Source organism: Prorops nasuta, unplaced genomic scaffold (genome assembly GCF_024137725.1).
Source record: "Prorops nasuta isolate Cenicafe-Biocafe unplaced genomic scaffold, Cenicafe_Pnas_1.2 PNAS00024, whole genome shotgun sequence".
NCBI lineage: Eukaryota > Metazoa > Arthropoda > Insecta > Hymenoptera > Bethylidae > Prorops > Prorops nasuta.
Window position 1 is genome coordinate 2,242,021 of NW_027116821.1, and position 135,849 is coordinate 2,377,869.

Consider the following 135,849-nt stretch of genomic DNA (forward strand, 5'->3'; position numbering starts at 1 on the left):
AATGCATGTACTAATCGAATGAAAAAAAAATATCCTTACCTTTTTTATGTAACAAACAAGTTTTTTTTTAATGTGTTTAATCACACACTTATTTTTTCTTAATAGTTCAAGCACGCGTGGTACGACTATGCAGCTCTCGTTTAACAGACTGACTTTTTATATGAACGATATTATCGTATATTAAGCGTATTTAATTGCAATATTTGGAAGGGGTAATTTTTTTTTTTTTTTTCTTACTTGCGATGAATTTCCATTGTGATTGACCTATAGGTTTATCACAATATAACACAATAGGAAAAAAATATCACAATACGGTGATTATTCAGAGGGTATAGTGTATCCCTTCTCGATGAAGAAAGAATGGACTCCTAAGTGTTATCAAATGTAACTTTATATTTATAAATTGAACGATAAAGAGTTTCTCTTGACGAAATTTCTTCAGAGGCTTCATTCAGTCTTCGAACCACCATCAGTACAGATTGTACAATAGAAAATTAAAAAAAAAAAAAAAAAAAAAAAAAAATGGAAAGTGAACGGGGTTTTGTGAAAAAAATCTAGTAGAGGAGGATGAAAATCCTGCAGAATCGATGCAGGAATACATCAAAAGAATTAACGATTCTCATAATCGTTATTTTGAAGAATATGAAGAGATGCTTCATCATAATATGCAATTGAACCGTAAGTAATTATTTTTATTTCTTTTAAAGAAAAAAAACCCAGAGATAATGTCAATAAATAGAATCATAAAAGAATTTTACGACACATATTTTTGAAAACTTCTAACTATCTCACTATTTGACCAATTGTTTTTTATTCAAAACGAAGAATAACGAAAAAAAAATTTATTTTTTTATTTTATTTTATACCAGCCATTGATTTAGAGGAGAGGGAGGAAGAGGAGGAGAGAGAGAAAGAAGAGGAGAGGGAGGAGGAAGAAGAAGAAGAAGAAGAGGAGATGGAGGAGGAGGAAGAAGAAGAGGAGGTGATTTTTGTAAGTATACTTGCTTTGCAAAATAGTTATTACAATATAGAAAAATAACAAAATGTTTTCAAATATGTCCCAGGTGAAAAATAGTGGTACACAAACGGAACCTATTTCCGTAATAACAGAGGCTACGCAAATGGAACCTGCGATAGATCTAACGCCACATTATTGGTGTACAAATTGCAAAAATTATGGTCACTTACACATTAATTGTCCACTTCCAGAGTGGTGTTCAATCTGCAAAACATACATTCATCATGCTATAGAATGTATGAAAAACTTTTAAAAAAAGCAAAAAATATATATTATTATATTCAATTATAATTTTTATGTGTATATTATTAAAAATATATTTATAAATTTTTATTAAAAATTCCAAATATCGTTCATTTCATAACCTCAAAATTCTATTTCTCCTTCTCTTTCTCTTTCTCTTTCTCTCCTTCTCTGCGTTCACTGCTTACCGTAAGAGGGGGGAGGCCACTTGTGTACCCTACGAGTTTAACGTCGGGGGAACGCGATAATGCGCACAACCGCATGCGCACAACCACACGAGGAGAGGGGGCAATTCCCCTACTTCCCCTACCCCCGCGGGACCCCGACCCCCTCGCCACCCGGTCCCAGAATCCTTACAGCTACTCTACTTTTCCATTATGCAGTTAAAGTCGTTCGAAAAGGACTGAAAAAGGGTGATTTTTAAATAGAAATAACTTTTAAACCTCTTGAACGATTCGAACGAAATTTTACACGTGCACTCAGTTTGTCACCCCGAACCTCCAGTTACGAGAAAAGGCGGTCGTTTCGTTACACCCTGTATATATATATTGTAACGTGGTGAAATCACGTTACAGAAATGTACACATTTTTTAGTTCTTCTCAGGTCTCCCCCTTAGTGCCTCTCGTCCCCTTGAGTATGCTTGTGAGTGAGTGAGTGAGTATAGATGAACCTTCCGTGTGATGGTAATGTAGTTACCCGCCTAAGGGATATTGTAATTGCCATCCACGGAAGGAGAGTAAATGTTTTTAGGAAATGGTATGATTGAGCGAATGTTTCTAGGTTGTAGTTTATTTAGAATTACATATTATATTCCCAATGGTAAATTTTATTAGTAGCTTATAAGACCGATTTCCCTGCTCCAACAAGAGCTTGAAAACTGTTGTCCCTCTATCCTTTTCTAGCCCATACCCGATCCACATAAGTCTATCTCCCTCGCACCCATTGTCCCGTCCGCGTATGTTTACGCGTCGCTCTATCCTTCCCCTTACCGCGCTTCGCGCCGCGAGCGCCTAGCAGCGAGTCCCGTCCCCTCTCCTTACCGCGCTGACGCCTCGCGCGCCTAGCTGCGTTCTCCCCTGCCCGCGCCACGACCGACCCATCGTCGCCGACCCCGTTATGCATCGCCCCGCTGCCTAACCACGAAGCCATGGTGTCGTCTGCTGCTAAGGACGATCACGCAGGATTCTCGCGCAGGAGCTAGCCAGCCGGCTATCATGCCAAGTATATGGGTGATTAGCCGGAACGGCGAGAAATATGGATCGCGGATCCATACCTAATTAATGATTGGTCCCTGGATCCCGATCATAACCATGACACCCCGGAATGAGGGGAATAATTGGGAGAACGGAGGAATATCCGTCAATTTGGACTACACCTTGTTCTACTCTTGGAGCATCAGTACGTGGATTTAATAGAGAGCTGGGTCGTCGCTGTGAATATTGAAATACGCCGGATTTCAATATCGCAGGCCCCAGCCACCATTATTACGAAGTTTTTGTGGAGTTTTCCGTGGCGGAAGTCGTGGGATCGCCGGATGTCATCGTCGAGGCCACCGGAGAATTTTCCTCGCCCCATTCCCTTCCCCCTTTTGCTTTTCCCGTGCCGTCTTCTCGCCCGTCGCTTTCCCTGAGGTTTTCCCTAGTTTTCCCTTTAGTAGTGTTAATGAAATCATTGTGCGCGTATAATAAGTGTGACAGGACATCGCGGGAGGCCTCTCCCCCCGAGATTTGTTTGTGATAAATAAAGATTGTGTCCTTGGATTTTGGCCGTGTAGTTATTAATTATTTTTACCCGGAATTCCTTTCCGCGCGTTACAAATTGGCGCCCAACGTGGGGCCCCGCCGCGTAGAGTGTCCGAAGTGCCCGCGGGTGCAGCGATTTCATTAAAAAAGTGTAGGTTTCTGAATTTTCTCCTGATCTTCACCTACCTCCCCCCTCCCCCCTTCCCTACAGTGTTCGACCGTTGGCTCTGGCGGTGATCTCCCGCGTTTCCGCGCGTCGCGTGTGCGGATCGAGTGTTCGTGACCTCTAGTGTTTGTTTTTATTTTCAAACCTAGAAAGTTTTCGCGAGTGATTCAAACTATTTCAATTTGAAAATTTGCCGCTGCCTGCTGCCTTGTCGACCGCCGCCGCCACCGCCATCTGCCGCCACCGCTGCTGCACCGCCCCCCGCCTGCCATACCGACGCTCTTCTCCCCACCGCTGTACGAGTGCTGGGACCGCTGCTTCCCTGGTCGGCGAAAAAGGTAGGTGATGAGCATTTCTCCACCCTCCCCTCCCGGTTTTTCCCTCGAAACATATCGCGACGTAGTTCGTACCCTCCCCCTACAGGTCGTGTTACTAATTTTGCGTTCCTACGGGCTACAAGTTTCCGGGTCTCCCTCAATTCTTCGCGATCGACTTTTTAGGTTTCGTAGCCGTTTTTCGTTTGGAGATATGTCCATTCCGTGGGAAATGGACCTCGACGTTCGGGCCGCCGGGAACAGAACCGAATCTTTTAAGAGTGACAATAGTGGGAATTCCTACTATTGGGACTCCATGCTCTTGCCGGACGTAATGCCTCCCCCACAACCGCCTTTGACCTTCCCCCCGGAGTGCGAACTACCCCCCCCCCCCCTGGTGAAATAATTGGCACCCTTGCACCCAGACCACCCTTAGCCCCCCCGTGGAACCCCGTAACCCCCTTGGATCTCGGGATATCCACTTAATAGATTTATCGTGCGACGAAATTCCTCCCACCCCGCATCGGGAGAGGACTCAACCCCGTCGCAACGTAGTTAGTTTTTCCTCCCCTGTCGCGACCACTATTGCCGAAACATCGAATTCGCGTTTACAGGAATCCACCAGGACGGAATAAGCTGACCGTACCAACCCCTTTCACCCTTGTTTATTTTCAGGAAGAACCGAACCTCGCTACGAGAATTTACCCTTAGCCCCCTCCGCCGACCAACCCCCACCCCTGCCGCGTAAAAGTTCTTCGTTTCAGGTCTCTAATGCCCCGGATCGTGTGCAGCCCCCCCAAACGCCCCCCGCTACCCCTCTGACGCATCCACCCCCTACCTCGTACCAACCTGCCTTCCCCCCTACGTCCCGAGCCACCCCTCTTTTCCGCAACCCTTCCCCCATGTGGAATCCTGCCTCGATCCTCCATAGTACCTACACTATGGCCCCGTCCCGTCCCGATCCCCCTCCTCCCCTGACAACCCCTAGATGGCACGGACCGAACCAGTATGAAGCGACGCAGCCTATGGCACGTCAGGCTTCATACCCAGTACGTTCTAACGCCGAGTCTAGCGCCCCTTACCCCCCTACCCAGACTCCCATCCCTACGCTCACCCCTACCCCAATCCCGGAAAATTCCCAACCACCCCCCCAGCCTAGCACCCTTCGAGAGTTTGATCCATATTACCAGAACGCCTCCCATTTGTCCGAGACCCTTACCCCGGAAATGCGCGCGTGGGATAGCCTTACGAAATATATCCCCATTTTTACCGGGCAATTCGACGAGGACCCACGAGAGTTCCTGACCTCACTGCATGAGCTCATCAAGGGTAGAAATTTAAAGGCCTCCGCCGTCTTGCGTGCTCTTCCCTCAGCCCTCGCAGGAACCGCGTTAACCTGGTTCCGACTGGAAAGTCCCGCGTGGACCGAATATTATGATTTTGTCAAGGCTTTCTGCAAAACCTTCGCCATCAAATACCCCGCCCACGTAATCCGACAAGAAGCCACCGCCCGGACCCAAGGACCACAGGAACGACCGCTGGATTTCATTATGAAAATTAGAAGAATTTTTGAACGAATGGACCCTCCTATGGAACTGGGGCAGCAACTGGACCTGGCCTACCATAATCTGCTTCCCCTGTATCGTCAGAAAATAGCTAGAGAAGAGCTGTCCAGTTTCCAGGACCTAATCAACGAGTGCCATCGAGTGGACACCAGAAGGTTGGCTGATCGTTCCAAGCATCCTCCCCCACCCCTGCCCTCTGCGTCCCTATTCCCTACCGAAGCCTATAACCCCCTTACCAGTCCTCGTAACCCTGCCGCCCCCATCGAAGCCGAATTAACCTTAGTCCAAGGAAAAGAACCCACCCTCGCCTTCACCCCTAGTTCCCCGACCCCCGACAAACCCTCTTCCTCGCCACCCACCCAGTTTAAACCTCCCAAAGGCCCCCGCAACAAACCCACAAAAACCCCTAGCACCGGTACTCCTTCTTCCCTGCCGAAAACCCCTCCCGACGACAATCAACCCCTCCCTGGAAGCCCAGCCACAGGAGATCTGGATACCCAGAAGATGAGGCCACCCCCGAACACCTGCTGGAATTGCCATCGCCCAGGACATCACTTCACCCTGTGCTCCCACCCCCGAGGGAAATTTTGCTACCGCTGTGGATGAATGGGCATTATCACCAAGACCTGCCCCAACTGTAAGGAAACGCAGAGCTCGGGAAACGAATAATCGGGACATCGTTTGGACTCGACGATTCGACTCCCGTTCCCAAGAGTCCCAATACCGCCCTGGATTCCTTCCCCGAACTCTCCCCCACCTCCCCTATTGAACACGACCCCAGATATTTCCTGAATTTAAGAATTGGCCAGCACACCTTTCCCGCGCTGCTGGATAGTGGGGCGTCCAGCTCATATTTCGGGAAGAGGATAGGAGACCTCCTGAAGAACCACCTACGACACATTGTAGCGTACATACAGGTTGCCAATGGAGCCGTAGAACCAGCCCAAGAAGAGGCCCGAGTCCGATTCCACTTGGACGGGCAGAACGAAGTCCTGGCGATTCGGGTGTGTAAAGCCCTAGGATACGACTGCATCCTAGGAGTGGATTTTTTGGAGGCCCTGCAGATCACCCTGGACTTCGCAAATCTGACGTGGCGCACTCCTAACTCCCCCTCTCGACCCTTACGCCCCCCTTCTCCTACCGAACCCCCCGTTGAACTTACTCTTGATGGCCTAGCCCTAGTTGCTCCCTCTCCCAGCGAAAAGGAGACCCTCCAAACCCTCTGCCGAACCCTGATGCCCATCTCCGACCAATACCTCCCCCCTACTCCCCTGACCTCCCATTATATCGATATCCAAGGTCACCCTCCCACTAAACAACGTCCCCGTCGTCTATCCCCTGCAATGTTGAAGGTTGCGCACGCTGAAGTACGGGACATGCTGGCCGCTGGAATAATTGAACCATCCAGTAGTGCATGGAGCAGCTGTCCCGTAATTATCAAGAAAAGCACAGGCAAATTTCGTTTTTTTATCGACTACCGTGATGTCAACCAAGTAACTAAGAAGGACGCCTACCTGCTGCCAAATATCGACGCCATCCTCGACGGATTACGAACAGCCCGTTACATCACTAAATTCGACCTGAGCCAAGCCTACTTCCAAGTCCCCGTCGACCCCGAATCCCGAGAAATAACCGCCTTTACTGTCCCCGGAGCCGGCCTTTTCCAGTTTACCCGAATGCCCTTTGGCCTTACCAACGCCCCCGCTACCTTCCAGCGACTGATGGATCCACTTATTAAACCCGAATGGTCCACCCACGTCTTCGCATACCTGGACGACATCATTATCGTCAACGAAACCTTTGAAGAACATGCGGAGTACGTAGAGAAAGTCCTAAAAGCCCTAAAAGCCGCTAACTTGACCGTCAACCCAGAAAAGAGCGAGCTATGCTGTCAGCAAGTCAGTTACTTGGGCTACATCATCGACAAGGAAGGATTAAAGGCCGACCCCGAGAAGATCGCCCCCGTCGTACAATACCCCGCCCCACGAAACATCAAGGAGCTACAACGTTTTCTAGGAATGGTGGGCTGGTACGCCCGTTTTATAGACAAATTCTCCGAGCACAAGGTCCCACTAACGCAGCTCCTGAAGAAAGACGCACCCTGGAAGTGGGAAGAAGCACAACAGACAGCCTTTGAAGCCTTAAAGTCCGCCCTGTCCTCCACCCCTGTCCTCCTCCGCCCCGACTTCTCCCAACCCTTTATAGTCCAAACCGATGCCAGCAACTCCGCGATAGGAGCGGTCCTGACCCAAATGAGCAACGGAGCCGAGCTTCCGGTGGTGTTCGCGAGCCGAGTGCTGAGCCCCGCAGAACGAAACTACTCCACGACGGAGAAAGAGTGTTTGGCGGTATTGTGGGCCGTGAAGAAGTTCCGTCCCTATATAGAGGGTACGGCATTCCGAGTAATTACCGACCACAGTAGTTTGCGGTGGTTGCAGCGGCTCCGCGATCCCACTGGAAGACTCGCCCGTTGGGCGCTGGCCTTACAGTCGTTCGATATGACGATCGAACATAGAAAAGGTTCTGCTAACGTTGTCCCCGATGCCCTTTCCCGCATGTAACCTTCCCTTGTCACTGCCCTTGCCACCCTAGGTTCCTCCCAAGATCAGTGGTATCTTCATCGCTTGAAGAATGTACAAGAAGCTCCCTGGAAATACCCGGATTGGAAAGTTCACGAAGATAAACTGTACTACCATCGCCCAAATCCCACGATAGAACCCGCTATGGAAGATATGAATGCCTGGAAATTAGTATTACCCCCCGAAAGCCGCCCCCGAGCCCTTAGCGACGCACACGATCCTCCCCAGTCCGGCCATTTAGGAATAGAAAAAACGTATGCCCGCCTCGCACAAGATTTCTATTGGCCAGGAATCTATCACTCCGTAGTTAAGTATATCCGAACTTGCCGTGCCTGTCAGACCCACAAACAGTCCACCCAAGGCCCCCCAGGACTGATGCGTGAACGAGTCGTCGAGGAACCATGGACCTTAGTGGCTGCAGACATAATGGGACCGCTTCCGCAAAGCAAAAACCAGAATAAATATCTGTTAGTCTTCCAGGACACATTTACCAAATACGTAGAGTTGAAAGCTTTGCGGAAGGCGGATGGCAGATCAATCGCGGCAGCCCTTTCTTCCCTAATAGTCCATAGATGGGGATGTCCGACGTTCTTTTTGACCAACAACGGCACGGAGTTCGTCAACAAGGATATTAAAGCCCTAACCGAAGCGTACGGAATTACCCAAATCACCACCCCCCCCCCCCTTACCACGCCCAGGCCAACTCCGTTGAACGCGTTAATCGAACCCTGAAGACAATGCTCGCGATGTACGTGGAGGGAGACCACCGCGAATGGGATAGGAAACTCGAGTCACTACAATTCGCGTTAAATACGTCCACCCAGAGTTCGACCCAATTTTCCCCAGCGTTTCTCAATTTCGGCCGCCACCCCTTACCGATCCGAACCCTCATAAAAGAACCCTCCCCTACCGAATACGAACCCCGCGATACCGTAACCTAGGCCGACAGAGTTATCAATTTAGGACATTTGCGAGACTTGGTCCGGAAGAATTTAGATGAAGCCACTCTCCGCCAAGCAGCCCGGTATGACCAAGGACGAAGGAAGGTTGAGTTCAAGGTGGGCGACCAAGTCTTGCGCAAGTATTATGTACTCTCGTCCGGCACCCAGGAATTTGCATCTAAATTGGCCCCCAAATTCATAGGCCCCTATACTATTGATACTGTCCTATCCCCAGCAGTATACCGTCTTAAGGCCGAAGACGGCACTCTCGTGAAACGAGTGCACGTAAAAGACCTGAAACCCTATTTTGCCACCCCTACCGATAACCCTCCCCCCATCGTATCCCCACGCGACCACCCCAACCCCAGAGTCCAGAAAAAGACCGTTTTGCAGGATCGGAGTTCGAGCGACGCCAGTCCGGGAGGATCACACTCCAGTAGGGAGTCCACACCGGTACTTCAGCGATCCCGGACCACGGTTCCCGTCCCCAAATCCCCGAGTAACGGACGCCCACCCCTGCGCTCCCCCGTAAGACTTCGGCCCCGAACCCAACGTCCACCCCCCCGTTAATCTGTTTATGTTACGGCCCGAAATAATCCCACTAATCGCTTTTTACCCACTTACAGGATGCTGCCACATCACCGGGCCGGACCAAGGCGAATGTTGGGCCGGGAGGGTCGGACTCCGCCGGGGAGCCCACCCCGGTCCCCGACCGAACCCGGGCCCTCCTTCGGCGTCCGCGACTCCTTCCCCCCGGCCCCGAATATGTATTATCCGCTTATTGTCTCCGGCGGCGAGGCCGGCGGGATCCAGCCCCTCCCGCCAATGACAGAGGAGCTTCGTAGGAAGCTCCACTTGTCCTGGCGGGAGGCGGCTAAGCCGCGGCCGCTGCAGCTCCCTACCAAGGAGGAGGCTGCTGCGGTGCGGACCGCGGCCCGGGAGGTACGGGAGGCGCTGGAGAAGCTAGAACCTCCGCGCCGATCCCGCCCCCCGGAAATGGATCTCGCCGACCTCGACGCCTACTACTCCCCGATCGCGTCCCTCGAGCCCTACCCCCTACCTGCTCCCCAATCCTCCCCCCCTTCCCAGTCCTCCCGTCGTCCCACCACCCCTGAACCTCCCCGCCCCCCCCCCCCCGCCACGTCCATTTCTCCCTCCCCCCAGTCCCTGGCCCACCGGTCTCCCGCCCGCCTGTTCCCCCTTTCCGCCCCACCTGCTCCTCTCCAGTCCCGAGCCCTTCGGGCTCCCTCCTCCGGCCCCCCTCCGCCATCATGTCCCCCGCCCCCCCTTCCAGCCCCTTGCTGCCCCGATCCGCCCCCTCATGCCCACCCGAACCTCCCCTCGCTCCTTCGCCCCTGCCCCATCCACCATCCCTCCCCTAATGTCCCTTAACATATCCCCCCCTCCCCAATTATCCCGTCCCAGTCCTCCCCGCGGTCCCATGACGCCTCTGCTGTCCCTGCAAACCTCCCCTCCCCCCCTTCCTCCCTCACCTTCCACTCTCCCCCTTCCTCCCCTATTTCCTCTTTCCCTCCCGCTCCCCGACGTCAGCCGTCCCCGGGTCCCGCTCCCGCAAGGGCGAGGGTCACCCCCACCCACCGGCCTAACCCCAAGGGGTGCTGGGCCTGCGGCGGGAGTGGGCATTCCTTCCGGGAGTGCCCACAACCCAACCGCCTATTATTTTGTTTAGGCTGTGGGTGGGAGGGGGTGTCCAACGCCACCTGCCCTCATTGTCGCCGTCCGTAGGGAGCCCGGCCGACTGACGTCGATCCCTTGTCCGTCCTAACCCCCCCCCCCCTATATGTCAGTGTGTCTAGCCCCCCTATATGTGTTGCCCCCTACCCTGCCGCCCCAGCCCCGCCAGAAAAGATAGCCGCCACATATCCCGATGCCCCCGCCGCCCCATGAAGCCGCCCTTAGACCCGTTGCGCCTAAATAGTTAAGAATTGCAGTATTATGTTGCTTTACTTAGGCTTGCAGTGGATGAGAGCGGTCAGTCGCTATTTTAAATACCGCCGCTGTCTCGATCGCACGAATTAGTAGTTTCATATTAGGGTCGCGTGTCGAGTTCCCCGCGTAGCGCTCGCCTCATCCATATAGAGTCTCGGTTCGCGATTGCCCCGTGCCCCCTCGAGTTGTTGCGGCTGTGGGCAAGCCAATTAGTTTCGGGAAAGTAACCCCGGACGGGGAAAAACCCCCCCGGTTCCAACACGCCTCCTCTCCCTCATCCAGGAGCTCATCGCCGACCACGCTGTCCAGGTAAGCTTTTATTTTAATTTTAGTGGCATGGTGGTGGCGCGTGTGGTGTGTGTGGTGTGTGGATCTGCGCACTGGTTGCAGCGGTCATTCCGCGCGTAATTAGCACTCGACTCGCGTCCGCGTCACGCCGGAACCCCCCCCCCCGTCCTCGGTCACGACTCCCCCCCCCCCCCCCGCTACCTAAGAAGGAGCGGGATTAAAATTTGAAGATAAATTGGGCCATAGAAGCCGTACGGGCTCGACGACTCAATTTTCTCCACGGTCTTCCCCGGAAGGGAATTCTTAATCCTTTTTGCTAATAGGCAAGAGCCTTAGAAGTTGGTGTTGCGGCACATAAATTAAGAGATCCGGTAGTTTTGGCGGCATGACAGTGCCAGATTTTAGTTTTCTAGTTAAGAAGGCGCACCGCGCCACCCCTTTGAGTTGTATCGAGTCATGAGCACGCTGATGCGCTAAATATTTTGAATTATTTACAGTTAGTAGTAAGTTGCGTTGTCCTTCCTCATAAGGACCCCGTAGCCGATTAAGTAATCCCCCTTTTTATAGAAAATTTGAAAATTTCCGAGGCACAATCTCCCGCGGTGGTCCCGAGCGTAAATCTTTGTAAATAGTAGGTTAAGTTAGTATCGCACCCCCTACCCCCCGAGGTCCGAGCTAACTGGGGAGGAGTTCTAACGTGGTGAAATCACGTTACAGAAATGTACACATTTTTTAGTTCTTCTCAGGTCTCCCCCTTAGTGCCTCCCGTCCCTTTGAGTATGCTTGTGAGTGAGTGAGTGAGTATAGATGAACCTTCCGTGTGATGGTAATGTAGTTACCCGCCTAAGGGATATTGTAATTGCCATCCACGGAAGGAGAGTAAATGTTTTTAGGAAATGGTATGATTGAGGATTGAGCGAATGTTTCTAGGTTGTAGTTTATTTAGAATTACATATTATATTCCCAATGGTAAATTTTATTAGTAGCTTATAAGACCGATTTCCCTGCTCCAACAAGAGCTTGAAAACTGTTGTCCCTCTATCCTTTTCTAGCCCATACCCGATCCACATAAGTCTATCTCCCTCGCACCCATTGTCCCGTCCGCGTATGTTTACGCGTCGCTCTATCCTTCCCCTTACCGCGCTTCGCGCCGCGAGCGCCTAGCAGCGTTCTCCCCTGCCCGCGCCACGACCGACCCATCGTCGCCGACCCCGCACCGCATCGCCCCGCTGCCTAACCACGAAGCCATGGTGTCGTCTGCTGCTAAGGACGATCACGCAGGATTCTCGCGCAGGAGCTAGCCAGCCGGCTATCATGCCAAGTATATGGGTGATTAACCGGAACGGCGAGAAATATGGATCGCGGATCCATACCTAATTAATGATTGGTCCCTGGATCCTGATCATAACCATGACACCCCGGAATGAGGGGAATAATTGGGAGAACGGAGGAATATCCGTCAATTTGGACTACACCTTGTTCTACTCTTGGAGCATCAGTACGTGGATTTAATAGAGAGCTGGGTCGTCGCTGTGAATATTGAAATACGCCGAATTTCAATATCGCAGGCCCCAGCCATCATTATTACGAAGTTTTTGTGGAGTTTTCCGTGGCGGACGTCGTGGGATCGCCAGATGTCATCGTCGAGGCCGCCGGAGAATTTTCCTCGCCCCATTCCCTTCCCCCTTTTGCTTTTCCCGTGCCGTCTTCTCGCCCGTCGCTTTCCCTGATCTTTTCCCTAGTTTTCCCTTTAGTAGTGTTAATGAAATCATTGTGCGCGTATAATAAGTGTGCCAGGACATCGCGGGAGGCCTCTCCCCCCGAGATTTTTTGTGATAAATAAAGATTGTGTCCTTGGATTTTGGCCGTGTAGTTATTAATTATTTTAACCCGGAATTCCTTTCCGCGCGTTACAATATATATATATATATTGCCGAATGGTATTGATTTAATTTTTTTCAACAGGATGACACTGTATCTGAACCTTGTAATGCCCTTGTTCAACAGCAATAATTATCGATATTTGTTACGTGAAACAAAATAAGATTCTAATTAATATTTATTAATGTTAATTATATATATAATATATTTAAAGAAGCGTATAAGTTTAATATAAATATATTTCTATATAGCTACAAATTGGTACGAAAACTTGTTCGAAAATTTCCATTATCCCATTTCATGTTTATATACAATTAGCTAGTCACTCGGTATACACATATATTTTTCTGCATGATATATATTTTCACAAATGTATCCACTAAGTCTAACATTCTTCTTGCAGTTTAAACAAATTGTGGAGAGTATATTTCCATAAAATCAATTAAAATATAATCATTCCCTAATAGATTTATTGCACGATAATAGTAGAATTAATTATTATTTCGATGGAAATATAAATTCATAGAATTTAATACCAACTATTGGAAAGTACCTCCTCATACATAATTTTAATTGAATTTTCATTTTAAAGATGACCTGTAAAAAGATATAAAATTTGAGTGGAAATTATTAGTAAAATTGTTTTGTGCATAGCATTGATAAATTACTTACAGATCTTTAAACCATATAGAAAGAATGTGTAATGAAATTGTATTGTCTTTCCCCGCAATTGACAAGCCTGGTTTTCTTATAAATGTTTCCTGCTTCAAATTTAATGAAATGCATTAAGCTATTCTTTAAAATGAAAATTGCCTGCTTAAAATGAATACTATGCTGTATGTACTGAAAATATCAAAGGTCCACCTTGATATTTTTATGGGTTCCCTCAATTTTGTTATTGAAATATAATTTCCATAATTCTTTATTATATCTCCCCAACTGTGTTATACTTATCGTAACTGAAATGCAATATTTGGCAATTTAGAGAAGTCCTGTATAACAATAATATATTTACATAAACAACTTACTGTGATAAACAGCAGTCTTTGACCTAAAATTTAAAACTGCTTGTAAGAATGTTCTCTTTTCAGCATTTGGAAAGCTTATCAACCACACATAATCTATTAAAGAAAGATCTGATATTATTCTGCGAACTCAAGCCTTATCATCCCAATATCCAATTTCTTTGCAGTCTGCCAAACGTTCTTTCGCTATCAATAGCTTAATACTATTTCTATTTAAAACACCTGTACTACAAACAATTTTCATAATAATTAAATTGTTGAAAATCATGAAGATAATGAATAATATGCAAGATCTTTTACCTTCGAGCATACTAGATCAGTTTATAATGCCCGATATATCCACTTTATAATTTTAAGGAGAAAGTTTTTATGGAGGACTCATGTGATGCAAAATAATCCATTTTTTTATGGCCATAGTGATACAAATTGCGTTTTTCAAATTTTGGCATTTTGCTGTATAAAAAGAAACATCAGTTTAATAGTTAACATGTAAATTAAATGTCAATACCTCACCATAATATTATATTACTCTTGTGTCTTTCTTCTTGTTTTTTATTCATGCAGAAAAGAATGAGTTTGCGAGCAACCTAAAACAAATATTTTACACAAAAGCATCGTTTCCTTTTACATTAATAAATTTAGAGTTTAACAAATAATTATTACTGACCTGACATTTATCAACAACACTAAAATAAACTGAAATTTGACAGTTCAGGTGAGGCGTTGCCAGATTGTGAATAATATCTACAATATCCTCCGCTAGAGGAGCGGGAGAGCTGCGCGAATATAATCATAATTCATGTCTTTATGTAGAGAGTATACTCTACATCCAAAAATTTTTAGGCCAATTGTCTGCCTACCGATTGTTCTAATAGCTGACTAAGACTTTTGGCCACGCGCGCTCTGAGGCCCTGTCAACAGAAGTTGAGTTCGGAATTAAACTCTTTTCGCTCCGATGAAGCTTTCCCCAGAATTCCCTATTAGCTCGGTATAGTGTTTCTATGTCCAGACCTAACGAATAGAACTTCTAGGGAGATTGTCTTTTCAATTCTTCATAGCATAAAATTATTCAAATAATCTGGTCAGGCCAGGTTAAATTTGCTCTATTAAAGATTCTAATTAATGATTTGATAAATTTTAATAATTTCTAAAAATGGAGAACTTGCCAATTTTATTTCCTGTTGTAATGTCACAAAATTTTAACGATTCATCATCATCAGATGACGAACAACGCATACCAAAAGTTAAAAAGTACGCAGAGGAAACAATACCAAAAATGTATGATAATCAGTTCAAAGCACATTTCAGAATGTCACAGACAGTATTTGAAATTTTGATAAACATGGCAGAAGAAATTATTCGAAGAAATCCAGTCTTAGTTAGTGGTTTTCCTGAAATTAATTTGAAGAAGGAATTCTTAATAACTATTTGGTACTTAGCAAATTTAGAATCATTACGTTAAAATATTTATTATTATTTTATTTGTGTGCTTTCTTATTTATAAGAAAGTTAAGTATGGACTTCTTGTTTAACATTTATGAATATTAGGTCTGTATCAGAAAGATTTGGTGTTGCTAAATCTACGTGTTGGAGTATATTATATAGGACTTGCAACATTCTTGCTAAAGTCAACCAGAGTTTTGGAATTATTAAGTGGCCTGATGAGGAACGTCAATTACAGATCAAGCAAGGCTTCTCAAGAAGAAATTTTGATGGTAAATAATATCTTTTTAAAATACATTTTTAAAAAGATATTATTTACATAAGAGTAACTGTTAATTACAAATAGCATACATATATAAATAGAACCATAGTATATACATATTTTGATTTATGAACGTTTTTTTGCAGAAAGTAATTTCATTTCTGTTTTAATTTTAGGTGTAATAGGCTGTATAGATGGGAGTCACATAAGAATTGGACGACCTAAATACAATGGTAATTCTTTTGTGAACAGGAAAGGATACCATTCAATACTACTGCAAGGGATTTGTGACCATAAAATGCTTTTTATAGATATCTATGTGGGAGAAGCAGGATCTTTACACGATAACACTTTATATAAGAAATCTAACATCTATAAATAAATTACAAATGGAAAAGCTAAATTTTGTAATGATAGCTATTTATTAGGAGATTTAGCTTATAAATTGTCATCAAATCTTCTCGTGGGATTTAAAGATAACGGTCACTTATCAAATAGGCAAAAGCAATTTAAAAAAGCATTAAGTAAAATAAGAGTAAAAATTGAAAATACTTTTGGTCTTTTGAAATGCAGATTTCGAAGACTTATATATGTTGAAACTAGACGTCTTGAACTATCTGTTCTTCTAATTGCATTTGCCTGTATATTACACAACATTTGCATTTTAAACAGTAAAGATCTTGAAGAATTAGAATTTTATCAACAAAATGAAGTGTTAAATTTAAATGATGAAGCGGATAGTGACGAGGATGAAGATGATATTGAAACTAATAATGTAAATATGGCTATCAGAAAGAGAAACCAAATAATGGAAAGTTTATGAACTGCAAATAAGGTAGACAAAATGTGTCTTTTAGAAACGAATACATTTATAAACTTACTATTCGTAATTAATCTGTGGCCTTTCTTCAATGTTCTAAATAAGTGAAATTAAATAACAGATTTATCAATTTTTCCTTAAAATGATGAACCACACTGAAAAAATGTTAAAAATTATTACCAATATAAGTTAAGTACTAATACATTTTTTTATTTATTAAAATAAAGTACGTTTATACATTCCTTGTGAAATAAACTAAATATATATTAAATGTATACTGCGTTACTTCAATAATAATACATATCATTCACATTTTAATGATTCATTTTTCTATTACAAGAACAATTCTTAAAAAATTGCATTTTCGATATAATATAATATTGTTATTAAACTGAAAAATACACTTAATGATATTAATAAGTATTAAAAATATATTATAAACTCTCAATATTAAAGCAATTAACTTTTTAATTATTTTAGTATCACCCAATGACATTAATCACAATTTTTTAAGGTTACATTTATTTTCTGTCACTTATTGGTGAGAAAGGAACACATTCATTATGAAAATCTACATTTTCTCAATCATTTTTTCAAATAGATTGTTAAATCTATCTAGCTTGTCCATCCTTTCCTGGGGCCTTCTTTCTTTGTCGTTTAACAGCTTTGCTTTTTTTTTAATTGGTTCGCCAGTTTGTAAACTATCTGAAATAAGATAAATTGCAAAAATTTCCAAGTTTTTTTCAGTATTCTTTCTTTAAGTACAAATAAATATTATATGTTAATACCTCTATTTATTTCTAATCCAGAACTGCTATTATACGTTGCAACAGGAACTATTTCTGGTTTATTTTGCATGAAATCGTTCATCAAACTAAAAAATTCCCAGGACCTCCTTCTTGATCCGCTTGTTTCATTGTTATGTTTTATTGCTTTATAGGTTTTTAACAGACTTCTCCACTTTATTTCAATGGATTTGGCACTTATAATTTCACCAATATCACTGAATTGTTTTTCAACTTTTTTCCATACTGTCATTTTTATACCATTACTGTATTCGTCATCCAATTCTTGAATTGCATGAATTAAAAATAAAATATTGTCTTTGATCCATATTTTTGTACAGCTTTTTCCAGGATGAATATTCTCCTTTTCATGACTGAAAGGGTCATTTTCCATATCACTCTCCATTTATTTCAGGTAAACAGAATTCATCTAATATTATTAAAAAAATAAGCAATTATTTCAATTTTAATATTAGTATCATATATTTGTTAATAGCAGTTAGCACATACCTTATTTATATCAGATCTTCATAAAAGCTCTATTCTTTCGGTCCGGACATAAAAACACTAGACCGAGCTAATAGGGAATTCTAGGGAAAGCTCCATCAGAACGAAAAGAGTTTAATTCCGAACTCAACTAGAGAAGTACTGTTGCCTAAGAAGGAGGTTCAGGTTGCATACGAATGACGCCACACGGCGCTTGGTTAGAATGCAACCGGAGCCTTTTTGAATTTAACTAACTTTTATTAATTAAATGTTTTAATTCTAGTTATTGGCTAGTTGATAGAGAAAAGTAGTATAAGTAGTTATATGTATATAACACTATATATGTCAATAAGCATTTAAACCATAAGCATATAAATTTTGTAAAATGTAATTTCGCTGATACAACAATTTTACAGATTATTATAAAATAATGGATAACAAGGATATACTCAAAATCTTATTGAAGCCTACGCTTGATACATCAGAAAGTTCAGATACCAGTAGCAATAATACGTCTCTGAGTATATCAAGTAATACTATATACCTACATAATTAAGTTGTGAAGATGAAAATGAAGAGGAAATGAAAATTTTATTTCCTTTGTATCGAATTTTAATAGAGGGTGAGAGACGAAATCACATTGAATGTTACCTTCATATAATAGAGAATTATACTGAAAATGAGTTCAAAGAACACTTTAGATTATCTCGCACTATAGTACAGCAAATAATAGGTAAGAAAAATCATGAATTGGTTATTACTAATGTAAATAATACATATAAAACCAAACAAAATATATATTTACAATGTTATAAGGTTAATATTATCTTTATTACAGGTGATTTGGAATCTTCTAATATAATTCCATCGTACTCATTTGGACTGTAACGTCCAGAGTTGTATGATTGCTAAATTTAATACTAAGCTCAACTACAATTTATATTGTCGCTAAGCCCTTAGGTAGCGTTATTAATGTCTTTTAAATAAGGCGTCGTAGGTAAGGAAAAGAAACTCTGGCGTACAAAATGAGAAGAAAAGATGAAATTCAGGATTAGAAATAAATATAATTCAAATATTACCTGGTGATGAGACAACAATAAAAATAATGAAAGAAGAAGGTAGAAGGGAAACTCTCCTGTTAACTGCTGCTTGGACTACGGTCGTCGTCGCCGCGCGCGTAGGGAACCAGGGATGAATGTGAGTGTTCGGTGAAAAGAAAATATGTGCACTGAATTGATTATAGAGTGAAACGATTTTTAATAAATTTGCTCGTTTATAAAAAAAACAACTAATGTTCTTGTATTTTGACAATATTATAAACGCGAACTTTGTCTCACTTTCTAGGTTCAAACTTTATGCAAATTCTAAAATTTAATGAATTGACTTAAGTAAGACGTGCGAGATGAGTGAAAGTAATTTAGGAAAAAAACGAATGAGTCTAACTTGAACGAAAGAAATGAACGAACGAAACTAAACTTGAAAAAAAAGAACGAAAGAATGAGATGCGGCGTCCATCCGCTCCGCTCTTAACGGTATCCCTCAAGCCCTCTGTAGCCAATATTACGGAACGAAAAACGAGGGAGAATTGTCCAGCGCTAATTTTCAACCGATTTCAATGTTTTTGGGCTTGTTGGAATCGTTAGGACTCGCACTTTGTCATAAATAAAGCCGTATTTTCCAAAAAACGTAAAAAAAATAGAATTGTTTAAAAATTCGCATTAATATTATTTAAACGCAAAACAAATCGAAAAATCGGGCTTCTTTATGACGAGGTGCCAGACCTAACGATTCTAACAAGCCCAAAAACATTGAAATCGGTTGAGAAATAGAACCGTACCATTGTCCCGCGTTTTTGAGGTGGACGAAAAACAAAAATTTTTAGGAAGAAAGCTAGGCTTCCACCCCTCTCGCGGCTCACGCTAACGTGTTCCCCCACTCCAGCATCGAAACTTACTGCGAAGCTTTCCTCATATTTACGCTATTCCCCTATCTGTAGCTATACACATATAAATACCGCTAAAATAATGTTGAGAACATTTCATTTTGCCGATATAATGAAATTGCTAAAAATGCAATTATCATTTTGAAATAAAATTGTAGAAAAGGAGATTTCGTATTGCTTGAAATATAGAGCATACGGCGAAGCGCGGGACAATGGTACAGTCGTATTTTTCAACAGAATTTGATGAGACTAGTAATAATTAAAGCCATTCTTCATGTAGATTGTCCTAAAGAGCTCGCATTTTCGATAAAACTTATAGTTTTTCAGCTATGAACGTTTGAAGTTGCACGGCGCACAAATACATATTTCTTCTCTCGCGTAGATCAGCTGTTGCGCACGTCTATCTTCAATCGTTCATAACTGGAAAACTATAGGCTTTATCGAAAATGCGAGATCTTTAGGACAATCTACATGAAGAACGGCTTTAGCTATGACTAGTCTCATCAAATTCTATTGAGAAATACGCCTGTACCATTGTCCCGCGTTTTGCCGGAATTTCAAGTCTTCAAGCGTCACTGACTCGTTCATTCTGCTATTTATTCTGAGCAAAGTAAAAATGCACCAACAACTTGGGTAGCATCATTGAAAAGAGCGTAAAAAGGGGAGACGCTTTTATGATATTTTCATAATTTTGCAACGCTTCTTTTGGTCATTATAATGCAAACTGTAACAAGATGCGTACTCGGAGTAAATAAAGTTGGCTTCCCCTTTCCCCTCTACAGCTTGTTGCCTTGTCCAGCGTATGTAAACCAGCATAGTAGGCCTACATACATACGGGTGCGACTGTGTTAGTGACTCGTGGAGTGTGTACTGTAAACAAAAACACATAGCGTTTACCATGTATGTACGTGGGTCTTATTTTCAATCGCGAAATTGTCCTTCTAAATTAATTGCATTGCACCTTCTACGACAAGCTTCATAAGATTAAGAAATACTCATAGCAGCATGTACATTATCGAGAGCTTCTAATGTAATTTCTCAATGTGCAATCGTGCTTTTATTTGTTCCGAAATAAATAGCAGAATGAACGAGTCAGTGACGCTTGAAGACCTGAAATTACGGTAAAACGCGGGACAATGGTACGGCTCTATTTCTCAACCGATTTCAATGTTTTTGGGCTTGTTAGAATTGTTAGGTCTGGCACCTCGTCATAAAGAAGCCCGATTTTTCTATTTGTTTTGCGTTTAAATAATATTAATGCGAATTTTTAAACAATTCTATTTTTTTTACGTTTTTTGGAAAATACGGCTTTATTTATGACAAAGTGCGAGTCCTAACGATTCCAACAAGCCCAAAAACATTTAAATCGGTTGAAAAATAGCGCTGGACAATTCTCCCTCGTTTTTCGTTCCGTAATATTGGCTACAGAGGGCTTGAGGGATCCCGTTAAATAATTAGCTGGGGGGGGGGGGGGGACGTCGCATCGCCTTCAGCCAATCAGAAGGCGCTACTGCCTAAGCTTGGGTACGCTAGAGAACGAGATAAAGGGTGCTGAGCTTGCACCTTTTCGCATACAATCGTTTACTTATGGCTAAAACGCAATTATAAAAGAATATTAACAAAATTTAATGATTAATACGGCATTAGCCGTCGCATGAGCAAAAGGTGTCCTAATCTAGGCACGAGAGAAAAAGTAATAATAATTAAAAAAAAATGAAAAACTGCGAGAGGAAAACGATCACCGTTTTAGGGTTAAAGAACCCACAACAATTATTGTTAAACGGTTGACCGCTTCCAAGGGCAAGTTATAAAAAAGGTATGCACGTGGCTGCTGGCGATTCGATATCCTGTTACTCATGGGACCGGATATCTAATGACCTAATGTTTCTTATTCCTATAGTTGGAATTATATAGACGGTGGCCCGAATGGTTACGGAGAAGAGGAGAAAAAAAAACGGTTAAAATAGTTAAGCGTGAAGAAAAAATGCCCGAATGGTTATGGAGGAAAAACGCTTAATATTTTATCGCAATTATGTTCCCCATGGTTTATTGGGGTTAGGAAAATCGAAATTCCAATATCTATCTTCGTAGATAATGGAATTTACAAAGGTTTGATTATTTTCCTTTCGCTGAAGGGTTTCACTATGCAAATAAAAAGCATGTTTGCAGCAAAAGCACGTGTTAAGTAGGGCGATAAAAAACAGTGATCTATGACAGATGTTACAAAAGATGTGGTTAATGTCCTTTGCAGCTCTAAGGCGGTGTTGACGTATTGTCGCTAAGATATTTCGTTTGTTGTCCGGAAGGGCGGACTCGCAATAGGCACAGATCCTTTGGGCTGGATTGGTCCTAACATATTTGTATAATAACCGCTCGCAAACGAAAAGTTCCTTTGGGGCCATGCTGGTGGCAGAATGGATTTGATGGTTAAAATTTGGACACAGGATGTATTAAAGATGGAATAGAATGGTATAGGGCAGTAAGCGTGAGATCCGCTGACTAGCGTCTGAGAGAAACGTTATCGCGAGTAACGTGACTAACGGTGGTTTTCTGAGGAAGCAAACAAAGAGGGAGAGAAAGAGAAAATAAGGAAGAGAACAAAATTAGTATTTGTTAAATAAATTAGGGGAAAAAATATGGAGAATTGTAAGATGAGGAGGATTTTCGGCATTGAAGAAAGTTTGGATTTAATGTGCTGCCTGCAATCTTTTATTCCCGACTAAGGGAAAGTGCTAGCATTTTAAATGACCAAAAAGGCAAAATAGATTACCCAACAGGAAAGAATGATTAATAAAAGAAAGATTATTTAACAATCGAGTTAATTAATTCCTTTCTAAGAAAGGGGGGAGAAACAGAAGCTGGGTCCGCGCGGCGCGGAGTTAAGGCCAGTCGCTGGCGCGTGTATTGGAAATATGAGAACATTTTTAAATATAAATAAGACATTTACTCTTAAACGCAATAATGAATGAGAGCATTTTTGAATATAAATAGGACATTTACTCTTAAATGCAAAAGAAAATAATGAATGAGAGCGTTTTTAAATATAAATAAGACATTTACTCTTAAATGCAAATCTATTTAAAAGAAATAATAAAAGAAAACTAAAGTTATTAGAACGCCTAATAATTAAGAGTAAACGGCTTGGACGTTACAGGACCAAAAAACATTTCTGCAAAACTGAGTTTCCTACTATTTTTATGGTTTATATCTAACACAGAACCCCTGAGAACACTTGCAGATAGATTCAATATATCCACTTCATCTGTATTCCGGGTTGTTCGTCGCGTTGCAAAGTTTTTAGTAGAAAAATCTAATGAGATAATTTCATGGCCTAAGACAAATGAACTAATAGCACATATTTCTGTCAATTTTCAACAAAAAAGAGGCATACCGAAGGTCATAGGAGCTATAAACTCAACACACATAGCCATAAAAAGACAACAAGAAAGGTGTAATGAATATTGTAATAGAAAAATTTTTTTTTCTATAAATTTAATGGCTGTGGTTGACGCAGATATGAAGTTTATATACGTTTACTGTGGAGAGGCAGGATCTTTGCATGACGCCCGGGTCTTAAGAAGATCTAATTTATACAATGTAGCAGAAGAAAGTACATCTTTATTGTTTCCAAATGAAACATTTATTATTGGAGATGCAGCATACCCTTCTTTATCCTGGTTAGTTCCCCCATTCAAAGACAATGGTCACTTGTCCCAGCATCAACAAGAATTTAACTATATGTTATCTTCGACGCGTATGGTAGTGGAGCGAGTATTCGGATATTTAAAAGGACGCTTTAGACGATTAAAATTCTTTAGTGAATACAGTAACATTGATTTTGTTACAGATATACACTGCCGGTCAAAAGTTTAAGACCACTTGAGAAATTTGTCTCAAAAACAGTTACCGATTTAAATGCTCATAACTTTGCAATAAGAAAAGATAGAAGAAAATACAGAACACTGTCAGAAAGGCGATGAAATTCCCCATACGGTAGAATTAGTTTCATTCACTAGAACCTTATAATTGCCGAATTACCATTAAATGAAATAGGTGCAAAATTTTTAATTTTCAGTTTTTTGTTCCGCAAACTTAACTGCTCGCACCACTTACAAGAATTGTGGTAGGTATCTGAAACTTTGGTGACATAAAGTTTAATGTTTTAGCTTTAATTTAAGCCATCAAACATAATGAAATTCGCATTATTTCCTATTTTTTATTACTATTTTGTGAGCAATGTCGAGAAAAATTTTTGACCGAAAAACAACTGCCCAAGCATTTGAAACAATTTCAGATCGAAGAAACTGCCGGTATTAAACGACTTATTCTACTTGTTTCATAATGTACTTTTATTGAATTAACTCAAAGCGCTATTAATTTCTAAGTTAAATGAATAAATTTAGGGTAAGGAATAAACAATTATAACATTTATTTTCATATGTACAATTAATTTAGTGTTTTTTCATCGAAAAAGCCGCCTCTCTTTTTTATAACTGCTTTTACAATTCGTGGCATTCTTGCTACAAGTTTTTCTGTCGTTTCTGCAGAAATTTGTTGCCAGTTTGCTTGTAATAGTTCCCACAGATGCTTTGTCGATGTTGGACATTCTTTTCGAATAGCTCTGTCAATTTCATCCCAAAGGAGTTCTATGGGGTTTAAATCAGGACTTTGTGGTGGCCACTTCATAATACTCAATTTTCTTTTTGCTTCTTCCTTTTCCAAATAATTCATGCATAGTTTTGACGTATGCTTGGGATCATTATCTTGTTGATAAATAAATCCTCGACCAATTAATTTTAACCCGCATGGAATTGCATGATTTACTAAAATTTGGTGAAAGCTTTCTTTGTTCAAAATTCCCGATATTGAAATTAAACTTCCAACGCCTTTTGCTGAAAATCCACCCCACACCGTAAGCGAACCACCACCATGCTTTACAGTTGGTACTAGGCACTGCGGAGCCATTTTTTCATTTGGTGCACGTCTCACATAAACTCGACGTTTAACTCCAAAAACTTCGAATTTGGATTCATCCGTCCACAATACTCTTCGCCAATTCTGAAGAGACCAATCTTTATGTGCGATGGCCCATGCTAGGCGTTTCTTTTTATTAATAGGACGTAGCAAGGGTTTTTTTACGGCAATCCTTCCATGGAGATTAGCTTCTCTTAACCGTCTGCTTACGGTAGACAATGAGACTGTATTAAGCGCCTGCTCATTAATACTTGCTCTTATTTGAGGAGCAGTTAATCTTCTATTTCTTTTACTTAATATTGTAATAAATTTATCTTCTGAATCAATGGTTACACGTGGTCTACTGGTGCGATTTCTATTTTTATTTGAGCCGCTTTCATTATAACGGTTAATTGCATTAAACACCGCCGTTTTAGATACTTCTAACTGGGCTGCAATAACCCTTTGTGATTTACCTCCTTTGTGAAGTGTGAGAATTGCTGATCGTGTCTCAACTGATAAGTCTTTTGATTTTCCCATATTTTTGGTTACAACTGACTTGGTTATATGAAAATTGAGAGCTTAATCATCAACAAATTAACAACACGAAGATATCTAATTATTTTCCTTTGTTTTTACTATATTACTATATATTTCCTAAAAAGGGCAAATCACAAGGAGTTATTACATCCCAGTTAAATGTTTCCAAATCGTCAGTACATGATGTAATTAAACATTACAATGAAAGTGACAAAAATATGAATAGAAAACATAGCAGTAGACCTCGTCTAACATCAGTTGCAGAAGATAAATACATTTCTGTATTAAATAAAAGAAGCAGAAGGTTAACAGCTCCTGAAACAATAGCTACTCTTAATGAGCAAAATTAGAAACTATTTCATTATCAACAGTCAACAGGCGGCTACGAAATGCCAATTTATATGGAAGGATCGCCGTAAGAAAACTATTACTGCGTCCAATAAATAAAAAGAAGCGCCTAGAATGGGCTAAATTGTATAAGGATTGGTCGCTTCAGGATTGGAGGAAAGTATTGTGAACAGATGAGTCTAAATTTGAAGTGTTTGGGAATAAACGTCGAATTTTTGTATGACGTGCAAGTAATGAAAAGATGGTCTCGTAATGCATAGTTCCTACGGTCAGGCATGGTGGCGGTTCAGTCAAGGATGGGGTGGATTCTCAGCTGAAGGAGTTGATGATTTGATTAGAATGTCTGGCATTTAGAACGAAAAGAAATTTTATGAAATTTTAATAAATCATGCAATCCCATCTGAGCTGCTAATAATAGGTCCAGAATTCATTTTTCAATAAGATAATGACCCAAAATATACCGCAAAACTATGCATGAATTATCTTCAAAAATAAGAGGAAAAAAGAACTTCACAAATTATGACACAGCTGTCGCAAGGTTCTGACCTTAACCCCATAGAGCTTCTTTGGGATTAATTTGATAAGGCGCTCAGAAATAAATGCCCAACTTTAGCTAAATATCCATAAAAATTACTGCAAGAAAACTGGACAAAAATATCTGCAGAAACCATTGGAAAACTGATAGCAAAAATGCTGCGAATTGCACAAGTGGTAATAAAAAATAGAGATGTCTTTTCCGATGAAAAAACATTAAATTAATTGCATACATGAAAATAAATGTTATAATCGTTTATTCCTTACCCTAAATTTATTCATTTAACTTAGAAATTAATAGCGCTTTGAGTTAATTCAATAAAAGTACATTATGAAACAAGTAGAATAAGTCGTTTAATACCGACAGTTTCTTCGATCTGAAATTGTTTCAAATGCTTGGGCAGTTGTTTTTCGGTCAAAAATTTTTCTCGACATTGCTCACAAAATAGTAATAAAAAATAGGAAATAATGCGAATTTCATTATGTTTGATGGCTTAAATTAAAGCTAAAACATTGAACTTTATGTCACCAAAGTTTCAGATACCTATCACAATTCTTGTAAGTGGTGCGAGCAGTTAAGTTTGCGGAACAAAAAACTGAAAATTAAAAATTTAGCATCTATTTCATTTAATGGTAATTCGGCAATTATAAGGTTCTAGTGAATGAAACTAATTCTACCGTATGGGGAATTTCATCGCCTTTCTGACAGTGTTCTGTATTTTCTTCTATCTTTTCTTATTGCAAAGTTATGAGCATTTAAATCGGTAACTGTTTTTGAGACAAATTTCTCAAGTGGTCTTAAACTTTTGACCGGCAGTGTAACTATAGCTGCCTGTGTATTACATAATATTTGCATTTCAAGCAATGAAGACTTAAACAATATTGAAATAGATTATAATGAGGACAATGCTTCAGCCGAAGCCGGTGCAACAAATGAAAACAATCGATGCGGTCGTCAAGAGAACTTATTTCGAGAATTGTTTATGCAATAAAATGTAATTTTATACTTTAAATGTTTTTGTGAAAGTTTATTTTCATCTGAACAAAAGAGTAAATAAAAATGTTTATATATAATATGTTAGTATTTACTTTCCTTTATTTTTAATAAACTTTCTTTATCATATACTTAATTCATCCAACTTTAACATTCAGCATCCGTAGTAAAACAAACAAGTAAATTTTATAAGCGAACAGCAACAGACATAACCTATATAACTACTTATCACTTAACAAAATATATTTTTAAATCTATATATAAAATATTTTAACATATCTCATCGATATAAAATATAAAGCATTAAAGGTGTATACATACATACATTTATGAAAATATTACACAGTTTATGTTAATGTTAATGCTTAAACTTAATCAGTCTGAATTTAAACCAAATAGTAATCACTTTTAAATATCTAGGATTTACTTTTAGTGAGCCTTATTTAAGTAAGTAAAGTTTTTAGGAAAAGTTACTCCATTTCAATCGGTTTCTCCATCCTCTAGCACTTATTTTAAATCCTTGTTCATTTCATCTTGCGATAAAAGGAAACTTGACAACAATCTGCACTTTTTAGTTTCAAGTTCTACCAAATCTTTATGTCTTTCATTTTTTTCTCGAAGCTTTCTTTTTTCATGTTTTTCTTTAAATTCAATTGCTCTTTTTTTCAATTCAATGTACTGTTTTTTTATTTGCATTCCTTCATCCTTCCTGCTTAAAAGTTCTTCATGCTGTTTTTTATTCTCAGTCATTCTTTCTTCTGCCCGTTTTAAGTAATTTAACCACTCATTTTGTAGGTGTATTATTTTCTTTGCGTTATTTGATCCAGTTCCTTTAGGTATATTATGTGCACGAGGCAAACTTTTTGAAATAGATTCTTCTTTTTCAGTAGCGGATGAAGTACTATATATTTCATTAATAGTAGTAATGTTACACATTCTTGATTTCTCTAATAATGTATTACTTATTGACAAACTTGTATTCGAACAACCAGAATTAATTTCATCAGGTTCATCTACTAAAAAAAATATAAATTTCATATGTCGTATTTGTATCTTAACAATATTATTAAACATATATTTATATATAATTTTAAAATCAATACTAACAGCAATATGAGCATATACCATACAAGGTTGCCAAGTCCGCCATCTTGAATAGTACTACGCTCTATAGTAAGTGAATTTTGATATAAGGAATGCAGACTGCACAAAGTATACTGCCAGCCAAGGTTGCCAAGTCCGCCATCTTGAATAGTACTACGCTCTATAGTAAGTGAATTTTGATATAAGGAATGCAGACTGCACAAAGTATACTGCCAGCGGAAATACGTCAGTAGCCATCTTAAATGCAGAACGTAATATATCAAAAATTATATATATTATATTCACAGCCTGTCACCGTGAACGGCGTGAACGAAGACAAATGTTAGTATACGGAAAAATAAAGTGTAATAAAGAAATAAGGAGTAGTGACAGCTTTGATCTACCTGACAGCTGATGTACTTATGGTATAAGTGAATAAATAAAATAAAAATGCTTTTCCTAAATTGATTTTTAATTTTGATAAAATGGTCAAATGTAGCCATTAATTAATTAGATTTGGTAATAAATACAACAAATGCGTTTTATTATAACAATTGAGTTGAGGTAAAATAAACTCAATGTTTTTATATTAATCTGTTAACAAATGCACTTTTTTTATTTATTATTGAGTCCAATAAGTTAATGGTTATTAAAAAAAAAGTTCCTTGTAATGAAAAAAAAAATGAAAAAATTGTAAACTTCACCAAGACGCGAACACGAGCCCACCGCATGACAAACGGCAACCTTACCGCCTGCGCTACAGCGCTCACTTGATGTACCAAGAGCAAAACAGCCTTTTAAAGACTGACTACAATTCTTTCACTAACTCGTCATAAACGATCAAGAATTAGCTGTAATAATAAATACATTTATCTACATAGCATTATTGTACTAAATTTATTGTTTTTAATTTGAAGCATACATTTTGCATGAAGATATGATAATTTAAGGGTAACCATTCAGTACTCTATATACAAAACTATTCATATGCTCAACTATCATAAATTAATTAAGTAATATTATAATATTTGTTATATGTAGTCGAATAACTATGATAAACCAGCATATGAATAGTTTTGTATTTAAAGTATTGCATGAACATCCTTAAAGTATCGTATCTTCATGTAAAATGTATGCTTCAAATTAAAAACATAATAAATTTAGTGCAATAATGCTGTGGAGATAAATGTATTTATTATTGCAGCTAATTCTTGATCGTTTATGACGAGTTAGTGAAAGAATTGTAGTCAGTCTTTAAAAGGCTGTTTTGCTCTTGGTAAATCAAGTGAGCGCTGTAGCGCAGGCGGTAAGGTTGTCCTTTGTCATGCGGTGGGCTCGTGTTCGAGTCTTGGTGAAGTTTAAAATTTTTTCATTTTTTTTTTCATTACAAGGAATTTTTTTTTTAATAACCATTAATTTATTGGACTCAATAATAAATAAAAAAATGCATTTGTTAACAGATTAATATAAAAACATTGAGTTTATTTTACCTCAACTCATTTGTTATAATAAAACGCATTTTCTGTATTTATTACCTAATCTAATTAGTTAATGGCTACATTTGACCATTTTATCAATATTACAAATCAATTTAGGAAAAGCATTTTTATTTGCTTTGAGTTTTTAGGTAAACGCAGCACCACTTCACACGGATAACACGTAAAAATATCACGGTTAGCGGTAGTCGCTCTTCTTCTAAAGCCAATGTTGCCTGAAGGCCAAATCACACCTATGCTCTCCAGGCATAGTTGTGATTGTACCGCTTCCCTTTAAATTTTCTATACTCCTGCTGGCTAGCGTTTATCTTCATTTTTGTTGCTAAAAGCTTGATTCTGGCATCACTGCCGTGTGGAACTATTAGTTTGCTAATAAAAGCAGAGGCTTAATTTTAAGAAATTGCAACATATAGTAATTAATATAGATACAATTGTAAAAAGAAAACAAAAATTTTATTTTACATATATTAACTTTAAATAAAATCCCACAAAGTACTGTAAAATATCTAACATGTTATATTATATATCTAATCTGTCAGCTTCTTTATTTTAATATTCATCTCAATTATCACAGTTTGATCCTCAGCGATGACACAGTAACCACATTATGGTGAATCTATTCTTTTTTTTTAATGTTCGATCCACATAGCTTCATCCTCAGCAGTGATACAGTAAACACACGTACATTACTATAATTTAATCTGAAACAAAATCCCACAAAGTACTATAAAACATCTTACATTTTATATTATATATCTATTCTGTCATTTTCTTTATTTATTATTGTATTTACCCAAATTGCTGACTCATTTATTTTAATGTCTGTCTCAATTAACACAGTTTGATCCTCATCAGCGATGACACAGAAACAACATTATGGTGAATCTATTCCTTTTGTTTTAATGTTCAATCCACATAGCTCCATTCTCAGCATTGACATAGTAAACACTTTACAATAATTTAATCTGAAACAAAATCCCAAAAAGTACTATAAAATATCTTACATTTTATATTATATATCTAATTTGTCAGCTTCTTTATTTATTATTGTATTTACCCAGTTTTTTCACTCGTTTATTTTATTATCCGTCTCAATCAACATAGTTTGAATTTCAATGATGACATAATAACCACATTATGTTTAGTCTATTCCTTTATTTTAATTTTGAAAATCCGCATAGCTCCATCCTCAGCACAGTGACATAGTAAACACATTACTATAATTTAATCTGAAATAAAATCCCACAAAGTACCACAAAATATTTATATCTTACATTTTATATTATAAAATTTATTGTTATACTTATCTAAAATGTTCAGTCCTTTATATACTTTTAAAAATTATTTTTATGTACATTTTACAAATTTCGTAACTTTATTTATTCACTTATACCATCAGTATATCAGCTGTCAGTAAGATTAATACTGTCACTTTATTACTTTATATTACTTTATAAATTGTTGTATGTATGTACGATACAATAAATACTAACATTTGTCTTGGCTCACGGACCATGCATTATGTATTTTGAAATTAGTAATTAGAAATATCTATATTGCGGTCCCTCTACAGTCTCTACCCTCTGACGTATTTCCGCCGACCAGTAGTATCAGCAGCAACTATAGCGTAGTACCCAAAATAGTACTACGCTATAGGATATGTCGCTTTTGGGTACTACGGTAGTACCGAAAGTACTACACTTGGCAACCTTGCCGCGAAGCGACACTACTTGCGCGCTTGGCCACTAGGTGGCCAGCGCCCGCAGCAGCTCTCTCGCTGGCAAGATTAGTGTCGCGGAATTATATAGATGGGTTCTTGATAAGGACCCATCGCACCTCAGCCTTGCTCGACCGCTGCTTGACCGCAGCAACAGCAGCATCCTTTGACGCCTCCACGGCTTCTTCTTTTGACGCCTCAACGGCAGCGCCTCCACTGGCCAGCAAACGAGCGCCTCCACTGGCGAACTCGACGGGTAGATCTTTAGCAAGTATCACCCAACCACCCACCGCCTACCAAGAGGGGACTACCCCTCTGCGGCAATATCCTCCCTCCTAAGGGAAATTTCTCCGGGGACTGCCCGGGAGAAGTTAACCCTCTCCTTCCCCTCCACACTCCTTCCGAGGACTACCTCGGACTCAGTGTTCCGACCCTCAAGTCCAGTGCTCTCGAAAGAGTCGGGTAGCGGGAGGGGTAGCATTCACCCAAGGGGTTGGGGTGGCTCGGAGCCACTATAGCTCTAGGAGAAGTAGGCCGAGGGGTAAGGGGACTTCCCCTTCCCTAAAACCACTTCTCTTATTTCGCTTCCTCCCGTGGCTGGGGATTTTACTGGGGAATACTCCAGGGAAAATTGCCCAGTCCGGGAGTTTCTAAGTCCGCGTTCCTTTCTGGTGAATTCTGTTTTCTGGGGTTCTAGGGAATCTTCGTAGACCGAAATTCCCTAGAAGTTGACGAGAGCAAATTCCCTAGAAAGTCGATCATTAGTCTAGCGGTTCTTTTGTAAATATATTGTAAAATTTTTGTACATTTTATTTATTTAAATAAAAACTACTTTTACCTCTTATCTTTGGCTTTGAATATTTTATTCTAGAATAAGACCTTCCCTTCTGACCACAGGTTCGGAGCCAACTTGGGACATTGTTTCGCACAAATTTTTGGTCCTTCGAGCCGGATTTCCGGCAAAAAACGTTCGAAGTGGATCAGTGTTCCTGAGTGGGCATTCCGGACTGTGTTTTGGATTGTGGTTTGTTCTGGAATAGAGTTTCAAAATGGCTAGCTCAGGGGAATTATTAGAAGCAATCAATTACGTGCCCATGATTCAGGATGAATTCGTTCGTTTGGTCGTTAACATCAAGAAGCGTGGAGTGCACAATTTCACCCTTCCCTTCTTGGAGGATAGGCTAGCAGCCTTAGAGAAGTGGCTTAACGTGTTGCATAAAACTCACGTTAAGATCACTACTCACACTAAATCGGCCGAATTAGCTAAAATGGAGTACGTAACCGATAGTTGGTATCAAGCGGCCCTTGATGCCCATAGTGACGCGGAAGTATTCATCCTAGGACATCTAGATGAACTTCGTTCCAATCAGGTAATGTCGTCATCAGATCACACTGCACCTTCAGGCGAAATAAACCAGATTAGGCTTCCAGTTATTGATTTACCGAAGTTTTCCGGGGATTATTTAGAATGGAACAACTTTTATGAGACGTTCCGTTCCATTGTTCACGACAAAGTGTATGTCTCGGGTCGGGACAAGTTCCATTATCTAAAATCCTGTTTGCAAGGAGAAGCAGCTACGGTCATTAAATCTTTAGCGATCACTTCCGAGAACTATGAGATAGCATGGGACACTCTGGTAGCTCGGTACACTGACAAACGGATGATCACGGATACGTTCTTAGATCAAATCTCGCAAGTACCCACGCTTCGGGGTGACAATTTTAAGGTTCTGAAAGAAGTTAGGGACTCAGTTACGGTTGCTCTCAACGCCCTTAAAACTATGGGATACGGCGTCGATCAATGGGATCCCATAATTGTTCATTCGCTGAAGAACAAACTGGATGACACCCTTCGTTTAGCCTGGGAAATGTATCTGGGAAGCAGCAAGGATTATCCCTCGTTCATTCAATTCTCTGAGTTTCTAACGCGTCATATTAACTCCTTGCAATCATTAGGTAACAAACCTAAGACTTCCAAAAAGGAATCGGGGAGATCCTTGAAGTCACATGCTACTAGCGTGAATAGTACCGGTTGCGCTCACTGTGGTAGTAACCATCTCTTGTATCAGTGCAAGGACTACCTTGCATTGACCCCTCAGGCCCGTTCAAAGTTCGCATTTTCACAGAATCTTTGCATCAACTGTCTGAGGCCCGGGCATAGTTGCTCCAATTGCTCTTCTTCGTCACGATGCAGGAAATGTAGTAAAATGCATCATACTTTATTGCATTTTGACAAATCTGGCACCGGGGGGAGCAAGTCACGGGGGTCTACCCCCGCGGTCAACTCCTCTTCCGAGCCAGAACCCTCTAGCTCGAATACTACAACACATCTCAGTGTTTCCGACACCCGATCAGTGCTATTGGCCACCTTTTATGCCAGAATCGACGCTCATGACGGTTCTCGTATTATAGTCCGCGGTTTAGTTGACACGGGCTCCGAAACTTCCTTTATTTCGGAAAATCTAGCTCAGCAACTACGGGTATAACGAAAACGTGTCAACGCGACCATTCATGGCGTCTCTCTGAATTCGGCTCAAAACGTTCGAGCAGAGGTACAGATTACGCTTCATTCTCTATCACGACACGGTGTCTCGTTGGACGTAACTGCATTGATCTTACCCAGGATTACTCAGTATATGCCTCCGACTTATTCTCCGTCGTCCTTTCCAGCACTAAGCGAAATTGATCTGGCTGATAACTTCGCTTCAACCAGGGCTCCAATTGATGTGCTCATTGGTGCAGACTATCTTGCAGCATTGATGGAAGGCCCGTACATGCATTCTCCTGATCATACGTTGCTTGCTCAGCGGACTATTTTCGGGTGGATCGTTTCGGGGGTCGTACCCAAGATTGGTCGCTCTCATAGTGTCACGGTGCATCATTGCTTTGAGGTAGAAAAAACTCTTCGCGACTTCTGGGAACTGGAAGAAGTTCCGGAAGTCAAACCCATGTCCACAGAGGACTCCCTCTGTGAACAACATTTTGTGAATACGGTATCACGCACCTCTTCAGGTCGTTTTGTCGTTGCTTTACCTTTTCGATCCAACATCGAGAAGCACAGCTTAGGTTCTTCCTCTCGGGTAGCAGAGAAAACCTTAACACGAATACTTCGGCGATTGGAAACCTCTCCAGAACTAGCTGAAAGTTATTCTCAATTCTTACAGGAGTATCAATTGTTAGGACATATATCTCCTGTTCCTTTGAACTCTGATTTTCGCGTCTTTCTGCCTCATCATGCAGTTGTTAAGACCGAGAACCAGAAAACAAAGATTCGCGTTGTATTCAACGCATCTTCTAAAACCTCTACTGGCGTATCGCTTAACGACACGTTATTCATTGGACCCAAGCTCTAGCAGGACATCACGTGGATCCTAATGAATTGGCGTGCCTTTCGATATGTTGGCGCGACGGACATTGTTAAAATGTTCCGACAGATTCTTGTGCGTTTTGAGGACCGCAAGTATCAGAACATTTTATGGAAGACTGATTCCGGTGAGCTTCAGGCTTTCGAACTCAACACGGTGACCTACGGTACGGGACCGGCACCTTTCTTATCCTCGCGAGTTTTGCGCGAATTAGCTTCCACGGACGGGGCTGACTTCCCTCTCGCGCAGGATGTTTTGTTAAATTCTACATACGTAGATGATTTACTTTTCGGGGCTCATGACTTAAAACAACTCAGTTCGGTCAGGGAACAACTCATCGCTCTACTAGCGAAAGGGGGCTTCTCCTTGAGCAAATGGGCATTCAATCAGCCGGGGACTTCCCCGCTTGAACCTACCGAGCCGCACTCTTTCTTTGAGGATCCTGCTGGGTCAAGTAAAGTCTTGGGTATATATTGGGATCACGGGGATGATAGCTTTCGCTTCCGTGTTTCTCCTTCATCTATTGGTGTACTAACCAAACGCATCCTCTTATCAGAGAATGCTAAGATCTTTGATCCATTGGGATGGATCTCTCCCATAGTCATCACTTTAAAGCAGTTAATGCAATCCACCTGGTTACTCAAACTCTCTTGGGATGAAGAGATTCCTGAGCCTATTCAGTCCAAGTGGCTCAAGTGCTATGAGCAGCTCTGCGACTTACAGGCTTTGAGTATTCCACGGTGGACTGGACAATCCCTTACTACTAGAAAACGCGAATTAATCGGATTCTGCGACGCCTCAGAGCTGGCCTACGGTGCAGTCGCTTACGAGCGTCTCACGGATGAGAACGGTCATTTTTCGGTGCATTTAGTAATGTCCAAAACAAAGGTCGCGCCGATTAAGATCACTTCAATACCTCGGTTGGAGTTGGTTGCAGCCGCACTTCTAGTCAAGTTGTTGGTTCACGTCAAGACGAGCTTGGTCGGGAGTTGTGATGCAATTCGGTGTTACTCGGATTCACAGGTCGCGTTAGCTTGGATAGCAAAGCAACCCGTTCATTGGAAGACGTTTGTGGCCAATCGCGTTTCGTACGTTCAAACGCATTTACCGGAAGCTAGCTGGCATTATGTACCCACTAAGTTGAATCCTGCAGACTTGTGCTCTAGAGGAACCAGTGTTCAACAGTTATCAGAGGACTCACTTTGGTGGCATGGGCCTGCTTTTCTCCGTGAGCACACCGCAAAACCTGTTCAGGTCTTTGAAACCGAGGAAGAAAGTCGGAAGGTAGCGTTAACCGCTCATCTAGACACAACTGAGTGTTGGTTTTTTGATAAGTTTTCGTCTTGGTCTAAACTGGTCCGAGTTATGGCCTATGTTCTTCGATTTGTCCAGCGGACCAGGAAAACCGGCCAATGGGAGGACTCCCTCCTGTCTGCATCGGAAATTCGCAGTTCGATTGAAGCCTTGGTAAAGGTTGTTCAACGAACACACTTCGCGAGCGAAATCTCAGCCTTGAATCATGGGTTACGTATACCGTCGCGGTCAAAGCTTCTTTCCTTACATCCGGTCATTGATTCACAAGGAATCTTAAGAATAGGGGGGCGGCTTCGGAACGCCGAAATTTCTGAACAAATGAAACACCCCATTATTTTACCGGATTGTCACTTAACTGCCATACTCATTAGGCAAACCCACCTAGAGACACTTCACGGGGGACTCCAATTAACCTTGTCCACGTTGCGACAAAGGTTTTGGGTCGTGAATGCGCGAAATCTAGTAAAATCATGTGTTCATAAATGCATCACGTGTGTTCGCAAACGCGCTAAACTCGGTAACCAACTCATGGGTTCACTTCCTGCCGCTCGGGTTTCTCGCAGTTTCACTTTTGAACACACCGGAGTAGACTATGCCGGGCCCTTTTCGGCGAAATTACATCACGGTCGTAATGCAAAAGCCATAAAATGCTACGTGGCCGTGTTCGTATGTCTATCTACCCGTGCCGTTCACTTGGAACTCGTCTCTCGACTGGATACTGAGGCCTTCCTCGCCGCGCTGTCTCGTTTTATCTCTCGTCGTGGAAAACCCGCCGTCATGTACTCAGACAACGGCCTCAACTTTCAAGGAGCGGACGCAGAACTCAAATGCGCCTACCAATGCGCTGTAGAAGCCGCCCGCGCTCGGAAAACCGATTCTTTCGGCGAAATCGAGTGGAAATTCATTCCGGTCGCCACTCCGCACTGGGGCGGTCTTTGGGAGAGTGCGGTAAAAAGTATGAAGCACCACCTAAAGCGCTCCCTCGGAGTCTTCGTGCCAAATTTCGAAGAAATGACCACACTGCTGACCAAAATTGAGGCCTGCCTCAACTCACGGCCCATTTCGCGGTTACATGATGATCCTGAGTCGTTGGACGTACTCACTCCGGGGCATTTCTTGTCAGGTCGGGCGTTAAATTCTCCACCGGAATTTTCCACATTGGATTTACGCGAATCGTCATTAAACCGTTGGCAAACCGTGACTAGAATCACCGAGACATTCTGGAAGAAGTGGTCTTCCGAATACCTACACACGTTGCAGAATAGGCCAAAATGGCAGAACACTAACTCGGAATTTGGTGAAGGAGATCTGGTTCTGATCAAAGTACCCAACAACCCCCCGCGCATGTGGACCTTGGGGCGGATTCTCAAACTAGTCCCTGGTGTAGATGGGGTAGCTCGCGTAGCTATACTTAAAACCGCGAAAAAAGAGATTCAACGGAGTCTCTCGCAACTGTGTAAACTCCCTTCTTAGCCCTTGCTTTCGGGTCGCATCAAGGTCTATCTTTACCCTGCCTTACGGCATCCTGGGACTCTTCAGGTTGTCATCTCTCTTTCTCAAGCTTCCTGGGACTCGTCAGGTCGCTTAACTTTCTCCTTCTTGGCTTCCTGGGACTCTTCAGGTTGTCTATTCTCTTTCCTGGTTTCCTGGGACTCTTCAGGTTACCACCTCCTCTCTCGGGCGTCCTGGGACTCTTCAGGTCGTCCTGTTCTGTTTTATATCTTTTATTTTTATTTTTGTAAATAAACTTGTTTTAAACTGAGTTAACTTTCTTCTTCCTTATCTTGACGCCATCGCGTCAACGGGGGGAGTTTGTTCGAGATTGGGAGGAGCAGAAAATGTTGCGAAGTAGATTCCGCATTTCTCTGTTATATCTCCCATCTCTATTGCGCTCACAATAGACGGCTAGACCGACAGCGTCTAGCCGCTTTATCTGTCCCTCTCTCCGCGGCGCGCTTGCGCGTCTTCTGGCCCTGGCGCGTCGCGGCCGCGAAGCGACACTACTTGCGCGCTTGGCCACTAGGTGGCCAGCGCCCGCAGCAGCTCTCTCGCTGGCAAGATTAGTGTCGCGGAATTATATAGATGGGTCCTTGATAAGGACCCATCGCACCTCAGCCTTGCTCGACCGCTGCTTGACCGCAGCAACAGCAGCATCCTTTGACGCCTCCACGGCTTCTTCTTTTGACGCCTCAACGGCAGCGCCTCCACTGGCCAGCAAACGAGCGCCTCCACTGGCGAACTCGACGGGTAGATCTTTAGTAAGTATCACCCAACCACCCACCGCCTACCAAGAGGGGACTACCCCTCTGCGGCAATATCCTCCCTCCTAAGGGAAATTTCTCCGGGGACTGCCCGGGAGAAGTTAACCCTCTCCTTCCCCTCCACACTCCTTCCGAGGACTACCTCGGACTCAGTGTTCCGACCCTCAAGTCCAGTGCTCTCGAAAGAGTCGGGTAGCGGGAGGGGTAGCATTCACCCAAGGGGTTGGGGTGGCTCGGAGCCACTATAGCTCTAGGAGAAGTAGGCCGAGGGGTAAGGGGACTTCCCCTTCCCTAAAACCACTTCTCTTATTTCGCTTCCTCCCGTGGCTGGGGATTTTACTGGGGAATACTCCAGGGAAAATTGCCCAGTCCGGGAGCTTCTAAGTCCGCGTTCCTTTCTGGGGAATTCTGTTTTCTGGGGTTCTAGGGAATCTTCGTAGACCGAAATTCCCTAGAAGTTGACGAGAGCAAATTCCCTAGAAAGTCGATCATTAGTCTAGCGGTTCTTTTGTAAATATAGAGTGTATTCCGAACCAAGCTGCTCGGCTAATATTTTTTTTTCGACAGTTGGTAACGACTAGCTAAGCCAATCTAAATTGAAAAGTGTTCCGAGTTCCGAAGTTTCGAACCTAAACCAGAATTGCATTTACGATAATTCCTTAATTAATTGAGTGTTATTAAGTTTGTATATGTTAAATATTAAATGTACAATACTTTTTCTTTATATTTGTCCTGATAAATTATATTTATTATATGAATTATGTAAAAATCATTTGTTAAGGTGAAGGCAGAATTTGATGACAGCTATTTAACCCCAGTTAATGGAATAGCTAATAAATAATATGGAACAAGCGCTTGATTTATTATTTAATGGTTCCTCTAGTAGCGACAATAGTACCGATGAAGATATTGAAATGATTCTTACGGATAGTAATCCTATTGTTATGAGAAAGCCGAGAGTAATTAATTTTATAGAAAATGTGGTTTATGCCTATGATAATGATGAATTTAAAAAACATTTTCGGTAAGTAAGCATGTGATAATTTATTTTCAGTTAAGAATTATATATTTATATTTCAGAATGGGCCGTGCTACTTTTTATTTCTTGTTGAATATGATAGAACCATATGTAAAAGATATGGTAAGTAAAGGGCCTCTTATATCAACAGAAAAGCAATTATACATAACTTTATATGTATTAGGAACCCCTGATTCATATAGATAAGTGTTATATTTATTTACTGCCATATGTATTTATTTTAAACAATGTAGTGATAAGAATACTAAATTAAAATTTATTTTACGTCCATAGTAACTAAATTTAATGTGGGCAATGCAACAGCCTGGCGGGCAGTAAAAAGAGTTGTTAGAGCCTTATGTATTTTACGAAATACCTTTATCAGGTGGCCTACTGAAGAAGAAGCAGAAGCTACTGCCAATACAATAGTAGGTAAATATAAATTTCCAGATGTACTAGGCATTGTAGATGGGACGCACATAAGAATTAGTGCTCCGAAAGAAAATTCAACAGCCTACATTAATAGAAAAGGATATCATTCTATACAGCTGCAGGTATAAGCTATAATTAAAAGCATAACATTTTCATTTTTCTGATTTACTTTGAAATTGTATAGGTAATTTGTAATGAAAAGCGTGAATTTATCCATTGCTATGCTGGTATGCCAGGCTGTGTTCATGACATGAGAGTTTTCAAATACTCTGGTGTCCAGCAAAAATGTAGTGAAGATTATTTTGGAAATAAACATTTGCTGGGAGATTCAGCCTACGTACTTCAGAAACAAGTTATGATACCCTATAAAGATAATGGACACTTGTCACTCGAAGAAAGAAACTACAATTACATTTTGTCTCGTAGCAGGATTATAATAGAAAGAGCCATTGGACTTTTAAAAGGAAGATGGAGATTTATTTTGGACAAGTTACCTATGAGAAAGACAAACTTAATACCTTACTATATTATCGCATGCACTGTGCTTCATAATATATGTTTGATAAGGGGAGATGAAGACATTGAGTACCCAATTACGATTTTAAATGAAGTTGATAATGAAGGACCTTTAGAAATCACACCCGAACAATTACATGATGGAAATATTAAAAGAGAGGAAATTAAAAACAACCTAATGATTATAAGACGTCATTAAAGTTTATTTATATTTTCTAAAATATAAGTATATATGTGTAAACTATAACATTAATATATTTTTTAAATAAAATATTATATATTGAATTTAAAACATTAATTAGAACTCTTTAAATCTTAATAAATACCGTATTTATGTCACAAATTGATTATCACAGAGTATTTAAATAATTAAATCACAGTTTGACTTTCCACCCGTTTAAATCAGTAAGATTCTACAGCTTATTTTTAATGTCTCTTAATATTTCAAGTTTTTCTTTTTTGTAATTTTCATCAATTTCAAGTTTTCTTTTTTTAAGTTCTATTAAATTCTTTAAAAAATCAGCTTTGTTGTATTTACAGTAACGTTTTGAACCTGAAAAATAGTCTAACCTTAATATGTGTCACAACTGCGAAATGTAAACATCTATATGTTAGTATAAGATTATGTAATAAAATTTACCTAAATTTGGCAAATGATTTTCATTTATATCCTGCCCAAGAGGTACACTTGACCCAGCAGTAGAGAGTGGCTGTACCCATGGCATCCTACCAAATATTTCATTCAAAATCTATAAATAAATCAATTTAAGTATACAATGATTAAAACTAATTATATCATTTTGTAAAATTCTTACTTCAAAATGTTCCATTGATTTAGGTTCATTTCCAGCTTGACGGTTGTGGTCAACACATTTTTTATACAACTTTTTTAAGTTTTCAATTTTGGCATTACATTGAGATAATGAAAACTGATATCCTTTTTCCCTCATTTTCCTTGACAGCTTCTTATACGCTTGATTATTTGTTATCTTTCCATCTTTTAATTGCTCATGCAGTTCAGCATAAATAGATAACAACAATTTTGTTTCATTACATGTCCATTTATGTCTAACGTTACCTAAACAGAAATACAAATTAATTAATCGCATTATTCAATATAACTATAGACTTTTACAATTAAAATTAATTTATTACTAGACAGTGGCTGTACATCATCTACATCTTCTTCGATGTCTTCTAACTCTTCATTTTCTAAATAGTTTCTTCTTGTAGCAATAGCAATATCAGTTGAAACACAATTAACTTTTTGTCTTTTTATTTCTTTCTCAGCTGTATCTGATGCGTTTAAAATATTTACTGAACCTGCAAATATATTGTTCAGTTGCAACATAAGTTCATAACATTTATATTATAAAACAATTTAATTAAAATACTATAAACTCATATTTAAATATAACATATTAACAAAATGCCAAATATTAAATTATATACATACTTGTTTCAAGTAATTGGTCATTTTTGCTAAATAATTGTGGATGTTTGTGTATCTGTGTTTGCAAAAAATGCTTAGCATATAAATAATCTGAAATGTTTAAATCTATATAATTCATTTATTATAATAGAATTTTATAATTTGTGGTTTTCTGTACATACCTTTATGTGCTAATTCATATATATCTGTACTTACTAAAAATTTATAAGTCACATTAGTCTCATCTTCTCTAATTTGTAAAAGTTTCATTTCCTTCGACATTTTAACAATATTGTTATATCAACTTGGATCACAATCGTAAGTTTAACCTGATTAAAATTTATGTAAGTTTCAATTTAATTTTTCTTCTTTTGTTAGATTCGAAACTTCGGAATTCGGAACACTTTTCAGTTTAGCTTGGCTTAGCTAGTCGTTACCAACTGTCGAAAAAAAAATATTAGCCGAGCAGCTTGGTTCGGAATACACTCATATTGTAAAATTTTTGTACATTTTATTTATTTAAATAAAAACTACTTTTACCTCTTATCTTTGGCTTTGAATATTTTATTCTAGAATAAGACCTTCCCTTCTGACCACAGGTTCGGAGCCAACTTGGGACATTGTTTCGCACAGTAAGGTTACTAAAGTAAAAATTGAAAATAATGAATGAAAAGTACGAATATTTTTCATTTTCATTCAAAGTATTCAATTTTTACTTTAGTAACGACAACATTTGACATTTTTCCATTTTACACCTCATTCTGCTACGATCAGCATGTAAACATTTCTCCACACCAAAATGGCGGATGAATCTCATTTTTTGTATCCAACTATTGGTAACTGCCTATTATATGTTGGTACTACGCAATATTGACCAATCAGCGCTCTCAGATTCCATCATTCCGAGTGCTATAGTCAACTAACACGAATCTCCTATGCTCCGCTGTTAGGAAAAGACCCTGTACTATTCAAGATGGCGGACTTGGCAACGCTGCCTCAAGCCCTCTGTAGCCAACATTACGGAACGAAAAACGAGAGAGAATTGTCCAGCGCTATTTTTCGACCGATTTCAATGTTTTTTAGCTTGTTGGAATCGTTAGGACTGGCACCGTGTCATAAAAATAAAGCCGTATTTTCCAAAAAAACGTAAAAAAAATAAAATTGTTTAAAAATTTGCATTAATAATATTTAAACGCAAAACAAATTGAAAAATCGGGCTTCTTTATGACGAGGTGTCAGACCTAACGATTCCAACAAGCCCAAAAACATTGAAATCGGTTGAGAAATAGAGCCATGTCATTGTCCACCTCAGAAACGCGGGACAATGACATGGCTCTATTTCTCAACCGATTTCAATGTTTTTGGGCTTGTTGGAATCGTTAGGTCTGGCACCTCGTCATAAAGAAGCCCGATTTTTCAATTTGTTTTGCGTTTAAATATTATTAATGCAAATTTTTAAACAATTTTATTTTTTTTACGTTTTTCTGGAAAATACGGCTTTATTTTTATGACACGGTGCCACTGGTGTCAGTCCTAACGATTCCAACAAGCCAAAAGACATTGAAATCAGTCGAAAAATAGCGCTGGACAATTCTCTCTCGTTTTTCGTTCCGTAATGTTGGCTACAGAGGGCTTGAGAGATCCCGTTAACCATTGTTAATTATACCAGAGATGAAACGGGAGATTGCTCATGCGAGGTCCCGAGGCAATCCCTACCGGTAGGCGGCGCTGGTATTGGCAAACGCGTGTCTCAGGTCCATCTAACCCCTAACGCCATCTATCGGAAGAGACCACGAAACAAGAGCGTTAAGCTTAGAATAGGGTAAAACATATATGCATTGTTGCCAGAAAGCGGAATAAAGAGAGAGCGGAGATATTTTCTCGGACCTCTCTGTCTTTCTCGCTGTTAGCTTCTAGCAGAAGAGTCGAGGCAAAATCTTTCCGTTTCGCTTTGCCGAAAATCTACCAATATTCGATGTCATTTATATTTGCAGGCCAATGCCTTTATACATGATTTTTTCAGCATATTTATTTATCAGCATTGACTTATTTAAATCAATAATAAATTAAGGAAATGCGTATTTGATATATAATAATTATTTTCACTATAATTTCATCGTTATATTTCACTTATTTCCGTAAAATCTGAATTTCTTTAGTTTATTATTGATTATTGTAAGTCAATGGCCATTAAAAAAAATTTAATCTTAAAAAAAAAAAGAAAAGTACCGTTCAGGAATCGAACCCGGACCCACAAATCGCCACGCGATTACCTTACCGCCTAGACCACGAGGCTTCTTCAGTGCACCATAAACAGATAGTCTTTTTAAGGGCTTGAAATCTTCTTTTAAACCATATAAATAAACGAGCAACCGACAGCTTTATTCATTATTATTCTATCATAATGGTACACAAATTAAAGAATAATTATATAATGTAGATTTTCAAAAGCTTTTCCAATAACCAAGAACGGAAACTGCGAGCGTTGATTATTTATCTTCGTTCTTGGCTATTGGAAAAGCTTTTGAAAACTATTCAAAATATAATTATTCCTTAATTTGTGTACCATTATGATAGAATAATAATGAATAAAGCTGTCGGTTGCTCGTTTATTTATATGGTTTAAAAGAAGATTTCAAGCCCTTAAAAAGACTATCTGTTTATGGTGCACTGAAGAAGCCTCGTGGTCTAGGCGGTAAGGTAATCGCGTGGCGATTTCTGGGTCCGGGTTCGATTCCTGAACGGTACTTTTCTTTTTTTTTTTAAGATTAAATTTTTTTTAATGGCCATTGACTTACAATAATCAATAATAAACTAAAGAAATGCAGATTTTACGGAAATAAGCGAAATATAACGATGAAATTATAGTTAAAATAATTATTATATATCAAATACGCATTTCCTTAATTTGTTATTGATTTAAATAAGTCAATGCTGATAAATAAATATGCTGAAAAAATCATGTATAAAGGCATTGGCCTGCAAATATAAATGACATCGAATATTGGTAGATTTTCGGCAAAGCGAAACGGAAAGATTTTGCCTCGACTCTTCTGCTAGAAGCTAACAGCGAGAAAGACAGAGAGGTCCGAGAAAATATCTCCGCTCTCTCTTTATTCCGCTTTCTGGCAACAATGCATATGTTTTACCCTATTCGAAGCTTAACGCTCGTGCTTCGTGGTCTCTTCCGATAGATGGCGTTAGGGGTTAGATGGACGGGACCTGAGCCTCGCATGAGCAATCTCCCGTTTCATCTCTGATTATACATATGTATATATACTATAGGCGAGTTCGGAAATTGGCTCTACTCACTTAGTCGAAGCTTTCCCTAGAATTCCCTATTAGCTCGGTCTAGTAATTCTGTGTTCGGACCAACTAGGACCAAGCGAATAGAGGTGAGTGAGCACTGAGCTTACTAGTGTTGTTGATACAATATTGATATCTAGGGATATCAATATTTTACTGTCGATATATCGATATTTTGTATCGATACTTTGCTTACTGATACATCAGAATATCGATATGAATCGATTCAATATATCAAATTTTTCAATTTCTTAGCGAATTAAAACTCAAATAACGTACACAATCCTACATTCTGCCTTATAGAAGCACAATATTTTAGTAAGCTATACATATAAAAAAAAAATCCATTCATGTACAATTGTACAAATTATTAAATCAACTGAACTATTTTTATTTTTTAGGAATTTTTCATATCAAATGATTGTTTAGTTACATAAAAAATAATAAGGTAGAGTAATTAAAAAATACATCTTTACTTTTATAAGTTTAACGGAGTTATTTAATTTATCATGAGGTTATTTTTATAATTTTCAGGAAAATATAGTAAAAGTTCTCCTCGCTTATTTTATAATTAGTGTCGCAGTTTCCCTCATTAGTACGCATTTTTCCTTTTCATACAAACCTTCCTTTCTTTTTATATTGTTTATATTTTTAAAACTAAATTATAATTAAAAAATTATTTTATTAAATAAGTTTGATTTTATTTTATAGTGCCTCCGAAAAGTGTAGTTTGGAAGTTTTTTATTAAAACAAATATTGGTGGAAAATGCAAAATTTGCCAGCAGGATGTAAAGGGTAGTAATACCACAAATTTAAAACTACATCTAGAAAGATCACATCCGAAACTGGATATGAGTGAAAGTTCTGGTCAGAAACGAAATATAACAATGGTAAATGTATATATTTTATTTTTTATAATGTCACTCATCATTTATACTTTTACTGTTTATTTACTAATTTAAAAATTATTAGGTTGAAACTGGCAATTAATCAGATAACCCTGATGATCCAAATACATTAAATAATTTATCTCCACCTTGTTCATCTTGCTCCGAATTGGATTCTACACCAATTAGCCCAGTGGTAAAGCAGCCAAGACTTGACATGATGCTACTTCGGCAGAACTCGTTTCAAGGTAAGATAAAAGCTATAAAACATATTTCATAAATTTAAGATGTGTTTCTGTATGTCTTTATATTTTTTATATTAGAGGGAGGTAAAAAAGCAGTGGACATTACAAATAATTTGGTTTTTATGCTGGCCAAGGATAATATGCCCTTTCTAACTGTGGAAAAAGAAGGCTTTAGAAGATTTATGAAAATAGTATCACCTTTATATAAAATTCCATCTAGAAATTCGATTACATCTCTTATGGAAGAAAAATATAATGTCTTATCCAGTGCTATGAAACTGAAACTTTCTGGTGTAGAACATATTTCTTTAACCACCGACATATGGACTGATCCCTTAAACACAAAGGCTTACCTTGGTCTGACAGCCCACTTTATTAACAATAACAAGCACAAGTCCGTAATGATAGGTGTAACCGAATTGAGTGAAAGGCATAGCTCAGAATACATTGAAATGTGGTTAAGAAATATGGTAGATGACTGGAAAATTAATCCTGAAAGCATAGTGGTTGTTGTTTGTGATAACGGTGCTAATATCAAAAAGGCTGTAAAAGATGCCTTCGGTGCAGACAAACAACTATCATGCTTTGCACATACATTGAATCTGATACCAGCAAAAGTTGTAGAGAATAATGATATAAATTCTGTATGTAAAAAGATAAAAACAATTGTGACATTTTTCAAAAAGTCAGTGAGTGCCATGGATGATCTTCGAGCAGTTTCAGATTTAAAATTAATACAATCTGTCGATACTCGATGGAACTCAATGCACGATATGTTGATTAGGTTTATTGAGTTATCGGAAAAAATTGGTTCCATACTTTTAAACATTCCTACAGCTCCAATGATGATAACAGCAACCGAGTTACAAATAATAAAAGAGTTAGTTGATCTCTTAAAACCTTTTAAGGAAGCCACAAAAATAATAAGTGGAGAATATTACCTAACTGCGAGTAAAGTAATACCCGTAATAAATACTTTACAAAAAACACTAATGTTATCACAACCTATAACAAAAACTGCAAATCATATGAAAGAATTACTATTGGAACAATTTCAAATGAGATTTGAAAATATAGAAAAGGACACAATTTTGGCGAAAGCAACCATTTTGGATCCTAGATTCAAATCCATTCACTTCAATGATAAAGATGCTTGCTCTGAAATAATAATGGATATAGCAACCATGATTAACAGTACAATTCTAAACGAAGAAGATGAGAATAATCTTGTGGATATTAATTATAATAATAGTTTCTGGTTATATCATCAAACATTAGTAAACCAATCCAAAGAAAGACATAGTTTTAATCCAAGAGAATATCCTGACGACTTAAAATTTTATTTGAGTCAGTTGCCTATTAATATTGATGCATGTCCGATACAATTTTGGAAAATGAATAATACTGCATTAAGCAAATTAGGTCAAAAATATTTGGCAGCTGTTGCATCTTCAGTGCCATGTGAAAGACTTTTTTCAAAAGCAGGTAGAATAGTAACAGAAAGTAGAAATCGTTTGAGTGGAGAACACTTACATCAGTTACTATTCTTAAGCTCGCTGCCCCTTGAAGACTGGATGTAATGTAAAAGGTTAATTATTTTATAGGTTTAGTAATTTTATAATTATTTTGATCTAAATAAAGTTTAAAGTAAAATAGAAACGATGTGTTTTAAACAGTCCAATTTATTTTTCCTTCTTAATAATTACATACCAACTCCTACATGTAACAGTTAAGTTCATTTCTTACATGAGTAAATTTTTAATTTCACTAAAATCAAAATAGATAATAGATATTTTCTTTAGATTTTTGTATTCTTATTAAAAAACATGTAGGTTATTGTTATTACTGTAGTCTGTAAGTTGTGTGTATAGATATATATCGATATATTAATACAGTAATTGATATATCGAACGTATCAATATTTTGTGTACGATACGTATCGATACAAAATATCGATACAATTGGACCATTTGGGCATCACTAGAGTTTACTCTTTTTTATCATACCCCTTCCAAAAGCCTGTCCCCTTTACTGAATTTTGACAAAGTGGGATTTTGAAATACAAGAACAGGGACCATTTAAAATTTTGAATATTAATAACGTTTCTAATTTATTTATAAGTTAATCATCCTATTACGATTCTCTAAAGATTGGTAAAATATCAGTGGTATCAGTCAAGGAAATGGATTATAGCCTGCACATTTGCCCTGTTAGGCAATTTCCATTAGGATTCTTAGCTCACTCACCTCTATTCGCTTGGTCCTAGCAGAGATGAAACGGGAGATTGCTCATGGATGGGTCCTAAAATAATCCTTGCCGGTAGGCGGCGCTGATGCTTGTTAGAACTGTTAGAAGTCGAAAATTCCATAAAACCACTAACGTCATCTGTCGGACGCGAATGGAAAGCACTTTGTTAGGCACACACACCATTACTGTGGTGCGAATGCGTGTGCAACCTCCTTCGGTTACCATCGCTCAGCTTCGGACATCTTCGCTATACATCGAGTTCGAGAGAGAACGGCATAGTTTTATCGGATCTCTCTCTCCCTCTCGATCTAACTTTCGTTTAGCCGAAGAGCCGAGTAAAATTCCTTTTCGTCCTGCTTCAATCCTCCTCCATCTTTCAAACCTCAGATTCGAGTTCGATTCCATCCAATAAATTTTTTTTTTTTTATTGTAGAATGTTTTTTTATTGCCATGAACATATTAGATTAAAAAATATGTAAAAATGGGGTTTTAATATTCCATAGTTACGCTCAAAATATTCTTATAAAAATTTAATTTTTATTTCGTTATCCATTCAAATAAGTTATTAATGATTACTATAAATATTCTAAAATTATAAAAAATGGAAAAAAAAGAGTCGAAGAGGTCTCGAACCTGGGCTCACCGGTTCCAAAAGCCGAGACCTTACCACATGAGCTATAGGAGACTTAAGGATATATATGATAAACTTGCATAAACTTTATAGCTACAAATACGCGTACTCGGCTTTTGGAACCGGTGAGCCCAGGTTCGAGACCTCTTCGACTCTTTTTTTTTTCCATTTTTTATAATTTTAGAATATTCATAGTAGTCATTAATAACTTATTTGAATTACTAATAAAATAAAAATATTTGGAGAATCTAAGATGGGTGGACCTTTAATACATTTATCATATGATTTAGCCCTGTATGAAATAAACTATGTTTAATAAAAATAAAAGAAATGTGTCGATAGGAATTAGTTACAGAAAAACTCTTCCAAACTGAGTAAAAAAATTCTAGGGGAGACCGGGGGGGCTAAACGGGAATTCTTGTTTCTAACAATTGAAGTTTATAACTTGCAAACGGTTTAAATAAAAAGATAAATTAAATAATTTTATTCTTATTTGAAACAAACTTTAATTTATCTTTAACATTCACGTGGAGCTCAAAGCAGATATTATTTAATATGACTGGAAAAAGTTATTTTTTAGGATTAGAGATGTATTATCTTTCCTATCATCTATGATTAAAAAAATTCAGCCCTTATTTGAACTATGTGCACGTTGTTAATATATTCAAGTAGTATAGTCGATTCAATATATGAATTTTAATAAATATTCAAGGTGTCAAAATATTGGCGTATTTTTTTAAGACAACAGGTAGATAATGAAAAATGGAATAAAAAACTATTAAGGCAAAAAAAGTATTCGAAAAATAATATGCGAGAAATGGAACACTGAAAATGTAAAGATTTCGACTAATAATTAAAGTTGTGGTGACAGCTTTAACTTTTAAAATAAATTTTAGTGGAATGAAATTCAGCTATGTGGAGCATTTCTATCCCTAGTCTACATTCTGCGAGCCTAATAATCAACAATATGAGCTTAAGAAATAGCAAAAATTTATTAGGTTTGTTCTTTTTAGCTGTACTTTTTACATTTTATTCATTTTTTGTATTTCGGTCTTTGTCCATTGTATAAATTAACACTGTAAAAATTGCACAATGTGTAAAAAGTGTAGCGAATTTCTGCTAAAAGGAAAATATCTAATGTAGACGAGTACGGATGAAGTTTACTAATCACGTAGTTATTTTTTGCTAGTGTCAAGGAAGGAATGAATAAAAAAATACAAATACCTTCACCTAAAATAATTATCCAATATTTTAAGTGTTATAAGCATGCCAAAGTATTTAATAAGTATTACTTAATCCACTAAAATTTTCTGTCATAATTGTAAGAATCTCAATATTTCATTATCATCGAATCTTATCAATTTACATGAATTAATAAAAGTCATTAGAGAATTATATGTAAAGTTTTAGCTCATTTTAATCGTAATAGTCTTATTTATTAAAAATGACGACTCTTTCGTTTAAATTTGATTATAATGACGGATACTCATGACCGCATTTAATATCTTGTTTATTTTTTCTTTCTACTTATCACTCGAGAGCTAGCCAAGTTGAGGAATCTGGTGCTTTTTAGCAAGAGCTAGTTTGTGCATTTATATATTGTGCATACCAGAGATGAAACGGGAGATTGCTCATTAATTATTTTTTAATTGTGGAATATTTATATAATGTCATTAACATGTTAGATAAAAAAATATGAAAAAATGGAGTTTTAATATATGATAGTCATACGCGTTCAAAACATATTTATCGAGTCTCAAACTGGAAATGTTCTTATAAAGATTTAATTTTTATTTTATTAGTAATTCAAATAAGCTATTAATGACTACTATGAATATTCTAAAATTATAAAAAATGGAAAAAAAAAAGAGTCGAAGAGGTCTCGAACCTGGGCTCACCGGTTCCAAAAGCCGAGACCTTACAACATGAGCTATAGGAGACTTAAGGATATATATGATAAACTTGCATAAACTTTATAGCTACAAATACGCGTACTCGGCTTTTGGAACCGGTCAGCCCAGGTTCGAGACCTCTTCGACTCTTTTTTTTCCATTTTTTATAATTTTAGAATATTTATAGTAATCATTAATAACTTATTTGAATGGATAACGAAATAAAAATTAAATTTTTATAAGAATATTTTGAGCGTAACTATGGAATATTAAAACCCCATTTTTACATATTTTTTAATCTAATATGTTCATGGCAATAAAAAAACATTCTACAATAAAAAAAAAATTTATTGGATGGAATCGAACTCGAATCTGAGGTTTGAAAGATGGAGGAGGATTGAAGCAGGACGAAAAGGAATTTTACTCGGCTCTTCGGCTAAACGAAAGTTAGATCGAGAGGGAGAGAGAGATCCGATAAAACTATGCCGTTCTCTCTCGAACTCGATGTATAGCGAAGATGTCCGAAGCTGAGCGATGGTAACCGAAGGAGGTTGCACACGCATTCGCACCACAGTAATGGTGTGTGTGCCTAACAAAGTGCTTTCCATTCGCGTCCGACAGATGACGTTAGTGGTTTTATGGAATTTTCGACTTCTAAGGGTGATGGCACATGCATTGACGGAATCGACGTATTGGACTTAAACGTAAACGTAAGTGAAGGCACATGAAAACGGAAACGTAAGTGGACTGAAATGATTGGAAAGGTTTTGTCCAAGAGTCCACGCTATATGCACAGTCCACACGTCGCCAATAAAATTATATTTTATAATAAAATAGATAAAAGAGAAATATATCGAAGGTATTAAAATAATATTAATAATATACTACTTCTTACAATTTCTTAGTAATATACAATTTATGAAAAAAATGTAATTTTTATAGTAATTTATCAAATAAAATGATCTTTATGTTTAGGTTAAAATTTATGAAACTGCATATGCTGACTTTTTGCAATTGGGTAGAAAGTAGATAAACTATAAGGATTTAGACTTATTGGCAGAAATTGTGGTAAGTGCGATGTTTTAATGAACCTAATTTTTGGCATGGTCACATAATAGTTTAAACAGTATGTAAACTTATATATATACAATAATTTATATGTTTGCTTCTTATATATGTAATTTTAATGCAATTTTTAGGAAATATGGATCATCAGGATTATTGTAACGTATATTGTCCAAATGATTTTGATGACGAAGATGATTCAGCATGTAATTTTTTGGAAAATAATAACTTAAAACGTGGGGATGAGCTCTTGATAGAACTATATAAGGAAAGGCCTTTTCTCTATGACAAAAAGGAAAAAAATTTTAAGGACACCATAATGAAATCTAACGCGTGGATGGAAATATCAAAATTAATGATTGAAATAAATGAAGGTTTTTAGTGTTATATTTATTTGCAATTTATTCTATCTTGTGACAAATAATATTGATGTTTTCTAACATCATTCATTTGTTACATTAGATAATTTATATACTCCCACTTATTGCCAGAAAAGATGTAATTCTTTAAGGGATCAGTACAACAAAGAAAAGCGAAGAATTAATGATTTATGTAAAAGTGGAAGTGGAGCTCCAAAATCTTCACAGTTTCCTTATTCAATGCAGCTTTCGTTTTTAGATAAGATCATAAAGAGACGAAGGTAAGATATTTATATTTTTATGTTTAATTTCTTATTACATTAAATAAATTTGTTTACAGAAGTTATACTAACAGTCAAATTAATTCCAACCAACAATCTGTTTCCATCAATGAAGACACTACATTTAATTCTGCTGAAACTAATGCGGATAAAGAAAATGGAGGTTCTGGTGAACAACAAAGAGATAACTCCAGATCCTCCAGTGTATTAGGCGAAGAATGTCTCTCAAAAATTAAAAAAAGATGCAAAATAGATGAAACAAAATCATTGGAATCAACATTAGTAAATATTGGTAATTCAATATCCAATTATATTAAAAAGAAGGAAGAGAACACGTATAAAGCAGATGATGCGTTTATTAATTATCTAAAGGCGCAATTTGATACCTTCGATGAGAAAGAAAAGCTTAAACGAAAAAAAATGATAATGGACGTACTTATAGCTCCAATAGAGTAACATTGATATATCTTTTCTTTCACATTTTATATTACTATATATAAATTAGCAAGTTATATTATTTTTAATATTATAAATTCAGTTAAATTCTTTATATAATATACTAGTCACCATACAAATAAATGTGATATAGTTTGTAAGATTGTTTTCAAAAGTTCGTTATAATTAGATACTTTAACGACAATTTGTGTTCTTATTGTTTATGTTATCTTACCGAAAAAGAAAAAGGCTATAATTTCTTTCCAAACAGAAATATTGAAGACTATGTTATTATATAATTTTTAGGCGTTAGTATTAAAATGTTTTTAAATGCATTTGTGTATTAATAAAGAATAGTTTCTTTAATTTCTTATTACTTTATTTGCGAGAAAATAACATGGTGAGTAATGATTTATGTTACATATAATTCATACTAAAAGTAATTAGCATTGAAATATCTTTATGTAATACTTTTATATATTAAGCTCCATTCTGTTTAATAAAATAAGGATTATATAAAATATAACCTTTAGATCATTTTGATGCTATTTTCATCTGTTTCCAGTAGATGCACTGATGCATTATTAGTTGTTCCTTTAATACTGAACCCTGTAAAAAAACATATTTTAGTAAATTAAAGTTTTTGTATTTACATTATAAGAAAAAATGTTCAGGCATAGTTCCACACAATCTGTCAAAACGCTAATACGCATTACAATTTGTTTGTAATTTTACCATTTAACTATCTGCATAAATTCCTCTTTGTACAAACTCGTGCTGCCACTCAACTTGACCTTCCGGCGATTTGAAAAAATTTAATAAAACTGCTCTTTGCTGTTCACCTGCCATTACGTTGCTTTGTACCGATGTGCTCAAATTTTCATCAGGAATTGACATCCAAGGTGCGTTCTAAAACAAGTACAGAGTATTGATATTTAGAAAGTGCCTAAAATTGATTTTCATGCTTGTATATACCTCATTAGGAAAATAATTTAGTTCACTATTGTAATACGATTTTGATCCAATTTTTTGCTCTTCCTTTAAAATATAGTTATGCAAACAAACAGATGCACTAACTATTAAATCTGCTGTGTCTGGCAGTATAGTTATAGCTGTATGAAAAATTCTCCATTTGTTGGAAAAAATGCCGAAAGCACTTTCCACAGTTCGGCGCGCTCTCGAAATTCTATAATTAAAGATTTTTTCATCATAGGACAAATTTCGCTTTGAATAAGGTTTTACAATTCTTTGTGACAATTTAAAAGCATCATCCGCCACAAAATAATGAGAAGTCTTTAAATTACTATTAGGAAGATGTACTTGGCCTTTCGGCAAATGCAAATCTTCATTATTTAAGTTGATTCCTATATTGGAATCATGGAATATTCCAGCATCATTCATACCTGTAAATTAAGAACATTCAAATACACATATATTTTTTTCAACATTTTAAATGCATAATGTAAAATTGTCCAATTCAGCTAACATCACTTAACACTTTCTGTTAATTCTTATACCACACTATAGCTGAAAAGGCCTGTTGAATCAAATAGCATATCACACTTTCAATTAGAATTACTGCTTACCACCAAATGCACCAATATCAACTAAAGAAAACCTATATAAGTGATCAGCAATAGCCATTAACACAATACTGAAATATTTTTTATAATTATAATATAAACTTCCAGAATTTGGAGGAGCACGTAGGCGAATGTGCTTCCCATCAATTGCCCCAACACAATTTGGTAGGTTCCATTTGTTCCAGAATCCAATGCCACATGATTTCCAGTGTTCTTTATTCGGTTCAGGGAGATACTTATTTTGTAAGGCACTTATTATTGCTGCACAAACTTCTTTAATAATCTTCCTTACTGTAGACTCCCCAATCCTAAAAGCTAAAGCTATACTGTTTGGTAAGTCTCCAGTAGCAAGATATCTAGTGAAATTTATATTATTTAATTAGTAAAAAATGTTATAACATTCATTGAATAAAATATTAAAATAAATACACACCGTATAGCAATGAGTAGTTTTAATTCTGCATTTAGAGCTCGCCAATGACTTTTTTCCAAATATGGTTTAGTTAGTTCCAACAAATTATGGAAATGATTTAAACTCATTCTTGTGTACCGATAAAATTGAGCTGGATCTTTTTTTAGTTCCATAAATAAATTATGGTAATCACCTTGCTTTTGACGATTACGATTGATAGGACTAACCAACCATCTTCTATTCAACCAGCGTTTTTGCCTCCTTTTCCTTAAATAAAGAGCACCTAACGATAGCCAATAATTAATTAAAATTAAAATATCATCGTTATTATCATCACAAAAATCCATATTTCTGTTTTATTATAAAATATAATTTTATTGGCGACGTGTGGACTGTGCATATAGCGTGGATTCTTGGACAAAACCTTTCCAATCATTTCAGTCCACTTACGTTTCCGTTTTCATGTGCCTTCACTTACGTTTACGTTTAAGTCCAATACGTCGATTCCGTCGATGCATGTGCCATCACCCTAACCAAGGTTGACAAGTCCGCCATCTTGAATAGTACTACGCTCTATAGTAAGTGAATTTTGATATAAGGAATGCAGACTGCACAAAGTATACTGCCAGCGGAAATACATCAGTAGCCATCTTAAATGCAGAACGTAATATATCAAAAATTATATATAGTATATTCACAGCCTGTCACCGTGAACGGCGTGAACGAAGACAAATGTTAGTATACGGAAAAATAAAGTGTAATAAAGAAATAAGGAGTAGTGACAGCTTTGATCTATCTGACAGCTGATGTACTTATGGTATAAGTGAATAAATAAAATAAAAATGCTTTTCCTAAATTGATTTTTAATTTTGATAAAATGGTCAAATGTAGCCATTAATTAATTAGATTTGGTAATAAATACAAAAAATGCGTTTTATTATAACAAATGAGTTGAGGTAAAATAAACTCAATGTTTTTATATTAATCTGTTAACAAATGCATTTTTTATTTATTATTGAGTCCAATAAATTAATGGTTATTAAAAAAAAAATTCCTTGTAATGAAAAAAAAAATGAAAAAATTTTAAACTTCACCAAGACTCGAACACGAGCCCACCGCATGACAAACGGCAACCTTACCGCCTGCGCTACAGCGCTCACCTGATGTACCAAGAGCAAAACAGCCTTTTAAAGACTGACTACAATTCTTTCACTAACTCGTCATAAACGATCAAGAATTAGCTGTAATAATAAATACATTTATCTACATAGCATTATTGTACTAAATTTATTGTTTTTAATTTGAAGCATACATTTTGCATGAAGATATGATAATTTAAGGGTAACCATTCAGTACTCTATATACAAAACTATTCATATGCTCAACTATCATAAATTAATTAATATTATAATATTTGTTATATGTAGTCGAATAACTATGATAAACCAGCATATGAATAGTTTTGTATTTAGAGTATTGCATGAACACCCTTAAAGTATCGTATCTTCATGTAAAATGTATGCTTCAAATTAAAAACATAATAAATTTAGTGCAATAATGCTGTGAAGATAAATGTATTTATTATTGCAGCTAATTTTTGATCGTTTATGACGAGTTAGTGAAAGAATTGTAGTCAGTCTTTAAAAGGCTGTTTTGCTCTTGGTACATCAGGTGAGCGCTGTAGCGCAGGCGGTAAGGTTGCCGTTTGTCATTCGGTGGGCTCGTGTTCGAGTCTTGGTGAAGTTTAAAATTTTTTCATTTTTTTTTCAATACAAGTAATTTTTTTTTTAATAACCATTAATTTATTGGACTCAATAATAAATAAAAAAATGCATTTGTTAACAGATTAATATAAAAACATTGAGTTTATTTTACCTCAACTCATTTGTTATAATAAAACGCATTTTCTGTATTTATTACCAAATCTAATTAATTAATGGCTACATTTGACCATTTTATCGATATTAAAAATCAATTTAGGAAAAGCATTTTTATTTGCTTTGAGTTTTTAGGTAAACGCAGCACCACTTCACTCGGATGACACGTAAAAATGTCACGGTTACCGGTAGTCGCTCTTTTTCTGACGCCAATGTTGCCTGAAGTCCAAATCACACCTATGCTCGCCAGGCATAGTTGTGTTTGTACCGCTTCCCTTTAAATTTTCTATACTGCTGCTGGCTAGCGCTTATCTTCATTTTTGTTGCTAAAAGCTTGATTCTGGCATCACTGCCGTGTGGAACTATTAGTTTGCTAATAAAAGCAGAGGCTTAATTTTAAGAGATTGCAACATATAGTAATTAATATAGATACAATTGTAAAAAGAAAACAAAAATTTTATTTTACATATATTAACTTTAAATAAAATCCCACAAAGTACTGTAAAATATCTAACATGTTATATTATATATCTAATCTGTCAGCTTCTTTATTTTAATATTCATCTCAATTATCACAATTTGATCCTCAGCGATGACACAGTAACCACATTATGGTGAATCTATTCTTTTTTTTTAATGTTCGATCCACATAACTTCATCCTCAGCAGTGATACAGTAAACACACGTACATTACTATAATTTAATCTGAAACAAAATCCCACAAAGTACTATAAAACATCTTACAATTTATATTATATATCGATTCTGTCATTTTCTTTATTTATTATTGCATTTACCTAAATTGCTGACTCATTTATTTTAATATCTGTCTCAATTAACACAGTTTGATCCTCATCAGCGATGACACAGAAATAACATTATGGTGAATCTATTCTTTTTGTTTTAATGTTCAATCCACATAGCTCCATTCTCAGCATTGACATAGTAAACACTTTACAATAATTTAATCTGAAACAAAATCCCAAAAAGTACTATATAAAATCTTACATCTGAAATTACAAATGTAATCTGTCAGCTTCTTTATTTGTATCGTATTTACCCAATGTGTTGACTTGTTTATTTTAATATTCATCTCAATTAACACAGTTTGATCCTCAGCGATGACACAGTAACCATAATATGGTGAATCTATTCCTTTCATTTTAATGTTCAATCCACATAGCTCCATCCTCAGTAGTGACATAGTAAACACATTACTATAATTTAATCTGAAATAAAATCCCAGGAAGTACTATAAAATATCTTACATTTTATATTATATATCTAATTTGTCAGCTTCTTTATTTATTATTGTATTTACCCAGTTTTTTCACTCATTTATTTTATTATCCGTCTCAATTAACATAGTTTGAATCTCAACGATGACACAATAACCACATTATGTTTAGTCTATTCCTTTATTTTAATTTTGAAAATCCGCATAGCTCCATCCTCAGCACAGTGACATAGTAAACACATTATTATAATTTAATCTGAAATAAAATCCCACAAAGTACCACAAAATATTTATATCTTACATTTTATATTATAAAATTTATTGTTATACTTATCTAAAATGTTCAGTCCTTTATATACTTTTAAAAATTATTTTTATGTACATTTTACAAATTTCGTCACTTTATTTATTCACTTATACCATCAGTATATCAGCTGTCAGTAAGATTAAAACTGTCACTTTATTTCTTTATATTACTTTATAACTTGCGGTATGTATGTACGATACAATAATACTAACATTTGTCTTGGCTCACGGACCATGCATTATGTATTTTGAAATTAGTAATTAGAAATATCTATATTGCGGTCCCTCTACAGTCTCTACCCTCTGACGTATTTCCGCCGACCAGTAGTATCAGCAGCGACTATAGCGTAGTACCCAAAATAGTACTACGCTATAGGATATGTCGCTTTTGGGGGAAGGGGGGAAAGTGCCATAATATTTTCTTATACTAAATCTAAGGAACTTTAAAGGAATTGACTATATAGTGAAATGATAAGCCGCGCATGCGTATATTGAAAGGGTATAATCCCTTACACAATTATACTGAGTATACATACACACATAAAAGCTATCACTTATTTTGAAAACTATTTTGATAAAAGCAGATAAGGTTAATAGTTTATAAAACTCTGATACAGGAATGAAGAAATATTAAATAATTAATAGGATTATAAAAATGGCAGTAATGAGAATTGAATTATAATATTTGTATATACTATATACGTAATAGGTTTTAAAGAGATAAATTTTAGATAAGTATTTTCTATTCAGATTATTTATGTTATCAAAAATAAAGGTATTGTTTACTTTATGGATTTATTTTATACTTGTTACAGGAGTAGTATTCATATTAATCGAATTGCATGATCAGCCAGTCTATGGATTTTACGATTGCGTACAAAATGTGATTATATGGTGTCCTTGAGCTTCCTCAACAAAATTACTAATAAATGCAGTATATTAAAACAAACTATTAAAGTATTATTGTTCATTAGAAAAGTGTGAACTGTATATAAAATATTTAAGTAAACCTTAAGAATAATAAATCTTTCAGGCTATGATTACAGTTTTGAGAATTAATTTAATGCGTATGCTCTTATATAACTAAACCTAATTAAAACATAAAATCATTTTTGAATTATAGTTCAATGAATAATATATCAAAATATAAGAAATCTTAACAGCAGTAACTGAGGGTATCTGTAACTATTATAAGAATGATCTAGGGAAAAGTAGAAACTATTCGAGATCTTCTATATAATTAATATAGTAGGAGAAATATTTTTATAAAAACAAGGTATATTAAATAGTTTTTATATTGTAATATTAATATATATATATAAAAGATTTAAAAATGCTATTACATGATGGGAGCAATACTGATACAGTAGACTGATCTATCACACTATCATTTTTAAAATTTGCTGCACAAATCCTAATTATTCTATTTCCAACATATTAGAGACATATTTTAAAATACTGTAAGATATTAAACTGTAAAGTGACGATGTTTAAAGCATAAAATTTAATAGTGAATATTTTCAGAAGATGAAATAATCTAGGAAGAAGAGGCAAAGATTGAATTCGAATGAAATAAACGCATAGATCACGATAACGATAAAGCATTTGTAATCGCAATATATACCATATATATGATGGGATGTTCAATATATGGTATGATTTAATTTATGAAAGATTTGATTGAAAATCGAGATCCTAAGAAGGAGGGCAAATTTCTGTGTATAAACGGAGTGAATACCTGCTTGAAAAGAGGCAAATATTTGCTACAAAGTATAGTACATTTTTTATTATTTCTCTACTCACTTTTTAAGGATTGGAAATATTTATATAGCAATTGTATCCACTAATCCTCTATTCATAATTACAATCTTGATATATTTTTATTTACTAATATGTATCGCTTAGTTTTATTCAATATATGTAAATGTTAGCATTCAGCAAAGGCAACTCTTGAGTTTTCTTTCTAAACGCCTACTACTATTGAGTAAAATTATAAGATTTAAGAGAAATAGCCAATAATACACATCGCTCTCTCAACAGTTATCTTTGCTGAATACTGTTATGTTTCTACTAATTACAGGAGGATAATATTAATAGTTCGTACTACTTCATTAATTACTTCTTTATTTCAATGTAACCATGTCTTCAACGCCAGTACTAGTTAACATCTGGCTCGGTCGCCATGCTACGGCTACGGTCGCCACACTATGCGCCATCAGAGCCATCTCTGATGCATACATTACAAATACCACTAATGATTCCTATATAAAACAAGTATTATATATAAAAACATATAAAAATGTGTATATATTAACCAATATTATAATAATGATATCTCCAAATATTTAAATGATATTTTAAAAATATTGAGAAAAGTTGGCTTCTCATCGTATATATTGGGTGACCAGTTAACTATATTCAAATCTATATTTCTAAATAATGACTGCCTTCAAAGGCTTTAACGCGGAGTTAGCGTTGTGCTAAAGATGTGTCATGATTGGTCAAATTGATGGAATTAACCAATCATAATGCAACCCTATTTTAGCGCTAAGGATTTCGAATGCCACCAATATGAATAATTTGAAGATAAAATTTCCTGTAGAAGTTTTACATCTAGCTCTTAATACAAAAATTATTAAAGATTAATAATTGATTAATCAGAGACTGCCTATTGGTATTGCAATCCAGTGACTTTCTGCTATTGATCACACTTCGCCAAGCTGTATACCAATCATAACGTTTGAATTAATCATTTTTAATCCAGAATAGTTTATTCATTAAAAGCTAAATTTAAAGTTTGTATAAGAAACATTATTTAGGTATTTTTCATTTTACCAAAATTTTTAATTTTTACCATAGTAAAACAGGGTATCTTATTAATTTGTCGCATAGACAATATACGAAACAACGGAAATTTTACAAAATTTATGAAACATTGGCGAGAAATATAACTTTCAGTTTTATGCTTAGAAATTCTATACAAAAATGATAATGTATATTCTTTCGTATAAATGTATTAATAAACTAGTTTACATCGAATCGGTTCCCAAAAAATTGATGATGAGGTGTTTTAGTTAACGGGGTATCCTGTTTCTAATGTAGGAAAGAGATCTTCGTAAGTCATTTGTTCATGCAGGATAATAACAATGATAACAGTAAGATTAACGTACAAGTGCATTATGGTCCTTTTGCTCAACTGCAACAAAACGCAATTTATACTAATTGTTTATATTGGTGTTATAAATCAATAAAAATGGAAAAAACGTTAAAAACAGGTTCAACCTTATATCCCGATGGTTATATATATTATAGAAATAGTCGATTTATATCAAAAGTTGGAGAAGTTATGTAAGTTCTATATATATTTAAATATCTCTAATAAAATTTACATAAGCAATAAAACCGTTTATGAGTTAAATTGATTAATTCCAGCAATCTCTAGTGTTAATAATATAATCGAAGAAAATTTCTTTACGTAGAATTTAATTATTAAAATGAAACATGAGTAAAAAATAAAGTTTTAATAATTTCATTGTTCGTATTGCGGGCGATATATATTGCTAGTATAAAAATGAAACCATATGGTTTGATTATTGTATATTAAATAGCCTTCGCAATCTAATTAAAGCTATCAATAAAATTTATTTTTCAAAACTTGTACTTGTGAAGGTGATACGAGTCTATATGTGTAACCTCATGTGCATTTATTGATAGATGGTTTAAGCAATATAAAGGTTAATATAGAAAGTTCAACTAATTTAATTTCCTTTTTTTCTTATTTACAAATAGTTATTTAAAATGTTCTGTAATGGGATGTAAAGGACGAGCAAAAATGATAAATAAATCATTTAAATGCACAAAGGTACATTCACATCAGAGGGATGAAACATTCGAATGCAAAGCAAAATTTAGGAAAGAGCTTCTTGAAATGGCAAATAAAGTACCTGTTTCTTCTAAAGAAGTATATGACATGGTATCAAAAAAGTAAGATATTCAATTTTTAAAAAAATTTTTTGAATATATGTATTTAAAGTTAAAATAATAGAAAACTCTAAAGACACATTTGTTATAAGCTAATCATGCTCACTGGAATATTAACCCTTAAATGCATGATTTTTCCTTTTTTTAATACCATAAATTGACACAGGTAGATAATTAAGCATAGATAAAGGGAAAAATAAAGAAAAAAATATTTATTTTCCAAAAAGAATAATTTTTAGCACCTAATAAAAGCAAAAAATACTGTTTGAGTTACCGTTTAGAAATTATGTAAGGACAAATACACTGATGTATAAATACATCATCATGCATTTAAGGGTTAAGTAGTATCATTGTAGATTTACATGTTGTGTGGAAAAATATATGCATTTTGTTAAAAGTATTTATTACATAAGACTGTAACAAAACGTAATCAGCTACATTTATAAATACTAGTTGTTTATTAAATCATTTATTTTTATTTCAACTCGACGTTAACAAAAAAATTTAATAAAACGTGTTTGGCTTACATAATAGTAAAATCTTTGAGCGCTTTTAAATGATCAAATTTCCTATTTTTTAATAGAAAGATACAATGGTTTAGGATGCCTGGCTTTATACAATAAATGGAAAAAGAATTTACATATTAATGCCTGGTATAAATCAGTAAATGAAAACGTAATGTAAAACAAAAATGATAGCCTAGGAAAATGTTATTGTGCATTAAGGCGGTTATTTATGAGACACATCTATATATTGTTATAGTATGAATATTATTCAGAAAAGACCTCCTATATTTATGAATTTCTAATTTATCTCTTAATGAAAAAACTATTAAGGATTAAAATACCCTAATTCGAAGCTTACAATTAGTAGAACTATCCATTTGTTCTTCTCCTTCTATTTGTCATACTTTGCCAGCTGGCTACTTCTAACGCCAATGAAAAGGCTTAAATTAATTAATTTGTAATCCTTAATAACTTTTTGATTGAAGCTAAATGAAATGCTTATTGAATAATAATTTTGTTCTTATAAACATTTATACTATCTAAATTTATAGATTCGGCCATTACAGGCCGCCTGATATTAATTAGTAAGAAAATATATATTTCATAACAAGATGATTATAATTAATTTAAATCGAAATAAATTGTTAAATGTTCCTTTCATTTTTATATTTACTATTTCATTTTTTGCGTCAGATGCAAGGCAATTTCTTTATGGTATGTTGTGAGAATGGAATCATGTAATGTGGAACTGATTTACCTTCTGAATTTGTAGCAACATAATTATATTTTCTAGTGACAAGCTTTTGGATTTTTTGTGCATATATTGTGTATACGTTCTCGTTTCTTTACATATCGTAAACAGATTAATTGCAAATAGCATATGTTTATGATTCACTTAGAAATTAATAAATGTACTTAAAAATATATATTTTTTCTTTGTAATACAGACATTTTGCAGCTTCGAGTTTATTGCCCTTTCATAAAGTAAAGGATACTCTCAAAAAAAGAAAAACCAATTATGCAATAAAAAAAATAAAAACTTTAAAGGATTTGACAATTTATGGAAATGATGAAAATTTCATTCAGTTCTTAAAGTTTAAGTTTAATAACAAAGAACACACTTTAAAATTGTTAATCTTTGAAGAAGCAATCGACATTTCCGTAGCCATGTTTGATGAGAGCTTATTAAGAAAAGTTTTAAACAGTCCAGCATGGAGTATTGATGGAACTTTTGAATGTGTTCCCCGAATAATAAAAGTTTATCAGTTGCTGACAATTATGGTGAAAGTACATGACAAGGTACAATTTCTTCATATCTTAAATATACAGTGTGCAGTATCGACAGATACTAAACTTTTAAAGGGAGTATATCGGATTATGGAAAAATAATTTGAATTTATTTAGTTATCAAATAATTTAACGATGAATCACGCCTAAGCGTTAAAGTGTATGTTTCTCGTTACTTTTACCTGTTTAATACTTTTTAACAATACGCTAAACAAAAATATGGGTTTTATACTTAATAAATTCACCACAAATTTGAAACGTAAAATTTATTTAAATTCAGAAGCTGTAGAAAATATATATTGGGCATTCTTTGTCAAGTGGCAATCATATGTTTTTCAAAGTTGTAAGAAACCTAGAAAGTTATAAGAGGTTTTAAGATTTAATTTTTTCAAATTGTTCTTTCGTAAAGATTTAAATATAAAACTGTTTATTTATTTGTTTCTTAAAATGTTATTTACCTTTCTTTTAACAGTTTCTCCCAGTTATTTGGATATTAATGTCTAATAAAAGATCAACAAATTATCAAAAATATTAAAACTGCTGAAATATAAGTTTCAAGATTTGTTTGCACCTTCCCTAATAATAACTGATTTCGAAATCGGATTACAAAATTCTGTACAACTTGTTTTCCCTAGTTGTGATGTTCAAGGTTGCTACTTTCATTATGTTTCAGTGAGTAAATTATATGTATATGAAAATGTAATATTATAGGGTGTCTCTGTGATGAAACATTCTATATACGTTGATATAAAAGTGTAAATTTTATATGAATTATAATAAATTTAAAATTCTCTCAACGATATTATAACTTGAAAAAGGATGCTGCAAATTCCTTTATTTATATTTTATAACATGCATCCAATTTGAAACAAGAGTAAAATCTGTATTAAATTTTTTTATTTCAGGCTATTCGTAAACAAGCACAAAAGTTTAAGCTTTTCGAATTATTAAAATTAAAGACGCCTGAAACTTACGGAAAAAGCAATATTTTATTAAGGAAGATGTACAATTTAGCGCTCCTCCCACCTAACTGTATATTTTTGGGATTTCAATTAATTATTGAAAGTTTAGATATTAAAGATCCTGAAGTTAACGAAATTTTCAAAAAACTTTTCAAATATTATGAAAGGTATTGGCTTACCACAATTAATCCCAGAACATTAAGTACTTTTGAAAGAGCAGATAGAACAAATAACTCACAAGAAAGGTACCATCGGACCTTAAAAGAAATGCTTGGTGCTAAATCATCATTCAGTAATTTCATTTGTAAGTAAACTTTATTTGAAGAATTTGGCTAACTTTTTTGTACTAAATTCTGTCGATTGTATATTACAAAATTAATCCATTACAGCCGCATTAAAAGATTTGATTACGACGAATTATAGAACTCTCAATCAATTCAAATGTGGTATTGATGTGAAATATTCCAAGAAACGAAGGTCAGAAAAAAGTTTTGATGCATGGGTACAGGAGGAATCTGAAAAAATGAAAAATATAGATCTTTTACCACAAAATACGAAAATACAGATAATTTCAAATTTTTTGAATAATACATACTGTATAGAAAAATTGAGAATTAAATTTAAGAAATATTTAAGGGATAAAGGTATAAATATATAACAGTGATTCCAATAAGTCATATGTTCTAATATATATTGCATCTGATAATAATGAATTATAAATATTTTATGACATACATAATTTTGCGTTTTGATTTAGATTTGCTTAGTTTGGACAAAGTTCCTGCCTGTAACATAATTGGAAAAGGAAGCAAAACAGGAACCATCATTTTAAAAATGTCAATAAATAGATAATAGTTTATTTAATATATTTGAAGGTTACTTTCAGATTATAAAAAATCCATCACTGTTGTAATTATTTTAGTAAAATATTTGCTTTCACAAAGATTTAATAAAAATATTACCATTTTATTTCTGTTAGGGTTAATTATTTTCAAAGAACCAGTTCTTCTTACAGTTTCAAAATACGATAGATTTTATAATTATCTTGCAACAGCAATTATAATGTTACTTTAATTAAGTTTCGGAGAAATTAATATTTTAATGAATTATCTATTTTATAATTGTATTATTAATTTCTTTTTACGTTCGAAACCAAAATGTATGCAAGTTATGTGCATACGCAGAAAAAATTATTAAAATCTCATTCAAAAACCGTTAATTATAATCTCACAAAACTTATATGACAGTAACCGATATTTTTCATAAGTAATGCAACACTTAACAAAAATGCTTAGGCTGAGTTCTACAAAAGTTTAATGTAGTAAAGTGGTATAATATTTGTAACATGAACTACCGCTTTAAGTAACTATTGCTTATTAATGATATAGTTCATATTGCGGATACTATATCGCTTTAAGTAAGTAAACTATTGTAAGACTTGGCCTTAATAGTTTAATGCCTCCCGTTAGAATATTAATCATTAACATACTTGCAATTATTCTTTAGTTAACACAGCTTAGAAATGTGACAAAATATATTTTATACGAGTATCTTGAGTACTGCATAATTCTGTTAAAATGTTATATCTTTATATATTAGACGACAGATTTTGTATTTTATTTCTATATTGTATATTTTTTATCTGCAGTAGTAATGTGTATTCAAGAGAAAACAATATTTATCAATCCTGGCAGCTCATTTTGTAACTTCCAAAATGCTCATTTTAATTTTTATGCATTCTTCTCAATTGCTGAACTTCTTTTCCCTGAAGTATAAAATGTAAGGAAATTATGTTTTGATTTATTAAATCATAAAGCAGATATTTTTATTATACTTTAACAAGTAATATATCATTAACTTACATTTACTTTTTGAGAAGTTTAATTACTCTCGTTGGTCGTTGATTTTCAAAACTGCAGTATCAGGGAATAATGGAAATATAGCAATACCAATTGCCGCTTAAAAGCAATCTATTCAGTATAAAAATACCTTTATGAAACATTATTATATGAATCATAAAAAATTATGCAAAGCAATTGCAGTAGATATATGATATGACTTTTATGAATTCCATGCTAGTCGTTTTCATCATATTATTAGAAACCTGTAGAAATTGAAAATAATTAATAAAGTTATACTGTCATTAATGAATATATTGATTATTATAAAATGCATTTAAAAACATTCATGTAATGGTTTTAATTACAATACTAGAGGTATACGAAAATATTTTAAAATAGTACCATATTAAAAGCTATCATTGAAACATGCTGTAAAAACCAACGTCATTAAAAATATGTTCATGTTAAGTTATACTTGTAATTAATATAACTCTTAACAAATTAGTGTTACATTTATATCTGATTAACATTTGGCTAGCCAGATATATGTGTTATTTAAAAATTACTCGATTAGTCCTTCCAGTTTTTTACAAAAGAGCTGAAAAAACTTCATAAATACATTTTACTTTATGAGCTGATTTAAAATCCATTAAACACTAAAAGTAACTGCAGATTAATAATATAATGCAGCTGTACCCCAGTAACTATATAGAATAAAATAAATTTAGAAATTACATAATATTTTTATTTTTGGTAACATAATTACTTTAAATTTAAAATACTTATCTAAAATTTATCCTTCGAAAGCATATATATATAGACAGTAGATACAAATGTTATAATTCATATCTCTTGTACGCTTTTAATGATTATAACTATTATCTATTTTAATTTTCTGACTTTTGGTCTTAATTTTATAACTTCTAATTTCTTTTTCCTTACTACATATGTTAAAACTAGTCAAGATATTTTACACGTACATGATAATTGTTACGTGTGTGGGTAACTAAGAAAATCTACAAGTGCGCATGCACAACCATCAACTTACTATTGCTTGAATATACTCAACTTAACTAAAGTTCTGTCCCTAGAAAATTACTATAAAATTTTATGGCACTTTCCCCCCTACCGCACAAAGAATATAACAAAAATACTTTTAGATAAGTATATCTTTTGTATATAATAAGTGCATATTCAAGAATAAATCTTTTGTATGCTTTGTGGATGTATTTTGTTTATTTTACAGATTTAATCATTTATTTATTGTAAGCCATCTTCAATTTTTTATTGATCTGAAGTTTACATAGAATGGAAATCTCCCACAGAATAATTTCCATACCCTTCGACAAAGAGTGAAAGATCAACTTAGTCATTTTTGACATATTGTCTAACAATAGCATGTTATATATTGTGTTTATATGCTTGATTAACACTAATACTTTACATATCGAAAGTACTCTTGACTATTTAATTAGAAAAATTTCATCATACAGTCTTAGGTCTAGTTGAGATAGTGTCTTTAATAGGTCTGTTGATTTGATATTATTTGTAATATTCTAATGTATTTTTCATATTATTATTATATGTCGAGTTTCGAAGCTGCAATTAAGATCCTCATACCGTGTTTAATGATTACAGGAAGTTCAACTTATATATAAAAGAAGAAAATATTTGGAATTGTCATACAAGAATGAGATAAGGAAATGGAGGAATTTTTACCAGCAGCCATAAAGGAAATTTCACAAGTATTTTCTGAACGGTGTGAAAAGATGAGAACAATTCAACAACTCCTATGGTAGCATGTGTGGTATCTATGCTATTATTGTAATATGTATAGTTTGCTACGACTTTATATCTTCAACAATAACACAGACCTGGAAAATTCAATTTTCTCAGTTTCAAGAATGGACGGGAAGGAGGGGGGGGGGGGGCAATTCTTCCATTTTTTTTACTGAATATGAATGTGGCTTTGAAATTTCTCTATCACATCAGGTGTTTTGAAATATCAGTTAAATGGCTGAAAAACGGCTGTTTTCCTCAGTTTATGATTTTTATTTTAGAGAACAAATTTTCTTTTTGTAAATTACCACTATTGCATCGCATCCTGCTAGTATAATAAGTTTTGAAAATGGATTTTAAAGCTAACGAATAATACTATATGGTTTAATTGTGGAATTTAAACAAAATTCGTTCTCTGAAGTAAAATAATGAAAATGGCGAAAAAAGCCATTTTGTACTATTTAAGCTAAAAATTAAAAAAAAATCTGATTTACTGGAGTAATTTCAAAATCAGGTTCGTTTACAACACAATAAGATCTACAAGAATCGTCTCCGACCATTTTTAAAAATGAGGAAAATGAGATTTGGCACGTCTGTGTAAATATTTATTAAAATAAAGTGTATTAATTACTTTTCATATTATAAAAAAGAGGAATATAAAAAGCAACTTTAAAATAAAATAAGTAACAGCTATAACACTAGTGAGATTAGACTGTTAAAATCTGGGTGTAGATAAGTGATGCTGAAATTATAAGGTTCTCAAAGGCGAGTGTTTAGAAAGGCTATAACTATTATTCTTCATCAAAAATATCTTCAGCTTTAGTGTAGAAAACATTAAAATTGTGTAATATGAAAAGGGGAATTTGTAAACGATTATATGGTATCATAAAAAATAATAGTAAAGCATTACGTAATTTATGAAAAAAAAATTATTTTATTGAAGACGAAGAAACACTAAAAAAGGAATACAAATATTTGTTTAAACATGCATACAAGTTTGACCTATTTATGAGTTCGCTCCTTAGTAAAGGATAATATTAAACACGTCAATGTATCCACTAAATTGTGTAGACATGCATAATCAAAATGTGTTTGTATGTTTTCTGAATAAGTTTTATTTAATTTCAATAAAAAATAAGAATAGTTTGCATTTCAAAACTATTATACAGTCAACATTTTGTAACTGAAAGAAAAAATATATGATTTCATAATCTCCAAATTAACCTCATACAGTACATAAATGTTTAAGGAAGGATGAACATTACTATATCATATTATTTTATAGTTGATGAGACGGTAGAGGGCATGTGCTGCATAATATAAACTACTCACCCAAAGTTCCTTAAATTTGCTATAGGAAAATATTATGGCACTTTACCCTCTACCTCTTTGTGCATATGCCATATGGCATCAATATGTATAGTGAATGACAGGCCATTTCTCTTTGGTTTTCTTACAGAGATGGTTATTATACTTTTAATTCTTTTATGCCTCAAACTTTCTATATTACTTATTATAATCTTTTAATTTCAGCTGTAAGTATCAATGCACACACATTTACATGAAAACATTTTTGGATTACTTGTGTTCGTAAGTTTCTTCTACTCGCACGCATGCGCACAAAATATATTATAATATAGTCTACTCATCGAAAGCTCCATCCCTAGAAAGTAACTATAAAATTTTATGGCACTTTACCCTCTACCCTACGGTAGTACCGAAAGTACTACACTTGGCAACCTTGCTACTGGTCCTAGTTGGTCCGAACACAGAATTACTAGACCGAGCTAATAGGGAATTCTAGGGAAAGCTTCGACCAAGTGAGTAGAGCCAATTTCCGAACTCGCCTTATATATATGTGTACGAGTGTGTGTGTGTATATGTATTGTATTTTTCTCGGATTTCTATAATATTTGTATTATCTGCTGTCAGTCACAAAACATTTTTATGAAAAACTGAAAAAGTTATATTTGTGTGATAAATAACTTTGACCTTATGTTTCAATGTAACTGATTCAGATTATTGATTATAATTAAGAAAATTAAGAAATGGCTAACCATTATGAAGTACCAAATTGGTGAGTATGAAAATATATTTTTTTATACAGAACTTTTTTAAAGAACATTCGTAGATGTTAAAATGATTAAGTATTCAAATCATGAATATTATTATTATAAAAAGTTGCTCCCGTATCTAATATTTCTTCAATTTCTAGGGCTGGAAAACCACCCTGTGGGCTCCATTTAGATGTACTTAAAAGTGATAAATTGATACAGGTAAGATAAATTTAGTAAATGTTTCATTAAAATATTTTGTCTTATTTTACCTTACTTTATCATTTTAGAAATTAATGGTAGATGAGAAAAAGTGTTACTTATTTGGACGTAATCAACAGCTTAATGACTTTTGTATTGACCATGCCTCTTGTTCAAGAGTTCATGCTGCATTAGTTTATCATAAACACCTCAATAGAGCTTTCTTGGTTGATCTGGGTAGCAGTAAGTATTTATATATTAGGAGCATTAGGAACATCAAGTGGAATGCAAGGAAAATTGGTAAAAATTTAATAACTGTATATTTCAATTTGAAATACTGTTTTGTATTTTGATATAGCTCATGGTACATTTATTGGTAATATGCGTCTTGATGCTCATAAGCCAACTCAACTACCAATTGATAGCACTTTTCATTTTGGTGCATCTACACGTTATTACATTATTAGAGAAAGACCTCAAACAGGCAGTAGGACAATTATTGAAGAATTGGAAAAATTGCCTGATGATGCAGATGCTGGTGGTTTACTGGGTTTACCAGAAACTGAAACTGAGCTTGATGTAAATGCACTGAGATTATTAGAATTAATAAAATCATAAGATCATTATCAAAACTCTTATAAATTAACTTTTCTAGAATCTGACAGAATTTAATACAGCTCATAATCGACGTATTTCTATGCTTGGTATAACGGATGATGAAATTCATAAGCCCACAAGAAAACGTAAAAAAAAAGGTATAACATTTAATGATGATGAAGAAGTCATTAATCCTGAGGATGTAGATCCATCAGTTGGTAGATTTCGTAATCTAGTTCAGACCACTGTAGTTCCTAGCAAGGTTTGTCTTAAGTATACAAATGAATGCTTATCATTTTCTACTTTATAAATATATATTATAAATGTTATTACAGAGAATGAGAATGGAGGGTGGATTAATATCTCTTGCAGAAGACCACCATCCCTTAAAACATCTCCAACCAACATCAACTGCCCCTCATTTGTACCATGACTTACCCCCAGAGCAATTTACTCCATCTCCAATTAATCAATTTCCTGCTGCTTTAACATCACTAACATCTAGACTAGGTATTGCGTTACCAAATCCTGCACCAGAGGTAGAGATGGCTCCAAACCCTACACCACCAGATGTCTTGACCATACCAGAAATACAAGGAACAAATGAAACAAGAATGATGGAACCAAGAAAAAAGAAATATGCCAAAGAAGCATGGCCTGGAAAGAAACCTTTACCAACGCTTTTAGTATGATCTCTTGTACTTTTATTTTACACAACATCCCGAAGAAGCCTTAAAAATTTACATACTATTTTTGCCTATCCTTTTCCTTTTTTTTATTACTTAGTAAGATTTGCGATGTAACAAATTTTCTAACAATTCTTCATACAAATTTAAGATTTTTATAAACTGTGTTGTAAAGCAAATTATTGATAATAATCATAGTGATTATCAAAGGCTTTATTTTTCCAGACAACTTTGTAAAAAATTTACTTAATATTAAGAATGTACATACAGCATTAATCGTAATAAATAACAGTAATTAATCGCTATTAGAAATATTTAAAAATATTAATTGGTTTTAAAATTGTAATTATGAATGAGTAATGATCGACCTAATTTTACATGGTTTTTGATAATTTACATTTGAATTTAATGAAAGTCACTAGAATTATAAAATTTTAATTTCACAAACAAAATTGACAATGTGCAAATACAATTTGCATCATCATGTAAAAAATCAAAATTTCACCAACATAACATAAAACCTAAAATTAGTCATACGAAGTTTATTATGGACTATGGTACAAATCGCGCAATTATCAGTAAAAATGATGAAAAATTCTAAAATTGTTGTTGTTTCTAAAGCAATGCAACTGAATGAATGTACAAGGCTTAATTCGGTATTATTAAAATATTGTGAAAAGAGTTGTTGATTACTTTTTCATAATTCTTGTAGTTGTATATTTTAAATAATATTTTTAAAGTATCTGGTTCTAATTTTTACCATAAAATTTTCTATTTAACAAATATAATAAAAGATTCACATTAATTTTTACCTTACCAAACATATCTATTATAGGAGAGCCTTCAAACTGTAGTTCAAGTAATTTTTGTATATCTATTTCTACCTTCTCCATTTCAACTCCCATAAATTTACATCGTACCGAAAAGATTCCACTGTGCTCTGTAGGACTTATTTCGAAAACGACATTTTTTAATTGTGAGTTTGAAAGACCATCCACTTCAATCAATATCCCTTTCTCCTGTAATTTGGCAGCTGAATATTTTAAAGTGTTCTTCGAAGTAAGCTTGTTATGATTATTTCTTCCCAATGTTTTAATTCCTCTATAAGAGCTAAAATAAGTAAAAATATTATCATGACAGAAGTCAATAAGTGAACAAGACAAAAAGATAAATTCTTTACCCTTTCCCTGCATGTAAATTTTCACGACAGCGTTTTATATACTCGTTATAAAATTCCACTTGTTCCTGATAATATTTTGTTTTCTCCTCCAGTCTCTCTTTCGTCACTTTTAAAGTTTGCAGTTCCTTATTGCGTATTTGGCGATACTTTCCCTTGTTACAAAGATCTTTTGCTACTGCTGTGACAATAGTTTGATAGCCGTCTTTTTGACTAACCCACCCACCAAGTTCCAATTTATTAAGGTACGCACGAAGCTGATGCTTACAGTCATTTAATGAAGAGCTACGTTGGATAACATTAATCGTATTCATTATCGAAGAGCATTTTGCATCGTACAATCTTTCCTGAACTGGAGAACAACTAGACTCGAGTGCGGCTACTAAAGTTTGTCCTTTTAAAAACTGAAGAACCGATACCAAGAGCTCTTTGGTTTTTATAAATAATTTATATAAATTAGTATCTTCTTTCTCTGGTACTTCAAATTTATTAGTAAGTATGAGACAAACTTCGGTTTTTCCGAAACGAATAATGTTTGTCTCGCATATTGAATCAGAAATTCCCAATAGTTTCCCGACGGTGGGTGCTGGACCTAGGTCTTCTAACAAGTCATGTAAAACGTCCATTGGATCAGGAGCTATTTGATTTTGATACTCCAAAAGTAAACAATGCGTGTCACAGATCTCCTGAAGGGATATATAAATCTCCGGCTTGTGTATCAGTGTTGCCTCAGTATATTCATGAATCGCAAAATGATCCTCCAAATCTTCTATTTGACAGCAATGGCGGAAAAAGTTTTTGAATTTTTCATGACACTCTATGATAAAAGGATTCAAACATACTAGATGTGCTGCCTCTTCTCCAAAACCTTTTTTAGAAGCTGCAAATTGCAGAATTTTAGCAATACTAGCTAAATTTCTACGCTGATCATTCGACAAGGATTTATCGATAGGCAAAGTAATAATATCAAAAGCGTCTGGTGCCACAATTGCAGCATTTATAAAATGATAATAAATTAAATTTCCAACAACCTTTAAAATATCTTTCTCTGGTGAATTAGGAAATTTCTGGGCCACTGAATCATGCAATACTTTTGCCACGTATAGCATACCATAAGGTATTAAATCTCGAGATTCACAAATTTTATTTAAAAACTCTAATACTGTATTTTGAAGTAATTCTATTCCCTTGTTCAATCTCTTGCGAACTTGTACATAATTTAATGCTTGTTGAGGAGTAACCGTATACGGTAAATTTCTAAAATAGAACGAAAGAGAGGAAGGTAGTATTATTATTCCACACAAATGTGAAGTAAAAATAAAAACAAATTAATAATTACAAAGCCTCTCCCGTCTCCGTCTCTAATTGATTCCTCCAGCATTTATATATATCCACAGGATTTGTTTCTATGCTTAGCGTTCTATCAGCCAAAACCGTTTCAATAATAGGTCCTACTATTTGCCGTAATGCCTTTTGACCATTTAGTTGCCTGGCATAATTTATAACCATTTTCAAAACCAAAGGATTCCCAGTAACAATTTCTGCTGGCTTCTGGAATTTGCACCTTTATATAAAAGATGCAAAAAATTAAGTCATATCAAAAGAGTGAGAGAAAGAACAATTAGAGAGAATAAGAAAGATAGCACCACCTAATTTCTTCTTGCAATGCACTTGCAAATAATTTTAATAACAAATACTCTTCTCGAATATTAGAGCCAAAGTTGAACAATGTTAATATCACATTTTGTAAAAATTTATTTGTCCTACTCTGTGGCAATAAAAATAATAATTTTGATAAATAAATTGGACTGGTTTGTAGAGCATAAAACAAATGCTGATAAGATTCTAGCATCTTTCGGCCCTCTTTAGTTAAGGACTTTAATCCTTTATGAGGCATAAAATTTTCCGTAACAGCATTTCTACCATCTTTGTGAACCTCCTTTTGTTTTGCTAAAGTTTCCAAACTTTTTCCATGTACAGCTACGTCCTGCATTCATACGTCAATATCAATACCCAATACTATAAAATTTTATCGATTGCTTATTGATCTATAAACCTACATGCAAAGTAATCCGGTTCTGGATAAGCAATCCAATTTTCACATCCATGCTGTCAAGTTGTTGTGACAAATTTTGATTGTATCTAATACTTTGGACAACCTCGTGTTTCAAGTGCTAAAATTTTACAAGCAATGTGGACATACAAACATTATAAGTTTAAAATATAAAATACCTACTTGAAGTTGAAGATCTTTATCGTAATCTTCTGCATTAAAATTTAGAATTCCTGAGAAGTATTTGACTACAGCAAAAGGAGGCTTTTCTGATCTTAACAATGAATTGAAGGCTCTTCGCGCCATACGACCTCGCCAGAGAGTTTGAATTTTTATAATCTCATCCTCCTTTAGAAAAATCAATCATTTTGTGTAACTTTAATAAATTTTGAATTAATTTAACATTTAATCTTTAACTTACGTATTCTCTGTAATACTCTAATACATTTTCACTATTGTCTTTTTTGAAAGATTTGGACGATTTATTATTAAAATGCTTCATTCTCTCATTATCTACTAATTTCATAAATTTTCTTTGTTGAATAATGCTTCTCCACCATGCTTGAATTTTAATAATTTTTTGCAAATTGTTATAATAATGAGTAAATCGGTCAGAAATTGCTTTCCTTAATAAATATCCTCGTATGTACGCTTGCAGTCTAAGAACCATGTCCGTATTAATTTTAACAATGCAATTTTGCGATTTTAGAACTATCTCACGTTGTATCATTTTCTAACAACAAACAATCAAAAATAAGAAAATCGTAAGAAAAGTAGTGCTATTTCTTTATTACTTTATTATGTTTGTATATTTACCGCTATATCTTCTTTCGTAATAAAAAAACTCTCGGTTACATTCCGTGGACAATCCCAAGTGTAGGAGGAGGTCTTTAAATCTAAAAATGATTTGATATTTTGTGTACTTACATATTGAATGTATGGGTAGGTATATTTTTCCTTCTAAAATAAGGAAGTCATTAATATCAAGCGAATTTTAGTTGATTTTGAATATTGTCGCTTACTTTCAGTTTGTACAATTTCTGGAGCTCTTCGTATAAAGATTTTCCTGATTTAAGAGTAGGAACATCGTATCCCATCGATCGAATAGCATCGATCGTATTCGACATTTTATTTTTTTCTAAGCCATTATTTACTTCTCCCAATAACAAGCAAACTTTGAAAACAAAAAAAAATTGCACATTAATTCTTTAAAATTGTTAATAAAAGAAACAAAACAATTATTAGTTTGAATTAATTTTACCTACTTTTCTGAACTTCTTCAGCATGTTTGACAACAAGATTATTTATACGTTCTACATCTTCTAACCATAACTCAGATCCATCCGAGTGCTGCTCCTCTAGGCACTTCTTAAAAAGCTTTAGATATAATGATGCATTTTCTAGTGGAATTGGGTTCTTTAACTTTAAAGCATCGTCCTTCAAAACTGACAAAAGACCAGACCTGTCATTTTTCATAACTGCTACATTTAATCTACGGAGCGCTTCAATGGCTATAAACATTAAAATAAGTGACAGAAGTTATTAATAAGTCAATTAATTAGAATAATTTCGTTGTCACTGAAATTTTTACTTTCTATATCCGTTTGGCATTGCTGATTTACGAGATCTATGCATTCTTGAATATCTATATACGTCAACACCATACATTCTTCAGCATTTTTCTGCTTTTCATATCTAATGGTCTCTAAAGCTCGAAAATATTTGGTTTTATGCTCTTCGTATAATCCCTAATAATGAGAAAAACACAGATTAAAAAACAGTAAAATTGATAATTTAAATCAAATTTTGCATACAGTCACATGTGCGTCCGGATTTCGTAGAGCTTCATAAGCTAATTCTGGATTTCCAGTGTCAATTGCTTTAGTAATATTAGCAATCGTATTCAATACTCGAAGACTGATTAAAATGTCATCATACGAAAGATCATTCTGTGATTCAATACGATCGATTTTCATTTCTTCGTAATATAAATGCAAAGCAAATTCGTCCACATAATCGCTAATTCCAAGTTCCGGATTTGTAAGAATTTTACAAAACTCATTTTTAGATTCGGTATGCAATGTCATATTCAACAATCTTGCAGTTTCTTTACGTTTCTTGTGTTTATTGGCAGATTCATTAGCAATGTTAATTATATTCTGAAATAAATTCACCCAGTAATGATTGCTTTCAGCATTATCGTCATGAATCTGATGGCATTCTAAATGTGACAATAATTCTTCCTTATAAAAACTGACATTTTCAGAAATAACTTCCTAAAACGAATTAAAAATAAAGAATAATAAGAGGAGATTGTGTGTGTGTTACAATTATAATTTGTGTTTTTCATATTAATTTTTCCTAAGGGACAGACCTGTAAGCTAAGAGTAGGTACTCTTAATGCTTTTATTATAGTTTTTTCATCAGTTTTGATAGACTTAAAAATGTCTTGCAGAGCATGCTGGGCTGAAAAATTGTATTTTATTAATGATTTGTTACATTTAAAAGAGAAAAAAAATTAAGTATATTACCACTGACCATTTATGCAATTAATATGACCTTGAATTTCTGCTTGAGTAACCATTTCATCGTATACATCTGGTATATAACTATCATTAAGAGACTGTTAAAAATTAGCATATTCATTATTATGATTTTTAAACAACAAATATATTTTGAGTTTTTTACAAATTCACTCACTCTATTCAGTAATGCCTGTGCTTTTGTTTGTTTAGCCTTCAGTAGAGCATTGTAATAGTCTTCAGTATACTTTGGTAATACATCATGTAATTGTGCTGAGGTATTGTTAAGGGCTTCCAAGAAATGTAAGCAATCCTAGAAAAGAAAAGTTTTATATAGTGATCACAAACACTTTGTTACATAATTTAATATTTACTTGTTCTTCCACAGCCACATTTATTTCCATTACTGCAGCATGAAGACTATTTTTATCTCCTGACATACTGCTTGTTAATAAATCCCCAATCTTTTGAAACTGTGGCATTTGGACTCCATATTTCTGTAATTCTTTGCTGACTGCACCAATTTCATCATCTGTAAAAGATAAATATTATTTTCTTCTTCCATTTGCATGAGTTCATACTATCAAATTGTTGAAGAATAATAAATAGCTATTGTACCAGTAAAATTGACTTTTCCATAAAGATCTTGGATTTGTGGAGCTTTTCCATACTTGAATAAATGAGTACTCAGAGCATGAATGCAATAGATGACACGTGGCATATTTTTCTTATCATAAATATCCGTTGTCTCAGGCTGAAAGGTCTGAGAAAGAGCTGTTAGATTTAAAAAGTTTTAACTTATATTGATTATATAATTTACATAAGAAAGAATAAATACCAAGGGCAATTGTATCTCTTTTAGGCAGCGTAAGAAATGATTTATGTTATCCGTATGTCTAAATTGAAGGCCAGCAGCCATATATCTCTTTTGTTCCAAATCATAGATTTTATGTAATGGTAAACTATTTGGAGACATGAAATGTGCCAATTTTGCTAAGTATACGCCATTACGTAAATTCTCTTCCAGCTCAGTTGTTGGAGGTAATTTTTCCCTAAGACAAGCTTCTAGCCACCTAAAAAGATTGATATTATTGATTTTTAGAAGAAGTATTTATTGAGTTTTTTTTTACTTTTTCACTTCCTCCAAGTGGCATAAATATTCATACGCTAGCAGTTTTTGACGTTCTTCATCCATTTCATCTGCAGTTCTGCGAGCATTGTTGACTACAAATAAAAAGAGATTCTAAATAAAATTTAACTTATATCATTGTAAATAATTTGTATTACTGAAAAAAGTATCAACAAAAAATTCTAACCTTGCCCATTTTGCATTAATAAAGTCTGAATGTCCATTATAAAATTCACAGTTGGGAAGGATGTTTTGACAGCGCAATAGTTTATTAATTATAACAAATTTATACTATCGTTTATATTACTATTAATTCCTAATATGTATTTTATCCTCTTGTTTACTGTAATGCATGAATTATTATCTTATTTTATCATTTCTAATTCATAAATGCTCGATATACCAAACACCGACTGACACCGAGGTGCTCTTTCGGAACAGGATTTCAAACGATTCAAATAACTGTCAAACACTTTAATAAGTGCAGAGAAGAAGCGGAAAGTGTGTCAAGCATCAAGTACATATATCAATTCCACTGGTAAAGAAAATTGCTAAATATTACAATACGCACAAAATAAACATATTTTGTTAAAAAATACAAGATACAGAATATCAATTATGCGCCAACGCGCCAACTGACACAAATAATAAATTTGCTTTTTCAAAATTGACCAATGTCATTTTACTGTACTGTAGCGTATACATATGTACTTGGGTTATAATAATAATAATTCTGCACATGCGCACAAAATTTTGCGGCAAAAATGCACATGCGATCATTGCGATCTGTTTATTTTACTCCGTTTCACAGATTGTTTGCAACATCAGAATTAGATTAGTTTACAATTTTTGAGTCATGTATTTTTAACTTGCAAATAAGTATATTTTGGCTATTATGCTTGTAATCGCTTGTAACTTTAAGTATTGTAACCCGAGCTGCCTTAAACGGGTAATATCTTCTCCCTATCACGAACTCCATATGTACCACTCCATACTCTGTTCCATAACTATGTGACCAGGTAATGAGGATCATAATAGGGAAGAGAGATATACGTTTTGAAACTATGCTAATGACATTTTAACGGATGTAACAAACGTTTAATATTGAATTATTATAACTCAAAAAGTCAAACATCAAAGTGGTGTTTGTTTATACATAACAAAATAATTTTAAGGAATTGTTATTCAATGCATACATTATCAGTAATATTCTCTAAGGAATGTTTTAAGCAAACAAAGAGAGACCAAGAAGAATTTTCAAATGTGTTAGAAAACTGTGCTGGTAAGCAAAGTCATTTGGCCTCAAGGTTCCCTTACATAGCGATTCCATGTGAACGTTTGATAGAATATGTGAATTTTCCTGATTTTCAAGATGCTTGTATTAAAAAAGTACAAACAATAGGAACTCTGAGGCAAAAGTCAGGAAAAGTTGGGGAAATTGTTTCAATAGATAAAGGATATGAAGGTAAAAGTTTTCCTATCTCTTTTGAAAAATTACAAGAGGCATACTTTTATTATAATATTCCAGACTCTTTAAAAAAGTATACTGAGCAAAAATATATTACTACAATTTTTGTAAGCTGTTTACTTATACACTTATAAATAAGGTTTTAATTTAAGAGTTTCTATATATATTAAATATTTTTTTTTGGTTTTAGGAAGCTAAATATGTATTTAAAGTTTTTGGGATATTGAGAACAATAAATAACAAATGCATGATTGAGGCTAGCTTTGTAAAAAAAGTGGAGAATGTTAATGAAAGTGAAGCTGTTTTGAAGCTAGGTTCTAAATTAGGCTGTTGCAGAATTGATCAGTAAGTTTTACAGTAATTAATTTATTATTGCTTTTCAATAATTTTATGGTGTATTTATAATAAATAGATTAACTAGCAGATCTTTTTTAATGCCAGATATGAAGACACCTTTATCGATATACTTTAATGAAAATAAAGAAAAATGTATTAAGAAAGAATAGAACACATTGAAAAGAATAAAGAACGAATTAAAGAAAAAATAATGGATAAGTGGAAGAGAACTGAAGCAGCTTTGGACCAATTTTTTAGCATTTTGTCTTGTGAAATATGGTAATAAACATGTATTTCAGTGTTTTAATCCAAATATCATTGCTACATACATAAAATTATTTATTTTAGTCATGCAAAGCCAGTGAAAGATCCAAAGAAATTTGTAATATGTGGGCATTTCGTTTGTGAGGCATGTAATACTAATGAACAAATATGTAAAGTCTGCAGTACTAGAACCCCAAACAATTATAAACTATCAGACCACATTTTAACAAATCTGATACATGACCTTCATCTTATGCAGGAAGTGATAACTGAGAAGTACACAAATAATTTTTATTAATAATATTTTTTGTTTGATAAATGCTTTTACTAAATAAACCTTTTGGAACAGAAAATGCTTTGATGTACCTAACAAAGAAGAGCACAATAAAGTTTTACCAAATAAAACTATAAGCAAGAAAGGAGAAAGTAAATTTTCCAAAAGTTCAAATGATAGCACACTTGATAATTATAATTATGTTCCAAAAATAATGACTAAAAATGTTCATAAGAGAAATGCAAAAGGTGAAACACCTTTGCATTCAGCCTGCTTGAAGGTGAGAGTTCTGTTGGTACAACTGCTGTAGTTATATATTTATATAATTTACTTAAATGATTTTGTAGGGACAAGTAGAATATGTGAAAATACTCTTAATGCATGGAGCAAAACCAAATACAAAAGACAATGCAAATTGGACACCATTGGTAAGCCTGTATAGTTCAGTCATGGGTTTTGGGTATATTAAGCAATTTTTATTTTCTAGCAAGAAGCTGTAAGCATGGGATTTTACGATATCACTACTCTATTATTAGAAGCAGGTGCCTGTCCTGACACTCCTGGTATGGACAACCGGACAGCGTTGCACGAAGCTGTTCTCGGAAATAGAGAGAATGAAGTACAACTGCTATTGCGATATCATGCTAATCAAAATGTATTTGATAGATATGGAAAAAAACCTATGTAAGCTTTGCCTACAAAATAATCTTAAATTCTTTTCATTGGTTTCTCATTTCCTTTTCATAGAGATTACTGTTCTTCTGAAAATATTAGAAAATATTTATTAGAAGGAACCAATGGGGATACATCTGAATTACTGGAACTTAATGTATCGTCAGATTATCGTAACTGCCTGGATATATCCATTTACTCCACCACTGTTCAATACATAGTTTTTGCATCAAATCTAAGTGATGATAATCGACAGCTGCTGCGTCGTATAGCCAAGAAGCACAGAATAAAAATTGTTTCTGCATTCAGGTATAAATATTAGCCAAAACTATTGTATATTTATTTATTCCTCTCTTAACATTAAAAATTATATTACAGTTCATCCGTAACTCATGTGGTTGTTGAAACTAATGACCAAAACATTACAAAGCTAACATACGACATTATACTCGCACTTCTTCACGGAAAGTGGATTTTAAATAGTCAATGTAAGTCGCTTTATTTTCGTTAATAATTTTATCACTGATAAATATTTCTTATTTTAAAGGGATATCTATTATTGCTGAGATCGACGATACAATCGATATAGACTTTGAATTGTTTGAGATAATAGGGTCTCCAGTTGTTGGTATTCCAAGAAAATTCCGTGAAAATGCCGAGAAACAAGTAAGACATGAATAAAGTTAAAACAAATAAATTAATTAAAATTTATCTATCAATTAAAGATCGATATTTTTCTTACTTAATTATAGTGTCCACGTTTGTTCAATAGCTGTTACTTCTATTTTTCTCTTCAGTCTAAAAATGAGTATGTAATCGGGGACATACGATTTACAAAAGAGAGTTTAGTTAAGCTCGTAATTGAAGGAGAAGGTACTGTCCTTACGAGAGAGCCAGATCCTAATGACATTAAATGTACAAGTCAGATTACTCCATTTCACGTTGCTAACAATCCTTTTCATTCCTTGTATAAATGTACTACTTTTATTATTTATATGCCTGGAAAGGACGAACCTCGTATAAAATACAATATGAAGACTATGAAAAGCCTACCATTAATCTGGTTAATTGAATGCATTGAAAAATTTACATTAATTGATCCAACCTTATTAGGAATCACAAGTAATTTATAAGTAAAAGTGGATATTATAAATTTAATTAAATATAACAATTTTAGAAATAATAATTTGTACAAGTAATAAAGTTTATATAATTTATTTCTGTTTATTCAACAATAGTCCGTATAACTGAACAATTTTTATTATTTCCACAGTTAAGTTTCATGATGATTCGCGAATGCTGCTGTTTTGTTGTTGAAAAACTTCTATTACATAAACTAATAATATATATAATAAATATATATATTATATTTTTCTAATGATTTTCTATTTCTTAGATTCTGGCTTTGACTCTGTTTCCTAAAGTAAAAACAGAAAGCGATATGAAGACTGATACTTGAAATTATGACTAAATCTTAGGGTACCTAATGGTTAACTTCATTCCCAATTAAACCATCCTTTGGGCTTCATAGGTCTTTCAGCATTATATTTTAATAAATTACATTCCTGTTCATTATCCATATGTTGCAAAGTCAGTCTTCGCGTTTTTTATTGTGTCTTCGGAAAATTTATCTACATTTATGAAATTAAGTTTATTCTTTCTAGCAATAATTTCATTGATTTTATTATTTTAATATTATAAAATCCCAGGAAGTCTTCAATTGTTTTGGAAATGAAGCTATTTAAAATGAAAACCTTTAAAATTAGCTAAGCTTTCTTGTCATACCTCCCGCTTTTTATTAATGGCATCTACAACTTTTGTAACTAATGAACCAATAGCACCAGCTGTAGCTGATGCTGCACTTCCTGCCAGATCAACAATTTCTGAAAATGACTCAGGCATTTTCAATTTTGATAAATCCGGGAAGGTAATATTTAGTTGATTTTCATCCCCAGGCTTAACTGAAAATACCAAAGTTTACCAAACAAAGTCTAGCAAATTCTGCTCCTTACTATAGTAATATATTACGAAAATACTATTGTCTTATAAAATACATTTATCTGCCACAACCTCAGAATAAATCTTTTAATTTAATGATTTTAAAGTTTAATTTTATATTTAAATATATATATTATACGTAAGATTAAAATATATTGTTATAAAGATTTACCTCCCCAAATAAAGTTATATCCAATATTTGCATAATGTTTTCCTAAGACAAACGACTCTTGTGCTTCTTTAGGATAACAAATAGCCGCAACTGTGAGAGCTCCTGTACTAGTATAAATTATTCTTTTAAATTTTCCCCCTCTCAATCCAAATATTAATCCTGCTAAGCCTCCAACTCCAATAGCTCCAACTCTTGGTAATAGATTGCTATCTTCCTGAAGGTAATCGATTAAAACTGAAGTAACAAAAAAAAGTTGCTATAAGACAAATAATTATGATAAGAAGGACAAAGAGCTAATTACCTTTACTATGCTCTACTCCAGTTTCTACCTTCTGAGAAACATTATTATATACAGCTTCATATTCCTTTGTATATGCATGAATTGAAGCTTTAATTTTATCTATTTGTTCATCCAAAGCTGAAGGTTTTCTTTCTACATCTGAACTATAAAAGACTTAAATAAGAATCAGATTATAAATATAATTTGACATGTAAAAATTCATAAGTATTTCTTAAATGACTTACCGTGGAATTTGATCAGAACAAGTATCCTTGACTATATATATTGGCAATTCTGAAGGTCTGATTAATTTTTTGGACCCACCCTCATCACTGCAATTTACAGGACAGGATGGGGAAGGATTTGTTGGTTTTATGGCGGGTACTGCAGCGCACAATCCACATGGCATAAGTAGCTTCTTAAATAACTAAATAGATGCAAATGTTAATAATACATATTACATAAAATATCACTTCATAAATTTAAGTTTTAATAATTGCATTTAGGAATTGTCAAAGATAACCTCAACTTATAGTTTAACTTAAATACCTTTATTTGGTGCATTTCTTTTTAATTAAAAATATGCAAAAAATATATATTTAAACTTGATAATTATTCGTTTGCACGAAAAATTTCTAGTTTAAAATTTAGATAAAACAATTTAAACCAAATGTAAGATCTACGCGGTTGCTGTAATAAAAGATTTTTGCATAGTACACACTAACACCACTAGAGTAACGAACGTAACAAATTCTAAAACAAATCATGGCTGCGTTCGTTTATTAGCTGCGAGTACTAAAACTCTACAATGTATGTCACGTAAAATATAGGTTATCAATACTGGCAGTACATAAACGAACGTAGCCCATATATCCTGTTACCCGGTCCCACACACAACTATATATAATACTTTTAGTAAGAAATGTAAAGATTTAAAAGTGTCAAAATCAAAAATCAATTCATAATACATTATTTAAACTGCACTGATTAAGGGTGAACCCTACCAAGTCGGGTTCACCCTAAGGGCCAGTGTCAGTACAAAGCAGGCAAGCCTCATATCCAATATAAGAACTAAAAATCTGAAAAACTGCCAATCAGAATGTGTACTTTCAGATTTTTGCAGTTATGTTGGATATGAGGCTTGCCTGCTTTTCGTACTGACACCGGCCCTAACTAAACGGCTTCATTTTAATCTATAAATTTTCCTACAATTATAATAAATATATACTTACGCACATAGCTATAATCAAAATTTTTGTTGAACTGATCAATATATAAGTAAAAAAGCTCTTTAATAAATTGTATTACTCGTACCTATAATTATGTGCGCACACACATAGTAATTAGAAAAAAAAAACTTAATTTTATTACTAATTTCAGGAATGGTGAAACTGTAATTAAACAATTGAAAATCGAAAAATAACTAACAACAAACATAACCGCAGTTAAAAGTTAGTCGATTTTCGATTAAATAAAATATATATAGCTATAGTGTAATATATACATATATATATATTGTTATAACCTCCCTCTCTTAAATGAAAAAAAAATTCTATATTAAAAGTATCACAGTATGTAAATCTGCATGGTCCTATAAATAGAATTTTTCATCTATTAGTTGTACTATAATTTTTTACGTACTTTTATACCTGTTCTGCCAAATTCTACCAAAGACCCTGGCTGATAATCATCGCATTCATCAACCGGTTCTCGACAAGTAACATCTTTGCCAAATATGTTGCCAATAGTTGATTCCAAAAATGTATGTATGGCGTTATTCATTCTTTTCAGAAATGAAAGGCGTACTATTATTTAAATATGTACTGATTTACATACTGCAGGCCGGTTTTAGTGTAGGTTTTCTATGCATTTTGATGATCCTGACCGGCAATTGGAGAATTTTTAAATTTCCCTGCCATATAAAACCTTAAATTTTTTTTCTTTTCCTAATTTTAATTTTTTTAGTTTAGTTTCATTGGTTTCTTAATTTTCAAATTCCGGATATTTTGGTTCTATTCCAACTATTCCAGATCCAAACCGTCGTGGCTCATTTGTTGACGGGTTGAACGACTTGAAGTAGGTTGGATGGAGAGTCTGATTTGTTTATATTGTTGATGCCTTTATATCAAATAATCTTGCTTAAGATTAAAGTTCCAAAATATTAGTATAGTATTCGTTATATAATGACGTCAATAAAAATTACTCCTAATACATCACCTTCAGTGGAATTAAGCTCTTACAGGGATCAACATTTTAAGGTAAGTCCTTTAACCTAACCTATAATAGATACGAAAAGTCATACTTTTTACTTTAATAATACACTATATGTCAAATATAGGGTTCTAGAGCCGAGCAAGATAGACTTCTAAGAAATTCTACCACTTTATACGTAGGTAATCTATCTTTTTATACAACGGAAGAACAAATATATGAACTATTTTCAAAATGTGGGGACATTAAAAGAATTATTATGGGACTTGATAAGTATAAGAAGACACCCTGTGGCTTCTGTTTTGTCGAATATTATTTAAGAGCAGATGCTGAGAACTGTATGAGATATATAAATGGAACTCGTCTTGATGATCGAATAATTAGAACCGATTGGGATGCTGGATTTATTGAAGGAAGGCAATATGGACGTGGCAAAACCGGTGGACAAGTAAGTATAACAGTTTTTATTTAATCTTTTTTTTTACATTAAACAGTACATACAAGTATAAATTTTATATAATTGTATGTAGGTAAGGGATGAATATAGATCAGATTTCGACAGTGGAAGAGGAGGTTATGGGAAAATAATTCAACAAAAAGTGACCCCTATTTCTGAGGGAATCTTTGGAAGATAATATGAATCTGACTGAGTACTTAATAATAAATGACAAAGTGTGCAAACATTAATTAATTCATTACTATACTGTGCTGATTATTTTCTCAACAGTTTATTGTTATAATTATTATTTTATAATTGATGTTAATGTAACTATTTAACTAAATTCACTCCTTATTCAACTATCTTATTAGCTTAATGGGAGTATTAATAAAGAGGTACGTTAGGTATAATGTATCATGTAATTTAAAAAAATTATGAATTTTATTTTAAATGGCACTGCATTATAATCAATTTTTATTTACATTAATCAGCATAAAATCATATAAAGTCAAATGAGTGATGTAAGTATACTTTGTATAGAATAAATAGATATTTCCTACAGTAATACTTGATTATCATTTTTGAAATGTAAAAATGATCTTAGCACATTTTCCCTTTACAGCTTGTGATAGATTAATGCTGAAAATTGCAAGCAAATATTAAGTGTAATATGTATATTTACAAATTTGATATTGCAGTAGCAATCTTTCTCAGCTTGGGAATTTATTTTATTAAGGAGAAACAAAAAAAAGTGCATTATTTTTCACGACATGCAGCAATATTTCTTTGTGGATGGAGTTTTTAGTACTGCTTTAACAGCTTCAATGAAAACTTGTTCCAAATTTTCTTGTTTCACAGCAGAGCACTCAACGTATTTTGCCGCTTTAATTTTCTTACACATCTTTTTACAATCTCGTAGCGAAATTATGTCGATACTCTCGTTACTTCTTAAATCTCCTTTTGTACCTTTTTAGGAACATAAGATGATGAAAACTAAGGAAGAAAAAAACAAATGGAAGATAAAAAAAGATATACTCACCAACAAGTATTATTGGTATGTCAGGGCAGTAATGCTTGATCTCAGGTTGCCATTTGCTTGCTACATTTTCATAGGAGCTTCTTGCACTTATGGAAAAGCATAGGAGGAAGCAGTCAGTCTGTAAAATCATTAACATCAATATTCTCATGCAAGGAATGTCAAAATGAATTTCATTTTACGTTATTGTGTACATCTCTAGATGAATGCTAACATTTGAATATGACAATGGCCTCAGACGCTCGTAATCTTCCTGACCAGCAGTGTCCCATAGAGTCAATTCGAATTCCTGTTGGTCCAAGTATATGGTGTCTGCATAGTTGTCGAAGCTTAAATTGAAATAGCTCGATTAGCACGAGATCAATCCCCATTTGGACTGATGAGCGTTACGATCTGGCTATAAGAAAAAGCATAAAAACCAAAAAAAAAAAACGGTGGGGAATGGTTCGTATTGTCCTTTCAAATTAATCGTGATTAAAATAATGTTGAATGCAAATAGAATAGAACTTACACTGTAGGTACATATTCGGTTGGAAACTTTTTCTTCGTGTACGTGATGAGCATACAAGTTTTGCCAACCATACCATCACCAACGGCCGTGATTTTTATAGGCCTACCGCGTGAGCCCATTCTCCTCTCTGTAAACAAATATATGATACATACCATGGTCACTCCGTCGGTAAGTAGAATAACAGCAAATTACGATTGTCTGACTTTCAACCGTAAACCCATTGTTATTGAAGCATTAAGTAAAGAAATGCTCAATACTTCGATTAAAAGAATTATTAAAATGGAAATGGAGAGTTTTCTCAGGGTTATTGATATGCGTCGTGACAAGCATCGACGCTAATGGCCTTGGTCTGTTCGTTTCTGCTTACCCACCTGTCATACTGCAAACGTATACCCCCCCCCCCCCCCCCCACCTCTCCTATAGATACCGGATATGCTTTCTCTCTCTGCATCTTTATTACTTACATATAATAAAATAGAAGATATTCGAGTAATACTTTGTAAGTAATATCGATATACCTAATACCGACACGTAAAAGTTTATTCTACTCAGTAGGTATGTACACCTTTTGTTTTTCTTGATTTGTTTTCCTGCTCAATAATGGATGCGTTCTTCTCTGTATATCATTTAACAAGCTGCGTCATATCATTGTCTCTTAGTCCTGCCTTCAACGTTCTCTAAAAATAAACAAACAAATAATAAAAATTACAAGAAACCTCATTTATTTAATTCTGGGATTAATAATTTTTCCGAAGAATAAGAGTGAAAGCTTCTCGGTCATTGACAGGATGAGATAGAGGGAGCTCTTTTGCGCCTGTCTTCTGTATTCTTGTTTGATTTATTAATAGCGTCGTTTGACCCAGGCTATTATACAAAATATATGTATATATACTCCAATATCACTTCTCAATACTGAGAAATTAATCCAATTAATGTATCGCGTTTATTATTAAGATATTCAGCTGGTATGCAAACAGATACAGGAGAAATAAAGATATGCCAGTGACTCATTGCAGCAATTGTAAAAGAGGAAAAGAAAGAAAATGTTTTTGTATAACTCCTAATTTGTGTTAACGAGCCAATCAGCCGGCAAGCCTTTGAAGGGATGACATCATCCCGTTGCAATTTGCATGATTACACGCTCATACGTTCCTAAATAGAGGACTCGAGCAAAAATAAACACTTTTTCTCTAAAATGTATTACCATTGTTATTAATTCAAGAAATCTCTACCGGTTTATACCGACCGTGATCAACGTTTCACAGAAGAGATCGTTGAGACAGAAATTGGGGGGAGGAGGATGCTTGAGTGAAATTAAATTACGCGGAAGCGGGATAATGTGATAAGTACGGAAATATGAGAAAGGGTGGATAGGAAAATGTGTGTAGGTAGATAAAAAAGGGCGTGCCAATTGTTTATATGATGTGTCACGTGAAACGAAGCCCTTTCACCACGCCCTTCCTTCCTTTTGACCGCATGTCTTAATTTATTATACACTCTACAAGATTCTTAACTATGAGAATACTACATTTTTGAAATTAGTGAAAAATTGCTTTATTAAAACGATATATTCGTTGTATGTATTTGATTATTGTAGTAATAGAGACCGTGCATACCAATACAGTAACAGTAAGATGAGAATGTGTATTGGTGTATATGCATTATCAGCGCAAACTGTCGATCAATTTTCGCAGTTTTGGGGTACCAAATTATTTATATGTATACACTTACACATTGACACTTCGCTATCATTGTATTTGCTGCACGCTCCCTATTCGAATCGTGATAGATTGATAACGTTTATCGACAAAATCGAATGTCGTATTCTATCTACGCAAATTATAATATTATTTTCATCTGGATATTTCAGCGACAGAAGAGGTCGCGCGGTAGCTTGTGACGATAACAGCTTTCCGGAATGATAAATCTAGCAAGATAAGATAATTGGCATAAGTGTGCGTGTGCTTATATACTGTCATGTGTATATATACATACAATTTACATTATGAAGACCGTATTAAAAACACAGGACTCTCTTCATACGTGCTTAACCTCATAATAAGAAAGAGCTCGAAAATTTTTTAAATCATCATGGTAAAATTCACTGAATTGCATGTAGTATTCTAATTTGATTTAGTCTACACAATTTTCTGACAGGAACCAAAATACAGTGAAAAAAAACTTCGGTAGCAAATGTCATGTTTTTTTTATTCTTGTAACCTTCGTTTTAAATCACCACTGTACTATTCAGTTAGAGAAATAATCTGAAAATACAGTGCATAGCTTGAGATTTCTTTCAAGCTTACAATTGCTTCTTTCAGTCGAATTACTGGGAATCTTAAAAAGTTAAACTAACGAGATACAGATGTGTAAAACGATTCAGATTCGTCAAGCCCAAAAACATTAACGTAGTTGTAAAAAAATTAGGGATGTAGATTGTAACAAATGAATAACTATTTTTTATTGGTAATTTGTAAGATTATAATAATAACAACTGTTGAATAGCTGTAAACTTACCTATATATATGGTACCAAATGTATAATATCACGTTTACACTTTTTTACATTAAGAATTCTCTGTTTATGTAAAATCAAGGCAGATCAAAATTGTTATTATGACCTGACAGCACGAACTACAACGACGAATCACCGATAAAGATGTTTGCGCGCATACTGCCATATACTGTTGAGAGAGTGTCTAGTGCTTAGTGCTGTCGAGTCGAGTCTCTGGCGTGAGTCTAAGTCTCGAGCATTTTGCCGAGCCGCAGGTCGCAGGCCGCAGCCCGCGAGTGCCCGCCACTACGACTACCGGTACTTTATAAATTGTGAAATATATGTGGTATATGTACATAGGTGATTTTGTGTGTGTAGATTCCCGCGTTCCCTCTGCCTGTTCACTCCAAATTCCAAGCGTTCCGTCATTTTGCGCAAACGCTATGCGCAGAATAACACACCGGATTTGAATTTAAATATTCGTTATTATTGTTCTACCTCATTACTTTAGCTTAAATAAGTTATTTTACTAATAATACTTCTTTGTTATTTTATTATAATGTCGGACCACACAACGGAAGACATAAAAGAGAATGAACAACCTGCTACTCTAGAAAATAATGAGGAGACGGAGAGAAAAGCTCGTATTGAAACGTTAATAATTAAAGTACTAGTGCTTGTGATACTTTATTAATAAAAGAATCCTGTTTAACGAAAGATTTTTATTGTAAATGTTCCCAGTCTCAGAAATTGACTAAGCTTGTGACAAGTCGAAAAGAACAATTGTATAATTGGCGCTGTCGATTAAGTATACTAAGGACGAATAACTGGAATTCAAAATGTCAAATTGAGGAGGCAAAAAGAAAAACAAATGAATTGAGAGAAACAACTTTAAAGCTTACTGCCATCAGGGATGAAAAGGCACAAATATTTAAGGATTTACAAGCAGAAAAACATAAATCTCATACGGACGAATGGTACAACTAGGTGCATGAAGGTGTATAAACCTTGTTAAAATAAATTTGTTAATCATATTTTGTTATATATATATAGGTATAATGTAAGTAAACGGGTTATTGATACCGCAAGATTATTTCCAAATGCTTTTCATACATATGTAAGCACAATGATCAGCAATATTATGTTTATATCTCATGATTATATTAATAATGAACAAATTTATTTGTTATATTCTTCCTTAGTCGTCTAGTCAATTGATGAAACAACTAAATGAAAATCAAAAAGCGGCAATAGATATGACGCGTTTAGTGGCAGCATTATCGAATAAACTTAATTCATCGTTTGATGCAAAAGTATTAGAGTCAAATAAGGATCTGAAGATAATAAAAAACGTAGCTATTTTTCGGTAATTAGTAGACTCTTGCTGCTCTTGATTTTTTTCATTCTATCCATTATTATTGAATGTGATTTTTATTTTAGATATAACAATGAAAACATACGAAACGAAATTGCCTCGTTTAATGTCGGTTTACGGAGACTACGGAATGAGATCCAAGAACAAAAAGATGTGATAAAAGAAATTGAGAAGAAAAGAAACAAAAGGATATTTAATCAATAAAAAACAATCGCAATAGCTTCAAGTTCAGCAATATATGAAGCCTAATTATTGTAAAACATGTACTGTATTATTCCTTCTTTTTTTCTTTACAAAGTGCTTATAATAGTAGAAAAAAGATCTTCGTTCTGAAGTACAATTTTATCAATTTAAAAAGACCAAATAAATAATGATTTAAGTTACAATATACATTAAGTCTTTTTAATAATAACATTAGAGACTACTACCCAAATAAATTTTAAAAAAGCATTATATACTTTTCCTTAGCACGCTGTATTATAACTACGTTGGTTTCATCACATTATTTATCTGTTTATTCAGTTAGTTGTCTTGTTTTACGTGTCCTTCTGTACGTTAAACATTCACTAAAACGTTGATGTGTCAAGTTATTCATACATTGAAGCAACGCGCCTTAAGAATCACTGTAGAATATCAATATTAAAACAGAAAGAAATGCAAAAGGATCACTATTAATTATAATCGATTCATATAATCGAATCCGATACTTTCTCAGACACATGCAGAAACGCACAAATGTACGCACACGTATCCTAATTTGTATTACGCAACAGCCACTCCAGCAGCACGCAAGTACTTCCTCAAATGATTCGCATTTGGCTCTGGAATTTGTTCGAGTAGACCAGGAAGAAGACCTAATTTTCCTAGGCCTGCTGCAAGGTGCAATCGCACATCGCCGAACACTGAAACAATTCATAAATTAATAAAAACTTGTACGATTTGGTGAAAATAAAAGAATAAAGAGGAAAATATTTACCTTCCATTGGTACTTTCACGGGAGTCCTGGCACATATTAGTTGATTCGTCAGTCTCACTCCATTCTCAAAAACGCTAACATCAGGAATCCACTCCTCCTGGGAGAGATTGTTATCATTAATTTCTTTTGGGGCAGGTTCCTCTATATATTCGATCAGTTTTGCTAATAGCCGCGGATAGAAAGTATTGTATGGACTGGAGAGTATTGCTGGACAATCGATCAACAAATTGGAGACTCCAATGGCAACAATTATCTTCTCATTACAAATATATTTCAAGTCTGTGAGAATTACGCGTTCTATTACACTACCAAACATTTGTGGCTGAATCTGATCTATAATAGTAACTAAGCTGCTAGCGTTAAATCTAATGATGTAATAAGAAAAGAATGTAATGAGTCCTTTGACATATTTGGTCGTCTTTGATGACGATAATCTTTGAAACAACAGTACAAAGATTTGTTTCATATATGGCTCTAGTACAGTAGGATTAAAGTGCTCAATGATACTACGTACTAGAAGAAATCCTTCGTGATCATTAGCCTTGGATGCAATTAATTTCTGATAAACTCCTAGGAGAGCATTTAATTTATCTTGTGCAATGATCAAATGAGAACAGCGAGATGTGTATGCTCTTAATAATTTGCTCAATGAATAAATATTTTCTTGACGTTCAAATAAAACTGGTGATAGTAGGCAAGGGAATAAGGCCATGTAAGGCTCAGGTACTTCTTGAGTTGTTCTCAGTTCCAAAAATAAAGCAAGAATTTGAAAGACGTATGGAATAAATTCTTGAACGTCTTGCTGCAATATACCTTGAAAGATAGGAAACAGTGCCTGTTCGAATGAAGCAATCACTTCAGGATTTGCTTTGAAAATAACTCTCGTACAGAGACTAAGAGTTTCAAAGAGATAATGATTGAAGTTTGGTCGGCTTGGATTTCTTGCTACCATGGTCAGTTTCTCTGTTAAACTTGGTAAGAGATCAGCTAGGAAAGGATAAATAGAATCCTGGAGAGTTCCAAAGCTTCTCATGATCGCCTTCATGACATACTGATTCTCCTCTGAACCAGGCATAACTAGACAATTGAATAAACCTTTCAACAGTTCAGGAGCCATTGGTGTTAGATCCGATGATTTTACAATAGATTTGCCATCCGCACCTTTCATTGCAAGAATCTTTTCGATAGTTCCTGCTGCGTATGTATGAACAACGATACTCGTAGCAGTTAGATGCCTGATTAACTGTGGTAAACTGCCAACAACCATTTCAATTGGCAGGACGGATCTGAACATCATGATGAATTTTATCGCATCAGCCTTAAGAACTGGCAACTCGTTTACATCTGATTTCGACAATTGTGGCTCAATATGTTGGGCAGCAAATTGAGGTAGCGGCACCAGATTACTGCTCTTTGTAACTCCGTGCTTTTCTGTTTGACCTTTGCTTGCACTATTCGTTATTAGATAGATAGCAGCATCCTTGCTACGCCAGTTTTTGGCAGGCTTCTCAGCATAATTCTGTAGCATCAGCTGGATGTACGATCCAAAAATCTCCATTATCCTACTCTCGAAATACTTAGAGAGCACCTTGACAAAATCACAAGCTGCTCTTCTTCGCGTCTCGACGTCACTACCTTCTATATCTCTCCTTATATATTCCTCAGGATTATCTTCAAATAACTCATTATCAGATTCACGAAATTCAATATTAGGTATTATGGCTTTCTCGCAAATGCTACTCAGTACCATTGGATCCATAAAAAGGTGTCTGTTTTGGCTACGATTTGCTACTGTCACCAGGAATTGTAGGGCATTTGAAACAAGAGAATCATATTTAGTCTGCTGGCCCGTTGAAGTTAGCAAATTCCAAACAGCAGTAACAAACTCTGGCAAATAAGTCTGAAACTCCTCATCATATTTTTGTGCGTACAGTGTTACATTTTCACAAATCTGTGATTTAAGCTGCTCTATAACACCTGCTTCTTCTTCATCTGTAGATTGAAGTGCTGGAACATCAATAGTCAATAAAGCATGAAAATTTTTCATCCACAGTTCCATATTGTCTTCAAAAAATTCAGGAAAGTCTTGATAATTAAGAGAGTAAAACACATCACTAGCTAAAACCAATGTATTGTATAGTATTTTTAATGCTTCCAAATTGTTTTCATGTGCCTTTGTTAGTGCTACTGTTAATTTAAACAGTTCTGTAAAAGGTTTAGCAAACATATCCAGAACAAACTTAATCTCGGTCCACAATGTTTGATTTTCAAATTCATAAGTATATCTTTTAAATAAGGATTGGGCAAGCCTTAAAACTGCATTTGTGAGATAAAAATCTCCAGTACATATTTTCTCAACCATTATATCAATAAGTTTAGGCCATTTGTCTGGAAAATCATGCTTCCCAATAATAGATATAGCATCAGATAATTGTTTTTGAATTGATTCAGGAGAAGACAACATACAAGGAACAATAAGATCTTTGATTGATTCTCTATCCCCTGTTCTAATACGATCAGCAGATGCACCACTGGCATCATCTTCCTAAAAGAAAAATGTATACATAACAAGGTTCAATTTTTTCTCTTCTTTAACAGCCTACTTACCACTACCCAGTAACGCTTTATAAAATTTTTGAAGGCAACAGATCCTGCCATTCTGACAGTGATATCAATTTCTTCTTTAGTTACAAGGGAAAACATAAATAAAGCATAACTTGGAGATTCTTCAAGATGTTCTAGAAATTTTTCAGCTGAAAATAATAAATTCGTTAAATAACAAACATATAGAAACAGAATGCCAAAAGAGAACAAAAAACATAAAGACTCTATATCTCAATTAAAAACAACTAATGAAAGAATTACAATAGCTGATTTTGATTTTTGAGGTTACCTGGTCGCCGCACTCCTGCGTCTGGACTTAAAGTACGCTGTAAGTATTCACTAATAGCTCCATAATCATTAGCTGTTAGCTCCATTTTGACCTAGGAAAAAAAGTAAATATAATTTTGTTTGTACCAATATTAAACTGTAGTTAAAGAAACGAACAACAAAGTTTAAATATGGTACTGACTAATACACAACCTACACAAATCAACTGACTGCTAAATCCAACTATGTAACTCCAACTGACTTCTCTGAAATTCTCCTTCTCTTTTCAACGTTTCTATCACTTCCTATTGCTTATTTGCTTCCTGTATTTTCCTATGTGACTGACTAAATTCACATTAAACATTTTACTCGCACTAACTTATTATGTGAATCGCGCCACATAATTTTTTTTCTTAAATTATGACAAGTGTGTACATACAAGTGCAGCATGGTTTGAGAATGTCTCTACTAAACACATTTATATGAATTATATGCCATATAAAAATTATTATGTGTAATTAAAACTGAGGTGCATCGGTTTATATTATTTAAAATTATAAACCAGACATTTTGTAAAATAGAATATAACAAAGGAGGAGAAAGGAGGTGAAAAAAACTGATCTTAAAATAACATATTTTTATCCCGGATGTGACGTAAAATAGTCGATAAATTTAAAATCTGAATTCGATAGAGAAAAATAGCAGAGGTAGATTGCGTAATATAAATGTACACACAGCTATGTGTGTATTTTCTCTTCCACACACTTGCCATGATATAATTGTGTAATTGCATTAAAAATTACCGTTTTTAAAAATTTGCAAGGATTAATAGTGTAGAAAATTGATTATACAAAATATAAATAATTTTCATGGCTATAATGCATGTTCGGCTCATACAATTTACACCGTAAAAGAGATTTTTATCAGATATATTTGTGATTATTAGTAAGTAAATAAATATAATAAATACAACTTTAAATATATGTGTTACTTTACTTTATCAATTAAATATAAACAGTATAAAAGAAAGAATTAAATTTTCAAACATGGCGGAAAATCTTGAATCACCCGCGGTTTGATCCGTGAAGGAGACGTCGTGAACCCCGTAGCGCGTTGTTGTGATTTAACATGGCGAAACGTAGTGTTGTGGATGCTCAGTGTCTATGTCAATTTTACGAGTGATATTGTATGGATTGACCGAAGGAATGGAAACACTTATTAGCTCCAATATAATGAAAGCACGCGTAATGCGCCTAAATACTCGTAAAGATTTTTGTAACTGAAGTATCTCTCCTATTTTCTTCGATCTCAAGAAAATTGCCAGTATCATACATAGTGCATGACACAGTGAAGATAGACAGTAGTATATACGGAGGAGGAGGAGGAGGAGAAGGAGCAGCAGTAGCAGCAGCTTGTCTTTCCTTCTATATTTTTCGTCCCACAAGACGAAGTCTTTGATTGATTGACCAATTCTCAAAAGAGTTAATATATTGACACTTTACATACGTGACATGTGCTTTGAAGCACGTACATGCAATACTTCCCGCGCGTCTTGAGAGCTTTTCTCCAAGCGCATGAATCGGATCGAGCTTATGCAATGATGAATGCGTAAACATTTGCAACGGTAAATACACACTCTTCGTTTTTTATGAATTTACAAGTACAATTTTACAGATTCAGCTTTTAATCTAACTTTAAGAAACAAGTATAGTTGAGAACTGTCTTTTATATGCTATTACATGCAAATATATGGGGTGTCCCAATAGCTATTGTCACTTGAATATCTTTGTATTCAAGAGTTTAAGATTTTATTTGGTAAAATGAAAATTGCATGGTACAAAAAGAACTAAAAAATAATGCAAACATTTTTTAAAGAAGGTGATTTAGAGGTTTGAGGGACATCATGAAATTTTTAAATGAAACCCTTCAATTTTTTTTTTTTTTACTTATTCTTGTAGACAATCTCGCGAAGTTTCTAAAATACTATATAAGTGCACCATTTAACCTAAGCATTCAAGGAATATACGTTTTTAAATTTGTCCATTGGTGGACACTTCATGAATTAGTATGTGCGATTGCACTTCGTGCAACCGCGACTTTACTCGCACACAAAAGATTTAAATTAAAATATCTCGTAAACGCTTTTTATAAATGGTACGTTTATATCGTATTTTAGAAAACTCGCGAAATCAACTACAAGAAACTAAGAAAAATAAAGAATTTCATCAAAATAATTCATAATGACCTCCAAATCGTCGAAGCGCGTCCATTCAAAAAAAAAAAATTATCCATATTATAATTCTCTTTGTGTGCTCCATACAATCTTAATTCTACAATATATATTCTAAACATTTTGATTATGAAGGTTTCCAAGTGACAATAGTTAATAAAATATATTATAATTACACTTCTATAGACATATTCTAAAAAAATATATGAAATTTTTCCCATTAATTAAACCAAATTAATAACAATTTTTACATGTTTGGAGAATACTTGATATTTTTTAAAAACAATATGAGTCATTGAGATATCTTTCAGGTTAATTAAATTTAAAAAGGGAATGACAAAGAAATGAAAATAAATATAATTAGAAAATGATCAATAAGTAGTAAATTGGTACAAGACGACCAAGGTCTGATTATTCCATTTATTAGTAAATCTCTTGATATATTTATCTTTTTGACCAAAATTTCAACTAAATTAAATTTATCACATTTAGTCCCCTTAACCTAATATACAAATTTACTAAGAAAAATGAGCAATTGGCTCTAAATAGATAAACAAATCTAGGTCTTTAAAACATTAATTTCTTTGCTTGTAGTTTACCTATCCAATTACAAGTTGTTTTATACTTCATTTTTTTTTCAAGTACAAGGAATGCGAGTTAGCTAGTGAGAGAGTACTGCTGTGCACAAATTATTTTTACAAGATGACAGATACACGCAGGAGAGTAAAACTGTACGCGTTAAATGCTGATAGACAGTGGGATGACCGTGGTACAGGTCATGTGTCTTCATCGTATGTGGATAGATTGAAAGGTGTTTCTCTTTTGGTTCGAGCTGAGAGCGATGGCTCTCTCTTGTTAGAAAGTAAGATACAGCCTGATACGGCTTATCAGAAACAACAGGTAATATGCAATTGATTGAAAAATATAATGATTATTTTGCATATTGTTCCTTGAATCTAATGATTATTAATTTTTCAGGACACACTAATCGTGTGGTCCGAAGGAGATAACTTTGATCTGGCGTTAAGCTTTCAAGAAAAGGCGGGCTGCGATGAAATTTGGGAAAAGATATGCCAGGTGCAAGGGAAAGATCCATCTGTAGAAATAACGCAAGATATAGTTGAAGAATCCGAAGATGAACGCTTCGACGATATGTCGGATGCGGCACCTCCAATAGAGCTGCCTCCTTGCGAATTAAGTAAATTAGAAGATATAAATGAGCTCATAGGCAACTGCTTATCGTCACCTATGAGAAAAGAAAAGCTGGCAATGGCATTAGAATCCGAGGGCTATATCAGAAAACTGTTGATCCTTTTTCATACATGTGAAGATTTAGAGAACATTGAAGGCCTCCATCATCTTTACGATATATTTAAAAATATTTTCTTACTTAACAAAAATGCTCTATTTGAAGTAATGTTTAGCGACGATACGATTTTTGATGTTGTCGGATGTTTGGAATACGAGCCAAGCTTACCGCAGCCGAAAAGACATAGGGAATACCTTCGACAATTAGCAAGATTCAAACAAGCAATTCCCATCACAAATCCGGAAATTTTGGCTAAAATTCACCAAACCTATAGGGTTCAATATATTCAAGACGTTGTTTTGCCAACTCCAAGTGTGTTTGAAGATAATATGCTAAGTACGTTGAATAGCTTCATATTTTTTAACAAGGTTGAAATAGTAACTCTGATACAAGATGATGAAAAGTTTCTTACCGAATTGTTTCGTCAATTGACTGATGATGCCACCTCTGATGTCAAACGACGAGACTTGGTACTCTTCCTTAAAGAATTTTGTAACTTCTCTCAAAATCTTCAGCCACAGGGAAAAGAAGCATTTTACAAAACGTTGACGGCTCTTGGTATACTACCTGCTTTGGAAATCACATTAGCAATAAATGATATGCAGACGAAAACAGCTAGTATAGACATATTAACATATATTGTAGAATATTCGCCAAGTGTTGTTAGAGATTATACTCTACAGCAGATTAACAATACTGAACAGGACCAAATGTTAGTTAACGTGATAGTTGCTCAACTTGTTGGTGACAGTGATCCTGAGTTGGGTGGGGCAGTCCAGTTAGCTGGTGTCTTGCGTCTACTTCTTGATCCCGAAAATATGTTGGCTTCCCTTAACAAATCGGAGAAGACTGATTTCTTGAATTATTTCTACAAGAATAGTATTGGAACTTTGATAGCTCCTCTTTTAGCAAATACAATCGGGAATAGACCAGCGCAGGAAGACTATAGAACTGTTCAATTATTGGGATTGATATTGGAATTGTTATCATTTTGCGTTGAGCATCATACGTACCACATTAAAAATTGCATTTTAAATAAGGACCTGTTGCGTAGAATATTGGTATTAATGAAGTCGACGCATACCTTTTTAGTACTGTGTGCTTTGAGGTTCATGAGAAAAATTATAGCGTTAAAGGATGAATTTTATAATAGGTATATAATTAAAGGAAATCTCTTTGCACCAGTATTTGATGCATTTGTAAGAAACAACGGTAGATACAATCTATTAGATTCAGCTATACTTGAAATGTTCGAATTTATCAAATTGGTAAGCTCAATGATAAATCCATATTTTTATCTCTCTGTTGCTATGAATATTCAATAAAGAAAAATACTCTTTTAGGAGGATATCAAATCATTGTGCTCGCATGTCGTGGAAAATTTCTCTAAGGAATTGGAGACCATTGATTATGTTCAAACATTTAAAGCACTGAAATTAAGGTACGAGCAACACCAGGATAAATTGAAGGAGCGCGATAGAACTTCGCTTGACAGGTAATAAATTTTCAGAAATATATTTAAAAAGTAAATACGGTATTAACAATGTTTTATTTCTTGCCCATAGTGTCCCGTCAATCTTAAGAAATAGTCGATACCGAAGGGATCAAAGACAGTTGGAAGAAGAGGAAGAAATGTGGTTCAACGAAGAGGAGGATTTTGATGAAGGTGAAGCAGTAGTACCAGCTGCAGCGGCAGATCTTGTACCATCGGCAGCTACGAAGAAACAATCCTCGTCCTCAAATTCCACTCTAAGCATTGCGCCTACCGACACGAGAAATCATCATCAGCAACAATTGCAACAGCAGTCACAGCAGCAGCAGCCACAACAACAATCTTTGCTGAACAATAATACTGCTACCAATAATATTCTTTCGCAACAATCGCAAATCAATAGCACAACTGCAACATTAAATGACACGCAGCTCAGTACGGATGCTAATCCTAGCTCAACTGTTGGCAATTCAGAAAAAGTGGGAACTAATGTATTTAAAAAGGTATTGCTCATTTACCATAAAATTTGATCATTAAAATGCTAAAACGGAAATAATGCATAGATAATTTCTATTTAGGGTTTGGTGGATTATGAAGGTGACTCGGATGAAGAAGACGAGGATGCAGAGCCAAGTCCTTCCCCAAAACGTCAACGATTATCATAGTAAAAATAATTGGCAAGTAAAAAAAAAAATATGTATAATTTTTAATCGCTGTTACCATTACTGCTTCTCTGTGTAAATGGAGACAAACAGATGTTCGGGAAATTTTGTTACGTATCCTTTGATGGGTAAAAGGAGCTGGTACAGTACCCGATATTATCCAAGAGACGAAAATAACAAAAAAAGTGCTTTTAAAAAGTGTGCGGTAATCTTTGCATCGCTCTGCTTACGTCACATTGAATCGTGTGTGTAGCCGTGCATTGAACAAAATAGACGAATAAGAAGAGAGCAAACAATAATGGTTTTTAGTAAAAAAAAAAATAATAAAATAAAGGAAGACAGATGTTATGAATATCTGTATGAAAGCAACGTGGTGACTGATGTGTTAAACTAATTAAAAATAAATACATAAAAAAGAATTAAAGTTTCTCTAAATACGAGAGTTTAGTGTGATATTGCATTGAATTAATGCGTTAGACGTATTCGAGGGAATACAGAATAAAATCAATTCATTCCATTTGTCTCGAGATGGCCCGTAATACGTACATACTATAAAACTGCAGCTCCGTGAATAGAATAAACAGAAATTTTAGCTAGGTCTTGTTACACATGTGAAAAAAACTTGAAACGCGGCGCATAAACTTCTACTCAACAGATGTAAATTGCAGAATGCAAAGACGAAATTCGCACGTAAAGGTACTTGATATGCCGCACAAAAACAATTAATGTTTTTGTTTTTCCATCCACAACTTTCATAATGCGCAACGAATGTTGGATAACAGGAGCCTATTTTGGGGGGCTCATGAAATAAGCCACGTACCATAGATGTTTATCTAACTCAGCAGTAATAATGTTAGTTTGTATATATATATGTATATTTGTAACGATTGTAAAACGACCACTCTTGGATTAAGCAGAAATAATGCAAATCTTTTACAAATTCATTTCTTTTTTCTCTCAAGAACTTTTAACGAGCTCTTTGGTTGTCAATGTAAGTAGTAAAACTTGTACAATAAACATTTGATTTATGTATATTTATTGGCTGCATTTGATGTTCAATTTTACTCCTTGACGTGTAAATTAGGCCTTTTAAGCTTTCAAAGAAGACATTAAAACATAATTTATGTATTGACTAATTATATATATGTAATTAGGATGACACAAGTTAAAAGCCACTGACATTGTGACAAGTCTCGCCTCGAAACGTTAAGGAAATGAAGCGTTCATAATTTTCAATTCGTATTTTAATACTACGAAGTTCCGATTATGCGATTCGTAAAAAAATTATTAATCTATTGAAAAACAAATCATTCACGGATTATGTTTATTTTCAGTCATTATATTAACAAGACATTTTACTTTAACCACCATAAAAAATGTTAGAACTGCTTTGTACAACTTAGGTCTGATTTGATCAATTTGATTTAAACACTAAACAGAGTTTAAAGTAATAAATTAATTATTTCCTATTGATTAAGAAACTTTTTAAACAGTGTTTATTCTTTAAATCGAATTGGTGAAGAAGTCTTACCTTGATAAGCGTTAACACACGACACATTAGTCAAAATCTAACGAGTGGTATGTAAACTTATACTAAACGTGATTGCTTTTACGTTTACAAATACAGTATTCACACTATAAAAGTCTCGTATATTATTTTCTAGATAATAAACGCTATTCACGATACTCTTTGTTCCTCTGCGAAAAGAACTTTGGCTTATACAATGTTGATTTAATTTTTCAAGAAAAACAATAAGTTGATTTGTTGTGAGGAAATCCTGCATAATTTCGTGGAATTGATTTTTTTTTAAAACTATTCTTACCTTAGAAATATAAGTTTATACAAATAGAGATTTTGTAAGGATATCAATGTACTATAAATTTAGAAATGATTTTAATGTTCTAATAATTAAAGTTCTCGGGATTCAAGTAACTTCTCTTTATGTGATTCTCTCTCATTGAGTAACCCATTATTTCATAATAATAAATATACCAAAAATATGTTTATTTTCAAACGGATAATTAACTAATGGTAATCAGTAAAACTGGTACTTCACAATACACTAAATTTGTTGTAGGAAAAAAAAATTACAATTTGAAAATAAAAGTTATTGATCAATAAGTACAAACTCGAATAAAACTATCAATGATTATATTTCTTTATAAATTCATACTTTATGCTTTACATATAACCATACAGATATGATTCATTATAGGCTCTTTCCATATCACATGAATTTCTGCGAATTCGTCTACCTATAGGTTCTAGATCATTATAGCATTTAGAAAATACTCTCTCAACAGCAGCCATTGCTATTGCTTCTGTTACGTTTTGAGCCGCCATTACAGATCGCATGGCTTTTTCTTTCACGCAATACTATAAGTACAAGTTTAAATTATATGAAATATAAATAATATTGTGATTTCCAAGATAAATTACCTGATGACTTTTCTTAAAATGAAATGGATTAGCTGCCCCTTGGATCCAAGCACTCAGAAAGCTACAATGCGCCAAATTTGCAGCTCTAATTTCTGTACAAGCAAGATGATCAATATTTTTAAAATCTATCTTTGCAGTACAGTAATCAAACATATGTATTAACTCATGAATTAATACTCCTTGTACATGTGAATCTGAAGTTGCAGTATTTTGACATATAACAATCTACAATAATTGTAATTGCATTATGATGAAAGGCACACTGTTAGTAATACATTTTATTTGATATTTTAAAAACCTGATTCATTTCTGTATCATATCCACCTGTTACAGACTCGTCACATTTTTCACAAGTAAAATGTCGTCTAATATCAACTTCACTGAAAGAAAAGATTTATAACAAATTAAGTAAATGAGAAAAATTGACAAAATGAGTCTCAGAATATACTAACCATCCAGCACTTTTTAATGCATTCAAAAGCAATCTTACCAAATGACCTAACAAAAAAGAATAGCCGATTATTTAACAAAATGATAATATTATCCAAACAATATTATATCAAAATGATATTTATTAATACATATTAGGGGAACCCACTAGTTTTAACTACGTTGTAAATAGACTTTTCACATTTACTTAGTTGTTTCCACTGATAATTAAATAAAGTTGAGGAAATTTCAGGTAATTTGGAACGTCCTTGTTTTCGTTCAGGATAAAGATCGTATCCCCATTTACTGTCACCATCATTTAATGAGCCAGAGGAGTGACTAATGTAATCCGACCCTTTTCCTTCGTTTTGATTATCTATTAATGTCATGTCTTTTCCCTTTAGAATAAAATACAAGTAGTTTCTTCAATTTGAACCTATATCATTCATACATAACCATCAATTAATGTTCGTCCCTCAGGCCTCATGAGAGGTAGTAACGTCTCAGCTCTCTGCAGCGACACTAGCGCTGGGATCAGTGGGTGTTTACAAACGCATAAACGCTGCCTAAGCGCTGAGGAAGCGTAGATTAAGCGCTGTCTGTTTTCTGTTGAACACAACGACAGCTGCTGCTTAAATGTAGTAACGTTTTAGCAAGACTCCGCCATCTTAGTTTTAAAACTTCTGGGCTACTGACTGTTAATTCTTGAATATTCCTCCTAGTCTATGCAAATTTACTCCGAATCGAATAATTAAAGTAGTTTTTAAAATCACATGTTTTTATTTAAAAAATATTTTTTGCGATCCCTTTTACGGTGAGTTAATGTGTGAAAAGAGCACACTATATTCTATAGTTTTAGTTTTAATAAATACGCAATGTCATTTTCTCTTTAGCCATTGTACTAAATTAATACTAGCTAATGTGCGATTATAACTTATAGTTTATAAGCTTTAATTTTAAATTTAATTGCAGGAGAGTAAAATGGCAAGAGAAAATAATGAATATCTTACCTACGAGTATAATGGACAAATTTTTAAAATAAAGGGAAACAATAATTTCCATTTAAAATTGCAAAACAGTAATGTATTAAGTTTATAAAATGTACAACTTTTATGTGTATGTGTGTGTGTGTGACTTTGTGAAATGAAAAGAAAACTTATATTTCAGATCCTAAATTTTGTCAAGAATATTTTGAAAATGTATCCAATGATAATTTGGATGTATTTGATGAACACATAGATAATGAAAATTTCAGCAGCATGCAGTCTGTTGAAAACAATTTTAATGACAATACGAATGAAGAAAATGTTAGTTACGTAGACAATGTTTTTAATAACGGCATAGATGAAGAAAGTCTTAATAATTTGGAATATGTAGATAATTCTTTCAATAGGAGTGTGAATGGAGAAAGGAATGGTAAGTAGTAGTAAGTACTGTTAAGAGCGTGGTAGTTATAAAACACTTTGAAGCATAGAAGCAAAAAGAAATGTCTCTCTCTCTCAATATAAATGTAAGAGATATAAAATTTTGCACACAACCCTTTCAAAATATATTATTATTTGAACTCAGAAAACTTTTATTCAAAATGTTGATGAGTCTATAACATTTAGAGAGAACTGCGTATATGCATGTTTTTGTATCTTCATGTTTAAGGACATTTTACTAGCTGACCCTACATATATTAAATAATAATTTGTTATAATAGTTTAACCAAATAGTAGACCTTAGTTGTCTTAGTTGTTAAAAAATTTTTAATTAAAAAATCTTGGTTCCAATGAACTTAACTTGTTTTTAATAAATGTTTTCATGTTTTAACGTATGTTTCAGATCCTAAATCTGTTTGGAATGACAGAGAAATAAAATTCTTGATTGAGAAGTATGCCGAAAGAATAGAGAAATTCAGAAATCCTAAACTCAAAAATAAAAATTTATGGAAGGAAATTGAATTAGCTTTCAAAGATTCAGAACTGGCAAATATTAAAGCTGAAGCTCTTGATCGTAAATTACGTAATTTGAAAGGAACTTATAAAGCGATCAAAAATGATAAAAGGAAAACAGGAAGAGGTCGACCTACCTGGGAATGGTTTGATTTAATGGACAAAATATTTTCTCCCGATAGATCAGTTAATTTTGCAGGAGGACTATGCAGCATGACAGAGTTAATCAATAAGCCCATTGATTTCAGAATGCACAGGTAGAAACCTATTTCCTACTTTTGCTGTTATGATTATAATTTTTGTTATAAAATTTAAGAATAAGATTTTTCTAAATGATTTGATTATAGTGAGTTTGAAAATAATCCAGATGATCCGTCAGATAGTACTTCTTCAAATGGGGGACTATGTGATTCTTCAAATAATGAAAATATAGATAATGATACAAGCAGAAGAAGAGAAGTTAATAGAAAATTATACAATCAGCGAAGTAAAGCAATTGAAATAGAAAAAGAAAAATTGGGAGTATTAAAAAATTTGGAAAATAAAATAATTACTTCTGATAAAATAGAAAAGAAGTTTGATATATTAATAGAAAATCAAAAGCAACAAATGTCTCATATAAGAAGAAGAAATGAAATTTTAGAAAAAAAAAATGAGTTACTATCAAAGTTAATTGACATGCAATTTAAAAAATAATAATTTCTATATAGTTTGCTCGTTTACAAACAATCATATAAAAATAATTTAAAACTCGGCAGTAGATTGGCCGCGTCGCTTGCAAAAAGTAAGAAATAAGATAATTTAAAAATTCGTCTATAAATTGCACTTATTATATTCAAAGACTATAATAAATAAAATAATTTAAAAAATCGGCTGTAGAGTGGCCTCGTCATATTCAAAGACTGTAATAAATAAAATAACTTAAAAAATCGGCTGTAGAGTGACCTCGTCATATTCAAAGACTGTAATAAATAAAATAACTTAAAAAATCGGCTGTAGAGTGACCTCGTCATATTCAAAGACTGTAATAAATAATTAAGCTAAAAATCTCTCTCTCTCTCGGCCACTGCCTGTTTTTATATGTCATGCAGAGAAAACTTAGTCTTTATACATGTCGTGTAGTCATTAGTAAATAAATATTATAATAAATAATTCATAATAGCGCTTCTTTTCGTCCTGGCATCTTCATTCTGTAATTGATCCTCATTGTCAGCAATGCCATTTGTATCATATGCACTATCATTCTCATTATTTCTATTTTCAATTTCAGAAATTTGTGCTTGCTTATTAATCAAAAGAAAATTATGTAGAGTACATGCAGCAGCTATAATGTGATTAGCCATATGTACAGAATTCACATCTAAATACTTCAATCTACGCCACTTTCCTTTCAAAAGACAAAATGCTCTTTCTATAATTGAACGTAAGGACGCATGTTTCGTGTTATAATTTATTTGTTGTGCTGTTAAAGTTCCATTATCTTTAAATGGTGTCATAACATTTAGAAGCAATGGGTAAGCAGAATCTCCTAAAATATGCTGCATCGGCGGTAAAAGAGGATTTTCTGCATTTATTAATTTATAATAAATTTGACTACTTTTGAATACTGCAGCATCATGCGCTCGTCCTGGCCGACCTATTAAGCAATGAATAAACTTTCCATTGTAATCGCAAGTCCCTTTGCAAAAAAAAAATTTATAAATTAATGAGGTAATGTTACTTCAATCTTGGCTAGCTGTTATAAAATATGTTTAAAAAACTATTAAAACCGAGAAAGTTAGAAAATTTATTTCTTTACCTTGTAAAATAATAGAATGAAAATCTTTTCTATTATAATAATCATTGGCATTATTTGGTGGTTGTTTAATAGGAATGTGGCATCCGTCTATTGCTCCAATAATACCTTCAAATCCTGCACACCTTCTCTGAAATACCTGCAATTGATATTGTAGTATAATTGACATATTTTTAAACTGTCAATATGAACATTTAAATGAATAGCTTACTCGTTCATTCTCTTCACATTCTACAGGAGTAGGCCACCTTATGAATTTAAACATTAAGTTTCTGAGTGCCCAAACTATTTGTTTAAATGAGAAATGGCAACTACTTATGCACAATCCAAATCTGTCACTGACGGATCGAAAACTTTCTGGAGTTGCTAATAACCATAAAGTTAAAAGAATTCTTTTCCTTAAAATATTAATTGGAACTCCTACGACATGTGAGCGTAACAAAGTTTCCAATATCTAAAATAAAAAATAGTTGTACAGAAAATATTTGTACCACGTATACAGGATTTCAAAAAAGCTGACATGGAAATATGGGATATATTTTCAAAAGCTAAGCAATTTTACGAAAATAAGTAATTAACTTTTATTACATTCGTTAATCTATATCTTAATGGCTTTTAACCAATATTTCATATGAATCAAATTGTTTTAATTTTTTATGTGACGCTATCCTTACTTTAAGTATATTCTTACACTGTATGTTTCTTTATCCATTCTGAAATTGTAAAAGAATTGCCGATCTGAATACCGTGGTATGTTTTGGTTAAAGAAATGCTGATCATACTCTTTATTATGCTTTCTGAAGCGTATCAATATGTTTTCGTTGCACGATGAATGGCCCGCTTCTTGTATAATAGTTTTTCCGGCCGCTTGTTGTCCTATATAATTAATAATTTTTATAGAAGTTTATCGCTCTCAATATAACAACATGCAGCATTTAAATATATATTACATAATTGCATAAATTCTGTCATCCCCATTTTTCTGTTATTATAATTAACATTCAGTAGCAGTCACCGTCATTTCAACATCATGCAATTATTATAGTTAGCTTTTAACTATATCGCGTTAAGAAATAACGCTATAAGAACATCTTGATAACAATTGTCATGAACATTAACCCGTTATAATATGACTTCATTAGTGTTAAAGAAATAACAGATATCCTAGTTTTATTGATTTTATTAACCCAAATTAAAATATGGAGTGATAAAATTTATTGCACATGTATAAAAATCCCCAAACAACTAAATATTTCGAAACAATTGATTTAAGGGAAAAATTTAATTATATCGTGTAAAAAAAAAAATAAAAGAATGATTTCACCTACTGAGATTTAATACAGACCCTGTTTGAACAATAAGACTCGAAATTTGTACACTACATCACTTCGCGTTCACCACCTTCACATCTTTTTTTTAAAGTGGTTTCAAAGGATGTTTAACCAACAGATATGATTACACTACACTGTTTGTTATATGATTATTATTTTATTTTGACGTTAAAATTGATAACGCCCTACTATTTGATAAGCTGCAATGATTTTAACTCGGTTCACGATAGAAATTATGCAATTATTTTATATATATATCCTCACTTTCATTAAATTGAACGCTCTGCTGTACGATAGGTTCGAAAATTTCTTCGTCTTCATTAACATCAGAATCCTCATCTAATAATTCATTAAGAATTATATTATGTAAATTCTCACTCATTTTTAAATTTTGAATAAAAATGCGCGCTTGTAATTTAAAATAAATATCGTGGCTTCAACTTCGAGCACAAATAAACTCTTTGAAAATATTTGAAGGACTAATGTGTGTCCTCTATACGCAGGTCTATACCAGAGTTAAATATCTACAATGGTTCAAAACAAAAACGGGGATAAGTGTATATGTTTGGTTAATGACTATACACATAAGGACAAACTATTTAGATAATTGCTGCGCCTCTCTTTTTCTCCTCCTCTCTTTACGATTCTTATTGCTTTTACTCTCCACTATACATGCCCGAAAATTAAGCGACTTTAAATTTAAACATTTTTGAAACGGCCCTATAATAATAAATATTACTGTGATGTTTTTGGAATTTGATAAAGAAACTCTTGAATTATACGGAACAATTTTTTATTCAATTTATATAATCAATTTCTTTAAAATAGCAGCATTCGTAAATAATTTTTTTCTGGTTAGAATTTCCGCATTTTCCACGACTTTTGCGATACCCTTTATAACATATATATATATATATATATATATATATATATATATATATATATATTATTTTGTATAAAAATTCTTCAAATAAATTACAAAAATATAAAAGTAAATAAAATAAAAATTATTGGAACTTCCATTAAAAAAAGAAATATCAATAACTATAATACATGCAACGCAAATTCCATATTTGTTTTATCTGTGCCCCTTTAATCCATACAATCTTTATCTCAAAATTTTCTCTCAGGCCTTATTAATATACTTTACAATTGACATATTTGCCTGCAACTTTTAAAAAGAGACGCTCTGAATAACATTTATAATAACTAGACTTCACACACTCTTATTTAGGTGAAATATTAAATTTATAAATCGATTTTAAAAAGAAATATATACGTAGGTCTGTTTAATAATTTACACACACACACACACACACACATCTGCATATATTATAATCTATAACAAATTAAAGGTATATTTTTAAATTATACAGTTAATTATGATCCTGTGCATTTTAAAATCAATCATAATTGGCGCCACATTGACTTCAGCTAGCGCGTAACTTCGCTGCATGTTGTTCAACAAATGATGAGAGCCGCTGAAAATCCAACCCGCTACAAATTGCAGCAATCGCTGAGGCAGCGGTTATGCGTTTGTAAACAGCCAGTGATGCCAGAAATGACGAGTCGGCGACATTTTCCCACCCGCTTATAGTAATTTTTATAATATACAGTTGGCAACTCTGAACTCATGAATCATAAAATATCAGATTAAAACTTAAGGCGTAATATTGGCCGGAAGTTTTGGTTTTTGACAGCTTTAAAAGGTATTGTGTATTTGATATGAAGTATGATTTCAATGCACAAATATTATTTTTTGAATGAAAGTGCTAAACACAATATAAATAAAAATGAAGATAATTAAGCACGCTAGCTATAATATGCAAAAGGAAAATAATATTTCTGCTATATTTTATTTAATGTAAAGTAGTGGGGATTAACTGTCTTAAATATTTAACAAAACTTTACTAATATTAACTGAAAATAAAAAGTAATGATTTCTTTTTTAGGTTGGAGAAAAGCAACTTAATATGGAAATGGTTATAATCTGCAAGATAAGAAATACCACTGAAGCTATAGCATATATCAGATAAGTTACAAATTATTTGCCTTTATATTATCAACTTTTACACAAAGAAAATGAATAAGTGTTACTTTGTGAAAATTTTAATTCCTTCCGCAGGCTGTACAATTAACACTCATTCATCCTGCAAATGTTATCGACAAGAGTAACCTGGATGTTGGACTTCAAAGTAATGTCCCCTCGACAATTTATTGGTATACATATGATAGGAGCAATAATGTTGGTTTACTTTGTGCTGCTAGAGGAATATACAAATAAAGCGACAAATAAAACCATTGCATATATGTGAACATTTCCAGGTAAAAATACAATTTCAACTATTTAACTGTGGTTGATATTAACGTTAATCTATCTCAGAATATATTGTAATCTGATTTATATTTATGTAAAAAATACTTACTTTAAATAATTTTCCCATTTTTATATTGCAGATACTTTGAAATGTATTGTCACTGAAAATTTAAATACTATTGAAATGTTTAAAAACACCACATTTAAATCCAGAGAAAAAAAAGGTGTTGTAAAAATGTTGAAATTCTCCATTTTTTTGAACAAATTGAAAAAATAATGCAAGAAAAAAATTATGAGGAAATTACAAACTTATTTGACAACCTAGAAGAAGTGCAGCAATTAAAAAACAAAGAAAAGGAAAATATGATTCTTCAATTACAAAATATTAAATTAAAACAAATTGATAACATTATATATAAACAAAACTTAATTCCACAAATTGAAATAGATAACGATTCATACGATAACTTTGTAGATCAGTTAATATTATTAAAGAATCGATATTGGAAGATGGATGAAGATGTATTTATCTTTGAAATAATAAATAGAAATAATTAAATAAATATGTTAGTTTAATTGTTAAATAGATATTTAACTGTTTACTTGCTTATCTTTGCAATATTATTAATTTGAATGTATCTTTGATAGATTAGTAATTGAAACTATCTTTTATTGCTCTTGTAAATCAATAACCAAATAGAACTTTTTGTTACAATTCGAAAGTCCTGTTATTCTACATATATCAATAACATTGCCAGCAAAAAGAAATAATTAAGACCTACAAAGAAATTAAAATTTCTATACCCACACAAACACACAGACCTATTACATTTTCTTATTGTAAGAATTGATAATATGGATAGAAACAATTTACAATTATTTTGGACCAAATTTATATACCGAACTAAGCTTGAACTTTAGTGTTGTAATTAATTGAAATATAGACGAGTTAAGCATTATATTGAAAGTTAATTGGGATCAATCTAATAAAACCATGATAATGTTTTCTTCCACTTATAAAATTGCTATACGATACTACAACTGATGGTATCTCTGATTATGTATATTATAACTGCTTTCACATTGAAATAAAACATTTATGATCTAAATAAGAAATTATTACTCTATTTTCACCTAAAATTAATTTGTCTTATTAAAAATATTTAGACCATCTAAGGCAACCGTCTTATTAAAATAAAAAAGGGAATATATTACTGTTTAGATATCAACCACAGTTAAATAGTTGAAAATTGTATTTTTACCTGGAAATGTTTACATATATGCAATGGTTTTATTTGTCGCTTTATTTGTATATTCCTCTAGCAGCACAAAGTAAACCAACATTATTGCTCCTATCATATATATACCAATAAATTGTCGAGGGGACATTACTTTGAAGTCCAACATCCAGGTTACTCTTGTCGATAACATTTGCAAGATGAATGAGAGTTAATTGTACAGCCTGCGGAAGGAATTAAAATTTTCACAAAGTAACACTTATTCATTTTCTTTGTGTAAAAGTTGATAATATAAAGGCAAATAATTTGTAACTTATCTGATATATGCTATAGCTTCAGTGGTATTTCTTATCTTGCAGATTATAACCATTTCCATATTAAGTTGCTTTTCTCCAACCTAAAAAAGAAATCATTACTTTTTATTTTCAGTTAATATTAGTAAAGTTTTGTTAAATATTTAAGACAGTTAATCCCCACTACTTTACATTAAATAAAATATAGCAGAAATATTATTTTCATTTTGCATATTATAACTAGCGTGCTTAATTATCTTCATTTTTATTTATATTGTGCTTAGCACTTTCACTCAAAAAATAATATTTGTGCATTGAAATATTTGAAATCATACTTCATATCAAATACACAATTGTACCTTTCAAAGCTGTCAAAAACCAAAATTTCCGGCCAATATTACGCCTTAAGTTTTAATCTGATATTTTATGATTCATGAGTTCAGAATTGCCAACTGTATATTATAAAAATTACTATAAGCGGGTGGGAAAATGTCGCCGACTCGAAATGACTATTTTTTCCACAGTAACAGTTGAACAGGGACAGGGACTACAGTTATTTTCAAATAAAATATTCCATAAATTCATATAATCCATTGTTTAATCTGTAAATAATATGTTATTAAGAGAAATTATATAAGAAAATTAATATATTATATAAAAAGTGAAAATTATTAATGATTATTATACTTCTTTCTTTATCTTTAGCAAAACAAATTGGAAATTTAATATTTACCTTTTCTTGATTAGAATAATGCCACTAATGACAGCTAAAATTTCCACACCTGAATAGGCCCTAATTACTTTACATAAATCTGGATCCGGATTCACTCTCGTGAAAGCCTCCTCACTAGATCCGGATTACTCTAGGGTGATATATTATTTTTTTTTCGTAAGTTGCGACACTGCGGTAAGTCTGATCCGAGATCTGGATCTAATCCCTGAAAATAAACGTCCTCACTAGATCCGGATTAGTCTAGGGTGATCTAGTATTTTTTTTTCGTAAGCTGCGACACTGCGGTAAGTCTGATCCGAGATCTGGATCTAATCCCTGAAAATAAACGTCCACACAAAGCAGTAAGCCCCTATGGCCCGATTCCACTTCCACAAGACTTGTTTAAACTGGATTAAGTTAATTATGCTATATTCTATGTGACATAAAATATAGCAAAATTAACTTAATCCAGTTTAAACAAGGCTTGTGGAACCGGGCCTATGAGTGTGAAGTGGCTACTGCGGGTAGGGGGTCAATTGGGTAGAGGGTAAAGTGCCATAATATTTTCCTATAGCAAATTTAAGGAACTTTGGGTGAGTAGTTTATATTATGCAGCACATGCCCTCTACCGTCTCATCAACTATAAAATAATATGATATAGTAATGTTCATCCTTCCTTAAACATTTATGTACTGTATGAGGTTAATTTGGAGATTATGAAATCATATATTTTTTCTTTCAGTTACAAAATGTTGACTGTATAATAGTTTTGAAATGCAAACTATTCTTATTTTTTATTGAAATTAAATAAAACTTATTCAGAAAACATACAAACACATTTTGATTATGCATGTCTACACAATTTAGTGGATACATTGACGTGTTTAATATTATCCTTTACTAAGGAGCGAACTCATAAATAGGTAAAACTTGTATGCATGTTTAAACAAATATTTGTATTCCTTTTTTAGTGTTTCTTCGTCTTCAATAAAATAATTGTTTTTCATAAATTACGTAATGCTTTACTATTATTTTTTATGATACCATATAATCGTTTACAAATTCCCCTTTTCATATTACACAATTTTAATGTTTTCTACACTAAAGCTGAAGATATTTTTGATGAAGAATAATAGTTATAGCCTTTCTAAGCACTCGCCTTTGAGAACCTTATAATTTCAGCATCACTTATCTACACCCAGATTTTAACAGTCTAATCTCACTAGTGTTATAGCTGTTACTTATTGTATTTTAAAGTTGCTTTTTATATTCCTCTTTTTTATAATATGAAAAGTAATTAATACACTTTATTTTAATAAATATTTACACAGACGTGCCAAATCTCATTTTCCTCATTTTTAAAAATGGTCGGAGACGATTCTTGTGGATCTTATTGTGTTATAAACGAACCTGATTTTGAAATTACTCCAGTACATCAGATTTTTTTTTAATTTTTAGCTTAAATAGTACAAAATGGCTTTTTTCGCCATTTTCATTATTTTACTTCAGAGAACGAATTTTGTTTAAATTCCACAATTAAACCATATAGTATTATTCGTTAGCTTTAAAATCCATTTTCAAAACTTATTATACTAGCAGGATGCGATGCAATAGTGGTAATTTACAAAAAGAAAATTTGTTCTCTAAAATAAAAATCATAAACTGAGGAAAACAGCCGTTTTTCAGCCATTTAACTGATATTTCAAAACACCTGATGTGATAGAGAAATTTCAAAGCCACATTCATATTCAGTAAAAAAAATGGAAGAATTGCCCCCCCCCCCCCCTCCTTCCCGTCCATTCTTGAAACTGAGAAAATTGAATTTTCCAGGTCTGTGTTATTGTTGAAGATATAAAGTCGTAGCAAACTATACATATTACAATAATAGCATAGATACCACACATGCTACCATAGGAGTTGTTGAATTGTTCTCATCTTTTCACACCGTTCAGAAAATACTTGTGAAATTTCCTTTATGGCTGCTGGTAAAAATTCCTCCATTTCCTTATCTCATTCTTGTATGACAATTCCAAATATTTTCTTCTTTTATATATAAGTTGAACTTCCTGTAATCATTAAACACGGTATGAGGATCTTAATTGCAGCTTCGAAACTCGACATATAATAATAATATGAAAAATACATTAGAATATTACAAATAATATCAAATCAATAGACCTATTAAAGACACTATCTCAACTAGACCTAAGACTGTATGATGAAATTTTTCTAATTAAATAGTCAAGAGTACTTTCGATATGTAAAGTATTAGTGTTAATCAAGCATATAAACACAATATATAACATGCTATTGTTAGACAATATGTCAAAAATTACTAAGTTGATCTTTCACTCTTTGTCGAAAGGTATGGAAATTATTCTGTGGGAGATTTCCATTCTATGTAAACTTCAGATCAATAAAAAATTGAAGATGGCTTACAATAAATAAATGATTAAATCTGTAAAATAAACAAAATACATCCACAAAGCATACAAAAAATTTATTCTTGAATATGCACTTATTATATACAAAAGATATACTTATCTAAAAGTATTTTTGTTATATTCTTTGTGCATATGCCATATGGCATCAATATGTATAGTGAATGACAGGCCATTTCTCTTTGGTTTTCTTACAGAGATGGTTATTATACTTTTAATTCTTTTATGCCTCAAACTTTCTATATTACTTATTATAATCTTTTAATTTCAGCTGTAAGTATCAATGCACACACATTTACATGAAAACATTTTTGGATTACTTGTGTTCGTAAGTTTCTTCTACTCGCACGCATGCGCACAAAATACATTATAATATAGTCTACTCATCGAAAGCTCCATCCCTAGAAAGTAACTATAAAATTTTATGGCACTTTACCCTCTACCGTCAATTGTCCTACTTTTGTATAGTAATAAAATGGCGGCGTCAGTAACTATATTCCTAAGGAGTAGCAGATCTATATTAACCATACGAATGTGGCCAAATTTAAACGACCATGTTGTCTGGGTACACTCTGTACCAAAATTTAATTACGAAATAGATTTTTGACAGATGGAAGATGTTTGAAAGGGCTGGAAGGAAATAATAAGATATATTTGAACGTAACAATGAAAAATAAATCAATTGAAAAAAAAGTGGTTCAGTGTAAAAATCTATGACCAAAAAGAGGATATAAGCAAATTGAATTTTAGATGAGTAATCTATTATTATAATAATTTTAATTTTTTAAAGAAAGGAATGATACTTTGTGGAATTTTTAAATATTTGTTGCAGGTAATTAGAATTACAAAGGTTATTGCAACAAATGCTGTCACACTGGATAGCTCGCAGGAAATGTTATTGCAAGAATAAAGTAGACGAATGTCATATCAATAGGAACATTTAAACACCCTAACAGCCTGCAGTAAGTTCAAAGTTCTTGGCATATCTCATGACACTCTGTCACAGATACATAGCTATAGTTGTATAATAAAATCCATTTCAGTAAGCAATACAATATTTTCCTAACTAATGATATGATTAAATTGTTACTCATTTATTTACATATTTATATTAATTTGATATAATACCATTGCAGATACATATTGCATATCTATAGATTTATCTTAAGAAAATTCCTTACTTGAAAAAGAATATTTACCTAGAGCATTGTTCATCAATTGTTCATATGTAATCTATTGTTAGCAACAATTAAAAACTCCTGAAAATGTATAATCTACCATAGCCAACAACGATGTAGACCTATAATAGATCAGTTGAAAGTACATCTTTATTTGATAAATGGGGCAAGCAAGTTGCATTTTTATTCAAAACTCCTAAAATTTAAAGAAGGCTTGAAATAAGTGACTAGTTTGAAGAACCTCCTTAAAAGTATTGTGGACAAACCAGGTCAATAAAAGAAGAAACATTTTGACAAAGAGAATATGGTGAATGAAAATTGTACCATATCAATATGATAGCGAAAGGTCAACAATTATAAGTACATAGGTTACGCAAACTAATCAATGAAAGAAATTTAGAATTTAACATTTTGTCACTTATAGACAACAATCGTAAGGTAGGAAATTAAATTCCTTTCCTATATCTTATTGCAGAAGGATATCTGCACACTTCCTCTTTTAAGATTGTTATCTATAAGTTACAAAATGTTAAATTCTAAATTTCTTTCATTGATTAGTTTGCGTAACCTATGTACTTATAATTTTTGACCTTTCGTTATCATATTGATATGGTATTATTTTCATTCACCGTATTCTCTTCGTCAAAATATTTCTTCTTTTTTTGACCTGGTTTGTCCACAGTACTTTTAAGGAGGTTCTTCAAAGTAGTCACTTATTTCAAGCCTTCTTTAAATTTTAGGAATTTTGAATAAAAATGCAACTTGCTTGCCCCATTTATCAAATAAAAATGTACTTTCAACTGATCTGTCATAGGTCTACATCGTTGTTGGCTATGGTAAATTATACATTTTCAGGAATTTTTAATTGTTGCTAACAATAGACTACATATGAACAATTGATGAACAATGCTCTAGGTAAATATTCTTTTTCAAGTAAGGAATTCTCTTAAGATAAATCTATAGATATGCAATATGTATCTGCAATGATATTATATCAAATTAATATAAATATGTAAATAAATGAGTAACAGTTTAATCATATCATTAGTTAGGAAAATATTGTATTGCTTACTGAAATGGATTTTATTATACAACTATAGCTATGTATCTGTGACAGAGTGTCATGAGATATGCCAAGAACTATGAACTTACTGGCTGTTAGGGTGTTTAAATGTTCCTATTGATATGACATTCGTCTACTTTATTCTTGCAATAACATTTCCTGCGAGCTATCCAGTGTGACAGCATTTGTTGCAATAACCTTTGTAATCCTAATTACTTGCAACAAATATTTAAAAATTCCACAAAGTATCATTCCTTTCTTTAAAAAATTAAAATTATTATAATAATAGATTACTCATCTAAAATTTAATTTGCTTATATCCTCTTTTTGGTCACAGATTTTTACACTGAACCACTATTTTTTCAATTGATTTATTTTTCATTGTTACGTTCAAATATATCTTATTATTTCCTTGCAGCCCTTTCAAACATCTTCCATCTGTCAAAAATCTATTTCGTAATGAAATTTTGGTACAGAGTGTACCCTGACAACATGGTCGTTTAAATTTGGCCACATTCGTATGGTTAATATAGAAGTGCTTCTCCTTAGGAATATAGTTACTGACACCGCCATTTGATTACTATAGAAAAGTAGGACAATTGTCCATTGTCCCCCTGGCCCCTATCGCTACTGCGCCAGTCAAGAAGAGAAGGTAGGGGTTACTCACACTACTTTAGGCAGTGATTAGGGGGGGATTGCTCATGCCGTGCAGCGTTGCCAGTCCGCCATGTTGGAAGATACTACGCGGTATAGTTTGTTGGCGAGAATTGAATATACGGAAGGGGGGAAAGTGCCATAAAATTTTATAGTAATTTTCTAGGGACAGAACTTTAGTTAAGTTGAGTATATTCAAGCAATAGTAAGTTGATGGTTGTGCATGCGCACTTGTAGATTTTCTTAGTTACCCACACACGTAACAATTATCATGTACGTGTAAAATATCTTGACTAGTTTTAACATATGTAGTAAGGAAAAAGAAATTAGAAGTTATAAAATTAAGACCAAAAGTCAGAAAATTAAAATAGATAATAGTTATAATCATTAAAAGCGTACAAGAGATATGAATTATAACATTTGTATCTACTGTCTATATATATATGCTTTCGAAGGATAAATTTTAGATAAGTATTTTAAATTTAAAGTAATTATGTTACCAAAAATAAAAATATTATGTAATTTCTAAATTTATTTTATTCTATATAGTTACTGGGGTACAGCTGCATTATATTATTAATCTGCAGTTACTTTTAGTGTTTAATGGATTTTAAATCAGCTCATAAAGTAAAATGTATTTATGAAGTTTTTTCAGCTCTTTTGTAAAAAACTGGAAGGACTAATCGAGTAATTTTTAAATAACACATATATCTGGCTAGCCAAATGTTAATCAGATATAAATGTAACACTAATTTGTTAAGAGTTATATTAATTACAAGTATAATTTAACATGAACATATTTTTAATGACGTTGGTTTTTACAGCATGTTTCAATGATAGCTTTTAATATGGTACTATTTTAAAATATTTTCGTATACCTCTAGTATTGTAATTAAAACCATTACATGAATGTTTTTAAATGCATTTTATAATAATCAATATATTCATTAATGACAGTATAACTTTATTAATTATTTTCAATTTCTACAGGTTTCTAATAATATGATGAAAACGACTAGCATGGAATTCATAAAAGTCATATCATATATCTACTGCAATTGCTTTGCATAATTTTTTATGATTCATATAGTAATGTTTCATAAAGGTATTTTTATACTGAATAGATTGCTTTTAAGCGGCAATTGGTATTGCTATATTTCCATTATTCCCTGATACTGCAGTTTTGAAAATCAACGACCAACGAGAGTAATTAAACTTCTCAAAAAGTAAATGTAAGTTAATGATATATTACTTGTTAAAGTATAATAAAAATATCTGCTTTATGATTTAATAAATCAAAACATAATTTCCTTACATTTTATACTTCAGGGAAAAGAAGTTCAGCAATTGAGAAGAATGCATAAAAATTAAAATGAGCATTTTGGAAGTTACAAAATGAGCTGCCAGGATTGATAAATATTGTTTTCTCTTGAATACACATTACTACTGCAGATAAATAATATACAATATAGAAATAAAATACAAAATCTGTCGTCTAATATATAAAGATATAACATTTTAACAGAATTATGCAGTACTCAAGATACTCGTATAAAATATATTTTGTCACATTTCTAAGCTGTGTTAACTAAAGAATAATTGCAAGTATGTTAATGATTAATATTCTAACGGGAGGCATTAAACTATTAAGGCCAAGTCTTACAATAGTTTACTTACTTAAAGCGATATAGTATCCGCAATATGAACTATATCATTAATAAGCAATAGTTACTTAAAGCGGTAGTTCATGTTACAAATATTATACCACTTTACTACATTAAACTTTTGTAGAACTCAGCCTAAGCATTTTTGTTAAGTGTTGCATTACTTATGAAAAATATCGGTTACTGTCATATAAGTTTTGTGAGATTATAATTAACGGTTTTTGAATGAGATTTTAATAATTTTTTCTGCGTATGCACATAACTTGCATACATTTTGGTTTCGAACGTAAAAAGAAATTAATAATACAATTATAAAATAGATAATTCATTAAAATATTAATTTCTCCGAAACTTAATTAAAGTAACATTATAATTGCTGTTGCAAGATAATTATAAAATCTATCGTATTTTGAAACTGTAAGAAGAACTGGTTCTTTGAAAATAATTAACCCTAACAGAAATAAAATGGTAATATTTTTATTAAATCTTTGTGAAAGCAAATATTTTACTAAAATAATTACAACAGTGATGGATTTTTTATAATCTGAAAGTAACCTTCAAATATATTAAATAAACTATTATCTATTTATTGACATTTTTAAAATGATGGTTCCTGTTTTGCTTCCTTTTCCAATTATGTTACAGGCAGGAACTTTGTCCAAACTAAGCAAATCTAAATCAAAACGCAAAATTATGTATGTCATAAAATATTTATAATTCATTATTATCAGATGCAATATATATTAGAACATATGACTTATTGGAATCACTGTTATATATTTATACCTTTATCCCTTAAATATTTCTTAAATTTAATTCTCAATTTTTCTATACAGTATGTATTATTCAAAAAATTTGAAATTATCTGTATTTTCGTATTTTGTGGTAAAAGATCTATATTTTTCATTTTTTCAGATTCCTCCTGTACCCATGCATCAAAACTTTTTTCTGACCTTCGTTTCTTGGAATATTTCACATCAATACCACATTTGAATTGATTGAGAGTTCTATAATTCGTCGTAATCAAATCTTTTAATGCGGCTGTAATGGATTAATTTTGTAATATACAATCGACAGAATTTAGTACAAAAAAGTTAGCCAAATTCTTCAAATAAAGTTTACTTACAAATGAAATTACTGAATGATGATTTAGCACCAAGCATTTCTTTTAAGGTCCGATGGTACCTTTCTTGTGAGTTATTTGTTCTATCTGCTCTTTCAAAAGTACTTAATGTTCTGGGATTAATTGTGGTAAGCCAATACCTTTCATAATATTTGAAAAGTTTTTTGAAAATTTCGTTAACTTCAGGATCTTTAATATCTAAACTTTCAATAATTAATTGAAATCCCAAAAATATACAGTTAGGTGGGAGGAGCGCTAAATTGTACATCTTCCTTAATAAAATATTGCTTTTTCCGTAAGTTTCAGGCGTCTTTAATTTTAATAATTCGAAAAGCTTAAACTTTTGTGCTTGTTTACGAATAGCCTGAAATAAAAAAATTTAATACAGATTTTACTCTTGTTTCAAATTGGATGCATGTTATAAAATATAAATAAAGGAATTTGCAGCATCCTTTTTCAAGTTATAATATCGTTGAGAGAATTTTAAATTTATTATAATTCATATAAAATTTACACTTTTATATCAACGTATATAGAATGTTTCATCACAGAGACACCCTATAATATTACATTTTCATATACATATAATTTACTCACTGAAACATAATGAAAGTAGCAACCTTGAACATCACAACTAGGGAAAACAAGTTGTACAGAATTTTGTAATCCGATTTCGAAATCAGTTATTATTAGGGAAGGTGCAAACAAATCTTGAAACTTATATTTCAGCAGTTTTAATATTTTTGATAATTTGTTGATCTTTTATTAGACATTAATATCCAAATAACTGGGAGAAACTGTTAAAAGAAAGGTAAATAACATTTTAAGAAACAAATAAATAAACAGTTTTATATTTAAATCTTTACGAAAGAACAATTTGAAAAAATTAAATCTTAAAACCTCTTATAACTTTCTAGGTTTCTTACAACTTTGAAAAACATATGATTGCCACTTGACAAAGAATGCCCAATATATATTTTCTACAGCTTCTGAATTTAAATAAATTTTACGTTTCAAATTTGTGGTGAATTTATTAAGTATAAAACCCATATTTTTGTTTAGCGTATTGTTAAAAAGTATTAAACAGGTAAAAGTAACGAGAAACATACACTTTAACGCTTAGGCGTGATTCATCGTTAAATTATTTGATAACTAAATAAATTCAAATTATTTTTCCATAATCCGATATACTCCCTTTAAAAGTTTAGTATCTGTCGATACTGCACACTGTATATTTAAGATATGAAGAAATTGTACCTTGTCATGTACTTTCACCATAATTGTCAGCAACTGATAAACTTTTATTATTCGGGGAACACATTCAAAAGTTCCATCAATACTCCATGCTGGACTGTTTAAAACTTTTCTTAATAAGCTCTCATCAAACATGGCTACGGAAATGTCGATTGCTTCTTCAAAGATTAACAATTTTAAAGTGTGTTCTTTGTTATTAAACTTAAACTTTAAGAACTGAATGAAATTTTCATCATTTCCATAAATTGTCAAATCCTTTAAAGTTTTTATTTTTTTTATTGCATAATTGGTTTTTCTTTTTTTGAGAGTATCCTTTACTTTATGAAAGGGCAATAAACTCGAAGCTGCAAAATGTCTGTATTACAAAGAAAAAATATATATTTTTAAGTACATTTATTAATTTCTAAGTGAATCATAAACATATGCTATTTGCAATTAATCTGTTTACGATATGTAAAGAAACGAGAACGTATACACAATATATGCACAAAAAATCCAAAAGCTTGTCACTAGAAAATATAATTATGTTGCTACAAATTCAGAAGGTAAATCAGTTCCACATTACATGATTCCATTCTCACAACATACCATAAAGAAATTGCCTTGCATCTGACGCAAAAAATGAAATAGTAAATATAAAAATGAAAGGAACATTTAACAATTTATTTCGATTTAAATTAATTATAATCATCTTGTTATGAAATATATATTTTCTTACTAATTAATATCAGGCGGCCTGTAATGGCCGAATCTATAAATTTAGATAGTATAAATGTTTATAAGAACAAAATTATTATTCAATAAGCATTTCATTTAGCTTCAATCAAAAAGTTATTAAGGATTACAAATTAATTAATTTAAGCCTTTTCATTGGCGTTAGAAGTAGCCAGCTGGCAAAGTATGACAAATAGAAGGAGAAGAACAAATGGATAGTTCTACTAATTGTAAGCTTCGAATTAGGGTATTTTAATCCTTAATAGTTTTTTCATTAAGAGATAAATTAGAAATTCATAAATATAGGAGGTCTTTTCTGAATAATATTCATACTATAACAATATATAGATGTGTCTCATAAATAACCGCCTTAATGCACAATAACATTTTCCTAGGCTATCATTTTTGTTTTACATTACGTTTTCATTTACTGATTTATACCAGGCATTAATATGTAAATTCTTTTTCCATTTATTGTATAAAGCCAGGCATCCTAAACCATTGTATCTTTCTATTAAAAAATAGGAAATTTGATCATTTAAAAGCGCTCAAAGATTTTACTATTATGTAAGCCAAACACGTTTTATTAAATTTTTTTGTTAACGTCGAGTTGAAATAAAAATAAATGATTTAATAAACAACTAGTATTTATAAATGTAGCTGATTACGTTTTGTTACAGTCTTATGTAATAAATACTTTTAACAAAATGCATATATTTTTCCACACAACATGTAAATCTACAATGATACTACTTAACCCTTAAATGCATGATGATGTATTTATACATCAGTGTATTTGTCCTTACATAATTTCTAAACGGTAACTCAAACAGTATTTTTTGCTTTTATTAGGTGCTAAAAATTATTCTTTTTGGAAAATAAATATTTTTTTCTTTATTTTTCCCTTTATCTATGCTTAATTATCTACCTGTGTCAATTTATGGTATTAAAAAAAGGAAAAATCATGCATTTAAGGGTTAATATTCCAGTGAGCATGATTAGCTTATAACAAATGTGTCTTTAGAGTTTTCTATTATTTTAACTTTAAATACATATATTCAAAAAATTTTTTTAAAAATTGAATATCTTACTTTTTTGATACCATGTCATATACTTCTTTAGAAGAAACAGGTACTTTATTTGCCATTTCAAGAAGCTCTTTCCTAAATTTTGCTTTGCATTCGAATGTTTCATCCCTCTGATGTGAATGTACCTTTGTGCATTTAAATGATTTATTTATCATTTTTGCTCGTCCTTTACATCCCATTACAGAACATTTTAAATAACTATTTGTAAATAAGAAAAAAAGGAAATGAAATTAGTTGAACTTTCTATATTAACCTTTATATTGCTTAAACCATCTATCAATAAATGCACATGAGGTTACACATATAGACTCGTATCACCTTCACAAGTACAAGTTTTGAAAAATAAATTTTATTGATAGCTTTAATTAGATTGCGAAGGCTATTTAATATACAATAATCAAACCATATGGTTTCATTTTTATACTAGCAATATATATCGCCCGCAATACGAACAATGAAATTATTAAAACTTTATTTTTTACTCATGTTTCATTTTAATAATTAAATTCTACGTAAAGAAATTTTCTTCGATTATATTATTAACACTAGAGATTGCTGGAATTAATCAATTTAACTCATAAACGGTTTTATTGCTTATGTAAATTTTATTAGAGATATTTAAATATATATAGAACTTACATAACTTCTCCAACTTTTGATATAAATCGACTATTTCTATAATATATATAACCATCGGGATATAAGGTTGAACCTGTTTTTAACGTTTTTTCCATTTTTATTGATTTATAACACCAATATAAACAATTAGTATAAATTGCGTTGTGTTGCAGTTGAGCAAAAGGACCATAATGCACTTGTACGTTAATCTTACTGTTATCATTGTTATTATCCTGCATGAACAAATGACTTACGAAGATCTCTTTCCTACATTAGAAACAGGATACCCCGTTAACTAAAACACCTCATCATCAATTTTTTGGGAATCGATTCGATGTAAACTAGTTTATTAATACATTTATACGAAAGAATATACATTATCATTTTTGTATAGAATTTCTAAGCATAAAATTGAAAGTTATATTTCTCGCCAATGTTTCATAAATTTGTAAAATTTCCGTTGTTTCGTATATTGTCTATGCGACAAATTAATAAGATACCCTGTTTTACTATGGTAAAAATTAAAAATTTTGGTAAAATGAAAAATACCTAAATAATGTTTCTTATACAAACTTTAAATTTAGCTTTTAATGAATAAACTATTCTGGATTAAAAATGATTAATTCAAACGTTATGATTGGTATACAGCTTGGCGAAGTGTGATCAATAGCAGAAAGTCACTGGATTGCAATACCAATAGGCAGTCTCTGATTAATCAATTATTAATCTTTAATAATTTTTGTATTAAGAGCTAGATGTAAAACTTCTACAGGAAATTTTATCTTCAAATTATTCATATTGGTGGCATTCGAAATCCTTAGCGCTAAAATAGGGTTGCATTATGATTGGTTAATTCCATCAATTTGACCAATCATGACACATCTTTAGCACAACGCTAACTCCGCGTTAAAGCCTTTGAAGGCAGTCATTATTTAGAAATATAGATTTGAATATAGTTAACTGGTCACCCAATATATACGATGAGAAGCCAACTTTTCTCAATATTTTTAAAATATCATTTAAATATTTGGAGATATCATTATTATAATATTGGTTAATATATACACATTTTTATATGTTTTTATATATAATACTTGTTTTATATAGGAATCATTAGTGGTATTTGTAATGTATGCATCAGAGATGGCTCTGATGGCGCATAGTGTGGCGACCGTAGCCGTAGCATGGCGACCGAGCCAGATGTTAACTAGTACTGGCGTTGAAGACATGGTTACATTGAAATAAAGAAGTAATTAATGAAGTAGTACGAACTATTAATATTATCCTCCTGTAATTAGTAGAAACATAACAGTATTCAGCAAAGATAACTGTTGAGAGAGCGATGTGTATTATTGGCTATTTCTCTTAAATCTTATAATTTTACTCAATAGTAGTAGGCGTTTAGAAAGAAAACTCAAGAGTTGCCTTTGCTGAATGCTAACATTTACATATATTGAATAAAACTAAGCGATACATATTAGTAAATAAAAATATATCAAGATTGTAATTATGAATAGAGGATTAGTGGATACAATTGCTATATAAATATTTCCAATCCTTAAAAAGTGAGTAGAGAAATAATAAAAAATGTACTATACTTTGTAGCAAATATTTGCCTCTTTTCAAGCAGGTATTCACTCCGTTTATACACAGAAATTTGCCCTCCTTCTTAGGATCTCGATTTTCAATCAAATCTTTCATAAATTAAATCATACCATATATTGAACATCCCATCATATATATGGTATATATTGCGATTACAAATGCTTTATCGTTATCGTGATCTATGCGTTTATTTCATTCGAATTCAATCTTTGCCTCTTCTTCCTAGATTATTTCATCTTCTGAAAATATTCACTATTAAATTTTATGCTTTAAACATCGTCACTTTACAGTTTAATATCTTACAGTATTTTAAAATATGTCTCTAATATGTTGGAAATAGAATAATTAGGATTTGTGCAGCAAATTTTAAAAATGATAGTGTGATAGATCAGTCTACTGTATCAGTATTGCTCCCATCATGTAATAGCATTTTTAAATCTTTTATATATATATATTAATATTACAATATAAAAACTATTTAATATACCTTGTTTTTATAAAAATATTTCTCCTACTATATTAATTATATAGAAGATCTCGAATAGTTTCTACTTTTCCCTAGATCATTCTTATAATAGTTACAGATACCCTCAGTTACTGCTGTTAAGATTTCTTACATTTTGATATATTATTCATTGAACTATAATTCAAAAATGATTTTATGTTTTAATTAGGTTTAGTTATATAAGAGCATACGCATTAAATTAATTCTCAAAACTGTAATCATAGCCTGAAAGATTTATTATTCTTAAGGTTTACTTAAATATTTTATATACAGTTCACACTTTTCTAATGAACAATAATACTTTAATAGTTTGTTTTAATATACTGCATTTATTAGTAATTTTGTTGAGGAAGCTCAAGGACACCATATAATCACATTTTGTACGCAATCGTAAAATCCATAGACTGGCTGATCATGCAATTCGATTAATATGAATACTACTCCTGTAACAAGTATAAAATAAATCCATAAAGTAAACAATACCTTTATTTTTGATAACATAAATAATCTGAATAGAAAATACTTATCTAAAATTTATCTCTTTAAAACCTATTACGTATATAGTATATACAAATATTATAATTCAATTCTCATTACTGCCATTTTTATAATCCTATTAATTATTTAATATTTCTTCATTCCTGTATCAGAGTTTTATAAACTATTAACCTTATCTGCTTTAATCAAAATAGTTTTCAAAATAAGTGATAGCTTTTATGTGTGTATGTATACTCAGTATAATTGTGTAAGGGATTATACCCTTTCAATATACGCATGCGCGGCTTATCATTTCACTATATAGTCAATTCCTTTAAAGTTCCTTAAATTTAGTATAAGAAAATATTATGGCACTTTCCCCCCTACCGAATATACCATGCAAAATGTATAGTAAGTGTGATTCACAGAAGTTGAGTTCGGAATTAAACTCTTTTCACTCCGACGGAGCTTTCCCTAGAATTCCCTATTCACTCCGTCTAGTAATTCTGTGTCCGGGAGCGGTAGAGGGTAAAGTGCCATAAAATTTTATAGTTACTTTCTAGGGATGGAGCTTTCGATGAGTAGACTATATTATAATGTATTTTGTGCGCATGCGTGCGAGTAGAAGAAACTTACGAACACAAGTAATCCAAAAATGTTTTCATGTAAATGTGTGTGCATTGATACTTACAGCTGAAATTAAAAGATTATAATAAGTAATATAGAAAGTTTGAGGCATAAAAGAATTAAAAGTATAATAACCATCTCTGTAAGAAAACCAAAGAGAAATGGCCTGTCATTCACTATACATATTGATGCCATATGGCATATGCACAAAGAATATAACAAAAATACTTTTAGATAAGTATATCTTTTGTATATAATAAGTGCATATTCAAGAATAAATCTTTTGTATGCTTTGTGGATGTATTTTGTTTATTTTACAGATTTAATCATTTATTTATTGTAAGCCATCTTCAATTTTTTATTGATCTGAAGTTTACATAGAATGGAAATCTCCCACAGAATAATTTCCATACCCTTCGACAAAGAGTGAAAGATCAACTTAGTAATTTTTGACATATTGTCTAACAATAGCATGTTATATATTGTGTTTATATGCTTGATTAACACTAATACTTTACATATCGAAAGTACTCTTGACTATTTAATTAGAAAAATTTCATCATACAGTCTTAGGTCTAGTTGAGATAGTGTCTTTAATAGGTCTGTTGATTTGATATTATTTGTAATATTCTAATGTATTTTTCATATTATTATTATATATCGAGTTTCGAAGCTGCAATTAAGATCCTCATACCGTGTTTAATGATTACAGGAAGTTCAACTTATATATAAAAGAAGAAAATATTTGGAATTGTCATACAAGAATGAGATAAGGAAATGGAGGAATTTTTACCAGCAGCCATAAAGGAAATTTCATAAGTATTTTCTGAACGGTGTGAAAAGATGAGAACAATTCAACAACTCCTATATGGTAGCATGTGTGGTATCTATGCTATTATTGTAATATGTATAGTTTGCTACGACATTATATCTTCAACAATAACACAGACCTGGAAAATTCAATTTTCTCAGTTTCAAGAATGGACGGGAAGGAGGGGGGGGGGGGGGGCAATTCTTCCATTTTTTTTACTGAATATGAATGTGGCTTTGAAATTTCTCTATCACATCAGGTGTTTTGAAATATCAGTTAAATGGCTGAAAAACGGCTGTTTTCCTCAGTTTATGATTTTTATTTTAGAGAACAAATTTTCTTTTTGTAAATTACCACTATTGCATCGCATCCTGCTAGTATAATAAGTTTTGAAAATGGATTTTAAAGCTAACGAATAATACTATATGGTTTAATTGTGGAATTTAAACAAAATTCGTTCTCTGAAGTAAAATAATGAAAATGGCGAAAAAAGCCATTTTGTACTATTTAAGCTAAAAATTAAAAAAAAATCTGATGTACTGGAGTAATTTCAAAATCAGGTTCGTTTACAACACAATAAGATCAACAAGAATCGTCTCCCACCATTTTTAAAAATGAGGAAAATGAGATTTGGCACGTCTGTGTAAATATTTATTAAAATAAAGTGTATTAATTACTTTTCATATTATAAAAAAGAGGAATATAAAAAGCAACTTTAAAATACAATAAGTAACAGCTATAACACTAGTGAGATTAGACTGTTAAAATCTGGGTGTAGATAAGTGATGCTGAAATTATAAGGTTCTCAAAGGCGAGTGTTTAGAAAGGCTATAACTATTATTCTTCATCAAAAATATCTTCAGCTTTAGTGTAGAAAACATTAAAATTGTGTAATATGAAAAGTGGAATTTGTAAACGATTATATGGTATCATAAAAAATAATAGTAAAGCATTACGTAATTTATGAAAAAAAAATTATTTTATTGAAAACGAAGAAACACTAAAAAAGGAATACAAATATTTGTTTAAACATGCATACAAGTTTTACCTATTTATGAGTTCGCTCCTTAGTAAAGGATAATATTAAACACGTCAATGTATCCACTAAATTGTGTAGACATGCATAATCAAAATGTGTTTGTATGTTTTCTGAATAAGTTTTATTTAATTTCAATAAAAAATAAGAATAGTTTGCATTTCAAAACTATTATACAGTCAACATTTTGTAACTGAAAGAAAAAATATATGATTTCATAATCTCCAAATTAACCTCATACAGTACATAAATGTTTAAGGAAGGATGAACATTACTATATCATATTATTTTATAGTTGATGAGACGGTAGAGGGCATGTGCTGCATAATATAAACTACTCACCCAAAGTTCCTTAAATTTGCTATAGGAAAATATTATGGCACTTTACCCTCTACCCCGGGAGCAAGTTAGAGAGTGAATAGGAAGTATGGAAGAGCTGTGATAGCTAATTGCTATTCTATCCCCACTTCTAAAAGGAAAATAGGGGTAAGGATAAATAAGAAATATTGGCACTAATTGGGAGCTCCGTCTGACTAGTTTAAGCGGGAAAGAAGCAAAATTGACAAATGTTGGTTTCATTATTTTGGAATTAAATTTCAAACGTTTGTTTATATAAATCTAAGGGCCTGATAAAGTAAGTGAAATAAAATTTAAAATAATACAATATCGTGTATAGTTAAAAAATTAATCTTTTATTTCTTTTTAACAGTTGTTATGAATAATGAATATAGTTCGTGTAGACTCTACCAATTTTAATTTAATTTATTTTGATAACTGTCTTCTTTCAATTAATTGCAATAATTTAGTAGTACAGCAAAAATGAAAAATTCCAGTAGCAACTTTATCCCTCCATATATTTTTAATATAATTTTATAAACTACTCACTACTTTTTTCTTGCAGTAGGACATCCATTTTTATTTTATCAAAATAAATTAAATTAAAATTGGTAGAGTCTACACGAACTAAATTCATTATTCATAACAACTGTTAAAAAGAAATAAAAGATTAATTTTTTAACTATACACGATATTGTATTATTTTAAATTTTATTTCACTTACTTTATCAGGCCCTTAGATTTATATAAACAACCGTTTGAAATTTAATTCCAAAATAATGAAACCAACATTTGTCAATTTTGCTTTTTTCCCGCTTAAACTAGTCAGACGGAGCTCCCAATTAGTGCCAATATTTCTTATTTATCCTTACCCCTATTTTCCTTTTAGAAGTGGGGATAGAATAGCAATTAGCTATCACAGCTCTTCCATATTCCCTATTCACTCTCTAACTTGCTCCCGGACACAGAATTACTAGACGGAGTGAATAGGGAATTCTAGGGAAAGCTCCGTCGGAGTGAAAAGAGTTTAATTCCGAACTCAACTAGAGAAGAAACGAAGTATAAGTTGCTTTCCTTTCCTTTTACACCTAAAGACCTCTGTGAAGTTGGCCTACCAACTATAGGTCTGTTTTCGTTGCCTACACTTTTCACACTTTTTACAGAAAGTGTACACTTTTCTACACTTTACCGTTTTCTTTTCCGGAAGTGACGTGCGATATGCTGTTCTTGTTACTATGGGTGCGTTCAACCGACACCTAGCGCAACTAAGCGGCTAAATCAAGCTAGCATCGCTAAGCAAACAGTTTGTCCAACCGACATTTAGCGCAACCATAAAGGCTGAGTCTAGTTAGCATAGTTGAGCAGCTGGTACGTCCAACCGACATTCAGCGAAAATAAATCGTCTAACTGAAGTTAGCTTTGCTGAGTAGCTGATACGTCCAGCCGATATTCAGCGCAACTAAAGAGGCTGCGAGTCTACATACGTTATCCCTATGACAATGCTTTATAGTACTATTTAAAATTTAAATCGTGGTTTAAAATGTGCGAAGCTGAAGAAATACAGGATTACGAATTAAAGGGAATTGTTTATAAAGTTATTGCTCCGCTTGACATTCATAAGCGAATACAAGCAGGTAATTTTATGTTGAGAATAGAAGGATGCTTTTGCAATTAAAATTATGCTTATACAATTATATTACAAAATTTCTTTAAATCAGTTTTGTAGTAATTTTCGATACATTGTCCAGTATATAATATTCTTAGCGCATAAAAGTTACAAAATATTGATTCTTGGAGATATGAATATTTTGAATAAAATCTTTCAGTTAAATACTTTTTTTAGATTTCAATTTCGCTGAATCCTATATTAATAATATGGTAGATAGAACAAATGTCTCAACAGAAAAGAACAAACGTTTTCATGTAGAAGAAAATGAAGGTCTAGATTTATTACATGAAACAATGTCCCAAAACCAAGATGATAGGTTTCAATCGGCATTTCAAACAGCTTCCCATAATAATGACGAAGACTGTAAAATGTTGGAATGCTTAAATGAATACGTGGAAGAAGGTTCTGACTTATTTAAAGAGGATGAAAGAAAAAGTAAATACGAAATTTATTTAACTAATAATATTCTTTAATTTCCGATATTCTAGCTTTCTTTTATCCCCAGATGTTTGGAACTCAAAAAGTATCAAGTTTTTGCTCGCTCATTATAAACATAGAATCGACAAATTTAGAAATCCAAAAATTAAAAATGTTAATTTATGGAGAGAAATAGCTGATGAGTTCAAGTCTATAGGATATAATTTCAAATCAGATGCTCTTGATAAGAAGATTAGAAATATGAAGATTACATTTATAAAAATTAAATCGTCTAAAAAGAAAACAGGAGAAGGCAGATATAATTGGCAGTGGTATGATGATATGGACGAAATATTTAGTACTGATAAATCAATTAATTTCGATGCCAGTATTGCCTCCATGAGCAGCAATAAGAGAAATTCTTCGGAAATATTGGATTTTTCAATTAGAAGGTTTTCTTCATATAAATTTAAATTTCCTGTTTCTAATAATTATTATTGAAAACTGCTTTATACATAATATCTCCTTTCTTTTATTATTAAATGACGATGTTTTTAACAGCAGTGAAGAGATTGATGAGGATGACCCTTTACCTTCCCCATCACAAGAAAATGACATCCTAAACAAAGCAGAAAATATTACAAGCAAAAGAAAATATGAAAACGGGAAGAATTTACATTTACATAGGGAGAAAGCACTGAAAGTAGAATCAGAAAAATTAGACGTATTAAAAAGTATTGAAAATAAACTTAAAAAACAGTTAGAAACGCAGGATGGAAGGTTAGAAAGTTTATTAAAGATTCAGGAACGAAAAAATGAATTAATAGAGAAGAAAAATAAGCTTTTAGAAGAAAAAAATAAAATGTTATTAAACCTATTACAAAGTAAACAGTAAACCATTCTAAAACATTTTATTGTTACCTACTATTGCTTTTATGTCAGCGTTTTTAATTGCATTCATTATATATTCTATAACTTAAGGAGAGCAGTAACATAAAATTGTACCTATACTTTTAGGTTTTAAAGCATTATGTATAATATCATGATTAAAGATTATATAGTTGTGTGTGAAAGTTGATTGTGTGATGTCCGCGAGGATGTCTAGGAAGGATGGCCCTAGAGTGGCAAAAAACAACGCCCAGGAAATCTGGTAAAAGGCAGTTTATTTGATTGCGAAAAATAAATACAAAATAAAAATGCTCCAAAGGAGGCTGAACAGTAAATGAGTAATCCACTCAAAGTTTGCAAATACGAAATCCCACCCTGTGATCCCCAGGTCCCAGGACAGGATTCTCCGAACCTGAGACTCCCAGGCTACGAAGAAAGAGAGAAAGGAAGAAGATTTCTTGGAGTCCAAGAAATCGACGATGGAGCGGAAATGCGTACTAAGAGACTTAGTGGCGTCGCAGGAAGGTAGTGATGGCTAAGCTACCGCGAAGAAAGAAAAGACAAAGTCTAAAGTCTAGACCGTTTAAATAGAGCCGCAAATTGACGGAACTCTTGGGGAGTTAATATATACAAGAAACACAAATTGTAACAGCGAGAGAGAGCTCTGCGCTGTGAGCCATCTGTCGGCCTTGATTGGAGGTAGGACCAAGAGAGACTGAGTGTGAGCAGGAGCGAGACGGCCTGAGAGTCCCAGACCGCTCGCGCCCCCACTCCGATCTCTAACAAATCCTCCCCCGCATTGACGATCCTGCGTCAATTCAAATGAATCTCGTAGATGTTGGACATGAAACTAAACTTATGTGCTAAAATTTGAAATGGTGAAAACACCGTAAGAACAAAGACCATGGTGGAGAGAGAAAAAAAAAAAAAACCTTTGAGCGAAGCTCCGAATATCCACCAGTGGTCATAGACTAACTCATTTTTTAACGAGGAGTTTGGCAGTTTTCAGCTCTAGCGCTGGAGTCCAGCGTAAGAGCAATTTTCCTTGGGGATCCCACGTCTTCCACTGCCGATATTTCAACACAGCGTGCAATGGTATACGGTGTGTGAGTCCGAAGGCTAAAACTG

At 33.3% G+C, this 135,849-nt stretch overlaps 19 protein-coding genes and 1 long non-coding RNA gene across 37 annotated transcripts; 13 read left to right on the forward strand and 7 right to left on the reverse strand.

Annotated features, from left to right (window-relative positions):
• Positions 1-4,425: 4,425 nt before the first annotated feature.
• On the forward strand, positions 4,426-5,655 carry LOC136781835 (uncharacterized). Its single transcript, XM_066740839.1, has one exon. The coding sequence runs from the start codon at positions 4,426-4,428 to the stop codon at positions 5,653-5,655; it is 1,230 nt and encodes a 409-aa protein (XP_066596936.1).
• A 9,211-nt stretch (positions 5,656-14,866) lies between these two features.
• On the forward strand, positions 14,867-16,241 carry LOC136781836 (uncharacterized). The gene is made up of 4 exons (XM_066740840.1): positions 14,867-15,144; positions 15,262-15,428; positions 15,595-15,651; positions 15,847-16,241. Exons 1-4 carry the CDS (start codon positions 14,867-14,869, stop codon positions 16,239-16,241), a joined length of 897 nt encoding a protein of 298 aa, XP_066596937.1.
• Positions 16,242-32,165: 15,924 nt separating this feature from the next.
• LOC136781837 (uncharacterized) lies at positions 32,166-38,897 on the forward strand. The gene is made up of 4 exons (XM_066740842.1): positions 32,166-33,072; positions 35,038-35,709; positions 36,181-37,187; positions 38,838-38,897. Exons 1-4 carry the CDS (start codon positions 32,166-32,168, stop codon positions 38,895-38,897), a joined length of 2,646 nt encoding a protein of 881 aa, XP_066596939.1.
• Position 38,898: 1 nt separating this feature from the next.
• Positions 38,899-40,221, forward strand: LOC136781838 (putative nuclease HARBI1). The gene is made up of 4 exons (XM_066740843.1): positions 38,899-39,080; positions 39,137-39,277; positions 39,361-39,628; positions 39,691-40,221. The coding sequence occupies exons 1-4, from the start codon at positions 38,899-38,901 to the stop codon at positions 40,219-40,221; spliced, it is 1,122 nt and encodes a 373-aa protein (XP_066596940.1).
• A 4,672-nt stretch (positions 40,222-44,893) lies between these two features.
• On the forward strand, positions 44,894-47,551 carry LOC136781738 (zinc finger BED domain-containing protein 4-like). Of its 2 annotated transcripts, XM_066740724.1 has the most exons (6): positions 44,894-45,078; positions 45,162-45,208; positions 45,295-45,355; positions 45,472-45,650; positions 45,733-45,895; positions 45,971-47,551. In XM_066740724.1, exons 5-6 carry the CDS (start codon positions 45,865-45,867, stop codon positions 47,470-47,472), a joined length of 1,533 nt encoding a protein of 510 aa, XP_066596821.1. In that variant the 5' UTR covers positions 44,894-45,078; positions 45,162-45,208; positions 45,295-45,355; positions 45,472-45,650; positions 45,733-45,864; the 3' UTR covers positions 47,473-47,551. The 2 variants fall into 2 exon arrangements, with proteins under 2 accessions (XP_066596821.1, XP_066596820.1); XM_066740723.1 differs by lacking the exon at positions 45,295-45,355.
• A 3,795-nt stretch (positions 47,552-51,346) lies between these two features.
• Positions 51,347-52,823, forward strand: LOC136781839 (uncharacterized). Its single transcript, XM_066740844.1, has 5 exons — positions 51,347-51,521; positions 51,638-51,730; positions 51,862-52,101; positions 52,190-52,367; positions 52,427-52,823. Exons 3-5 carry the CDS (start codon positions 51,867-51,869, stop codon positions 52,821-52,823), a joined length of 810 nt encoding a protein of 269 aa, XP_066596941.1. The 5' UTR covers positions 51,347-51,521; positions 51,638-51,730; positions 51,862-51,866.
• A 345-nt stretch (positions 52,824-53,168) lies between these two features.
• On the reverse strand, positions 53,169-55,314 carry LOC136781768 (uncharacterized). The gene is made up of 6 exons (XM_066740768.1): positions 55,276-55,314; positions 54,819-55,080; positions 54,389-54,741; positions 53,778-54,205; positions 53,538-53,711; positions 53,169-53,411 (listed from the first exon to the last, which is right to left on the reverse strand). Exons 2-5 carry the CDS (start codon positions 54,968-54,970, stop codon positions 53,541-53,543), a joined length of 1,104 nt encoding a protein of 367 aa, XP_066596865.1. The 5' UTR covers positions 54,971-55,080; positions 55,276-55,314; the 3' UTR covers positions 53,169-53,411; positions 53,538-53,540.
• Positions 55,315-70,459: 15,145 nt separating this feature from the next.
• Positions 70,460-72,232, forward strand: NiPp1 (nuclear inhibitor of protein phosphatase 1). Of its 2 annotated transcripts, none has more exons than XM_066740915.1 (6): positions 70,460-70,650; positions 70,789-70,849; positions 70,918-71,128; positions 71,187-71,407; positions 71,484-71,687; positions 71,761-72,232. In XM_066740915.1, the coding sequence occupies exons 1-6, from the start codon at positions 70,622-70,624 to the stop codon at positions 72,115-72,117; spliced, it is 1,083 nt and encodes a 360-aa protein (XP_066597012.1). In that variant the 5' UTR covers positions 70,460-70,621; the 3' UTR covers positions 72,118-72,232. The 2 variants fall into 2 exon arrangements, with proteins under 2 accessions (XP_066597012.1, XP_066597013.1); XM_066740916.1 differs by having other exon boundaries at positions 70,918-71,071.
• A 150-nt stretch (positions 72,233-72,382) lies between these two features.
• Positions 72,383-79,319, reverse strand: LOC136781901 (ras GTPase-activating-like protein IQGAP1). The gene is made up of 20 exons (XM_066740904.1): positions 79,180-79,319; positions 78,994-79,087; positions 78,702-78,936; positions 78,482-78,626; positions 78,238-78,395; positions 78,042-78,176; positions 77,880-77,964; positions 77,716-77,807; positions 77,156-77,617; positions 76,933-77,089; positions 76,607-76,852; positions 76,364-76,515; positions 76,158-76,301; positions 75,763-76,074; positions 75,525-75,689; positions 75,349-75,462; positions 74,938-75,275; positions 74,628-74,852; positions 73,292-74,545; positions 72,383-73,221 (listed from the first exon to the last, which is right to left on the reverse strand). The coding sequence occupies exons 1-20, from the start codon at positions 79,214-79,216 to the stop codon at positions 72,861-72,863; spliced, it is 4,911 nt and encodes a 1,636-aa protein (XP_066597001.1). The 5' UTR covers positions 79,217-79,319; the 3' UTR covers positions 72,383-72,860.
• Positions 79,320-80,142: 823 nt separating this feature from the next.
• On the forward strand, positions 80,143-83,141 carry LOC136781904 (BRCA1-associated RING domain protein 1-like). Of its 4 annotated transcripts, XM_066740912.1 has the most exons (13): positions 80,143-80,274; positions 80,365-80,457; positions 80,521-80,567; positions 80,651-80,805; positions 80,902-81,075; positions 81,145-81,336; positions 81,410-81,614; positions 81,682-81,762; positions 81,822-82,018; positions 82,082-82,315; positions 82,385-82,494; positions 82,554-82,672; positions 82,759-83,141. In XM_066740912.1, exons 5-13 carry the CDS (start codon positions 81,008-81,010, stop codon positions 83,137-83,139), a joined length of 1,587 nt encoding a protein of 528 aa, XP_066597009.1. In that variant the 5' UTR covers positions 80,143-80,274; positions 80,365-80,457; positions 80,521-80,567; positions 80,651-80,805; positions 80,902-81,007; the 3' UTR covers positions 83,140-83,141. The 4 variants fall into 4 exon arrangements, with proteins under 4 accessions (XP_066597009.1, XP_066597010.1, XP_066597007.1 ...); XM_066740913.1 differs by lacking the exon at positions 80,521-80,567; XM_066740910.1 differs by lacking the exon at positions 80,143-80,274 and having other exon boundaries at positions 80,343-80,457.
• Positions 83,142-83,205: 64 nt separating this feature from the next.
• Mic26-27 (MICOS subunit 26/27) lies at positions 83,206-86,253 on the reverse strand. Of its 2 annotated transcripts, none has more exons than XM_066740917.1 (6): positions 86,098-86,253; positions 84,702-84,883; positions 84,478-84,620; positions 84,177-84,410; positions 83,792-83,967; positions 83,206-83,424 (listed from the first exon to the last, which is right to left on the reverse strand). In XM_066740917.1, exons 1-6 carry the CDS (start codon positions 86,236-86,238, stop codon positions 83,392-83,394), a joined length of 909 nt encoding a protein of 302 aa, XP_066597014.1. In that variant the 5' UTR covers positions 86,239-86,253; the 3' UTR covers positions 83,206-83,391. The 2 variants fall into 2 exon arrangements, with proteins under 2 accessions (XP_066597014.1, XP_066597015.1); XM_066740918.1 differs by lacking the exon at positions 86,098-86,253 and adding an exon at positions 85,006-85,166.
• Positions 86,254-86,487: 234 nt separating this feature from the next.
• Positions 86,488-87,390, forward strand: Cbp20 (cap binding protein 20). Its single transcript, XM_066740927.1, has 3 exons — positions 86,488-86,714; positions 86,795-87,115; positions 87,198-87,390. The coding sequence occupies exons 1-3, from the start codon at positions 86,640-86,642 to the stop codon at positions 87,300-87,302; spliced, it is 501 nt and encodes a 166-aa protein (XP_066597024.1). The 5' UTR covers positions 86,488-86,639; the 3' UTR covers positions 87,303-87,390.
• Positions 87,391-87,525: 135 nt separating this feature from the next.
• Positions 87,526-91,429, reverse strand: RhoL (Rho-like). 5 transcript variants are annotated; one of them, XM_066740924.1, is made up of 6 exons: positions 91,171-91,429; positions 89,172-89,330; positions 88,654-88,780; positions 88,357-88,471; positions 88,146-88,263; positions 87,526-88,072 (listed from the first exon to the last, which is right to left on the reverse strand). In XM_066740924.1, the coding sequence occupies exons 3-6, from the start codon at positions 88,770-88,772 to the stop codon at positions 87,870-87,872; spliced, it is 555 nt and encodes a 184-aa protein (XP_066597021.1). In that variant the 5' UTR covers positions 88,773-88,780; positions 89,172-89,330; positions 91,171-91,429; the 3' UTR covers positions 87,526-87,869. The 5 variants fall into 5 exon arrangements, with proteins under 5 accessions (XP_066597021.1, XP_066597022.1, XP_066597020.1 ...); XM_066740925.1 differs by having other exon boundaries at positions 89,118-89,330; XM_066740923.1 differs by having other exon boundaries at positions 89,219-89,330; positions 91,171-91,428.
• Positions 91,430-91,548: 119 nt separating this feature from the next.
• Positions 91,549-92,725, forward strand: LOC136781907 (uncharacterized). Of its 2 annotated transcripts, none has more exons than XM_066740919.1 (5): positions 91,549-91,813; positions 91,888-92,123; positions 92,200-92,263; positions 92,349-92,512; positions 92,587-92,725. In XM_066740919.1, exons 1-5 carry the CDS (start codon positions 91,706-91,708, stop codon positions 92,723-92,725), a joined length of 711 nt encoding a protein of 236 aa, XP_066597016.1. In that variant the 5' UTR covers positions 91,549-91,705. The 2 variants fall into 2 exon arrangements, with proteins under 2 accessions (XP_066597016.1, XP_066597017.1); XM_066740920.1 differs by having other exon boundaries at positions 92,349-92,498; positions 92,587-92,699.
• Positions 92,696-97,284, reverse strand: Cse1 (chromosome segregation 1). Of its 5 annotated transcripts, XM_066740909.1 has the most exons (6): positions 96,571-97,284; positions 96,391-96,481; positions 96,105-96,250; positions 94,012-96,042; positions 93,498-93,594; positions 92,696-93,423 (listed from the first exon to the last, which is right to left on the reverse strand). In XM_066740909.1, exons 2-6 carry the CDS (start codon positions 96,473-96,475, stop codon positions 93,284-93,286), a joined length of 2,499 nt encoding a protein of 832 aa, XP_066597006.1. In that variant the 5' UTR covers positions 96,476-96,481; positions 96,571-97,284; the 3' UTR covers positions 92,696-93,283. The 5 variants fall into 5 exon arrangements, with proteins under 5 accessions (XP_066597006.1, XP_066597005.1, XP_066597002.1 ...); XM_066740908.1 differs by having other exon boundaries at positions 93,498-96,042; positions 96,582-97,282; XM_066740905.1 differs by having other exon boundaries at positions 93,498-96,042; positions 96,571-97,282.
• Positions 97,285-97,474: 190 nt separating this feature from the next.
• On the forward strand, positions 97,475-103,095 carry flfl (serine/threonine-protein phosphatase 4 regulatory subunit 3 flfl). Its single transcript, XM_066740753.1, has 6 exons — positions 97,475-97,992; positions 99,241-99,498; positions 99,577-101,175; positions 101,251-101,402; positions 101,473-101,902; positions 101,978-103,095. The coding sequence occupies exons 2-6, from the start codon at positions 99,301-99,303 to the stop codon at positions 102,062-102,064; spliced, it is 2,466 nt and encodes an 821-aa protein (XP_066596850.1). The 5' UTR covers positions 97,475-97,992; positions 99,241-99,300; the 3' UTR covers positions 102,065-103,095.
• A 1,096-nt stretch (positions 103,096-104,191) lies between these two features.
• LOC136781761 (mitochondrial inner membrane protease ATP23 homolog) lies at positions 104,192-105,463 on the reverse strand. Its single transcript, XM_066740757.1, has 5 exons — positions 105,100-105,463; positions 104,954-104,999; positions 104,800-104,881; positions 104,502-104,726; positions 104,192-104,438 (listed from the first exon to the last, which is right to left on the reverse strand). The coding sequence occupies exons 1-5, from the start codon at positions 105,317-105,319 to the stop codon at positions 104,244-104,246; spliced, it is 768 nt and encodes a 255-aa protein (XP_066596854.1). The 5' UTR covers positions 105,320-105,463; the 3' UTR covers positions 104,192-104,243.
• Positions 105,464-105,593: 130 nt separating this feature from the next.
• Positions 105,594-108,014, forward strand: LOC136781760 (putative uncharacterized protein DDB_G0282499). Of its 2 annotated transcripts, XM_066740754.1 has the most exons (5): positions 105,594-105,744; positions 105,903-106,008; positions 106,098-106,346; positions 106,758-107,124; positions 107,215-108,014. In XM_066740754.1, exons 2-5 carry the CDS (start codon positions 105,912-105,914, stop codon positions 107,561-107,563), a joined length of 1,062 nt encoding a protein of 353 aa, XP_066596851.1. In that variant the 5' UTR covers positions 105,594-105,744; positions 105,903-105,911; the 3' UTR covers positions 107,564-108,014. The 2 variants fall into 2 exon arrangements, with proteins under 2 accessions (XP_066596851.1, XP_066596853.1); XM_066740756.1 differs by lacking the exon at positions 105,594-105,744 and having other exon boundaries at positions 105,903-106,013.
• Positions 108,007-110,375, reverse strand: LOC136781840 (putative nuclease HARBI1). The gene is made up of 5 exons (XM_066740845.1): positions 110,258-110,375; positions 109,354-109,538; positions 108,874-109,116; positions 108,666-108,801; positions 108,007-108,545 (listed from the first exon to the last, which is right to left on the reverse strand). Exons 1-5 carry the CDS (start codon positions 110,373-110,375, stop codon positions 108,007-108,009), a joined length of 1,221 nt encoding a protein of 406 aa, XP_066596942.1.
• Positions 110,376-119,414: 9,039 nt separating this feature from the next.
• Positions 119,415-122,641, forward strand: LOC136781739 (uncharacterized). 2 transcript variants are annotated; one of them, XR_010823974.1, is made up of 5 exons: positions 119,415-119,887; positions 120,880-121,121; positions 121,219-121,494; positions 122,199-122,388; positions 122,469-122,641. It is a non-coding gene; the product is annotated as an uncharacterized lncRNA (long non-coding RNA). The 2 variants fall into 2 exon arrangements; XR_010823975.1 differs by lacking the exon at positions 122,199-122,388 and having other exon boundaries at positions 119,419-119,887.
• Positions 122,642-135,849: the final 13,208 nt, after the last annotated feature.

What these genes read in the sequence shown, in the direction of transcription:
- LOC136781835 (XM_066740839.1), top strand. Translation starts at nt 4,426, where the DNA reads ATGGCCCCGTCCCGTCCCGATCCCCCTCCTCCCCTGACAACCCCTAGA.
- LOC136781836 (XM_066740840.1), top strand. Translation starts at nt 14,867, where the DNA reads ATGGAGAACTTGCCAATTTTATTTCCTGTTGTAATGTCACAAAATTTT. An exon ending in GAATTCTTAATAACTATTTG is followed by an intron (nt 15,145 to 15,261) that starts GTACTTAGCAAA and finishes TATGAATATTAG; the next exon opens with GTCTGTATCAGAAAGATTTG. An exon ending in TGGACGACCTAAATACAATG is followed by an intron (nt 15,652 to 15,846) that starts GTAATTCTTTTG and finishes GCTATTTATTAG; the next exon opens with GAGATTTAGCTTATAAATTG.
- LOC136781837 (XM_066740842.1), top strand. Translation starts at nt 32,166, where the DNA reads ATGGCTAGCTCAGGGGAATTATTAGAAGCAATCAATTACGTGCCCATG. An exon ending in TAACTCCTTGCAATCATTAG is followed by an intron (nt 33,073 to 35,037) that starts GTAACAAACCTA and finishes TCCTCTTATCAG; the next exon opens with AGAATGCTAAGATCTTTGAT. An exon ending in TAGTCCCTGGTGTAGATGGG is followed by an intron (nt 37,188 to 38,837) that starts GTAGCTCGCGTA and finishes TCATTTGTTAAG; the next exon opens with GTGAAGGCAGAATTTGATGA.
- LOC136781838 (XM_066740843.1), top strand. Translation starts at nt 38,899, where the DNA reads ATGGAACAAGCGCTTGATTTATTATTTAATGGTTCCTCTAGTAGCGAC. An exon ending in GGAACCCCTGATTCATATAG is followed by an intron (nt 39,278 to 39,360) that starts ATAAGTGTTATA and finishes AATTTATTTTAC; the next exon opens with GTCCATAGTAACTAAATTTA. An exon ending in ATCATTCTATACAGCTGCAG is followed by an intron (nt 39,629 to 39,690) that starts GTATAAGCTATA and finishes GAAATTGTATAG; the next exon opens with GTAATTTGTAATGAAAAGCG.
- LOC136781738 (XM_066740724.1), top strand. Translation starts at nt 45,865, where the DNA reads ATGATGCTACTTCGGCAGAACTCGTTTCAAG. An exon ending in TCGGCAGAACTCGTTTCAAG is followed by an intron (nt 45,896 to 45,970) that starts GTAAGATAAAAG and finishes TTTTTATATTAG; the next exon opens with AGGGAGGTAAAAAAGCAGTG.
- LOC136781839 (XM_066740844.1), top strand. Translation starts at nt 51,867, where the DNA reads ATGGATCATCAGGATTATTGTAACGTATATTGTCCAAATGATTTTGAT. An exon ending in AATGATTGAAATAAATGAAG is followed by an intron (nt 52,102 to 52,189) that starts GTTTTTAGTGTT and finishes TTGTTACATTAG; the next exon opens with ATAATTTATATACTCCCACT. An exon ending in AAGATCATAAAGAGACGAAG is followed by an intron (nt 52,368 to 52,426) that starts GTAAGATATTTA and finishes ATTTGTTTACAG; the next exon opens with AAGTTATACTAACAGTCAAA.
- LOC136781768 (XM_066740768.1), bottom strand. Translation starts at nt 54,970, where the DNA reads ATGGAACTAAAAAAAGATCCAGCTCAATTTTATCGGTACACAAGAATG. An exon ending in TGATATTGGTGCATTTGGTG is followed by an intron (nt 54,206 to 54,388) that starts GTAAGCAGTAAT and finishes CTTAATTTACAG; the next exon opens with GTATGAATGATGCTGGAATA. An exon ending in TAAATTATTTTCCTAATGAG is followed by an intron (nt 53,712 to 53,777) that starts GTATATACAAGC and finishes TACTTGTTTTAG; the next exon opens with AACGCACCTTGGATGTCAAT.
- NiPp1 (XM_066740915.1), top strand. Translation starts at nt 70,622, where the DNA reads ATGGCTAACCATTATGAAGTACCAAATTG. An exon ending in AAACTGAAACTGAGCTTGAT is followed by an intron (nt 71,408 to 71,483) that starts GTAAATGCACTG and finishes TAACTTTTCTAG; the next exon opens with AATCTGACAGAATTTAATAC. An exon ending in CCACTGTAGTTCCTAGCAAG is followed by an intron (nt 71,688 to 71,760) that starts GTTTGTCTTAAG and finishes ATGTTATTACAG; the next exon opens with AGAATGAGAATGGAGGGTGG.
- LOC136781901 (XM_066740904.1), bottom strand. Translation starts at nt 79,216, where the DNA reads ATGGACATTCAGACTTTATTAATGCAAAATGGGCAAG. An exon ending in TGCTGAAGAAGTTCAGAAAA is followed by an intron (nt 76,516 to 76,606) that starts GTAGGTAAAATT and finishes TTGTTTTCAAAG; the next exon opens with TTTGCTTGTTATTGGGAGAA. An exon ending in AGAACCGGATTACTTTGCAT is followed by an intron (nt 75,276 to 75,348) that starts GTAGGTTTATAG and finishes GTATGAATGCAG; the next exon opens with GACGTAGCTGTACATGGAAA.
- LOC136781904 (XM_066740912.1), top strand. Translation starts at nt 81,008, where the DNA reads ATGGATAAGTGGAAGAGAACTGAAGCAGCTTTGGACCAATTTTTTAGC. An exon ending in CAGGAAGTGATAACTGAGAA is followed by an intron (nt 81,337 to 81,409) that starts GTACACAAATAA and finishes CTTTTGGAACAG; the next exon opens with AAAATGCTTTGATGTACCTA. An exon ending in GTGGATTTTAAATAGTCAAT is followed by an intron (nt 82,495 to 82,553) that starts GTAAGTCGCTTT and finishes CTTATTTTAAAG; the next exon opens with GGATATCTATTATTGCTGAG.
- Mic26-27 (XM_066740917.1), bottom strand. Translation starts at nt 86,238, where the DNA reads ATGAATAACGCCATACATACATTTTTGGAATCAACTATTGGCAACATA. An exon ending in TGTTCTGATCAAATTCCACG is followed by an intron (nt 84,621 to 84,701) that starts GTAAGTCATTTA and finishes AGTCTTTTATAG; the next exon opens with TTCAGATGTAGAAAGAAAAC. An exon ending in TGGAGTAGAGCATAGTAAAG is followed by an intron (nt 84,411 to 84,477) that starts GTAATTAGCTCT and finishes TTGTTACTTCAG; the next exon opens with TTTTAATCGATTACCTTCAG.
- Cbp20 (XM_066740927.1), top strand. Translation starts at nt 86,640, where the DNA reads ATGACGTCAATAAAAATTACTCCTAATACATCACCTTCAGTGGAATTA. An exon ending in ACAGGGATCAACATTTTAAG is followed by an intron (nt 86,715 to 86,794) that starts GTAAGTCCTTTA and finishes TGTCAAATATAG; the next exon opens with GGTTCTAGAGCCGAGCAAGA. An exon ending in GTGGCAAAACCGGTGGACAA is followed by an intron (nt 87,116 to 87,197) that starts GTAAGTATAACA and finishes AATTGTATGTAG; the next exon opens with GTAAGGGATGAATATAGATC.
- RhoL (XM_066740922.1), bottom strand. Translation starts at nt 88,808, where the DNA reads ATGGTATGTATCATATATTTGTTTACAGAGAGGAGAATGGGCTCACGC. An exon ending in GGCCATTGTCATATTCAAAT is followed by an intron (nt 88,264 to 88,356) that starts GTTAGCATTCAT and finishes ATGATTTTACAG; the next exon opens with ACTGACTGCTTCCTCCTATG. An exon ending in CATACCAATAATACTTGTTG is followed by an intron (nt 88,073 to 88,145) that starts GTGAGTATATCT and finishes GTTCCTAAAAAG; the next exon opens with GTACAAAAGGAGATTTAAGA.
- LOC136781907 (XM_066740919.1), top strand. Translation starts at nt 91,706, where the DNA reads ATGTCGGACCACACAACGGAAGACATAAAAGAGAATGAACAACCTGCT. An exon ending in AAATCTCATACGGACGAATG is followed by an intron (nt 92,124 to 92,199) that starts GTACAACTAGGT and finishes ATATATATATAG; the next exon opens with GTATAATGTAAGTAAACGGG. An exon ending in AAAAACGTAGCTATTTTTCG is followed by an intron (nt 92,513 to 92,586) that starts GTAATTAGTAGA and finishes TTTTTATTTTAG; the next exon opens with ATATAACAATGAAAACATAC.
- Cse1 (XM_066740908.1), bottom strand. Translation starts at nt 96,475, where the DNA reads ATGGAGCTAACAGCTAATGATTATGGAGCTATTAGTGAATACTTACAG. An exon ending in CGCAGGAGTGCGGCGACCAG is followed by an intron (nt 96,251 to 96,390) that starts GTAACCTCAAAA and finishes TATTATTTTCAG; the next exon opens with CTGAAAAATTTCTAGAACAT. An exon ending in TAAAGCGTTACTGGGTAGTG is followed by an intron (nt 96,043 to 96,104) that starts GTAAGTAGGCTG and finishes TTTTTCTTTTAG; the next exon opens with GAAGATGATGCCAGTGGTGC.
- flfl (XM_066740753.1), top strand. Translation starts at nt 99,301, where the DNA reads ATGACAGATACACGCAGGAGAGTAAAACTGTACGCGTTAAATGCTGAT. An exon ending in CGGCTTATCAGAAACAACAG is followed by an intron (nt 99,499 to 99,576) that starts GTAATATGCAAT and finishes TTAATTTTTCAG; the next exon opens with GACACACTAATCGTGTGGTC. An exon ending in GATAGAACTTCGCTTGACAG is followed by an intron (nt 101,403 to 101,472) that starts GTAATAAATTTT and finishes TCTTGCCCATAG; the next exon opens with TGTCCCGTCAATCTTAAGAA.
- LOC136781761 (XM_066740757.1), bottom strand. Translation starts at nt 105,319, where the DNA reads ATGACATTAATAGATAATCAAAACGAAGGAAAAGGGTCGGATTACATT. An exon ending in TTACAACGTAGTTAAAACTA is followed by an intron (nt 105,000 to 105,099) that starts GTGGGTTCCCCT and finishes CTTTTTTGTTAG; the next exon opens with GTCATTTGGTAAGATTGCTT. An exon ending in ATGATACAGAAATGAATCAG is followed by an intron (nt 104,727 to 104,799) that starts GTTTTTAAAATA and finishes CAATTATTGTAG; the next exon opens with ATTGTTATATGTCAAAATAC.
- LOC136781760 (XM_066740754.1), top strand. Translation starts at nt 105,912, where the DNA reads ATGGCAAGAGAAAATAATGAATATCTTACCTACGAGTATAATGGACAA. An exon ending in CCATTTAAAATTGCAAAACA is followed by an intron (nt 106,009 to 106,097) that starts GTAATGTATTAA and finishes CTTATATTTCAG; the next exon opens with ATCCTAAATTTTGTCAAGAA. An exon ending in ATTGATTTCAGAATGCACAG is followed by an intron (nt 107,125 to 107,214) that starts GTAGAAACCTAT and finishes ATTTGATTATAG; the next exon opens with TGAGTTTGAAAATAATCCAG.
- LOC136781840 (XM_066740845.1), bottom strand. Translation starts at nt 110,375, where the DNA reads ATGAGTGAGAATTTACATAATATAATTCTTAATGAATTATTAGATGAG. An exon ending in GAGCGTTCAATTTAATGAAA is followed by an intron (nt 109,539 to 110,257) that starts GTGAGGATATAT and finishes TTAATTATATAG; the next exon opens with GACAACAAGCGGCCGGAAAA. An exon ending in TCATTCTATTATTTTACAAG is followed by an intron (nt 108,546 to 108,665) that starts GTAAAGAAATAA and finishes TTTTTTGCAAAG; the next exon opens with GGACTTGCGATTACAATGGA.